At 34.0% G+C, this 132220-nt stretch overlaps 15 protein-coding genes, 1 long non-coding RNA gene and 1 other non-coding gene across 22 annotated transcripts; 9 read left to right on the top strand and 8 right to left on the bottom strand.

Annotated features, from left to right (window-relative positions):
- Positions 1–4888: 4888 nt before the first annotated feature.
- On the top strand, positions 4889–7388 carry LOC133790285 (transcription factor TCP8). The gene is made up of 2 exons (XM_062227883.1): positions 4889–6952; positions 7043–7388. Exon 1 carries the CDS (start codon positions 5157–5159, stop codon positions 6939–6941), a length of 1785 nt encoding a protein of 594 aa, XP_062083867.1. The 5' UTR covers positions 4889–5156; the 3' UTR covers positions 6942–6952; positions 7043–7388.
- Positions 7389–11021: 3633 nt separating this feature from the next.
- On the bottom strand, positions 11022–14775 carry LOC133790283 (protein EI24 homolog). The gene is made up of 11 exons (XM_062227880.1): positions 14597–14775; positions 14341–14406; positions 13909–14059; positions 13628–13680; positions 13063–13197; positions 12921–12984; positions 12613–12698; positions 12444–12526; positions 11935–12011; positions 11731–11846; positions 11022–11591 (listed from the first exon to the last, which is right to left on the bottom strand). The coding sequence occupies exons 1-11, from the start codon at positions 14716–14718 to the stop codon at positions 11525–11527; spliced, it is 1020 nt and encodes a 339-aa protein (XP_062083864.1). The 5' UTR covers positions 14719–14775; the 3' UTR covers positions 11022–11524.
- Positions 14776–14933: 158 nt separating this feature from the next.
- On the top strand, positions 14934–16106 carry LOC133790284 (uncharacterized). The gene is made up of 2 exons (XM_062227881.1): positions 14934–15075; positions 15759–16106. The coding sequence occupies exons 1-2, from the start codon at positions 14987–14989 to the stop codon at positions 15862–15864; spliced, it is 195 nt and encodes a 64-aa protein (XP_062083865.1). The 5' UTR covers positions 14934–14986; the 3' UTR covers positions 15865–16106.
- LOC133790281 (kinetochore protein NUF2 homolog) lies at positions 15558–19925 on the bottom strand. 3 transcript variants are annotated; one of them, XM_062227878.1, is made up of 12 exons: positions 19710–19925; positions 19309–19527; positions 19094–19184; positions 18840–19019; positions 18141–18230; positions 17580–17687; positions 17391–17444; positions 17070–17184; positions 16750–16907; positions 16465–16560; positions 16263–16353; positions 15558–15972 (listed from the first exon to the last, which is right to left on the bottom strand). In XM_062227878.1, the coding sequence occupies exons 1-11, from the start codon at positions 19871–19873 to the stop codon at positions 16285–16287; spliced, it is 1344 nt and encodes a 447-aa protein (XP_062083862.1). In that variant the 5' UTR covers positions 19874–19925; the 3' UTR covers positions 15558–15972; positions 16263–16284. The 3 variants fall into 3 exon arrangements, with proteins under 3 accessions (XP_062083862.1, XP_062083863.1, XP_062083861.1); XM_062227879.1 differs by having other exon boundaries at positions 15558–15894; XM_062227877.1 differs by having other exon boundaries at positions 15558–16353.
- A 16606-nt stretch (positions 19926–36531) lies between these two features.
- Positions 36532–41197, top strand: LOC133790280 (probable magnesium transporter NIPA4). The gene is made up of 9 exons (XM_062227876.1): positions 36532–37130; positions 37772–37828; positions 38160–38250; positions 38331–38491; positions 38636–38763; positions 38865–39002; positions 40056–40148; positions 40484–40589; positions 40668–41197. The coding sequence occupies exons 1-9, from the start codon at positions 36962–36964 to the stop codon at positions 40766–40768; spliced, it is 1044 nt and encodes a 347-aa protein (XP_062083860.1). The 5' UTR covers positions 36532–36961; the 3' UTR covers positions 40769–41197.
- A 1903-nt stretch (positions 41198–43100) lies between these two features.
- On the top strand, positions 43101–48229 carry LOC133790276 (ribosome biogenesis protein BOP1 homolog). The gene is made up of 18 exons (XM_062227873.1): positions 43101–43343; positions 43713–43802; positions 43995–44111; positions 44242–44396; positions 44507–44624; positions 44710–44811; positions 45019–45175; positions 45280–45388; positions 45482–45584; positions 45739–45889; positions 45990–46122; positions 46224–46330; positions 46424–46494; positions 46608–46668; positions 46856–47083; positions 47213–47297; positions 47383–47561; positions 47862–48229. The coding sequence occupies exons 1-18, from the start codon at positions 43155–43157 to the stop codon at positions 47945–47947; spliced, it is 2241 nt and encodes a 746-aa protein (XP_062083857.1). The 5' UTR covers positions 43101–43154; the 3' UTR covers positions 47948–48229.
- A 758-nt stretch (positions 48230–48987) lies between these two features.
- On the bottom strand, positions 48988–51541 carry LOC133790279 (nifU-like protein 2, chloroplastic). Its single transcript, XM_062227875.1, has 4 exons — positions 51307–51541; positions 51114–51207; positions 50002–50312; positions 48988–49384 (listed from the first exon to the last, which is right to left on the bottom strand). The coding sequence occupies exons 1-4, from the start codon at positions 51379–51381 to the stop codon at positions 49196–49198; spliced, it is 669 nt and encodes a 222-aa protein (XP_062083859.1). The 5' UTR covers positions 51382–51541; the 3' UTR covers positions 48988–49195.
- A 2408-nt stretch (positions 51542–53949) lies between these two features.
- On the bottom strand, positions 53950–55210 carry LOC133790277 (WEB family protein At3g51220). The gene has a single exon (XM_062227874.1). The coding sequence runs from the start codon at positions 54797–54799 to the stop codon at positions 54113–54115; it is 687 nt and encodes a 228-aa protein (XP_062083858.1). The 5' UTR covers positions 54800–55210; the 3' UTR covers positions 53950–54112.
- Positions 55211–56377: 1167 nt separating this feature from the next.
- On the top strand, positions 56378–72987 carry LOC133790275 (DExH-box ATP-dependent RNA helicase DExH7, chloroplastic). Of its 2 annotated transcripts, XM_062227871.1 has the most exons (34): positions 56378–56698; positions 57064–57169; positions 57310–57500; positions 57713–57757; positions 57978–58128; positions 58214–58635; positions 59230–59448; positions 59693–59804; positions 60029–60226; positions 60930–61009; positions 61522–61644; positions 61802–61888; positions 62671–62771; positions 62978–63035; positions 63742–63807; positions 64653–64735; positions 64819–65002; positions 65517–65663; positions 65758–65859; positions 65963–66115; positions 66394–66498; positions 67200–67340; positions 67443–67532; positions 67615–67671; positions 68179–68262; positions 68589–68687; positions 68777–68917; positions 69184–69254; positions 69575–69644; positions 69907–69996; positions 70576–70782; positions 70874–70966; positions 71491–71613; positions 72556–72987. In XM_062227871.1, exons 1-34 carry the CDS (start codon positions 56402–56404, stop codon positions 72631–72633), a joined length of 4374 nt encoding a protein of 1457 aa, XP_062083855.1. In that variant the 5' UTR covers positions 56378–56401; the 3' UTR covers positions 72634–72987. The 2 variants fall into 2 exon arrangements, with proteins under 2 accessions (XP_062083855.1, XP_062083856.1); XM_062227872.1 differs by lacking the exons at positions 56378–56698; positions 57064–57169 and having other exon boundaries at positions 57412–57500; positions 58015–58128.
- A 681-nt stretch (positions 72988–73668) lies between these two features.
- On the top strand, positions 73669–76818 carry LOC133790273 (uncharacterized protein At5g49945). Its single transcript, XM_062227869.1, has 3 exons — positions 73669–74754; positions 75943–76146; positions 76256–76818. Exons 1-3 carry the CDS (start codon positions 73738–73740, stop codon positions 76475–76477), a joined length of 1443 nt encoding a protein of 480 aa, XP_062083853.1. The 5' UTR covers positions 73669–73737; the 3' UTR covers positions 76478–76818.
- A 169-nt stretch (positions 76819–76987) lies between these two features.
- LOC133790274 (protein WHAT'S THIS FACTOR 9, mitochondrial) lies at positions 76988–80601 on the top strand. Of its 2 annotated transcripts, XR_009873975.1 has the most exons (4): positions 76988–78541; positions 79164–79298; positions 79384–79503; positions 80188–80601. XR_009873975.1 is itself a non-coding variant. In XM_062227870.1 (1 exon), exon 1 carries the CDS (start codon positions 77338–77340, stop codon positions 78511–78513), a length of 1176 nt encoding a protein of 391 aa, XP_062083854.1. In that variant the 5' UTR covers positions 77000–77337; the 3' UTR covers positions 78514–78796. The 2 variants fall into 2 exon arrangements, 1 of the variants encoding a protein (XP_062083854.1); XM_062227870.1 differs by lacking the exons at positions 79164–79298; positions 79384–79503; positions 80188–80601 and having other exon boundaries at positions 77000–78796.
- TRNAK-UUU (transfer RNA lysine (anticodon UUU)) lies at positions 77041–77113 on the bottom strand. Its single transcript has one exon. It is a non-coding gene; the product is annotated as a tRNA-Lys (tRNA).
- An 8874-nt stretch (positions 80602–89475) lies between the features above and the next one.
- Positions 89476–91315, top strand: LOC133789350 (uncharacterized). The gene is made up of 4 exons (XR_009873531.1): positions 89476–89688; positions 89769–89843; positions 90312–90373; positions 91092–91315. It is a non-coding gene; the product is annotated as an uncharacterized LOC133789350 (long non-coding RNA).
- A 7416-nt stretch (positions 91316–98731) lies between these two features.
- LOC133789605 (uncharacterized) lies at positions 98732–99473 on the bottom strand. The gene is made up of 2 exons (XM_062227399.1): positions 99345–99473; positions 98732–99262 (listed from the first exon to the last, which is right to left on the bottom strand). The coding sequence occupies exons 1-2, from the start codon at positions 99429–99431 to the stop codon at positions 98732–98734; spliced, it is 618 nt and encodes a 205-aa protein (XP_062083383.1). The 5' UTR covers positions 99432–99473.
- A 9039-nt stretch (positions 99474–108512) lies between these two features.
- LOC133790272 (glyoxylase I 4-like) lies at positions 108513–111860 on the top strand. The gene is made up of 2 exons (XM_062227868.1): positions 108513–108920; positions 111070–111860. The coding sequence occupies exons 1-2, from the start codon at positions 108670–108672 to the stop codon at positions 111548–111550; spliced, it is 732 nt and encodes a 243-aa protein (XP_062083852.1). The 5' UTR covers positions 108513–108669; the 3' UTR covers positions 111551–111860.
- A 767-nt stretch (positions 111861–112627) lies between these two features.
- LOC133790270 (transcription initiation factor TFIID subunit 4b) lies at positions 112628–118615 on the bottom strand. Of its 2 annotated transcripts, none has more exons than XM_062227866.1 (14): positions 118381–118615; positions 118185–118290; positions 117473–118047; positions 117292–117387; positions 116220–117194; positions 115391–115515; positions 115181–115268; positions 114955–115090; positions 114791–114846; positions 114614–114670; positions 114376–114516; positions 114175–114240; positions 113814–114084; positions 112628–113410 (listed from the first exon to the last, which is right to left on the bottom strand). In XM_062227866.1, the coding sequence occupies exons 1-14, from the start codon at positions 118420–118422 to the stop codon at positions 113238–113240; spliced, it is 2907 nt and encodes a 968-aa protein (XP_062083850.1). In that variant the 5' UTR covers positions 118423–118615; the 3' UTR covers positions 112628–113237. The 2 variants fall into 2 exon arrangements, with proteins under 2 accessions (XP_062083850.1, XP_062083849.1); XM_062227865.1 differs by having other exon boundaries at positions 116220–117200; positions 118381–118614.
- A 2653-nt stretch (positions 118616–121268) lies between these two features.
- Positions 121269–126440, bottom strand: LOC133790271 (ion channel DMI1). The gene is made up of 12 exons (XM_062227867.1): positions 125645–126440; positions 125461–125532; positions 124725–125363; positions 124193–124375; positions 123981–124040; positions 123693–123896; positions 123335–123583; positions 122865–122963; positions 122588–122782; positions 122376–122468; positions 121988–122254; positions 121269–121896 (listed from the first exon to the last, which is right to left on the bottom strand). The coding sequence occupies exons 1-12, from the start codon at positions 126092–126094 to the stop codon at positions 121678–121680; spliced, it is 2730 nt and encodes a 909-aa protein (XP_062083851.1). The 5' UTR covers positions 126095–126440; the 3' UTR covers positions 121269–121677.
- Positions 126441–132220: the final 5780 nt, after the last annotated feature.

Below are 132220 nucleotides of genomic sequence, written 5' to 3'. Positions count from 1 at the left end.
TGCATATAAAAACCTAGAAAATTCTCCATATATATTTGTCGAACAGTCAAAAGCTAAATTATTATAGTTCAAATATATCTTATTATATTTGTAGTTTATGTGAAAATCAGTAATAATAATTTTATCTTGTTGTCTTATGCTTTATTATTATTATTATTTAAAAAATAATAATTATAAGCTGAGTAAGCCAAAAACATGTTGCACATGCATGTGTAAGAACACAATAAATGAAAAACAATTATATGTTCTTGTTTCTTTCCAAAAAAGTACATTATTTATTTATTTATTTATGTTATTTTTCGAAAAATATTAATAATCTCACGTAAATATTTTGTTTATTAAACATACATTTCCTTTAGATTTGTTATTTAACACACGAAAATGATTAAAAAGAGAGTACTACAAGTTATTATCTTAAATATTCTATAAGTACCATAATTAAAGAGTAGAAAATAATGTACATAATAATATATCTTAACGTAGTATTTTTGCGTCACTATCATATCATTATAATTAATTATTTGATATCTTGCAAAAAACATTAAAAATAAATATTTACAAAATCAAATAATTTTTTTCTTTCAAAGGGTTGCATTATTATTATTATTATATAGCTAAGTCGTCTCAGCCATAATATTTTGCCTTTACTTATCTAATACGAAAATACGTCATGAGATTTATTGATTGATTTAGCAAATTAAGGACTAATTTTTTTCTTTATTTCTCTACCTATATAAGTTCTAATATGTACTTGAGTTTGAATTATAGTTTAGGAGAACTAATAATGCGTTTACCAAAAAAAAAACACTAATAATGCATGTATATATAAAGAAAAAATGTTGTATAGTTAACTAGATGATATATAGTTATTGTATCAAATATATAAAATGATGTGTCGATATATATACATATATTGTTTATAGATAAAATCTAATAAAAAAAAGAGTAATTTGTGAAAATGACCTATTTTTTTTAAACCACTTTGTATTTTAGTCTAATTTTGATAATTTTTTATAAATTGATTTATGTCTAAAATTTCGATCAAGTGTCGGAGGTTATTTTACAAAAAATTATCAAAATTAGGTCAGAATGCAAAATAATTTTTAAAAATAAGCTACTTCTGTAATAAAATTATATATTCAAATCTCATTTCAACTATTGAGATTATACCAATATCATGAACTACACAATATTCTTGATATATATGAAGAAAACCTAATTGAATTTGTTTGGGTTTTTTTTTTTGCTTATACATAAATAATGATACGTGCTGGCATACGTGTATATATATATATATATATGTATATGTTGTCTAGCTTGATTGCTATATATAATCCGATGTATATGGTATGGTTCAATATATGTCATCCATTTTATAGTACTAGAATAGTTATAGAATAGATGTATATACATATACAATCATTCATAAATATAGGGAAATTTTACTGCAGGGTACTAATTTAGGCTCTACCGGTAGAGGCATCTCTGTTTTTGTCATGTAGAGAAATTGTAACCCAATTTTTTTTATATAACGGTGTATATTGTAGTTATAGCAAACATCTCACCAGTTTCGGAAAATTCCGAATAATTTACGATGTCCAAAACATGATTCAAACAATCAATTGCATGTGTGCTTTTTTTATATACGCTTGCAACAAAGTATTTTGAACTTTAGTTTTTGGCATTGTAAAGTATTTAGATTGTTTTTGAAAATGGTGGGGTGACTACTATAATTACAATATACACCGTCATATAAAAAAATTTGGGTTATAATTTCTTTACTTGCCGAAAACAGAGATGTTCCTACTAATAGAGACTAAATTGACACTCCTACTATAGAACTTCCATCAATATATATCTAAAAAATGACATGCATTTCTCTTCTACACGACATATTTATTTTTATTAGGGATATTTGCGGCGAAAGTACCTAAATTATTATGTTTGTAGCACTTAAGTACTTAAGTTATTCTTTTGGCGGCGAAAGTACATTCCGTCCATGTTTTGGTGCAGTTTAGTGCAGCTGTTTGTTTCGACGTTAACTCCGCCTACATCCCGTGAAATTTACTTATAACTTAAGTACTTTTCCTGTAAATATATCTTAAATTGGGTACTTTTGCCGCAAATATATATTTAATTGGATACTTTCGCTTACGTGTCACAATCGAATTTAACAGTGATAATTGACGGTTGTACCAAACTGCACCAAAACACAAACGGAATATACTTTTGCTGCCAAAATATAACTTGAGTACTTAAGTGCTACAAATGTAATAACTTAGATACTTTCACCCCGTAAATATACATTTTTTATTATTAGTACGTACGAGTAGGAGTGTTCGTGGTGCAGGTGGTGTGGTTTTACTCTAATTTTTTGGACCGCACCGTATATGCAGTTTGAACAATTTTTCAAACCGCAACCCGCACCGCATAGACCTCAAACAACATAAATCGTACTGCAAAAATGCAGTGTGGTGCACTGCGGTGTGGGCGATTTATACCAATCGCCAAATAATTTAATAATTAAATATTATAATTAAGAAATATTCATAATAAATCTCATAACCATAAAGTGTTTAACAAAATAATTAAATGTACAACAAGCTAACAAAGTTTAAGCAAAACAATAAAAATATAACAAACTAATAACAAATAAAAAATGTAATATAAAAGTAAATATTATTTTAATTAAGGAGGAATATATTTATATTGAAGTAGAATATGTGTTAGCATTCTATGAAACATTATATATTTTTTTTCTAGATATTGTGTATATTATATTATACTATACAAATATTTATGCATTAACTTTAAATGTCGTAAAATTATAAAAAAAGTTAATATATATAATGATGCGGTGCAGTATGGTTTGAACCATAATTATAAAATTTAAAATTGCAAACTGTACTGCACTGCGCGGTTTAGCAAAAATACAGATCGTAACTGCACCACAAAAAGTTCTAAATCACAGTATAAATAATTTGTGCGGTGTGAGTGGTTTTATGAACACCCCTGTACATAGGAGTGCCCAAACTGACCCAAAAAATAAAATAAAAAGTGACCAGAAATATAGAGTGATGTGGTGGGGTTGGGTTGGGATGAGCTGTCCAATACTGAATTAGATGCTTTATCTGATGCTTACCTGCGCTGTCCATAGCTGCTTCTATATATTGTAAGTTTATATATATATATATATATATATCTTTATCTATCTATGTCTATATATGTATTATGTATATACTTTACTATACTATATTATATATATAAATATAGCAAAGCAAAATATTCAATAAAATCACCTAATCTAATCACAACAAGTAATCACTACAACACCAGCTCGATCACTCTTTTATATTTATACTTGTTGTAATAAGCTTTATATACTAAACCCTAGAAGAAGTAAATATTATTTTATGTTTAGATGAATATCATAAAATCAAGAAAAATATAGACAAATACCAAAGTTTGTTTGCTGTCTTATATTCAGATTCAGACCAGTACTATAGTCAGAACTCTCATCAGTGACCATTTCTTTCTTTTCTTTCTACTACATAGGGAGCAAAGTAAGACTATCAATCCACTCTAGGTTTATATTACTATAGGTTACCAATTTTTCGAAAAAATATCACTTAGGTCATCTCCGACCCATAACACTATATATGGCGTTGCACCAATACTAAAATTAGAGAATCTTAGCACTATATTTTCTTTACTTTCCAACCACAATACCAAAAAGTATATTCTTTATTATTTTATTTTATATATAAAATAATATACATATATTTATTATTAAATACTAATATAAAAAACAAAATAGTACTGTCTTTTGTTTTTGTCATTGCTGGTGGGATAAATTGGATTGGATTGGATTTGATTTTGTGTTATTTTAACATTATATTTATTGTTTTGCAGTCCAGTTGGAACTGCTCTTAAGTCCTTAAACTTTGCTAAATTTGCATTTTGTATGTTATTTTAGTTAGAAATTGTTTATAGAATACATAACATAAAACGATTTGTAGTTCAGCGAAAAAACAATTCATAACCCAAGTATTTTTTTTTATAATTAACTAGGTCATAAATTAATTTTTGTTGTACATTCTGTACATTATTTTTTAACTAAACGAATTTATGTGATACACATTTAATATATTGTAGAGATCGAAATGATACAAAATAAAATTTAACAGTATGACACAATAAACCCATCCATTCCATATGGTGAAATAAAGAAAAATAAAAACAAAACAATGATAATAATTAATATTTGTTTTGTGGGCCACCACAGCTACTGTGAAAAAGACAGAATTACCCCTCTACCTAGGTTTAGATTAGAGCAACATGGGTATTGATAGTACAGAACAGTGTTGGGTTTTCAAGGCCCAAAAGTTGTGGAGAATGTCCAGACTCCAGAGCATAAAATTCAAGTGTTGTGCTCCTAAAATTTATAACTGATGGAATGGAGGAGAGAGCTTGAAATGTAGTAAAGATTGTTTTTTTTTGAAAAAAAGTTTTAATTTTTATTTGGTTAACATTCTCTCTTAGAAGACTGAAGAAGACCCCACGAGTGGCCTTTTCTGGGTTCTGGTTTAGTCATCTGCTCATTTTTCTTCTCTCTCTCTCTCCTAACAAGGTCCCCCCACCTGTTTCTCTCTCTATATATCAATATATCAATCTGAGCTCTTTCTCTCTCTACCTTGACCTATAAACTCAAAAAAAGTCTCTCTCTCTCTCTCTCAAGACAACAGTCAATCCCAAAGCAAAAGAAAGAGAAAAAATACCCCACACATATATATATACTGTACTGTTAGTATTTGGTTATTCTTGTCCAAAAAAGAAAACATATTTTTAATTATTTCAATAATAAAAACACTAACTTTTCTCTCTTTCTCTCACTCTACACTACTCTTCTTCTTATTAACTCTTCAAAGTTTCAATCTTTTTCTCTCTCTCTCTCCAAATATTAGTGAGAGAAGATATGAGTTAGAGAGAGAAAGATAGAAGATGGGGATTAAAAACCCTTCTACCCAAACAAAATAAAAAAAGGGTTTTTATTTTATTTTATTTATTAAAAATAAAATATATATCATATCCCAATATACCACAGACACCCAAAAAATTTATAAAAAAAAAAAAAAAATTAAACCCTTCCCCACCAAATGGACTTAGCAGATTTGCAAAGCAATAACAAGAACAACAACAAGGTTCAGCAGCAGCAGCAGCATCAGCAAAAGCAGTCATCTTCTTCTTCTTCTCCTTCTTCTCATCAGTTTGTGGTCCCTTTTGATGGCAGATCTTCTACTAATTCACCTTTCATGGGCTCCATTTCAATCCAAGCTGGTCTCACCCATGGCCATGGAGCTACTAATACTACTTCTTCTACTTCTACCACTGCACTACCTTCTTCTTCTTCTTCTTCTTCCTCTGGTCCCACTTCTTCGTCTTCTTCTTCTTCTTCTTCAACTTCAACCTCAACCACCACCACTGCTCCTCCTCCGCCGCCTCACCTCGTCGACGCATCCCTTGCTATCGCAACCAGATCCGATTCCCTTCCCTTCAACAACCCAGCTCCTCTTTCCGTTGATTACTCCGCCAAGAAAAACCAGCAGCAGCAACAACAGCCTCAGCAGCAGCAGTCGATCGTTCCAGCCGCCACCGCGACTGCGGTGGCGGCGCCGGTGAAGCGATCGACCAAGGACCGACACACTAAAGTCGACGGAAGAGGTAGGAGGATACGAATGCCGGCCACGTGTGCTGCAAGGGTTTTTCAGTTGACTAGAGAGTTGGGTCACAAGTCCGACGGTGAAACCATCGAGTGGCTTCTTCAACAAGCCGAGCCTGCTATCATAGCAGCCACCGGGACTGGGACTATTCCGGCTAATTTCTCGACTTTGAATATCTCTCTTCGGAGCAGCGGTTCTACTCTCTCCGCTCCTCCTTCGAAGTCTGCTCCTCATTCGTTTCACAGCGCTTTGGCTCTCGCTCATCATCATCAGTCTCACTACGACGAAGGTTTTGCTCACGCTGGGTTGATGGGGTTCCACCATCAACAGCATCATCATCAGCAGCCACCGCTCATGACTGCTGATCAAATTGCCGAAGCTCTTCCGAGCGGAGGCGATAACGGAGGAGACTCGAGCGAGAATTACATGAGAAAGCGGTTCAGAGAAGATTTGTTTAAAGAGAATAGTGACACACAAGGCGATCAAAGCGGTGGTGGAGGATCACCTTCTTCGAATAACAACAAGAGTTTCAAGAGCAGCAGCGGTGGCGGCGGAGGTGGCGGTGGAGGACTTCAATTACCGAAGCAGCAGCCTCAAGACGGGTCGGGATCTTCAGGCTTACTCAGACCATCAAACATTCTACCAGCCACAGCCATGTGGGCAGTAGCGCCGGCGCAAGCCAGCGGAGCTGGAAGCACTTTCTGGATGCTTCCAGTATCGGCTGGAGCCGGAGTTTCTCCGGTTGCAGCCACGGCTACGGCGGGGCAGTCGGAGCATCATCAGATGTGGACATTTCCAACTCAGCCAGTGGTCAGCCATGGCGCCGGGAACACATTACAAGCTCCGCTACATTTCATGCCGAGGTTCAATCTTCCACCCGGGAACATGGAGTACCAAGGCGGCGGTAGAGGCGGCGGAGGAGGAGTGAGCAGCCCTCTTCAGCTGGGGTCCATGCTAATGCAACCACAGCAGCAGCAACAACAACCGTCGCAGCATCTTGGGCTTGGTGTTTCTGAGTCGAATTTGGGAATGTTGGCAGCTCTAAATGCTTACTCTAGAGGTGGTTTGAACATGAATTCAGATCACCAAAACCATCCATTAGATCATCAACACCATCATCATCAACAACAACAACATCAGCATCAGCATCATCATCAGCAGCAGCAGCAGCCTCAAACTACTGATAGTGGAGATGAAGACCCAAATAATTCATCACAATGATAAAACTTGGGGTTAGTTAATTACTCTTGATTATTGATTCAATTAATTTCAATTATATATATGTGAATAGATATTTGATTGGTTTTTTTTCAACGTTATAGGAGTAAGAAACAGTACTGGTTGGAGATTGCTGGGTTTGTTTTTGAAGATTTGGAAGTGTTGAATTTGTGATATTTTGAGTGTTTTTTTTTTAAAAAAAAAAAAGAAAGATTAGTTTTTCATGGATGTCCTATCTGGGATGATAGGTTACTAGTTGCCATTGTAGCTTTGTTTGTTCATTTTGGTCATTTTTTTTCTTCTTCTAATTTTTAGAGATTATTGCTTTGGGAAGAGATTGATTATGTAATTTTATTAGTTTTGGTCCGAAGGGACTGAAGAGAAAAACAAGGCAGAGAGTGAGATTGTATAGGAGGATATGATATCTATTTGTGTTCATTATTATCATTATTTTTACTTGTTATTTTTTTTTAATTAAGAAAAAAATTAAAGGAAAACATGCCCCCATAAAAGAAGAAAATAAAATAATATAAACTCAGAAAATTATGGTATTGGCATGCAAGCCTTTCAATGACTTCATTTCTTTGTCTACATTGTATAAAGTATTTCTCTCTTTTTTTGGGTGCCAGAAAGGTAAAGCCAACAAAAGGTCAGCTTTTTTTTTTTTTTTTTTCCTGTTCTTTATGGAGATATGAAAAGAGTTCTTTGCATTGCAACAAGTGTTTAAAATCCAGAAAATAGGAAAGAACAACTCACTAAACTTGGCAAGACAAAAAAATACAGATAAAATGGTATTAGTACTTGGTAACATAAGCTTCTTAATGTGTCTAAGGACTTTTTAGGCCTTGATTTGTATATGAACGAAAAGAACAAAGTAATAATTGTTTGAATATTTTTTTTTTTTTTGGATTGTAAGAATTAATGGGAATGTTGATATTTTTCTTTCTCCAACCAATGAAATGTTTGATTTGATGTTGTAGATATTTGTTACAGTAAAATGAAAGGTACTCCATCTAGCCATGTATAACAATAATAATAATAATAATAATTATTATTATTATTATTATGAATTATGGTTATAGATTTTTAAGTAGTACTTATTTCTCTTTCCACTTTATCTTTAAAACATTCTTAGTCTATACTTGATAACTAAGAATTGTTTTAGCTTGTAAATTAAGTTATACCCTTTATACCATGTTTAATAATGTCTCTAAAACATGTCTATATATAATTCACTTTTAAATTCTAAAATCTTTTATGATAAATCAAATGAAAAATAAGTGGGAAGCTACTTAGGACTTGTAAGATTCCGCTCTTTTTGGTAAAATTGTATGTATGTATATATATATGTGTCATGTAATATCATATTTACATCTTCTAGATTTATAAAAGAAAAAAAAAGATGCTTTTGGGATTTTTTTTTCCCTCTTGATTATATCTCTAAAGAAAAATCAAAAGCAAAAGCAAAAATTGAAAGTAACCTTGGGTAGTATTGAAGGCATGGATGTTGAGTTTGAGAACTTGAGTTACTTTTGGTTTGACTTGTAGTTGTACACTACATCAATTCAATTTTGGATGACTTTCTCATTTTGATTGCTTAATCATTTTTCTCCAAATTCATTTCATTCATTTTTGTTGGGTTTTGCAATGTGTATGTGTGTGTGTCTCCTAAGTTGATTTACTATTTTGTCCTTTTCTCCTAAGAGTATTGGTGTTTATCTAGTTTGAAGTTGAACACCAAAATATCTCTTTTTTATTCATTTTTTTAGTAGAGTGGAAATGAAAAAAGGAAGAGAATTGTTCCATATAAGTTTATCTATAAGAACAAGGCAAATAGCATTAGTTCTTAAGTCTAACATGTCCTATCTATTTTTCTTTAATCTTTACCAATATTCTCTTTCCAAAAAGGTAATTTAAACTTTATCACTTTACCCTCTGTATTTTTATTTATTTTTTAAATATGTTTTCTTTTTTGGGGGAAAATGTTATAGGTTCTTGAGTAATGTGTATAACGTGTAGTTATAAGATTATACCGGGTAAAATAACTTATATATAGTATAAAAAATGTCACATCATTTTTGACAAATATTATATATATATTTATATAATAGGTGTGATCCCAATCTATGGAAGAAATGGTATCAATTTCAAAAAATAAAATAAAGAATAGATGGAATGGAATCGATCCCATCCCAATATGAGAACCCCAAAATACAATATGGTCAAAATTGAACAGCTTAAAGGGGTTTGTTTTAATAGAGCTAAAGCCAAGACAAAACACTACTTTCTTAAACCCAATTCATTACAAATTTAAAATTAAAAACATATATTGATTGATTTAATATAAATGAATGTACCATAGACAAAGTAGATAAAAAAGCAAATTTGCTTTTATTATAATCTTTTTCCGACTTCCAAATTTCTGGAAGCTGTAGTGGAACACTAATCCCGTAATTTACGCAAGAAAAAGATAGAAGAAAAAACCACTAATTGATGATTAATTAATTTTAAAACAAAAAGAATAATATTAAACAAAACAAAAGTAAATATTTTGACTTAATTTTTGATACTATTTGAGTTTGGGTTTGGGTTTGAGCTGGAACCTGGCTTTTTCATTATGAGATGTGGGTGATCTGTAAAGTGAATCAACGATCAGGATTGATTCGATTTTTTTGGTCGCCAATTGTCACGGAGCTAATCTTTTTCTTTTCTTTTTTTATAATAATAATAATAATAAATAATAATCCCACGCGCTTCACGTGATCCAATCATGTAAGTGGTAAGTGGGGTTTTGGTAAGAGAGCGCGTGGGCTAAAAGTTGAAACTTTGATTTGAAACACTCACTCACTCTTAGTCATTCACTCGTTCATATCATTACATTTTCACACGTACGGAATCTACTGAGCACCAGACACACGTGCATACCTTATAATTACTTCCTTTGGTTTCTAAAATATAAACAAGGCATAACTTTTAACACCAAATTGTTAATTTTCAGTAGGGTAAAAATAGATGTTTTTTAATCTGAAACAACCCTTCCAGTAATTTTTTACAAAGTAATAATCCAACAAAGTACCAAACTATATATGCCTTGTAGTAATTATAAAAATGCTTTATATTTTTTTTAGACCTTATATTTTTTATAATTATTTATTTAGACTATGTATTTTAAAAAATTTATTTTTAAACCTAGTTCAAATAGGCTCTTAACCTCAATTCTAATAAAGAAAAAATTAAATATAACAACATAATTTTTAAATAAAAAAATTTAATTTTTATTCTGAATTATTAGTTTGGTAAATTATTTGTGATTTCAGAACTTTGACCAAAATCGATTTTAGAGTTCTATTTGAATAATTTTACAAATTATAAAGTCTAAAAAATAATTTAGCAAAACACATAGTCCAAACAGAAAATAAGACAAAATATGAAGTCCAAAAAAGTATAACCCTTACAAAAATAACACCATTTTACTATGTGACATCTAAAAAAAGGATCCTTATAGTTAAATTTCTCTTCGCCTAAAAATTTATTATTATAAAACTCACTTATATTTAGTACAAATGAATCACATGAAGAAAAAAAAACTAACTTTAAATATGTGGAAATGGAACTGCTCTCCAATTATGCTTACCTGCCCTAAAAATGTTGTTGCAGCTATAATTTTGAAGTGGGGATTATCTAAATATGAAACCTTTGGGTTTGGGTTTTGGTTAAGGGAAGAGAAGATGACAGTATATTTAATAGGACCGACACTACACACTAGGTGTAGGTCTCAATCAATTGACATTCTATTCCCAACTTATAATCAAGTGAATGAATGGCTGAAAAGGGTTCCAAGCATATACATTAGATATTTATGTATATATATATATGTATATTTATGTATATATATATATACACATGATTATTATGATTCAATAGGCCATACCGTGTCCGACTCTAAGATGGGTCTCTCTGAAAATAGTGTTTATGATAGCATAGATGGGAATTCGAATCACGACAACGACCAACCAAATCGAATAGATTCGACAGAAGTTTCTTAAAAGGATATGACACACTAAGAAAAAGACAAGCTAAAGATAAATAAAGATAAAGCAGTGAAATATTTTAGCTTCAAAGTTACTGAAATCATTCTGATGATGATAAAGTCATTCAATCAAATATGTTATGGCACACAACAATGAATCAAACACTAACTAACAAGCTCGTGGGGTGTTTTTTTTATAAGTTAATTGCTATACAGAATAAATCCTTTTCTTTTCCAATATGGAACCTTTTTTTTGTTAAAGTCAAACCAAACTTTCTATGCATGTACATGATATACAACAAGATACCTCGAAGCTGCTTCCTCTGGATATGCTTGATCTCAATAGATTTAGAGACTCGTCCTCTCCTTTGGCTGTTTGGCTTATCTGCTCGTGTTGTGCACACTACCATTATTCTAATAAATTAAAGATGATTAAGAGATCATGAAATGGTCATTATTACCATGAACGTTGTCCCCATTGGTGGGACAACACCAAATAGTTTGGCTAGTTGTTTCGAAGATGCTGCCAAAGCTTGAGCCAAAAAAAAAAGTCTTTTCATTCCACTTTATTGTCTTGCAGCTGTTCATGAGGTTCCGAGGGTAAAAAAGATAAGATCTTCATCCTATAGACATAACAAGAACAAACAGGAAAGAGTTTAACTTTCCCTTGTATCATCACCACTAAAGTCAATGGCAATAAAAACATCTGAGAATTTAATATGATTCAACAGATGCAAGAAAGATAATATCTTTAGAGCTTACGATAAAGCATCAGCCACGTAAAATATCGGAAGCCTTCCCAATCTTGCATCTCCCCATTTAATTGTTTGAGAAGAGATAACTTTCTCGGCCTCCGAGTTGCTTGCTGTCAAAACAAACTGGAAAACGCATTTTCTTTTACTACCGATGGGAAAATACGTCCACTTTAATTTTAACAACTAAAAACGGAAGGTTTTTTAAGCATACCAGTGGATAAAGCATAGCCATAACGCCAGATGATACAAAAGACGAGCAAAATAAAACGGGAAGTGCACATGGACATCCTGCATTGCCATTAAAGTAATTTTAAAACGGGATCTTGCTGCATTGCATATGGAATAGAATAGATTTAAAGTCTCCATGTTATAGGCTTGTAAACAAACTCCCTCCTGTATTGATCTCTTAAAAGCCTAAAGACAAAACGTCTTATGTTTTGTTTCATAGGACCAAATTATGATTATTCAAAGGGAATATATACTTAATGATGACATTCATTTGCTTAGCAAATAACATTCACATAGGAAGGCCACATAACTTAGAAGTTACCAATTTAAAATTGAGGTCACAATTATTGATCAAAGAATAAAATAGAAACCATGTGAAACAAGTAGAATGAATTCTCATGTAAAATAAACCACTGCTAACCTGCAGAAAATGAAGATAATATATATGACAAACTGACTCAAAAACAATAATAAAGTTAGAAAGTACTTTACCAAAACCTAAAAAGAATGCCCAGTTAGATTCAAAAAAGTTCAGCCGTTTGTCCAGATCTACATTATGAAGATTCCATTTGTACCTTACAAGATCAAAGATGAAATTAGTATAACACTCTGCAATAGTAAGTGGAGCAGCTCAGAAAAAGAAAAAAAACTCATCACATACTCGAAACAGAAGTAGGCATACATCCAAGAAACATGAAGAAAATTTAGTGCCGTCCCAATGTAGGGTACAAATCCTGTCACAGAAACCTGTATATATAAAAACCATATCATTATATGTGAGGACCCCACTATATACAGGAACTTATTGCATTTTCTCTCCTTTCCAGATAATTTGTTTGTCACAAAAAAATATGGCAAAGGAGGAAAGTACATAATAGTGCAGAAATCGAGAAGAAATGGGGAAATCACATAAGCTAGAATTTTAGATATATATGAACAATGCAGACTGCAATATCTGATATATTTTACCTCTATGAAGAAGAAGCTCAAAAGAAGTATAGAATACAACTGCTCTCCTATTACAATCATGATCCTAAAGATAAATAAAATAGTAAAGCTCAGAATGAATCAAGTCTATCAAAAGCAAAAATAAAAAAAAATCAAATCTTACCCTCCCAGGCCATCACGTCTTCGCTCATGACCTGTATTTTGCAAGGTTAATTTCTCTTCCTGTCCCACAGGATCCACTTTCACAGGACCAGACTTCTGTGCCGCTTCAAAACCATACTTAGCAATGTCATTGTACCTGGATTTAATATTTAGACCCAAGTAAACAAAAGAAAGATTAATTATGCAGAGAAAAATGTATGTATTACAGAAAGGTAAACAGTCTTGTTGTCACTTGAAAGTGTTGATGGAATGAGTCGTTGTTTCACATATGTAATAAGACCATAAATTGACTTAAATAAGATTAAGGAATAAAATTGGGTGAACCCCAAAGGGTTGGTCAGTAAGGACAAATGCTGGAATGGGTGGGTAGGCGCACTGTTCCAGGGTTCAAATCCCCCTGGACTCAAAAATCTTGGGGCCACTAGGAGGTCTCCCGGTCGAACTGCCAGGGCCCCGAGGGATTAGTTGGGCGAAGCCCAAATACTCACGGTTATAGATAAAAAAGAAATAAAATTGGGTGACCAAGTTAAAATCAGAAGATGCATCAAAGGTGGGGAAATAATTACCAGAGAGCGCTTAAAATAATGCTCAGTGCATACAATGGGTAGAACCATGTGATCTGCAAGTAGCAAACACTGACATTAGTTAACCAGTATAAGTGGTCACAAAATTTTAAGTAAAATATTCCATCTGTACAAGTGAAATTTTTTTTAGGTAAAAGTGTTTTTTCGTTTGAATAGGGCTATTTGGCATAGACAGGCGATATTGGCATTACTGCTAAAGATTTAAAAGAGAAACACTACTCTACATTTTGAACTTGAATATCAACTTTCAACTGCATACTTACATAAAAGAGTTTAATTAGTCCAAAACGTAAGAAGGAATAAAATTTCAAAAGACCATCAAAAGAGCAGAGTTCTTGAGAATCGAACTGTGAGCAGTCATCAGGTAAAATCCATTGTAGAGTTGGGATGATAACTGAGTTTAGGATAAATATGCTGCATCAAAAAGGATTAAGATTTCTAATCAATTCACCTATCACTAAACCAACCACTATCTCAATTTAGAACAATCCCAAGTGAATGGATTATAAAAATAGAAAATTAAACAAAGTCTATCAACAATATACCTTGCGTAAGTAATTCAATCCAAAAAATTTACAATCTTTTTGTCGTTTAAAGCTCTAAAGTAGAATAACAATGTACCTTCTTCAAGTAATTCAATTCAAAAAAATTACAATCTTTTTGTTTGTAATTTAAAGTTCCAATAACATTCATACCTCCCTAAGAAAATAAACCCATTTAGAAGAAAGCATTGACCAGTGCGAATCAAAAGCTTCTTTGACCTGCCACATGAGTTTTAAACAAACCCGTTAAGTCTTCCCATAAACAATAAGAGCAAAAACCAATACATAATGAACAAAAAATCGCTAAAAATCTAGTTCGTTTTCTCTTCAATTTTTCTCGTCAACCAAACAGAAAGTAAAAGGCAATTCTGATAATCAAAAGCAACAACTGAGAGAAAGAGAGAGAGACCTGAAGTAGAAAACGATAACGCGATGAAGACAACAAGCTTCTCTAAAGCCCTCAATCCAAAGCAAAGACGCTTTTTCCAGTTTTGCCACCAAAGCTATTCCCAAGTCCTTGATTGCTTCCATTGTTGATCAAAACTGAGACGTTGAAAGAAAGATAGAAAAGATAAAGAAAGAAAGCAGTGAAAGTACCTATTATGACCTCTGATAAACGGATCCCATTCGGGGCTCCGACTCGACCCGAACCGACTAAAACTTTTTTTTTTAAATATAAACCACGTGGCAGCGTACGACGTCGAATTAGCTGTCGTTTTCTCTAGTGAATCGTATAAATAAGTCTGCAATGATAGAAAGACCCAAACAGAGAATCGAATTCTGAGAGAGAAAAAGAGAAATGGTGAAGCAACAGAGCAAAGAGCCGTGCAAGAAGGAGGCTTGCGATATTCAAGCTTGTCTATCCAAGAATAATTTTCTTTCTCACAAGTAAGTCTTAATCATATATTTATATTTATATATGTAAATCAAATTTCCTTGATCAATTTATTCTGAAACGCTATTTGGTTCAGTTTTGGTATTATTGATTCTTGCTGGTTGACTGGTATACGTATCAAATATGAACAATTTCAAATAAATATATATTTCAATAAAATAATGTTACCAAATGGTTATAATCCCTATTTTATATTGCTCGGTGAGAAGATTGAAGTTTCATCAATTAAGAATTATATAATATCATATATGGTGGTTTAGTTTCGGCTTATTGTAAATTCTATTCTACCATTGGATTTTTTGCTTGTGTTCTCATGTTTTTTCGTTAAATTGGGAAAAAAATTAGTGTGAACTTTTCATTCTCGAGCATAAATACATGTATATATATAAACTAAAAATGTTGTTGATCTAAGTGGAACATTATTAATCGAAGAAATGCTCTAAACAAAGAGAATCTTACCATACTTTCTCCTCCATGATCACAAGCTCTACTATGTGAAAGCAAGATCTATTAAAACACTGAAGGAATGTTCTTTGTTACTACTAATGGGATTATAAATTGAACTTTATAGCAGCAGCCCAAGTAGGCATATCTTACAATCACAACACAATAGTATTTACCATAGAGCTTGAATTGAGTAATATATAGATACATAATCTTCTTACTTAATTGACAGGTGTGTAACTGTCATTCAAAAGCTGCAATCATGTTGTGAGAAGTGTAATAACAACTCCACACACTGTGCTTCTGTGGCTGGGCTCCTCAAGCAAATTTCCAAGTAAACCCGACCCTCTCTTTCCTAAGGCGTTGAACTTCAAAGGTTGAAAATGTGATGAAGAGAATGACATAAATTTGAGTGAGATTTTGTGGTGGAGATTGCTCACTAGTTGCTGAAACAAACAGTGATATATTATATACACTTTGTATTTATGCCAAAAATGTTTAAGTCAGAATCGTTGTGATCTATTACTGTATTAAAGTAGCTACAATGCGGTTGTGAAAGATTGAACAACATGTTCATGTACTGGTGAACATCTACAGTTATTAAAGAACTAAGCAGCCAATTTCTGGAAATCTAGGTAGGAGTGAACCAAAAAACAATTACCCAAATTAACTCAAAATAAAAGAATTCAAGTCACCCAAAAGTCGTCCAAACCGTTTCCATATGCTAAATACTTACAGTCAGAGTTTGATATTTTTCGTCAATTGTTCATTGCTTGGAAATCCATCAAAGTGATCGAGTCGCTTATAGAATTCGTATACTGGTGAAACTGCAACCACCAACACGCTAAAGATCATACCAATGATTATAGAATGAAAAATGCTAGAGCAAAAACGCTAGGTTAAAGGTCAAAAGGGTATTTCAGAAGCAGTGTGTGTACCTCATTGGCAAGCTCCTCACACTTTGAAAGTAACTCTTGCTGTTTAGCTGCTCCAGACACTTGAACTTGTGTTGTTCTTGAAGTTATATCATCCACCTACGAATTGCAACAAAGGCATTACAACATCACAATATCAAACCACATTTGGGGACCAATATAAACTTGAACTTTTAAGTCCCTCAGACTTTGTGGAAGTGAAACACGTCTGACGGTTTTAGTTAATTCTCTTGGAGAATATCAAACAACACTTGAGGTCAAAAACGTATACAAGTAATGAAAAAATACCTCTGCTACTACAGCTTCCACATTCTTCTGTCGTGCTTCCAAATTACGCCTCCTAGATTCCACCTCAAGTTTTACTTGATCAAGCTCTTTGCTAGCTTCCTCACATTTGAGTTCTCTATCTTTTTCTAATTGCCTTTTGTATTCCTCCAACTGGTCCACTGAGGAAAAGGAGAAAGACAAGGCTTAAGGCTTCATCTTTACTATTTTAGTCTATAAGCATTACCCAACAACAGTCATCTCCTTCCAACGGATTAAAAATAGGTAGCATAAACAACACATCAAAACAAATCAAATCAAATCAAATAGAATTCCAACCACACCTTTTCCCCGCCGCTCTAACAATTTGGCTTCTAGTGACTTGTCCAATACTACTTCATCACTTAGTTTAGCTTTTAAAGCCTTGTAGTCTTTATCAACAGATTTCGCAGAGTTTACCTGTTAAAGCAGAGTACATTATAACAGTTCCTCTACTTATAAACAACAATGCTCATCACTCAAAATCCATGTAAAAATATGAGATCATGCCATAATGAGCTTAAACTTATCACCTCAACGAAAAATACAACAAGATATGTAAACTGCAAAAACTTTAGTGAAAAAGAGAAAATGAGAGATAACCATAGTATATGTATTATATGAACCTGTTCCTGTATGGCCTGCATTTGAGTTAAGTGCTTTATCATTTTCTTAGAAACCTGAGAAAAACCAAAAGAAAATATCATCAATCAACTTCAAAATTTGCCAGGGTCTTCGGGCTGTAAGTTATTATATCGATCTTCATGTTACTTGCTCACATATTTATGCTTTTATGTTAACAGAAGGTTTATTACCTTGGCATAAATCTCAGCTACGGCAGTCTTCTCCTGGAAAGATTGCATGGCCAACTTTTCAGTATTCTTTGCCTCCTCCCGGACCGATTTCTTCTCCTCCAGAGCTTTCTTTAAGAAAAAAAAAATCAAAAGATCGTATATATATGTTATTCTTAAGTAACCTACAACAGAAAAATATAAATATGGATGCAGACAAGCAACTATATTCTTGTACTACAAATATTGACATCTAACTTAAAATCCTTAGAAGTTGAGGCTGTGTGATTTTAAAATGACTTATAACCTTACCATCTTATGCACAGCACGGTATTTTACATTTCCAACAATCTAAAATTTGTTCCAAACTTAAACTTCATGTTTAGGGTTTAGAATACTCCTTCAGAATAATACTTTGGAGCATTCCTAACAGACTCATTTGGTTGTAATCTTTCTTGACAATAATAACAATCTAATCTGGTTTCTTATTAGAAAATGTTAAGAAGAATACTAAGTCAGACCACACCATACAATATGTTCATTGGTTATTAAGAAAATAATTTTAAAGAAAAATAAAAAAGTTACCTGCAGTTTATCTGGTGACTGCACAATCTTTGAACGTAAGTTTGCATTTTCTTGGGCACTTTGCACAAGAGCAAATTCTGCACTAGAAATCTGGACATGGAAAGAAGAGAATCATAAAAAAGGGAAGCATAATTCAAACTAATTTGCGTAACTGAATCTGTCACCCAATCTGCATAATAAACTTGAATTAAGATCATTATAAAAATGTTAGGATCACAGCACACTAATCTTAACATACAAGGGAAGGGAGAAACACGATTCCACGCAATTGAAGCATAAAGTAACCAGGAGAAAGCATAGGCATGGAAATCCAAGACGACCCAGACCAACATACTACTGAGAGTTCAAAAATGTTCTAACATATCTCGATAACCCGTCAACAAAAGAAAATCAGTCCCATGATCACACAGAGCCAAGGGAAATCCTTATATAGGTAAAACATTAGTTCTAATTGGGAAGTCCAATAGCTAGTTAGCTACATACATATACACCACTGCATAATAGAAGTAGCATTAGCCTAGAGACAATGTAAAACTGGTAAGCATACTACTTTGATGTTTGTCAAAGTCATTTAAGATGGGTTCAAAGTTAGAACATTAAATATTAACACCACTACCTGTAAATGGGACACTGTTTTTAATATTTTTTTCAATCGCTGACTTAGAGAATCATCAGAAATAAAAAAAAAAAAAACCCAACCTTCTCATCCATTTCACCAGTCTTCTCTTTCAGCTTTCGTAAAGTGTTTCTGAGTGATGCTTGGCTACTGTTAAGGCTTCCAATGGTTTGATGCAATTCTTTAACCTTTGCATCTACGTCATGAACAAGAGGCAACTCTGTTTCTCTTGCTTCATTGTACTCAGCAATCTCTGCATTTAACTGAAATCAAAACAATAAGCAAACCAATCTAATGAAGAAGCATCGATTAAAACCCATTATATCTATAAACTTACCTGAGAAATCTTGTCCTCCCAATCTTTACGCTGATCCTCGAGAAGTGTTAGCTCATTAACAATTGGCGATAAGAGTGCCATTTTTGTCTCTCTAACATAGTAATTGAACAACAAAATGTCATAATTTGGACTCGAATTCCACAGAGACATAATAACAAAAGCAAATATTAGTTTCGGTCTGCTACTTGTATCATTTCCAAAACACAAAAACTTACTTGTGAAGACAGAAATTGAGAAGGGCACTGATGAAATACTCGGTGCGCTCCATATCCGGTTTGATGAGATCTTTGAGAGTAAATCTCTTAGGGCAAGCTAACGAAGCCACCACTTGCTTTATCCTATTAAACAACTTAACGATCCTGACCGAATCAACATGAAGATCCGGATTCTCAAGCTGCTCAAGAGCAGAAAATTCAACCTGTTCATGATCTTCCCTACAAAAGGGACTCAAAATCAGATAAACAAAAAGAGTACAAACAATGTAGCTTGCGTAATTAGTGAATTCTAAACCCTAATCCTAACAAATATCCAATAATCTCTTCTCTCCTACTGAACATGAACAACCCCATACATATAGAGAGTAAGAGAGATATAGAGATAAAGAAAGAGGAATTACTCGTGAATGAAGTCGAGGTAGATCAAAATGCGAGTGTAGAGGTCAGAAACAAAATCGGGATTGGGCTTGATGAGATCGTGGTCTGAGATGGCGATGATTTGAGCTTCGGCGAGAATATTAACAATCTCCGATCGAGAGAGTCGCGGGTACTCGAACTTCGACATTGCTCTCTTCTCTTCTCTTCGGTTTTTGATTTTCAAAATGAAATTGTGAGTGAGTGAGTGAGAGTGAGCGACTTTTCTTCTTTTTCTCCTTTTTCCCGCCCTTTAACACTTAAAATGTCTATATTGCCCCTTTTTTATGAGAAAAAGGGTAAAAATGATATTTTTTGTCCGTGATTTTGAACTCTGGACGTCTAATATTTTTTGTAAAATGACATTGGTCTAAATTTCGATCCTTTGTCTAAATTTTTGAACTAGATGTCTACAATTTTCGACCGAATATTTGAATTTTTTGACTACTTATATAAATTTTCGATTAATTATCTAAATTATGAAATATTATTTTGCAAAAAATTATTAAAACTAGACTAGATTGCAAAATAACTTTAAAAAATATGTAATTTTGCCAAACGACATTTTTTTATTTTTTTTAATATAAAAAAAAATAGATAAATCAACTAAAAAATAGCAAATTATTCATGCTTGAAAATGTTGTCATTTATTTAAGACTTTGAGTTATGTCCCTTTTCTACATTACTTCTCATAATTTTTTTCATTTTTAATTAAAAATTATATATTTTTGTAAAATTGGGCTTTTCGGCCCAAAACCCAATAAGCCTAGCCCAACCCGATGATCGTGAAAATATATATACACAAGTGCACACAATTGACTCAAGTAATATATGATAAGTAAAGTATCTTTCCCTCGAATACTATCTTCCAAGTACTACTAATTGTTCTTTAAATTTCTATTTGGGAACTAAGAATTTGACTTTCGAATTTAATTTTAAATATGAACATACTTTAAACAAGAAAACAACTAACTCAAAGATTTAAATCACTGTGAAAAAGACATAGGGTATTAATTTCATCAACTTTTCATTCTACTAATTGTATTAATCAATTTTAGATTTATTTTTTCTTATTCTAATAGCAGGTTAATATAAATCGATTATTATTTTTTTTCAATATATAAGATCTCGGCCTATATGCAGGTTTTCTAATCTCTGTGATAAACTTAAATATATAGAAGGCATTAAGTAGTCATACAAGTACTTTCGTCAAATATGCAACCCATGTCTATATAATGATAGCATATTCAATTTTCATATTTCGAATTTTGAATCAAAATCAAAATCATAATCAATCAAACATTGATCAAGTATTTACTAGCATTAAACATACATTATATAGATTAGAATAGAGAGAAAAAATCAATAGAACATCATAATTAAATTAAATAGAAATCAAAGTGAATACATTAAACCCTAGATAAGAATATTAGTTCATGGAAAATAATAGAAAAAGAAATAAGAGAAGAAAAATAGGAAATAGATAAAGGTCAAGAAGAAAGAGAGAGAGATCTAAAATAGTCTAAAACATTATTTTTATAGTGATAGTGTTGTGAAAAGAGTTTTATAGATGTTTCCATTTGTTAACACTGCTGCAAAATATTTTTATTTGAATTTCAAATCTCGTAACTCTAGCTTACGTAATCTTGTAAGTCGAATATCACCATGTAAACGTCTGAATTTGACTTTTCTTGTGAAACAAGCATTCCAACGCCACTAAGAAAACGTAAATCAGATAAGTGAGTCGAGAGATATGGTCAAAATACTGAAACTATCGCTGATTCAAAATATCTCAAATTTTTCAAAAAACTTAAGTTTGAATTCTCCATTACTTCTCCAATCAATTCAAATAAATATATTTTTATTAGATAATATTTCAAATAAATTTTGAAATATTTCTCAAATATCCATTTAACAAATGACAATCTGAAAAATACAACAACCACACATAAAAAGAACTAAAAATATAAAATAATAATAAAACTAAGACTAAAAAGTATTAAAAATCTATCCTATCACCCGAAACTCGAAAATTTCGGATCGGTTTCAATACCATTTTTTTCCACCCGAACCCAAAAATCTGACCTGTGTGCACTCCTAATTGAGGATGCTACTTATGCAAAATGGGCTATGAGCTCCAAAAACTTTGTCCACTCTAAAGAATTATATGTTGGAATTTTTGTGTTTGAAACAACAATGGCATTAGTAAAGGTTACTATAATTGTATTTGATAATTTTATTGATGAGAAACAGAATTTGAAAAAATTGATGCAAAAGTAAACATATTCTCAATAAGGTTTAGAGTTCAGCTTAAATTTTCATTTTTATTTTTAAAATGAAATAGTAATTATCTCATTACTCCAATTACTACTCACACATGATTATTAGGTAAACATGCAATCAATATAATAAACACCCATGATTTCAATTAATGAATAGCTTTTAATTTGACCAACCAATTCACTATAATTTGTCTGATAATTATTTAGTTTCACAAGTTTTTTTGGGGTTATATTTCACAAGAAATAAATTATATCCTCCCTTTTTTTTTTTGGATATTGTAAATTCTTACGTATAATTTTTATTTATTTTTACAAAGAAGCAACACATTAAAAAAAAGAATTTAAGAGAAAGAAGTGAAAAAAAAAGCCAAAACTAAATCTCAAACGACTCTTCATGTGTCCAAAGGAAAAATGATACATGGGCTATTAAGTTTTTTTTTTTTTAAATGAAATTAAAAAAAAAATTGTGTATACTCCATTATGGTATATATATATATATATTTATAGGTTATTGCTAAGGTGCATACTCACCCTTGTATATTTTTTGTGACTTTTTGTATTTTTCGGTTCGAGAACAGTTTTTGACGCGATTTTTTGTATGATCGTATTTATTGTAGTTATTTAGAGCATCGTGCAAATTTTCAGGAAATTCTGAATAATTTACAGTGTCGAAATCTAAGTTCAAACAAGTTATTGCACTCGTGATTAATTTTTTTTATACGAGTAGAAAACTGTTTGTTTGAACCAAGTTTTTGGCACTGTAAATTATTCAGAATTTCTTGAAAATTTGTGTGATGTTCTAAATAACTACAATAAACACAATCATAAAAAAAATTGCGCCGAAAACTATTTACGAACCGAGAAACACAAAAAATCATAAAAAGTATGGACCATAAAATTACCCATATAGGATATATACTAATAATTAAATATAGGGTAGTAAAATAAAAAATTGAAACTAATGAAATCACCCCAATGATTAGGTGAGTCACTCTTTTGTTTTCTTTATTTTAAACAAGAAACCATGGACATACATTTTGTCATAAAAAAATTAATAAAAACAAATTTGATATTTTGGAATATAAATTTTGGGCCACTGATTTGTGATCGTCCGATCTAGTGAGGCAACACATCACATCACATTATTAAAAATAAAATTTTATTAAAAAAAAATCCAAAAGTAAGGCATCACTTTCATATGTGAGGGAGGTTTAACCAAATTTTAACCAAATAAATATTCCAACACTTTATTTGTTAATATTACCTAATTTGGTTAAACAATAAGTCCTATTTTGGATTTATGCCATAAATTGACAACTTAATTTAAATACATAAATAAATTAAATATATTTTTTGGCTTATTAAAAATATTTAGGAGAAATTCTAATATTATTCTTTTAATCTTTATAGTGCAAAAATAATTTTGAACTATAATTATCTTTGTAAAAATAATATTTTTATTATTTATTTATTTAATTATAGATTAACTATAGCTATTTACCAATTTCAATAATAAGTGGCTGAATTTTGCCACTTGTGTTTACTTTTTTTCATTATTATAAAAATATAAAGATGAGTTAAAAAATAATGTATTAAAAAAATGAGAATCAAAGTAATGCTATATAAAAAGAGACAAAATGTAACTTATAAGGACAAAAAATAAAGCTAGATAAGTGGTAGTAGGGGCATAAGTTAAAATTTTCTATTTGTCATTTTGTCAAAATTGACAAATATTTAGCAACATTATATTAACAGCTCAAAATTTTATTAAAACACTTTAGTTGTTATTATAAATTAACATAAAATATACATTTTAGTTTATGCTCACTGCTCACCTTTTTTTTCTTATTTTAAAAAAATACGTACAAATAATAATATATTTTAAATGTTACGAAAAAGTGTTAAGAATAAATTAAAATATATATATATTTTAATTTTTTAATAAAATAGGGTGATTATTTATTTTTATTTTTTTTGCTGAAGTGAACCCCATTTCTAGAAGGACACACAATTCATTGATATGAGGAAAATTACAAACTAGCAAAATAAGAACTAAAAGCACCAATCCAACGAAAACACCACACATAAAGTCTCAAAACAACCAATTTGCATAAACAGACTAAAATAAAACAAACATAAGGGAAAATAGGAAGACAACCACCACATGCTGCACTACAAACAAGGATTGGGCTCACAGTGGACGTTGCTGATGATAGTCTGTTTTCGCCTCCACTACACAAGGGATGGTGTCATGGGCCCGATCCACTGTGATTCTCAAAACCTTTCATTCATGATCTCTACAAATGACTTGTAATGCCCCAAATTCTCTGGTGTGGTTTAGTGGCGGATTAGTAGGTCGGGAGGGCCATAACTGTTTAATTATGCCATTAAATGAATATATGCATGTTTATGTGAATTATATTATAATATGATGTTATATGCATGCATGTGAGTCCACATTTGAATACTATGTTGTTTAGATAACTTGGCCCACTGATGGTAAATTTGTGTATTTTGGTGCATAATGTGATTTGTGAATGAGATTCTATTATTATAGAGATATATTCGAACTATTCGGCATGAGACGGTCCTATTTAGTGGATTAGCTGTTTTGTCATAATGGGCTCAATTATTGGGTAGTAATAATGTTTATTTGATGATAAATTTGGAGTTATTGAGATCAGGGTGAAATTCTGAAAGTTTTGACTATAATGTCTCCGGGGGTGTTTTTGGGACCCCGAGCACTAGGCTCTATTTGAGGTTACTTAAGTTTGAAGTAGCTTGTCAGATAGAACGTGTAATGCCCCAAATTTCCTAATAAGGTTTAGGACCTTGATTAGGAGGCCGGGAGGGCCATAATTGATTTATTATGATATTTAATGAGTACATGTATGTTTATGTGAATTATATTATTATATGATGGTGAATGCATGCATATGGGCTCATATTCTAAATGCAAAGGCATTTTGGTAATTTGGCCGTTGGGGGGCGTGATTGTGTAATTTTATGCATATGGGTGAATTATAATTTTACCACATTATATGTGGTTTGGTTCGATCCTTTCGACGTGAGACGATCATGGGAAAACAAGTTTTCGGTCTAGTCATAACGGGATTAAGTTCGGGGCTCGGGGTGAGTCTCGGGATGATATTGATGATCAGAGCATTACCGGGAATTAAAGGGTAATGGGATATGATTTATTGGTATTTGATAATATGGAGATTAGTAGGAATTGGGAAGCGTTAATTATGATTAACGGGATAGGCGGAAAGTACCAATTTTACCCTTGAAATGGTTTAGAGGCTTTTGTTGGTGTTGACTGCGTTTTTAGCCAACGACGTGAGGACGTCAAATACGACAAACCTTCAAGAGAATGTAAACGACAATAGACGGTATAAAAAAGAAAAATAAATAACACATGAGATTTTTATAGTGGTTCAGCCCCGATTGTCGGTAATAACCTAATCCACTTAGAGTTGTGATTTATAGATCTGTACTCAAGATCAGATGGACTGAGCCAACTGAGTTTCTTCAGTACAGATGGCAAAAATACAAGAATTCTCTCTCTAGAATACTCAGACCCAACTTTCTCTATCTAGAAAGAATAAGCAGAAGAAGCCCCCTCTCTCATCCCATAAGCTCTCTATTTATAGGCATGGGATCCTCAACTGATATCCCCTTATGATAGGGATATTTTATTATATTTATTACATTTAAACATTCAAAATTCGAAATGTAACAAACCCCCCATTTGTGGGAAGAATGAGAGATTCCCGCGTATGTTGTTGAAGCTGTCTCTGGGAATCTTGACTTAGTCTCCTCTAGCTAGTTGATCCACCTCCTTCTGACCACTCATGCAAGTGTTGGTCGGACGTGCATGGTGGTAGGACATGCATGGTGGTAGGACATGTTTTCGTGGGTTGAACGTGCATGGTGGTAGGACATGCACTTCTCTCCTCTAACATGGCACTCTCCTCTAGCATGCCATGTTCCTCCTTGAACCAATCTCCTTGGCTTCTCCTCGGACCAAGGTGGTCCGAGGCAACCTCCTTGGCACCTCACCTTGGACAACATTGAGGCAACCTCCTTGGCACTTCACCTAAATATGTCCGATCGAACATTGTATAGGCTCTCCTTATCAAAATCTAAGTCTCCTTCCTCTTGCATGAGACTCCTCCTCCTTAGCTACTTACCTTGGACACGTTCGAGCCAACACTTAGGAAACCTTGGGAGGCTTGCCCCTTACACACCCTTGGGGTCTCTTAGGACCACATCCTCATTGGGGTCTCCTAAGACCACTTTCTCCTTGGGGTCTCCTAAGACCACTTTCTCCTTGGGGTCTCTTAAGACCACTCCCTTGGGGTTTCCTAGGACCACATCCTCCTTGGGGTCTCCTAGGACCACTCCCCTTAGCTCTCATATAATGCATTCTCCTTAGCCTCCTAGGATGCATTCTCCAATTTTTGGGTATAACAGTTGGCTTAAGGGTATTTTGGTCATTTTGGGTTTTGGATATATATAACATAGGAGGGCTGTACATCACCTTCTTCACTTCTCCTTTGAGGGTTTTGAGTTCTTGGTGGAGTTTCAAGCTAGGGAAACTTAAAGGCTGGGTTGGAGACTGGGTTTAGCTTGTAAGGGGGGTTCAAGACTAGTTTCAAGGTCAGTTTTAGCTTTTGGTTTTAGGTGTTGCTCTGTTTTCGTTTTAGTTTTTAATTCGTGGTTTTTGATGTGGGAAGTGTGAATCAAAGGGGTGTTTTGTGTTGTTTTGATTGTGGTTTGATGAGGGTGAGCTAAGGGTGTTATTTGGGGGTTTAATTATATGTTTGGAGGAAGTTTAGAGATGGTTTAAGGGACTGGTTTTAAGGGAAAGCGCAGGGGAGAAATCTGGTGTGCGAGTTGTCATTTTGGCTGAACTGGGGTTGCGCCACGGCATGGCCAGGGAGAGCCGCGGCCCTTGGAGTAAACTGGGTTTGGGCGCCTCTGTCTGAGGGGCGAGCCGCGGCCCTTAAGGTCATTTTTGCCAAGAAAGGGGTTTTAAGCTTGGGAATTCGAGCCTTAAGCCTCGGGGTTGTACCTAGTACCCGGTTAAGTGGGGATTGATGTCCCGGAGGCTAGATATTGGTTTGGAAACTTATGTTGGTCATTTTTATTAATGGTATCCTATATATTTGGTTATGACTAGGTAACCGCTAAAGGACTAAAAGCTTATCGTTCTCAAATGTCGTTTCTTTTATTAATTCTCGCTCGAACCCAAGGTAAGAAAACTGTACCCTGTGTATATGTGACATGCATGGCTATAATGGATGCATGTTGGTTGATTATTGAGCATGACATGCATGGCTATTATGATGCATGTTGGTTGGCTATTGAGTATGGCATGCATGGCTGTGATTGATGCATGTTAGATGTTTAAATGTAAACATTGATAGCATAATGAATGCTTGGCGATCTTGCCCATTTGCATATGATTATTATTGAGGCATGCTGGATGATTAAGTGTGATGCATGTGATGCACGAGAAACATGTGGTTAGGGCATGCCATGAGTGATGAATATGAGATTGGTCAGAGCTTGAGTCTCTGAGTTTGTGCATGATCATGATTATGCTGGCAACTGTTTAGTAAGCATGTTGAATGCCCTATTCTTGGATAACTGGCATATGATACTGTAACGACCTCCTTTCTTAACATACATATATATAGAGTAAAAACAAATTTTAACCTAAATATGACAATACTGAAATTCTGAATTTACAAAAACTTTACTAAACAATACATAAATAATGTTTATAACCTTAACCACACAATACTCACAACTAGATAAAAACTTTATCTTACATACAAATCTTAATACTTTTATAAATCATTTTCGTGGCGTTACTACACCTTAACGTAGAAATGAAAATGTATCAAACTGATAAATTGAAAAGCTTTATGTAAATTACAAAGTTCATGAAATACTTTTTAAAGCTTTAAGTAAATGGTAAAGTTCACAAAATACTTTTAATGAAATATAATAAAACCAAGTTTCTTGTTTATTTATAAAATAGCATAGCAGAACTCCACTCCCTTCAGGTCAGCCCCATATGTACAGTCATGTTGGCTCCACGTATACTCATTAACGATTTATATTTGGGGCCTCTTACCTACAATACAAAACATTAACTGATGAGCTAAGGCTCAGTAAGCAGAATAACTACCTCATATGCATTAAAATAAACGTGCAACATGCTATGTATTCTCTTTCTTTCTTTCACTTTCCTTTCTTTTGGGCCCTAGAGGATGCTGCTGCCGGCATTACATAGGGAATCACATTCCCACCTGAACATAAACATGATAATAGGGAATTTCCCGCATAAACATTCATCATATAGGGACGTACATCTCCCTCCTTACATTTTTGGGACTTAGGTCTCCCAAGCAGCACCTCTACTTTAACGTTTCCAATAACTTGTCTGTGAACATTAAGCGTGCTTATGCATAATATAACATTCTTGAAAATAACTTATGCATAAGAACAATATGACAGATTAACATATAAAGCATATAAATGCACATAAGACACATAAAATACTTGTATTGTAGATGAGGATTCTACTTACCTTGCGTCTTGATAAAACAACCGAAATTGTTAGCTTCCTGATAAAAACACAAACTATTAAATTACATAAAATCTACATTATGAAATGTTAGCTTAATATTGTTATTATCCCATTTTTCCTGTCTTAGTGCTTATTTTATGTCCAGGCGTATGGTCATACTATAGTTGTCCATGACAAGGTCCTGATCTAAAAGTCGTGGTCATGGTCATATTGAAAAGTCCAGGTCATAATACTTGTCCATAATAATAGGGAATAAGGTCATAAGAGTCCATAATAATAGTCAAAAGTATGACCATAGCCTATATAAGTTTAGTATTATGAGGATACATAAAAAAATAGTTCATATTTCAATTTTAGCATTGTAAAATATGACGACATGGTAAAGAAATCTATATATAAATTTTGGTATTATAACGGCATAGTAAAATAATCTATATATAAATTTCAGCATTATAATGGCAGGATAAAATAATCTATATATAAATTTTGACATTATAACGACATAGTAAATTAATCTATATATAAATTTTTAAATATAGTAGCATAATCTATATATAAATTTTGGCATTATAACGGCATGATAAAATAATCTATATATAAAAATAGTTAAATAACTAAACTGAAAGGCTCGGGAAGGAGCTTACCCAAAAAGGTCTTCGTAGGCTAGCGTTACAAACAGAACTTCGCCTAGATTTTAGAGATTTAAAACTTTAAAAGAGTGTTAAGAAGATTTTAGGCAGAGTGAGAGAAAGAAAGATTTTTCGTAATTCAAAATGAATTCTGAAAGGCTCTATTTATAGGAAAACATTGGGTTACTATGCTGCATAGTAAAATAATAAAATATTAAAAATATCAAGCATAGTAAAATAATAAAATATTCAAAATATCAAGCATAGTAATTTGCTTAAGTCATCACTATATCACTACTGCATCAACATGTGGGACCCATGGGGTGGACCCCGCTGTGGGACCCATGTGGACCCTACTGTGGGACCCTTGCGGACCCCACTGTGGGACCCACTATGAATAGTACCTGGTGAATAGTAAAAAAATGAAAATTTCCCAATCTTCTTATATTACTTAGTCTAGCATTTTTGACTCACAAACTTTTCTGAAAAAGTTTCTCTAACACCCATAAATTAATTATTCCCACCTATTGGTTACTTCAACAACTTAGAATTGTTAAAATCCCATAATAGAAAACAACTACACCCCCAACGGTCATGCACACTATTCACCAACGGTCATAAACGGCTAGTTTTTGCCCTATAAATACTTGTTCCTTCAACCATTTATTTGCACAACTTCTTCATCTCTTAACCTTCTAGATAAAATTCATCATCAAAACATGAATTTCTCTTTATTTTTCATAACTTTAGTGATTGTTTGCTTGTATTTAGCATCATTCTATGGGTATTATACTAATGAAATGCCCATGAATGTTATAGTTGCATATTCATTAGTTATTCTTCCACTTTACTTAATAGCTCTAACATTCGGTTAGCATTGTAATGCACTCAAAAATGAATAAAAATATCTTCTCTTATCTTTCATAATTGTTATAATTTGTAAAAAGAAAATGGGAGTTACAGATACATATTGATAGCATTGCTTACTTGTGCATGGTACTGACTAATTAGTCAGATTTGGCAAAGGGGCTAGTATCAACTGTGAAGCTGTGACTTATGAGTCAGGTTCGGCAGTGGTACTGGGCACTGGTCACGTTGCACTGACTTGTCAGTCAGAATTGGCAAAGGTGTTAGTATCAGCTGTGATGCTGTGACTTACTAGTCAAGTTCGGCAGTGATACTGGACACTGGTCACATAGCGCTGATTTATTAGTCAGAACGGTCTTAGCGTGGTTCACGCAAGCCAACGGAGATTAGATCTAATCGACCATCAGCATTGAATGGCTCAAAGAGCATTAATGCAAGATCGACCTCGAGGGTCGATGAATGAAATAAGCACTTGGAGGCTAGTGGCTTACCTAGCAGCCACTCTCCCTCTGGAATCATGTGATGTTCACTCATTGGTTTGGAATTTTTATGCTCCGTGTGATTATAATGACAATCATTTGATAATGCTTATGTATAGTGTTATGTTTTCTTGCTGGGCTTCGGCTCACGGGTGCTATGTGGTGCAGGTAAAGGCAAGAGGAAGCTAGACCATCCTTGAGTTGGAGGGCTTAGGTGATGATGTGTACATATGCAGCTGCTCGACCGCCACGGCCGAGGTTTAAAGTGGAACTAGGGTTGAACCCTGTTTTTCCGCTTAGAACGGCCTGTTGTAAATATTTTCTGTAATAAACTCTTAAATTTATATTTTTGGGATCCCAATGTATATATTAAAACGTTATACCCTAACCAAAATATTTAATCCCTAAACCGCTAATTATACTTAGTTGCACGATTTTGGCCAAATGACTCGATTAGCGAGTTTAGCACTGTTTACAAGGCACACCGTAAAGGTCCCAGGAGTTGGGGCATTACAGAACGTACGTTAGAAAACCTCTCGTTCTCTTCCCGTAGTTCATTTTTACCGTTCGGAGTCTTTTCGAAGATATCTTGAGTTCTAGGAGTCGGAATCAAGCGAGGATCGAGGCATAGCGATCCTAGGAATGATTAGAAGCTTCTTGACCGAAGGATTTGACGAGAAACAACCCAATCAAAGGTAATCTAAGTTTAAAGTGTTGAGTTCTTAGAGTTTCTAAGTTTAGGATTGGATTTTGTGAATCATTGAGTTTTTTGCTCGATTGAGCCTTGGGTTTTGATGGTTTTGAAGCATGGGGAAGCTTGGGAACTTTGATTTGATGATTTGGTAATGTTTAGGCATGATTTTGGAGGCTTTGGGATGTTGGAGAACGAGTTTGGGCATGTTCTGGGTTGGGCGTCGCGACCTTGTTCTTGGAGAGCCGCGACCCTAGCTCGAAGAAGCAGGTGGGGGAATTTGCTCTTGCTGGGCGCTGCGGCCCTTGTTTCAGAGGTGGCTGGGGGCCGCGGCCCTTGATGTCAGGGCTGCAGCCCTTGAGCAGGGTTGAGCCCGTTTGAGTGTTTTGGCACCGGGAACATGGTTTTAGGCCTCGGGATCATTCCTACTACCCGGATTAGTGGGGATTGATGTCTCGGAGGCTAGATCTTGGCTTGGGAACCCTTGATTATCATTTTATTGATGGTATCCTATAATGTGTTATGATTAGGTGACCGCTAAAGGACTAAAAGCTAGACCGTTCTCAAGGGTCATTCTTTTATTCATTCTAGCTCGAATCAGAGGTAAGAAAACTGCACCCCATATGTGACATGCATGGTTATTCTTGAGGCATGTTGATTGTGTTAATGTGGACATGGATTGATTATTGAATGCTTGGCAAATCTTGCTCACTTGTGCATGGTACTGACTCATTAGTCAAATTTGACAAAGGTGTTAGTATCAACTGTGAAGCTGTGACTCATTAGTCAGGTTCGGCAGTGGTACTGGACATTGGTCACATAGAGCTGACTCATTAGTCAGGACGGCCTTAGCGTGTTCAACGCAAGCCAATAAAGATTAGATCTAATCGATATCTGCATTGGATGACTCAAAGAGCATTAATGCCGGACCGACCTCAAGTTCGATGAATATTATAAGCGCTTGTGTGACTTACCCATCAGTCACTCATTTGTTAAATTAGAGACTTACCTATCAGTTTCTCATCTGTTTAAGGCTAGTGGCTTACTTAGCAGCTACTCTTCTGTTTAAATTAGTGACTTGCCTGTCAGTCACTCAGTATGGTATTCTAGAACCTCAAGTGATATTCACTCAACTGTTTAAGAGTTATAAGCTCTGTGTGATTATAATTATAATCCTTTGATAATGCTTATATACAATACTGTGTTTTCTTGCTGGGCTTTAGCTCATGGGCGCTATGTGGTGTAGGTAAAGGGAAAGAAAAGCTCACCCAGCCCTGAGTGGAGAGCTTAGGTGGTGATGTGTACATAGCGGCTGCTTGACCACCACGACCAAGGAGTTCTCAGAGGAACTAAGGGGTTTACCCTTTTTTTTTGCTGCTTAGGTTGGCGGGTTTGTAATTTTGAAACAATAATGACATTTTTGAGTTGTAAATAACTTGTAAATATTCTTGTGGGCCCATGAACAGTTTTATGTATTAAATAAAACATATCCTTTATTTTTTGTTGTTTTTTCACCTTAGCCTGTTAATAGCACTTAGAACACGTTTTTAACCAAATGACTCGGGTAGTAGGTCAAATTTCTAATTCACCATAACGGTTCAGGGGTAACCAGGACGTTACATGGCTGCCACCGTTGCCCCATGAGATTTAGTAGCCACATTCGTAGTGCAGTTACACCAGCCTGAAGGTGGAGGAAGCCAAACGTCCCCGGACCCTTTGCTTAACTCACTCAAAGAGTTGAACTTGAGAATTCATCTGTTAATGTTGCGACATAGAACAAGGAAGGGAGATTCAGTGGTCTCGTGGACCAAGGCATTATGCTCCTTCCAAATCTCATCAATAATAATGGAGGTTCTTACGCAGAGCTCATGAAAACTCAACTCATAAGGTTTATTGATAGGATCACTGAAGTACTGAAACCAATCATTCCAACAAGTAACGTCAATTAACTCCGATCTTAGCCCCCAAACATTGAGAAACCATAGTCGTCTTGCCAAAGGACATGCCCAGAAAATATGTAAGGTTGTTTCCTCATCACTGGAGCACCACACATAGCCAGCCTGCTCAACTAGCAAAACAAAGCAGAGCTTAGCTATTGTAGGAAAGGAGTCAGAGTACACCTGCCACCATATAAACTTTAATCGTTGATGAACTTTGCTTTTCTAAATGGTGTGCCAAACTAGGTCAACTGCCATGTCTCTTAAGAGGATGCTAAAAGTCAATCTAATGGAAAAGATTCTTGTAGAGTCAGCATCCAAAATCCACGAGTCCTCCTGCTGAGGATTAGAGAGAGGTATGTTGAGAATCCTCTTGACATCATCGGGGCCAAACCATTAATAGAGCATGGCTGTATCCCATTCGTCATGGTGGATAAATTGGCTAACCCAATTAATCCCATGTGTTGCATCAAGGAGCGGGGTAGGAGTCATCTCCCCACCTGGAACCTGCGCATCGAACCAAATATAAGTTGACTTTCCATCCCCTATTTTGTCTACAAAGGCTTTTGAGGAGAATCTCGCGGGATTTCATGATAGCTTTCCACGTAGCTGAAACAGTCGAACTTGGGGTTGAGTCCAACAATGTGTTTTCTATTAGATACTTGGCCCACACTATCTGATGCCAAACATTGTTTTTCCCCAACATTAGTTCCCAAACTCTTTTAGCCAAGAACGTTTGGTTGATACTTTCCTCAATATAGTTTTGGTCTACCAAATCGTTTCCATTATATAGATTTGCATTTCCTCTTATCAGTGGTGTCACCCCACCAAAAAGCATTGAGCTCTCTGTTAATACTCTAGACAATAGACACCATGATTGGCCATGAAGCTGCAGCGTAGGAAACAATGGATGAACCCACCACCTGAACTAAGGTGGCCCGACCCGATTTTGAAAGGAGTTTCGATTGCCAACCTTGAACACGTCTCTTGACTCTATTGAGCAAGAATTGAAGCTCTCGAGAATAGGTGCGTGATCTAAACATGGGCAGACCCAAGTGAATAGAGTCTAGTTTGAGTCTGCGCATCTGAAGTATATCAGATATGAAATGACTCTAGACCCCTTAACATCATTGGAGAATTAAATAGCAGATTTGGCTAGGCTCACTTGTTGACCCGACCAGTGACAAAAATTATCCAATGATTCCTGCAAGGTAGTCTCCTTGTTTTTCGTACCCTTCTCGAACATAATGAAATCATCCGCAAATAATAAACGAGTTAACACCGGGGCTTGCCGAGCAACTTTTATGACCTTAATGTTTCCATCCAACTTTTGTCTCCTAAGTAACCTTAACAAAATATCAACCACAATTATGAACAACCCCAGCGAGAGTGGATCACCTTATTTTGAGCCCCCAAGTCAACATAAATGTGTCAAAAATACTTACATTCAGGAGCAAAAAAAGTTGTGTTGAATAAACACATGCCATTATCCAATCAACTAACAGATCTGGGCATCCTCAGGCAAGTAATACATGTTTTAGGAATCCCCAATCTATCTTGTCATAAGCCTTCTCCATGTCAAGTTTGACGAGCATATACCCGTCTTTACCCTTCTTAGGCAACAAAATAAGGTTAGCCGTGTTAATATAAGCAAGAATAGTCAAAGAAGTAAAGAATGATCTAACCATGGCAATTACGTCATTGCTGATTGTTTCCCAATGGTCTTTATAAAACACCCCGACATACCATCCGGGCCTATGGCCTTGTCTGGATCAATCAAAGTGATGGATTCCACAATTTCAGGATCATTTGAAATGGAGCATAACGACTCTTTGTCAGCATCAGAATTACTCTGATAGATTAGACCTTGAAGGTCAAGAAGGAAGGAAGTGGCATTCGCAATGAAGGTTTCCTTGAATTTTGCCATGAATAAATCACCAATCTCTTTCCTCTCATAGACCCATCCGCCATTCTCACATTTGAGGGCCTGAATGGAATTCATATACTTGCGTATAATGGTAGATGTGTGGAAAAAACGAGTGCTTTTATCACCATCTTTTTGCCATGTAACTCTTGGCTTCTGCCTCCAAATGACCTTTTGACGCTGAAGGGCTTCATTATGTTTGCATCTTGCTTCATTCTCCAACACCTTGTCACCATTGGAGTTTCTCTCCGCTCGAAGAAACCAATCCAATGGTGAATTGAATGGAATTGAGCATTGTTCCATCTACTTAACTCCTTCACTGTATTCCTAAGCTTCAAGTTAAAATTCAACATAGAATCACGATGCGAGATAGACTCCCAAGCTCGTCTAACTACCCAAAAACTCCTTAGGTCCCTGGCCCACGTCTTCTCATACCATAATGAGATGCATATTTTGTCCCTATCTCCTAAAGTATTGAGGAGAATAGGGTTATGATCAGACGAATAAGTGGGAATGTTTGTGACTAGGGCTGAGCATCGGTCGGTTTGGGCGGTTTTTTAATATTATTAAATCCATAATTCAATTTTCAGTCCGGATTGGTGGGATCCAAAAACCGACTGACCAAACCAATTAAAGAAAAAAACCGACCGTTTTAGAATGCGGTTTGGTACCGACCAAACCGAAGTTCATCTAAAAAAAAAATCCATAATTTTTTACAAAGTTTTAGTTAAAAAAAATTAAAATTTTTAGATGGTTGGAATCCATTTTTGTGTTTTTTTTAAAACATAAATACACATAACATAGTTACATTCACAAATTTAAAAGTTTGAAAATATAATTAAAAGTCCATAAGCATAACATAATTTATATATATTTATAAGTTCAGTCAGTTTCGGTCCAAACTGGTCGATCTACACAAATTTTTCAAACCGATCAAATAATGACAATTTACGCTGTCAACAGTTTTTTCGACATTCAAAAAATCAGTATACTTAATTTTTTCGAATTTTATGCTGTGTCCTATTTGTGACAATCCCTCGGTTGAATTTCACCATCCAAACGGGAATAGCAAGGCAGCAATCAAGTCTAGCCCTCTTAAGCGCGGTAAGACCCCGATTCACAGATTACCTTTTCCTCCAATTAAATATCACCGTCGAATATTTAGCACTTAATTTGAATTTTGTATAAAAGAAATTGTATTTATGAATAGAGAGAATAATTAGATGATATTAAATAAATGATATTAACTATGTGAGATAGAGAATAAAAATAAAGAATAAAAGAAAAAGAATAATAATAATAATAATAAAAAGTAAAATAAAAATTAGATAAGATGGAGTGTGGTATTCAATTTCATCAACCTCTAGTCGGAGTTGAGTCATTATATTGGTAAAATTTCGATTTTTTAGACCAAAGAGAAGAAAAAAACACACAAACACAATCTCTCTCTCTCTTCTTTCTGTCTCTACTTTCTCTCTCTTCTGATTCCGATCCAAGAAAGAAATCTCAACTCACAGCTGTAGACACCTATTTCAGGCGCCGACAAATTGCTTCAGTTTTCAGTTTTTTTCTCAATCTAAATCTGTGTCTCTCTTTATCTCTGATCCGAGTTTGTTCTGACTCGGCCGAGTTCGAACTGAGTTCAGCATTTTCTCTTTCTTTGAAGTTTCAGTCCAAGAATGGTTGTTGTGGCGGATGTGATTTTATGATAAGACTGTACTGACTCCATTGGTGGTGGTGGAGGAAGAGGAGAAAAGGCGGTCGCTTTAGGGTTTTTTTTTTGGTTCTCTTCTTTTCTTCTTCTTCTTCGTCGTTTGTGTTTGGGCATGGAGACCACTCAGAGTTCTAGCAGTTGGAGAGATGCATACAAGGGTATGTCCTCTGACAACATCAAGGGTTTGGTTCTTGCTCTTTCTTCCAGTTTCTTCATTGGTGCTAGCTTCATTGTTAAGAAAAAGGGTTTGAAGAAAGCTGGGGCTTCGGGTGTCAGAGCGGGTAATGTTAATTCACCACACGTTTTCCTTTGTTCTATCTATTTGTTCACATCCTGATTTGCAATTTTTGAGATTTAGATGAACCCCAAGTAAATTGGGGTTTTTATTTTTGCTTTTATGGGGTTTGCATTTGCTCTTCTTTTTCTTAATTTTGAGTATGAATTGGGTAATGTGTTAGACTGTCAAATGTGCTGAAGTAGTAGATTTGTGAAGCGAGGAATTGGGTTAGTTTATTATCAGCTGAATTTTGCTATAATTTCTTAGTTTTGGCCTAGATGGGTGATAGTGGGAAATGGGATTGGGAATTTGTGATAGTGGGAAATGGGATTTGGGCATTTGTTTTAGTGAATAAGATTTCAAATCTAATTCTGTGGCTGAACAGCTTATACAAGGACAGGGCCAATTGTGTAATCTTTGTGCTACTATGGTAACTTATGTCTAACTTAATTCTCTCATTAGTGATTAGATAGAGTGGTAACTTGTATTGGATCTGTTCTACTAGCTCTGCAGTTGTTGGTGCTTAAGTTCGATGCTAATTTGCCCTTTCTGATTATTTGTTATTAGATCATAGATTTGTTTTAACAGCTCTTTCAGAGGTCCATAAAATTGACCTTAAATTGATTACTTTGATATGCTTCACAGGTGTTGGAGGATATTCTTACTTATACGAGCCACTTTGGTGGGTGGGCATGATTACAAGTGAGTTCTATTTGCTCTCTTATGGATCGGTTCGTTAGTGTTTTCTTTATCTCTTCTGAACAGTTGAATCATAGAAATATTTTACACATCAGGCTTGATCAAGCGTTTTTCACTTAACTATTTATTATACTATCTATCTGTTTATCTATTATCTGGGCATTTTAGTTTTTATTTTTCTCCTTGTTTGTCCACTTGATATGTGTACTGTAACAAACTACATTTTGTCAAGCCTTTCAGCATGTTAACTATTTGAGCTGTTAAGTGTCTTGGTTTTGTCTGCTATGCTGGAAGAGAAAGAAATGTACACTCTGATGGGTTTCCATTTTGACAGTGATTGTTGGAGAAATCGCTAACTTTGCGGCTTATGCATTTGCACCAGCTATACTTGTTACTCCTCTTGGTGCCCTTAGCATAATTATTAGGTATGCTAAATACAAATTACACGTACCATAACATTGGTGAATTTACAGTATTTGAGTGATGATGATCATTTTATTTACAGTGCTGTACTTGCACATATTATTTTGCGGGAGAAACTTCATATATTTGGAATTCTCGGTTGTGCTCTATGTGTTGTGGGTTCTACGACAATTGTTTTACATGCTCCTCAAGAACGTGGAATTGATTCTGTGACAGAAGTTTGGGATCTTGCCATGGAGCCGGGTAACTATAGTCTTTTATCCTACTTAATGTATAGATTTTTAAGTTTCATTATGATGCAAAATTTTGGTCATGTATATTGTTGTTTCATTAGATGCTCCATCAACCAGTTTTGTTTTTGCTGATGATCTACCTTTGTTTTTGCAGCTTTTCTTTTTTATGCAGCCTTGGTCGTAACAGCTGTATTTATACTTATATTCCACTTCATCCCACTTTACGGCCAGACACACATTATGGTTTACATTGGAGTTTGTTCCCTTGTTGGTTCATTGTCGGTATGTCTCTTTATTTAGCAGTAACTGTTTATTTGTTTGCTTTGCTTTGCTCATCTCATCACTTCTCTAAGTGATTTTATATTAAAGCTATAATTTGACAGGTCATGAGTGTAAAAGCGCTAGGAATTGCTTTGAAGTTGACATTGTCAGGAACTAATCAGCTTATATATCCCCAAACATGGGCCTTCACTTTAGTTGTGGTTACTTGTGTTCTTACCCAAATGAATTATTTGAACAAGGTAATAATTTATTTATTTTTTGGGGGGTTCTTTATTTCCTTCGAACTAGACAGTGCATGCCTGAATTGCTTCGGGAATAAATCCATCTGATTGTTGTCTCACTTGTACGAGCTCATTTGTTATGGAGGTTAATGATTTTCATACTTCCAAATCCCAATAATGTTAAGGGAGATATTTCAATTTCAAGTATAATATATTGTTTCCTTTGATATCATGGGGAAGACTGTGGCAACACCCTAACCAGCAGTGCACAATCCCGACCATTCATTAGTATTATGGTCATGATCATGTACTATTGATGCACTACCGTAGTCTTTCGTGTGGGGGCTTCTTTATTTCCTTTGAACTAGTGCATGCCTGAATTGCTTTTGGAATAAATTCATCCGATTCTTGTCTTGTCTTATTTGTACGAGCTCGTCTACTAGGGTGGTTAATGATTTTCATACTTCCAATTCCGAATAATGTTAAAGGAGATATTTCAATTTCAAGTACCATATATTGTTTCCTTCGATATCATGGGAAAGATTGTGGTAGCACCCCTACCAGTAGTGCACGATCCTGATCATGTTCATGCACTATTGGTAGGGTTGTACTACCATAGTCTTTCGTGTGAGGGCTTCTTTCTTTTCTTCGAACTAGATAGTGCATGCCTGAATTGCTTCTGGAATAAATTCATCTGATTCTTGTCTTATTTGTACGAGCTCATCAGTTATGGTGGTGGTTAATGAAGTCTTTCATACTTCCAAATCCCAATAATGTTAAAAGAGAATTTTCAAGTATAATGCATTGTTTCCTTTGATATCATGGGGAAGACTGGAGTAGCACCCCTACCAGTAGTGCACAATTTTGACCATTCATTAGATTTAGTATAATGGTCATTCTCATGATCATGCACTATCGGTAAGGGTGCATTATCGTAGTCTTTCTTGTAATTGCATTCAAATATCTTGCCATTTTTTTTTAAAAAAAATTTCTGGGTTCTTTTCATACCATTGTTTATGTTATTGTTCTACAATGGTTTCCTAACATCTATCTTGTGGCTTTTAATTGCAGGCGCTTGATACTTTCAACACAGCTGTTGTTTCTCCCATATATTATACTATGTTCACATCACTAACTATTTTGGCTAGTATTATCATGTTTAAGGTATTTTCTGATGATTGCAGCAAAACCTTTTTCAATAGATCTATTGGTACTATTAGATAAGTTTTCTGCTGTTGAAACCTTGTGATACTTCCTATCGCTGTTCTCTACCTACCCTTCTGTTTAAGACTTCTAAACTAGGAGGTATTTAGGTACTAGTATATATTAAGATAATATTTGAGCTATAAAGTTGGAATTTTGGATCAAATAAGTGTAAATCATTTAGGATGTTAAGTGAGAGACTATAAAGTTTGAATTTCTCACTCCCTCACTTACAAATAGACATAAAAGACAGTTTTTGAAATGTCAAGACACTAATGGTTTCCATTGCCTTTCAGGATTGGGATAGGCAAAGTCCAACTCAAGTCATCACAGAAATGTGCGGGTTTGTGACGATCCTCTCCGGGACTTTTTTACTTCATAAAACAAAAGATATGGCTGATGGTACTTCCTCTCAATTCTCTTGAACTCTTTCTGACATTCTGAACCGTTGTTTGATAATGTTTTTATAACCGCGTGTAGGTTCAACATCGTCCACACGCATGCACAAATACTCAGAAGAGGACGGGTTTGGCGCAGAAGGGATACCTCTTAGACGGCAGGAATCCATGAGATCACCATAAATGTATCTTTGAAGGTGAGATTCTACCATGTCAAGAATGAAATTTGCATACTTGTGTGGGGGAAGAAGAAGTAGAGGGACCACCATTTCGGTGTTCATCTGTTATCGTATCTCGTCCCACTTATCCATCCTCGGCGTATCTTTAGAGAAGAAGATGGGTGAGATTTTTGGTGTTTCTATCTCCTTTACCTAATCCGATTTTCGGCTTCTACAGTTAGCTGGTTTCAGCTGCCATCTTTGTATACGGTTTCCCATCTTCTTCTTTGTTGTTCTTCTACAATGATTGATACTCGCCAATGTAATTTTGTGCACATTGGTTATACGTATATTGTACTGTAGCTGACAACTGCTACTTCAATGGATTCTTGTAAGAAAAATCTGAAACTTTGCCCTATTTGAGTTAGCAATTTCAAAATTTCTTTTTTTGACCTTTTTGAGTTCAAGTCAACCATATAATCTTAACTTGTGTAGCACTCCAAACATGTTTGTCTGTTTGTTGATAAATCTTCCATTTATATTGGTGGATTCTACATCAGAAACTATTCTTCTGAGGAAAATTAAGTCGTTTTGTAAGATTGGTATTTGGTCATGACAGTATTTAACTATTAATTTTTTTTTTAATATAACTAAATGGACTTCGATTACGTCATATGGAATACGAGTCAAATGTTTAGTTTTTAAAATAGATCAGTGTATTATTATTTTAAAAACATAGTTAAATTGGTTTATATTATATAATCCATACTAGAGGAGAATGGAATCATATCCGGTCATAACAAAACAAGACCAAGTCAGTACACATCAATTATTTATAAAATTTAATTTAATCTTAACTTAAAATAAAATTGAAAAAAAATGAATTCAGCAATGGGAAGAAAATCTAATGGGGTGGGGTCTACAAATCCCCTTTTATTTCCAACTATACACGATTTAATGTCAAACTAAATAAATGCATATTTTTTTTGTCAAAAAAAATTAAATGCAGAATTTTTTTTGAAAATGACTATTTTATTTGTTTTTTTTTTAAGATAAAGTAAATATCTATTAATAAGTCAATCAGACATAGTCCATTACAATAACATAATGTTCGTAGAGCAAAATCAACCAACATAGACATACCAAACCGTTTACAATAATCAATAAAAATAAAACTCTCACAGAAAGTTCAACTAAATGTCTAATTAGTCACTAGCAATCAAATTCCCAATGAGTGCAAAATAAACTAGGTTTCCTTTCTAAATTGGCATATGATAAATCAACTCCACCAATGACCATTAACTAATAATCTTCCAATAGAAAACATGAGATAACAACTCTATTATTCAAATTAGGAATAAGGAAAATAAAACAACAACCAATAATGTTCATAATCTCCGACACTAGATATCAGAATTCCACTTAACACAAGGCCAATAGAGATCGAGAAATCCCCCAAATCTGAATAGCCTATGAGAGAAAAATCGAGATCTCTAAAGAAATGATTTGCGCAGATTGAAGAACTACCAACCACCCAATAGGAATTAAAACCATCATCTCCTGCCATTATAACTACTAACCCCACTAATCTAGCAGGGTGGTAGTTGAAACTCACCATTATTTTAAAATTTAAACAAAACAAAGTTAACAAAACTAGGCAAAAAAAAAAAAAAAACAATAAAACTAAAATAAAAATCAACCACCAAACAAGTGTAGTTTCAGATCTACACCTCTCGTCCACCTCTATGGAATTATCCCAAACTGAATGCCTCGAACCCATAATCTGACCTTAACTGAATAGATCCTCCCAGTGATGGCAACACCCACATAAACTTAAAACTCTAGCATCGTCAACCTCTGGAAAGGAAAAATCTCGCCCACAACGAAACATAATAAGTAGAAGATCCGAAGCAGCCACCTTTCACGCTCAACCCCACAAACTCAATCTGTAGAGACATCATCTCAGCCAAGCATGATTAGACGTACAAGGGACGTCTGCACCTCTGACCGAGAATAGAAGATGAAGAAAAAATGAAACTCAAGAACCACTAATTGAGATTTTTTTTTTGGTGGGGTATTGTTATTAGTAGTTTGGTTAAATTCACTCAAAAAAAACTTTGTAATTTTCCTTAATAAATAAATAATAATAAAAGCTTTCTTATTAATTTAGAGAGCTAATCAGGTTCTCGAAGGGTATATTTGTAATATAATTAGCTGACATTGGACTTTAATGATTAACAGGCCCCTAGTTAAAGTCCGCAAGTGGGCCATGAACTCGTCTATTGGGCCTCAAAAGGCCTCATCGTCCATTGGTACCAAATCCTCAAAATAAACAAAATAAAATAAAAAAAGCCTCAAATTCATAAACCCTAAAACCCAAGCTGTTGCAGTGACGAGTAGTGTTGGTAAAAATGGTGAGGGCGGGCAAGGACACCAAGAAGAGCTCAATGGCGAATTCAGAGAACTCACTCAAGCAGAAGCGCAAAATGGCCAAGGAGGTCGAAGACGATACCAAGAACACGAAGACTGAGCAAGAACAACCAACTGTCTCTCATTCCGATTCCGACACCGACTCCGACTTTGACTCTGATTATGATGCCGTACGTAGTAATTACATGCTCTGACTATAACTCTGATTGTATATTATGCATATGCTCCGAGTTCAATCAAGTTCTGTGTGATTATATATATATATATATATTTGTGTTATGCTCATGCTCTGAGTTGAAACGGGTTCTGTTTGAGCTGATTTTGCTTTCATTTTAGATGTTATTATTCATTTTCTGGGATTATCTCATGTAGATTATGGCTTGTAGAAATTCAGTTTAGTTGTTTTGATTTGTTCTTGTAAACATTCTGTTTGTAGTTTTGGGCAATTTTCACCATGTCATTTAGAAGTTGGAATCAGTGACCTCCTGTTATGTTTATACTTATGCAATGTGAACATTTTTTTTCGATCTTTGTAATAGAATTCCTTGGAAGATAATGACTCAGAGTCAGAGGAGTATGGATCATTGAGGGACTCAGAAAGTGGAGAAAGTGATTTTTCCGAAGATCAGGTATCTAGAATACGTCTTACTTTGATTTTCTTCAGGTTTACTGCTTAGATAAGATGATATGAAGAGATGTTCAGTAAAACGGTGGGAAGCATATTGTTCATTACCCCAACTTCTACTCACCCTTTTCATTAGCACCATGGTGTTGGTACTTAGCTGCACCTGCATTTTAACATTTAAGTTTAATTACGATAGGACAACATCAACACCAGCAATGGCGATGGTTTGGCTGATGATCATAGTCATGAGAACCGAAGTGATAGCTCTGATGCTCATCCAGGAGTTGAAGAGAGTGATTCTTCTGAAGATGAGGTTGTGTGTTATGTTGCTTATGAAAATATGTACCTTTCTTGTTTTTTAACACCTAATGCTTTGCTTTTAGTTACTTTTTTTGGCTGAATTTATTCAACCGCTACATCTTCTTTTGTTTACATCAAAGTAGGTTGCTCCTCGAAATACAATTGGAGATGTGCCCTTGGTGTGGTATCGGGATGAAAAACATATTGGTTATGACATTTCTGGGAAAAAGATAAAAAAGAAAGAAAAAGAAGATAAATTACAGTCTTTCCTTGCGAGTGCAGATGATTCCAAAAATTGGTGAGTTTTACATCGTTGGGATACATGTGCTCTACTATTTATGTGCTAAATATGTTTTCTTGCTGTTATGTTGCCTCACCTTTGCTTGGTGCATTTTTACTATATTGCAGGCGCAAAATTTATGATGAGTATAATGATGAGGTTGTAGAACTCAAAAAGAAAGAGACCAAACTTATTAGTAGATTGCTTGAAGGAAAGGCACCAGATGCTGACTTTGATCCATATGCGGTATGTTTATATTTAGCTGTCCATTTTATTGGTCAATTGTTTGTAAGATTCTTTTCACATACAGTTATCTGTGTTTCAAATGCAGCCTTATGTTGACTGGTTCAAATGGGATGGTGCGAAACATCCCCTTTCAAATGCACCTGAACCCAAGAGACGCTTCACTCGTTCAAAGAGCGAAGATAAAATGGTATGCTATTGTCAACTTTACTGTTTCTATATAGAAGTTGGTAAATTTTTTAGTATTTTCTTTTATCTCTAATGTAATGAATGAAATTTATGTTATGTTTTCATTCTGAACTTTCATTTCACCTGCTGGTTGCTGAGATAGAACAATAGAAAGAATTTGAAACATGAGATTAATTATTCAGGCTTTGCACTTTTCCTGTATCTATAGGTTGTTCGCTATCGTCGGGCTATTCGTAAGGGGTTGATTAAATTTGACGAGCCTAAAGAAGAACCATCTGTCTACCTCTTGTGGGGAGATGAATCCAACTCTAACGAAAAGTCTGGGCATTTAGCTTATATTCCTGCGCCGAAGCCGAAATTGCCAGGTACAACTGATCACCTGTTTTCTGGAATGAAAATCAACATAGGAGTTAGCCCTTTTTTCATAGTTTTCTTTATTAAATTTTTGTTAAAATTTCCCTCCTTTCAGGTCATGAAGAGTCATACAATCCCTCTAAAGAATATATCCCTACACAAGAAGAGATTAATGCTTATCAGTTAATGTTTGAGGAAGACCGACCTAAATTTATACCTAAAAGGTAAGATTCATAGTTTCTTAGATGTTTATCTAGTGCTCACTGCTGCTTCAGTATTAGTCCAGCTTATGATGTCCTACTTATCAATTTTGTTAGTTTTACATCGATGAGAAACATCCCTGCATATGAGAATGCTGTCAAGGAGTCTTTCGAACGATGCTTGGATCTTTACTTGTGCCCCAGAGTGCGGAAGAAAAGAGTAAGTGACAAATGAAATTTTAAAAAACTTTTCCCGGTCCACATTTAGTTTCAATTTAATGGTTTCTGCCAAGTATTTGAATTTCTTGTTCTGCTTCTATATATATGTATATATGGTTGCTGATACTATTCTATTTTTCTTGTTACTGTTCCAGATAAATATTGATCCCGAATCTCTGAAACCCAAGCTACCAAGTCGGAAAGATCTTAGGCCGTACCCTACATCATGCTATCTTGAGTATAGAGGTCATACAGATGCAGTTTTGTCTATTTCAGTTGACCCTTCAGGGCAATGGATTGCTTCAGGTGCTGACTTTATTCTTGTTTAGTGTTCATTGATTGATCGAATAATTATTCTTTTAGCCAGGACATTCAAAGGTTCTAATGACCCTTGTTGTCTACACAGGTTCATTGGATGGAACGGCGCGTGTTTGGGAGATTGAGAGTGGTAGATGTCTTAAAGTCTGGAGTTTTGATGAAGCCGTGAAATGCGTCTCATGGAATCCTGTGCGGGAGCTTTCTATACTGGCTGCCTCTACGTAAGGCCTTATTGTACTGTTAGGTTTTGCATCTTTAAGTAAATTAACATTTAAATTTGTATGATTATAGTTGCACAAGTATAAATTATTAATATTTTCAGGGGAGCCGATGTATATATTTTGAACACTGATCTAGGAAATGGAGAAGAACAGGAAAGAATAAGGGAGCTTCTCCTGGTCAAGACACCCACACCATCAGATGACTCTGGTAAGTTAGATAGTATTAGTAGTATTGTTATTCTAAAATAAAATTGTTGGCATCAGGCTTTTGAACCCTTTTTTATTTATCCTTTTGGCATAGACAACACTGTGTCCATTGCAAGCTGGCATCAAGATGACAAACATCATGGAATCAGATTGAAACATTTTAAGGTATTTTTATTAATTGCCCTTTGAATTTTTCAAGTGGTTAAGAAAAGTGCATACTTGATGGGAGTGCTTCCTACAGAGAAGTTTTAACTCCTTGCTTTGATGTGTGCTTGTAGACTGTCTCTTCAATAGAATGGCATCGCAAAGGAGACTACCTTTCGGCAGTAATGCCAGCAGATATCCTTTTCCAGTATTTGTCTAGTTTTTTCAACATCTACAATATTTGGTTGTTTCTTTTCATAACTAATCGGGCTCGCTATGCAAGCTTGGGGTGGGGGATTTTGATTCTTGGTTGGGGTGATCATGCCTTTATATTATATTTAATCTTTGCCATGGGTTGAAGTTTCCTTGACTTGTTTTTCACGCGAATCAAGGGCTATTGTCATTCACCAGATTTCTAAGAAAATAACTCAAAGAATTCCATTCAAGTTACACGGGCTTCCAGTCACTTCAGTTTTCCACCCCACCCGTTCGATTTTCTTCATTGCAACAAAAAAGAATGTTCGTGTTTACGAGTTAGTTAAGCAAAAGCTCGTTAAAAAGCTTGAGACTGGACTCCGTGAAATTTCCAGCATTGCAATTCATCCAGCTGGTAGCCTTTGATGCTTCATTTGCTTATTTGTTTTTTTTATTTACTTTTTTTTGCCATATTCTGTTTTTTTGGCAAAGACGTTGTGAGTTATCCTCTTAATTGTATGAGTTTACATGTACTTTCTCACAGGTGACAATGTAATTGTGGGGAGCAGAGAAGGAAAGCTGTGTTGGTTTGACATGGATCTTTCATCTCAACCTTACAAAACTCTGAAGTACGATGCCACTTATTTAAATTGTCCTTGCCATACTTTTATGGGATATAATTCTCTAATGTGGTTTCGACATTTTTTTGTGCAGGTGCCATCCCAAAGACATAACGGGTGTGGCCTTCCATCGTTCATACCCCTTATTTGCATCGTGCTCTGATGACTGTACCGCTTATGTTTTCCATGGCACGGTTTATTCAGATCTTAATCAGAATCCTCTGATTGTTCCGCTGGAAATTCTTAGAGGACATAAAACCTCAAATGGTAGAGGTGAGAAAGTACAAAAATCTCCTACATTTTCTATAAAAGCTCGATGAACGAAACTTAAAATAACTGCGTTCCATTTTTTCATTAAGATGTTGCAGACTTGCACTTAATACATACACCCAAGACATCTTTGTTCTCATAAGATCTTTGAGTCTCTTCAGGACACTATTTTAGTAGGACTAGGTGGAGAGTCTAGTTTAAAAAAAAGATTTACATGATAAACATTGATATTCATTCATACACCATATTGAAGCTGAAGAACAATTTCATCCAACTCTCTTTCTTTCTCTCTCTGTATTTCAGGTGTGATGGACTGTAAGTTCCATCCAAGGCAGCCATGGTTGTTCACCGCCGGTGCTGATTCATTGATTAAACTGTACTGTCATTAAGAATATGATGGATTGAACACCCTAATATAGTCACTCCAAACCCTAATATAGTGTCACTCCAGAAGCAAGGTGGAAACGATCGGTTGGGATTCCATGACCGGAGAGAGAGCCGGCGACCAAATTTTGTCCTATTTGTTGTTTTTTATTGTTTGGTGGAGGGAGTCCGTCATTGATTATTACTACTGGCATCAGTGATTATGGTCAAATGTAATTCATCATTGTACTCTATATCTTGTTTTTCTTCTTCAAAATTTATAAAAGGAATGAAAGGGTTGAAACTTCTTTCCTTTTCCAATGCCTTGATATAATTGATTCACCAAGCAAAACACTAATCGTATTTAGTTTTTTTGGGTCAATTTTGAAAGCTAATAAACTACTTAAAAGTGATTTTCATTGACTGCTCAAATGTAGACTGTTTCTGATAGCCTCTGCCTTTGTAAGAGCTACAAAAATCTCCTAAAATAACTTTCGATAAATTTTCTTAAATTCCCTACTAATGCCCAAGCCCCAGAACTGGAGTACAAGTACATCTCTTTTTAATAATTATTTTGCAAAAAATTCTACTTGGCCAAATTGAGAAAATATACCATAAAGGGAGGATATATAACAAGGAACGATTTGACAATGGTGGCTTCAGTTCCATCTTTGGTATACTGTATTTTTGCAAAGTATAATCTTGGTACCCTGTGTTTACAACTAATGCTTATTTGGTACCTTGTATTTTGAAATCGTACATATTTGATACCCTGCATTTTATTTGATACTCTGTATTTTCAAATTGTACATATTTAGTACTCTAAACTCAAATTTAATTAATAAAATTTTACAAATTTAATCAAATTACTCTCAATCATAAGAACTACAAATTATATATACTGCTGACATTTTATTCATATTTACAAAATTTTATCAATTTGGATGTCAAATATCTATGTTTTCAAAATACGAGCTACCATATGAACATTATTGAAAACAGAGAGTACCAGAACGATTGTTTGCAAAAACAAAAGGTAACAAATGAGTAAATTTTAGAAAATTAATTGGAGAGTTTTGAAAAGTGAAAAACTTGTATAAAAGGCCCCATACTTAAAATTTCCTCAAGTAACATCACTGCATCTGTAGTTTACAATACTATACACTGACTGAGTAAACATCATTGCCAAGGGCTTACAGAGCTTATACACACTCTTTTATCTAAAGAACCGTTGGACAAAAAATTTGAAACAATTATAAAATGAGCCAATTCCTTTAGAGAAGCTGAACTGCAGCGATTGCTGGAATTTTTTCCCTCAATTTCTGTGTAACAGCAACCCTTACTGTCATCACACCTGCCGCCGGTCCTGTAATCCGAATTTTTACTATTGGCTCCTCTATTGTCACAAGCTCAAGAGATCCCCCAGCTTCTCCAACAAGGTAAGGCCTTATTTCTTCAAGTACCTGAAATAGATGGTGATCATTTATTAGATTGGCCATCTCACATCATGTAAAGGGAAGTTTTGAATAATAGAACTTCATTCCATTAGGGGAGGTGAGTAACAAAATAAGAACCACAAATTTGAGAGGGAGACAATGATTTTCCTATGAAATTTATGTAAATATAGTTCATGATAACATCCAGAACCAGAACCAGAACAACAGTTCGACTTGGTTAACTTATCAGAAATTTTTTCAGTTGTATTCCTGATATGATCAATCTAGCTCATATGTGCAGAGCAGTGGCACGGAAAATACAGGTCTAGTCAAGCCAAAAAGGAATGGGAATTTTTACTGCTTCAATGATACCAAACTTCTAACAATCATACTCGACCATGACTACGAAGCCATGAGAGAACCATAGCACTTAGTCAAGCCTCGTAGTACAGGTGACCTCGTCAACATCGATTTGGTAAGAATCCCATGATAGAAATATTGACAGCGGAACTTTTTAATTCAGAAACTACCCAAGTTCTACCTCTATGACAATTCTAGGCACACGTGGTTACCAAGATGTGGTACTACTACCTCTTACTTATAAGTGCATGGCAGGAAGTTACTACTAGATATTGAGAAATTACCTTCTCTATATTTTCTTCATTCAACTCCAAGCCTGTTTCTTCATCTGCAATTGGTTCCACTGCAACTATTTCAGGGATTTTTTCCATTAAACGACGCTCAATGCCCATTTTCATTGTCATAACAGCACTTGGACAAGAGCCACAAGCTCCCTGTAGCTTCAACCGTACCACATTTCCATCAATTTCATGCAATGCTACATTCCCACCATCTGCAATTAGATATGGTCGAACTTCATCCAATACAGTTTCGACGTTCTCTGCAGTTAGTGGTAATTCCACTGCTGAATCTGGAGTAGCAACAGCCTTTACAACTGTACATTTATGAGAAAATATTAGAGATACAACAAATAGATAAACTAGGCTACTTAACCACCGATACACTAAATTCGCTTATTTATTTATTTTTATTGAAAACTAGGCTACCCCATTAACCCAATAATATTTGGAGACCAATAAACTATAGCAATTACTAATTAAGTACCCAGGAGAGACTCAAACCGTAGACCTTCTGGGAGCGAACCACCAATTGAGCCACCCTCTTAGGTCTAAATTCACTAATTTTTAGCGCTCATGTGCACAAGATTGTGAAATATACTTCTAAACTTGCTCCCAATCTTCCATTTTCTCAAATTTAAGAATCTTCTCTGTAACTATTGAGACTACAAGGTTTATAGGAGATAGGTTGAGCTTAAATTATCTACTAACCAAGAATGATGAATGTTTTAGCAAAAATCTCCAAATTAGCAAAATTATGCCAGAAATCTTAAGTTCGACCTCATAACTATTCAAAATCTAGAACTTTACTAGTAAAATAGAAATTAATTCAAAATATATGTAGCTCATAAAAGATAACAAATAATCAATTTTCCAAACTACCCATAAAAAAAATAAAAATCTCCAGCTAGGAAAGGAATAAGAAAAACCCCTTACCCTAAGAAATATGATCCAAATCAAATTCTTAGAATTTAGTCTTTGGTATTGAATAAAACAAGTTTTTTTTTTACAGCAAAATAAGAAAACAAAGTCTTTTCATTTCATTCAATTCAATGAAAAAAATCAACAAACTAATCAATATTTCAATCCAAAATACAACTTTTAAAGAAAAAACTAACCTAACCCTTTTGAAGCTGAAGGCAACCGAATCCTAACAAGGCTACACGAGCCTCTGCTAAACGAAACATGGGGGCCTCTGAACGAGCTCCAACTCTGCCAAACACGTCCAATATCATAAACTAGTCTACACTTACAGAAACGCAACGAAGAAAAAATCTTCAGAGATAGATAGAAAGAGAAATTATTTCCAACCTTGGAGACCGATGGCTGAATGGGTTGTTGGGCTGTGCAGTACGGCAGTGGTGGATTCAGCACCACGGCTTGCATCTCGAACTGATTAATTTTATGACACAAAAATAATAATAACAAAAAAATTAACCTTTCTTTCTGATTTTCTCAGGAACCAAACAAAACGAACGACGGCTGGGCTTAGATGAGCTGAGAGAGAAAGATCAGCGAAAACGAATACGAACTCTCTCGCTCTGTCTTTATTTATTTATTTTGGACCTTACACTTGGCCTAATGACATTGTTGGACCCTGTGCTACGGTGGTTTATGCCATTTGGTCCCTATTCTATTATTTTTTTGCATTTAAGCCACCTAATTTTTATTGTATAAGCAATATTGTCCAAATTAATAAGAAAATAGCAAAAATATCCTCACCAATACTTTAAGCAAGGGAAATTTGAGTTTTTATGCTAAATGTGGTACCATAATTAAGGTGTCCAATACCACATGAGGTGTCGCCTCATGATTGGTTAACGATACCTCATATTGAATTACACCAATAGCAGTATGTCACATACTTGTGGTGTTGGGCACCAGTAGTACTTCTTAGCAATTCTCAATTAAAAAAATCCCAAATTTTGTCCACACATCACAAATACATGCTATTCTTTTCTAGGTTTCCTAAACTACCCCTCACATTTTTTCCCTCTCCTACCCTCACGACTTCTCTCTCTCAAACTCTCTCACTCTCTTGAGTCCGTGCAAAATTCCGACCAAAGCTTCTATCTCTAGCCACGTTGTTTCCAAACAACGTTAATAATCGTCCCAAAGATTGAAGTGGACACAAGTTTACCCATGGCACCATCAATTTATTGGATTTTGGAGGACAAAATCAATGGGTACTACATAGGATGCTAATATTATGATAATAGTGTTATTTTTTTAACATCCTCATTTGTCATATTTCGAACAGATGTATTGCTATATTTGTGTTTTTTTTTTTCACCAATATAGAATTTTATGTAATTTTTAGCTTTTTTTTTTTTTGCAAAAGAGTTATGATGTACCTCGATATGCCTCAATGTGCCTTGATGACATTTTTAGGATTAAGCAAAAAGAAGGCCCTCAATGGTCCTTGATGGTCCTCATCGGACCTCGATGGCCTTTTATATATTGTTTCATTTTTCTACATGAATAAACCTTACTACACCTCGATGGACGGTCTTTTAGTTTTTAACACATGTATACACCTCGATAATACTCGATAGTCATCGAGGTCCAACAAGATAGATCTCGATAGTCATCGAGGTCTAGCGATGTATATTCATGTTAAAAAGTGAAATAAAATACAAAAGAATATCGAAGTCCATTGAGTTGTAATAAAGTTTAATGAGGTTTATTCATGTAAAAAAATAAAACAATATACAAAAGGCCATTGAGGTCCATCAATGTCCACGGAGGACCATTGAGGGCCTTCTTCTTGCTTACCCCCAATAACACCATTGAGGCATAGTGAGACATATTGAGGCCCATCGAAGTACATCGTAATGAGTTGATTACTTGGGCTTGTTTTTATTTATGGGAGGGTGAGTCCCTATGTGATTACCCTTGTCCTCAAATATCTCTTTTTCATATCCAAAAAATAATTAGTGTTGTTAAATTATATTGTGTGGGCTATATCAATAAGAGTGTTGCTATTTGGCACCTTAAGGTGTCTAACACTATATGAGGTGTCGCCTTATGATTGGTTAGCGATACCCCATAATTCTTATTAAATTCAAATAAGTGGGACCCGATATTAAATTGCACCAATAGCGATATGCCAGCTACTTGTGGTGTTGGGCACCAGTAGTGCCCCTTAGCAATTCTCTATCAATAATGATAAGATACTTTCATACGGTGTTGAACACTACTGTTCCTTAACATTTCTCATATATAATAAATGACTTGAATTGTACGAAGAAACAAGTCACTAGCCTCTTTTGTGCCAAGGGGATCATCCATGCCATATATATTAAAAATAAGGACATGAATGATGTCTTTCTTTGTAGTTATCCTATTCATTCTTCTCTTAATCTTTAACTCTATATTCCATTAGGGAATCATTGCCTCAAAAAATTATTCCCGAAAAAAAAAATATTGTTGTTAGTTGATATTTTAAGGTGTCCAACACTATATAATGCGACTTATATGATTGATTAGCATTAGAGATGAGCAAAAAATCCAAAAAACCGAAACCGACGGAATCGAAAACGATCGTACAAACTGAAACCGATCGAATATGGTTAGGTTCTAAATTTGTGTTTAGGTTTTCAAATCATAAAGTTAAAATCGTTAAGTTAACAAATTAAATGACTTAATTTCATATTAAAAAAAAGCTAAAAAAATGGATACCAATATTTTATATTTTCTTACTTAAATTTCCTTAAAAAATAAATAAAAAAAATCAAATTCGGTTTGGGCGGTTTTAACCGATCGAACTGCAGTCTAAATCGGTTGATTTTTTTTTGGTATTGTAAGTAGGTCGGTCGGTTCGCCAAAACCGACTAATGCTCATCCCTAATTAGCAGTCCTAATTAGCAGTACGTGTGAAATTTGATATTAAATTATCCTAATAATATTATGCCACATTTTGATAGTGTTGAAAAAAAAAAAGGTTAACTCACATGAATAAAGAATCAATATCATACATAATAAACAAGATTTACACAAGTACATATATAGTACATGAAGTTTGAAAGGAAAAAGATCACAAAACAACAAAATATATATAAAAAATAAATCCAAAACCAATTCACCAAAATAATTTCATATATATATATATAATGTATTAATATTTTTTCCTGGAAAATAAATCTCCGACGAGAGGAACAATAGGCTTCTTCTTGTTCGTACTTTTCCTCATCATCGTCATCCTCTGACCTCTTCTTCTCCCATATTCCTTCTGATCACGATCGTGCCCTAGACTTAGTATCTGAGCCAAAGTAGTGTTCTTCTCCATTCTCCTCACCAACTCCCTCCTTATCATCTCTTCCTCCTCCTCCCTCGTTCCCGCCGCACCCGCTTTCGCCGCCGCCGCCTCCGCCGCCGCCATCTTCGCCATGTTCTTGTGGAGCTCGGCGTTCAGCGATGCCACCGCCACCTCCGTCTCCTCCTCTCTCTCCTTCAACACCTTTAGCTCCGCCTTCGTCGCCGCCAGCTCGCTCTCCAATCTCTTCACCGCCTCCATAACAAGACGATTGCGATCGTCGTAATTATTACTCATCGTGTTTCGATCGAGAAATGGAGAAGAATCAGGCGAGTTCGTTAAGCTTCTTTTAACATCTTCTTCTCCTTCTTGGGGAGAAAGGTAGTTGTTGTTGGAGAAATTTGGGGAAGGAGCGGCGGAGGAATATATTTCGCCGGCGAGAATGCGTTCACCGAAGATGGCGACGGCTTCTTTGACGGAGCGGAAGGGACGGGAGGTGTCGACGGTGGAGTTGTGGTCAGCTGGTTTGGTGATTAGGGTTTCTTCCATAATGGTATGTATATGATATATATTATATATCTTCAAAATGAGCTTTATATAGCTATTTATATAGCTAGAGTATATGATATATACGATGATATGATATATGGATATGGATATGGATATGATATATATTTGAATTATTGGCTTAGCTTTTACTTCAAAATTGTGTTTGGTTTGGTTATTGTGAGTTATGAGAGACTGTTGTTTCAAGCCTAAGACAGGTTCATAAATTAGGGTGACAACTTAGCTAACTACTACTACTTCATTATACATATATATATATTTATGACATTTATTTCTCTATATATAATATCTATATCATCATCAATCAACATCATATAACATATATGCATGTTATATATATATATTTGTGATATGATTCATCTTCACTTTATGTGTGTTGCGATTTTTGTACTTTACTTTGTTCCCTTTAATTAAACAATAACAACGTATATAATATGTTTTTTTTTAATTAATTAATAATAATTGATTATTTGATAAGTCTTTTGGAGAAAAACTAAGTGATGAGCTAGCTCAATATATATATTGTGCAAGTCATTGCATTCTCTAGCTAATTATGTTTGAATCTAATGACAAACAATGATAATTGTGACGTTTGATTTTAATTTTTAACCTTCATGATAATAATAATAATAATAAAGACAATTGTTTTATAGCAAGACATGTCGTTTACAAGCATCTAAACATGCAGTGAAAGTAAAAAACGACAAGTAAAACAAACTACAAGTCAATTATTTATAGCAAGCCATGTCATTTACAAGCGTAAAAACAAGTTAATTGGTGAAAATAAAATATTTTTTAAGTAATTTTATATTCTGGTCTATTTTTGATAATTTTTTACAAAATAACTTTTGTCTAAAATTTGACCAGTTGTTCAAATTTTTCGATTAGTTGTCTAAATTTTTTCGACTAGTTGTCTAAAATTTTTGACAGATTATTTGAATTTTTTGACTACCTATCTAAATTTTTAACAAGCTGTCTAAATTATGAGAGACTATTTTATAAATAATTATTAAAACTAGACTAGAGTACAAGACAATTTTAAAAAATAAACTATTTTGCAAAAAACGTTTGTTTTTATAGTAAGACATATCGTTTACATAAAAACGACATGCGACACGTAAAACAAACTTCAAGTAAACTATTTATAGCAAGGCATGTTGTTTACAAGCATAAAAAACGGCATTTAAAACAAATGAGACATGTCGTTTAATAAAAAAACAACATGTAGTCAAATTGAAAACGACAGTAAAACAATTACAACTCAATTGTTTATACTTTATAGTAAGACGTGTGTCGTTTAGTTTACAATAATAAAAAAAAAGGACAAATAGTCAGAGTAAAAACGACAAGTAAAAGAAAGTACAAGTCAATTTGTTCATATTTTCTAGCAATGCATGTCGTTTACAATCATAAAAAACGACATGTAGTCAGAGTAAGAACGACAAGAAACTACAACTAAATTGTTTATAGCATGACATGTAGTTCACCATCATAAAAACGACATGTCGTCCTTATAAAAAACGACACGTCGTTTTAACCATCATTCTTGGGACTAAAAAGAAGAAAGGAAGCAAAAACAGAACAATGGCTCCCAAAAAGAAGCAGCAGCAGCAGCAGAAGCAGAAGCAGAAAACCACCGCCAAAACGCAATCGTCGTCGTCGTCGTCCGGCGGTCCGAAGCTCCACATTTCGGCTGAGAATGAGAATCGGCTCCGGAGACTTCTTCTGAATTCGGGCCGGACGGGGCAGTCTGCTGCGGCTCCGGTGGATGACTCGCTCTCCAAGACTCAGAAGGCTAAGAAGCTCAAAACCATTTACGAGAATCTCTCCTGCGAAGGCTTCACCAATGATCAAATTGAGCTCGCTCTCTCTGCTCTCAAGGTTATCTTTTTCTTTGATTCTGTACTCGTTCTTATCAGTATTCGATTCCATTCTGTTTGGTCACCTAGAAAATGGGAAACATGAATTTAGAAAGAAGAACAACTCCATGCCAATTGTTCATTTTTGTTAGATATTGCAACTCATATTTAATTTTAATTGTTCAATTATTTCACCGGGAAATTGTACGAAAGAAAAGAATATCTCGTGTTCTCTTTCAACTTCAACTATTGTTTTAGGATTAATTGTTCTTATTTTTTTTTGTCCGATTTTTCACTGATTATCAAATTTTGTTATTCATCTTTTTCTTAAAGCAAACTTGGTAGTAGAACTTTGAATTGAATTGCCTATTTTCTATTATTGAGTAGGAGGGTGCTACGTTTGAGGCTTCTCTTGATTGGTTGTGCTTGAATTTGCCTAGCAATGAGCTTCCGTTGAAGTTTTCAAGCGGGACATTTCAGCACATTGATGGAGGTAAATTGAGGGGGAGCTGTTTTGAATGGCTAGTAGTCTTAGTAGCTTGAATAAGTTGGACAAAGGGTTTAGAGGAATTTGGTTTATTGATGATTTTGGAATTTTGCAATACAATGTTCAATCCTTAAGCAATTTGGCAGGTGGTTCTGTTCGCGTCTTGTTGGCTGCTCAGGATAATTGGGCTCCTTCTGTGGAAGCATCTTCAAATATCTTTGAGGATGAAGTGGGAATTTCTGTTAAAACAAAGGGGCAGGGTAAGGATGAGACTCTGGATTCATGTCAACCTTCTCAGGCAGACTGGATCAAACGATACGTGGAACAACAGGAAGAGGTATTAACAGAATGCATTAGCAAATAAATCAAAATTTATTTAAATACAAAGAAAGCCTAAAAATGACATTGTCAACCGATAAAAGATTCCCAATGTAAAATGACCCGTATGTAAAACAAACTACAAGTATTCTTTTTTTTGTTGTTGCCAAAATGTATCCACTAATGTTAAAAAAAAACAACAACTAATAGCTAGCTCTGTATTATTTTCAGGATGACTCTAAAACATGGGAAGATGATTTACTTGGTACTGAGAAGGTACTTCCATTTTTATGAATATCTCTAAATGAGCCTACATAGTTCTGATCTTTTGTGTTTGAGGTCCATAGAAACACGAATATTCTTCTAAGTATCTTTTTTAATGGGCTCCCTCATTCACTATGTACTTGATTTTTTCTTGCCTCATGTTTTTGTCCAAATTCTTAGTTATATTATTGAGATGACTCTGTCACTGCTCTATTTTAATTTATTTAAATAGATCTCTGAACCAAGGTCCTATGATGTAATTGCTAAAGAATATCGTGATGCACGGTTGGAAGCTATGAAAGCCAAAGAAAAAGGTGACAAGAAAAGTAAGGAACAGGCAGGGAATATCATCCGCAAACTGAAGCAAGAGTTATCTGCATTAGGTGAAATTAGATTTCTTTCACGCTCCATGTCATGCTTTTTGTCATTTTGTATCTTCCATCAGTGCTTATTGAAATTTCTGTGCAGGCTTATCAGTTGAAGTTTTGGCTTCAGAGTTTGAGAACGAACAAGCTTCTTATGCAGCTTCGGAGGCAACAAATGTGAGTTCTGCTCCCTACAACCAGTCTGAAGGAGAAACTCCTGGTGAAGTAGAATGTGATTCTGCATTTGTTTCACATGCTGATGAAGTAATTGTTGAAGGAGATGACATGGAGTTGTGTGGTTCCAAAGAGTATTCTGTTAATGCTGCTCTCTCGGATGAACCTATTAAGGATAAAGTTCCCTCAGAAGAAGAGTCCCCAGATGTAGAGCTTGGTGATTTATTCTCAGAAGATGGTCCCCAAAATGAAGGTCTGTCTCTTGAAGTTCAAAAATTGCAGCAGAAAGAAAAGATGAGAGAAATGCTTAGTGACAAAAATTTGGAGAAATTAGCTGGTATTTGGAAAAAGGTAGTGTATTACGCTGCAATTACTTGTTGGAATATTTTTTCTTCTTTTTAGTGGTGTATTTATGTGAGAAAGGTAACTAAAATGAGTAAAAGGGAACCCTTATTGCGAGGTTGAGTGGTCAGATCCATGGTTTGCTCCCATGAGGTTTGGGGTTTGATTCTTCAAGGGGTTTTTTCTAGCAATTTGTAAAGTTTCCTGCCCCCAAAAGGTTGTAGGTTTCAGTGGGAGCCCTAGTATTATATAGGGTGAGCATATGACCATGCACAATTTTGCTGCCTTAAATCAATTGAGTGTGAGGTGATGAGGCAATATCTGATGCTTAGTGAACTCCTCAAGTTTTCTTTCCAATAACTGTAATATGAAAGCAAAAGAAATTATGAGTTATATCTGTATGCTAATAATTTATCATTTTTAAGACTATTAATTAGACAACATGCTGTTATATTGATGCATTTATTTTACGTATTTATTCTTTTCTTTTTTTTTTTGGGCACGGGCTTATATTTGTTTGTGATTGTATTATTTTATGTATGCTTCGTTGTTATAACAGTTGCTATCCTTTTACATCATAGTGACATGGTCTAAAAATTACAGGGAGATCCTACAAAGATTCCTAAGGCTTTTCTTCATCAGTTATGTCAAAGATCAGCGTGGGAAGCCCCAAACTTCAATAAAGTGCATGGGAAGGGAAATAGTTTCTCTTATACTGTGAGTGTTTTGCGTAAAGCTAGTGGGAGGGGTAAGAGTAGAAAAGCTGGGGGACTCATCACTCTTCAGCTTCCTGATGAGGGCGACACTTTTGAGTCTGTTGAGGTAATGACTTATCCCTATTCCTGATATCTTTCTTATGGATGTTTTAGCATAACTAGTATAGTGCATACAGAAATACTTATGTTATGATTATTTATTTATGTTGAATATTCATATGGATATTCATTCATTTATTCTTTTTAAAAAAAAAAATGACAAATATGACTGGAAAACAACAATATTTCATTTACATTTTAGTTATGTCACTTGTGTACGTTGATTACTTATATGAACTGTTTGATGCCAGAATGCACAAAATAGAGTGGCAGCTTTTGCTCTTTATCGCCTGTTTCCTGATCTCCCAATACACCTTGTATTAACAGAGCCTTATGCTTCGTTGATTATCCAGTGGAAAGAAGGTAACTTGCTTGACATTCTAATTTACTTACCCAGAACATGTTGAATTCATGGAAATGTTTACTTGCTTATATTTTCTTTATCCATAGCCTTATTGAATATTAGTGTGAATTTTTACATTAAATATTAATTTCAGTGTCTCTTTCGGTTTATAAATACTTGTTTGCTAAGAAAATAGAGATAGTTTTGGTGGAGATAAAGATATCCAACATTGGAACTCTTGCAGGAGATTCATCAATCAATGTAGAGGACACCGAGGAAGATCGACGGGCAAGCTTTGTAGATTCACTATTGAATGCTGATGGTTCTAGATCAATTGTTCCTACTGATAGTACAGATGATTTTCCTCCAGAAAAGTTTCATCAATCCCGTATTGAAGAAAATGAAAATTCAGCTGTTTCTGTTGTTGATCCAGTTGTTGAAAGTATGCTCCTTCATTTCTCTATTGGGTGCTTTGTAAAACAAAAATTGTATCTGACTTTGATTTTTAAAAATAGTACTTGTTGCAAATTGATTAGTGTTCTTTACTTTTATATGCAATATCGTTTTTCCTCTGTTATTTTATATTTCTTTCTTCACAGGACAAAGCAAGGATACTATTTAGGTGTAAGATTGTGCATGTGGTCCTCATTTAATTATTACATATAGATTTGTTCATCTAAATGAAGAAGAGATATCTTATTTCTGTGTCACCAAGGTTTCCCTGGTCCACTACATGGATATTGACAGACTACACATATAAGTAAAAAGAAGAGAAAACACGATAATGTGGAGATATTCTTGTGAACTTGACTGTAGGCTGATTAACTTTATTATTTAAAACAAAACAGACTTGTATTAAAATGAGTGAGAACACCCACATTATCAAAAGCCAGAAACAAAAAAAATTACATAATACATAAAATAGTGCCAATCCCTGACTAAATAAGAGAATAATCTCTCGGACATTATATTACAATAAGGCTACCCAATGTTTACAGGCATAAAGGTTGACTGCGGGCTGATGAATAATTTTACAGGGCAACTTGTAGATTTGTATTTGAAATACAAAAAGAAAAGAAGCAAAGAGAGTGTTTTATATACTGCTTTTGGGCTCTTTCCCCCAACTTCTCATTGTTATATTGCAGGAATGAATCATCACAAAGAAGTGGAAAGTGCTTATTTGAGACAAGAACAGGAGAATAAAATGAACATGCACAAGTACAAGGTTGGTATTTTTGTTCTGAATAAAGAAAAATTGCTGACATAGAGATACTTTGTAAACTCGTTGGTATGTGCGTTCCAGACAAGTCCTACATGGTGTTGAGTTCAAGTTGAAAAAGTATTGGGTGAATTTAAATGTTAGTTTGGACACATAAAACATTGAAAACATTTGAATTTGGATGTGTTTGAGATTTCACAAAATTTGTGTTTATTGTGTACCATCATTTTCATCACATCAAAAGTTAAATTGTAGCGTTAAAAGCCTATCTAAGCAGGTGTAAGCAGGTTTTTGGATCTGGCTTATATTGTACATTTTCTTTTTCTAGGGGATTGTGCATAATACTCTGTAGCAACTATGTAAAATACTCCACATTACTGATGTTTAGTACTGTCATCCCTGTGCTTTGTGATGAAACCCAAAGTTTGTTGTAAATAATTTTATGTTAGGTGCATATTCATTATATTCAACTTGTTTTTATGTTATGCATTTACTGATTTAGATGTTTCTTGTTTCAGGACATGTTAAAAACTAGAGCTTCACTTCCTATTGCTCAGTTAAAAGGTGATATATTGCAGCTACTGAAAGATAATAACGTTCTTGTTGTTTGTGGGGAAACAGGTTCCGGGAAGACAACTCAGGTACATGTTTGTTTTCTAATTCTAAAGTAAACAATTAAATTTGATTTGGAGTAATTCCTTACTGGCAGCCCCTTGTCATCAGGGTGTTGGCTTTGATTCTAAAGTTCTCTTTCATGCTCTTCCTTCTTGAAAACATTATCACTTATATATTATGCAGGTTCCACAATTTATCTTGGATGACATGATTAACTCTGGACGTGGTGGGCATTGTAATATCATTTGTACACAACCTAGAAGAATAGCGGTAGGTGCATATAAAATCTGTACTTATATGTAAGATACATCTAAAATTCATGTGTTAACTGAGTCTCTTCATAACTTTACTAGAATTATCATCAGCATATGTTGCTTTATTTGCCAATTTTTTTTTTCTAAATTTATCATCATCGGGCTAGTGTTCTAGAATATGCTGTGTGCTGTATTGTGTTACAAAGTGTCTTGCAAGTTCATTTTTATAGTTCTCTATCTTTTTGCCAGAAAATAGAAAAAACTATGATACAGAAGTAGGTGTTGCACCCTTCAATGGCAATTATTCTTGCACTGTGTAAACATATCACAGCTATGTATGTCTATGGAGAGTAAAATCCTTGCAAATGAACTTTGCCCTGAATTTGGAGCACTTTTTTTTTCTATATCTACCTTGATAATTAAGCCCGTCATGCTCCGAATCCTTTAAATCTTCAACTGAATGATAAAACTAAGTCTAGATTTGTCTTTATTGTTTCATAAATGTATATTATAAATTGTACCTATTGGTGGAAAGGTGTAAATTTGGGCATTGATAGAAACTAAGTATATTTTCTGCTTTATGCTCATATTTAAGGCTTCCTTGTTTGATACATTTCGTTTTGAGTCTAGATAATGTGGTTGTATGAAGCCGCTAATATTAAAGAATAAACACAAGGGAGCAAGTTGATTCATTCTTGTGGCACTCTGGCAAATTTAAGACACTATTTCCTATATTTTTTTGAAAAAAATGGGTGCTTTCTGAACTGCACTTTTGTGTTTTGCTGGATTGTATTATAGGCTATTTCTGTAGCTGAAAGAGTTGCTGATGAGCGTTGTGAATCTTCACCTGGATCAAATGGTTCCTTGGTTGGTTATCAAGTTCGTCTTGATAGTGCAAGGTGCTTAAATTACTTTTCCCCCTTAGTAGTTATGAAGTCTTAACACATGAGCAGATTACATAGATTGCTTTGTAAATTTCTTGTTATCGTTTTGCAACAGTTTTGGATTGAACTTAACTCCCTCTTTCTGTCTTTTTTCCCATGTTCAAGTTAAGCTTTTGTACCATTAATATTTTCATTTTTCATTTATTTGTTAAATCATGCAGGAATGAAAAAACAAAGCTTTTATTTTGTACAACGGGCATTCTTTTGAGGAAAATTGCGGTGAGCCCTCTGTAACAATTTTGTTGTTTTGTTGAGCCTGCTGCAACTATTAATAACACAAAAGGACGAAGGTCAAGCCAGTCCTACCTTAATTTTATATTAAGACAATAACTAGTGGTTAAGAGCAATTAAGAGAGATTAAGTCTGCCTTCTCTTCTTTGTGGAAGGGGTATTTTCAGAGCATTTCTTTCGCTCTAATATGATTACAGGTGGCAATTTTAATGCCATTTTTTTAGTGTTCTTGGCTTCTACCAAGTCTGGTGTGCTTAAACTAGTACAATTTTGGGTTTAAAATCTGCTACCTTATTTCTCCTATGATAACAATACACAGATAAACAGTTTAATTATTCAAAATGTTATTTATGAATTCAAATCCTAGCTAAATATTTAACAAGGGTGTCCCCCAAACAGACTGAAGATGATAATGTAATTAAATGAAATTGGTGGTTTGGTTCGCAATAGGATCAGCATCAATTTTTGTTTTTAGATTTTAGTTATTAAAGCGACCCTGGTCCATCTAACTATATTTTTCTATGCTGTTTATTTTTATTGACTCTTAATATTTCAGTGTTTTTCTTCTTCTTTATGTTTGTTTTTAGTTCCGATGAGCTCTTGTCTTCTATTCTTGTAATTGATATTAAAGTTACCTCACTTCCATTCTCCATACAAAAAATCATCTTAAATGATTAATTTGTTCAATTTTCAGGGAGACAAAAACTTAACTGGGATTACACATGTCATAGTTGATGAAGTGCATGAACGGTCTCTATTGGTGAGTTGGTATATTTTAAATGGTTTTGCCAGACTGCAATATTGAATGTTGTGACTATGCTTGATTTGCACTACTCAAAGTTAAATTCAACCAAACTCATGAACCATTTCTCTTAAAAGAAGCGTCCTTGCGGTTTCAGTTTAGGCTTTGTTGTATAACTACTACAAACTAATCAATTATTCGTATGAATTGATGCCTCTTGATACTTGTTAGGATTGGGTTGTTAATAGGACAACTATCATGGGTGGGAATGGTTGGTTTGTTAACAGGAGTGTATGGGTGGTTAGAATATTATATAAATGTGGGAATAGGGTGGAGAAAAAGGGAGGGAAAGGAGTAAGTTAATTGCGGCGAGCTTTGAGCTTTTGGTAGGTTTCCAACCCCCTTGAAGAACTTGTGTTATTTTCTTTTCAATTTCAACATTATAATCCTATCTTTTTCTTATCATTTCTTTGTTTTGGTGTTTCACTAGATCTGATCGCATCGTCAATCCCACTAAGACACTTGGGATTGACGATGAGGTTTTTTTGACAAGAGTTCCACTAAAGGGTGCTGACACTGATACCATTTGTTAAAACAACTTAGGTAGAACTCATTTTAGAAGGATATCTTATAAGATGAGGGTACTCAGGCGGTTACAAACAACTTATGAATCTCATATTTAGTCGATGTGGGATCCTAACAATACTAATTAGCTACATATTATTGACAACTGCTATAACTTAAACATTACATTATTTTATTTGTCAAAAAAAAACATTATTTTAAATGAAATAGAAGCCATCCTTAGTCAACTTATCTGATTGTGAAGATAAACTTACTGGTGGTTTTTTGGGGTTTAACAGGGTGACTTTCTACTTATTGTTCTGAAGAATCTGATTGAGAAGCAATCGGCCCAGAAGTCTCCAAAACTGAAAGTTATTCTTATGTAAGCTTCACATTTCAAATTTTCTTCTAAGCTTGTTAATTTTGTAGTTTTATTTATTTATTTATTGTGTTCTCTATGTTCAGGTCTGCAACTGTTGATTCAAATTTGTTTTCAAGATACTTTGATCACTGCCCTGTGATTACTGCACAAGGCAGAACACATCCTGTAACAACTTCCTTTCTGGAGGATATATATGAAAGTATTAATTATCGGCTGGCTTCAGATTCTCCGGTGTCTGTAAGATATGGAGCATCTGGAAAAGAAAAGGTATGTCATCGTTTGGATCCTAGTTTTCCATTTCTGTGCCTGAGCTCTATTACTCATCTTTCACTATTTGGTAATTATATTAAATAGTGAAAGTTTCTATCGTTTCTATCAGTAAATTTCTTTAGATGTGTTCGATCAATTTGAAAACATGTATATACAAAAAGCTTATAATGGGTATTCTCTTGATGTGGAAGTTTATTCCCGGATCAAAATTTACAAGTGTGTTTGTTTGTGTTGTCAGCCTTATCTTGGTGAATAATAAAAGCTTTCTTTTGCCATTGGATTTGCTTTACTTTTTTGTTTTTTACAATTATTATTTATTATTTAAAAAAATCTTTTGAGTTTGTGTTGAAATTGTCATTTTATTATATATATAGCAATTGCTATAGTTTCTTGGTCCCCAAATATTGTAGGGTTAGGCGGGGAGCCTAGTTTCAAAAATTATATGTATATATATATATATATATATATATTTGTTTTAACTTATTACCAAATGCTGAAACTATGATATCAGAGTGGTCCAGTAAACAACCGAAGAGGAATGAAAAATCTTGTTTTACAAGCATGGGGTGATGATACATTGCTTTCTGAAGAACGTGTTAATCCATACTATGTGCCAGAGAGTTACCATTCATATAGTGAGCAAACTCAACAAAATTTGGTAAGTGCTTATGAGATGTGTATTCTTTGACCTGCCTGCCTCTACTTCTTGTTTGCCCGTAATTTACAATAAATTGAATATGACTTCTGAACAGAAAAGATTGAATGAAGATTTCATTGATTATGATCTTCTTGAAGACTTGGTCTGTCACATAGATGAAACTTGCAGTGAGGGTGCAATACTTGTTTTCTTGCCTGTAAGCCCACGTAGTCCTTTCACTTTGAATTACTCATGTATACATGCTTTCTTCTAAATATTTAATTAATTATGTATGTTAATTACATAAAAACATAAAACAGGGAGTGTCCGAAATTAACATGTTGGTCGATAAGCTAGCTGCTTCTTATCGATTCGGTGGACCATCTTCTGACTGGATTCTTCCATTGCATTCATCTGTTGCGTCAGCTGATCAAAAGAGGGTGTTCTTAAGACCTCCTGAGAACATTCGTAAGGTAATTTACTAAATTTAAGTACTTGGCCTGGCTAAATCTTCTTCAGTTCCAATTTTTTCCTTAATAATTTTTTCATATATCGGCAAGAATGTTGTTTTAATGCGTTATGATTCTGTGTGTAAAAATTGGTGAAAATAAAAGTATTTGATTTTGAATTCAATATCAGAGGAACAATTTTTTATGCACAAAATAAATAATGTTTAATTTAGTTTTTAAATGTGGACTCAAAATAGCTCCTATACCACCTGTTTAGATCTTTCTTTAATACTCTATCCCAGGTCATTGTAGCCACAAATATTGCTGAGACGAGTTTGACGATAGATGATGTGGTGTATGTTATTGACTGTGGAAAGCATAAAGAAAATCGTTATAATCCACAGAAGGTTGGTTTGTTTTTGTTTGTTTTTGTTTTTATTTATTATCTTGTATACACATAAAAGATATGTAAGCTGCCTATCAAGACACTAAATAAATTTTGAATGAAAAGACATTATACCATAAAAAATATATGAGAGTTGGAGGTCTCTGAGCTAAAATCCTTCTTCTTTTCACCACCATCAAATTTCATTTCACATGAAGAAGTATATTGATCGATCTGCACATTCAACATCTTTTAGTTTGAGAGAGTGATTAGATTTGTTCATTGTGAACTTGTGAAGCAACTAGTTGTCTTAACAAGTGTGGCTTTGTAGTCAATGTGACACTGGAAGGAGCAGAATTGAAATTTACTGAAAATTAAAATGATTAATAACATCCCATTGATGTAGATCAGTGGCATATGCTATCCTTGCTGCTCTCTCTGTGGGGGAAAGCAGAAGAAAAAACTACTTTAACCATGAAGCTGTCTGCACAATTCATCATTTAAAAAGCTGCTGTGATCAAGCTGATCATTTATTATTCTTTTGTTTGTATTAATAGAAAATATAGTAGAGACAATGAAGATAGTAGTAGAATGATGTATTTTCAGTGTTGTAAGTCATTTTCAGAAGTTTGTTGATAGTGTTCATATGTTGCATCTATCAATTGAGATCAGTAGAGGTTATGAGGACCAGCCGGCCAAGATCTGATTGTTTTATAACTGTAGAAATTGTCAAGCATGGTTGAAGATTGGATATCTCAAGCAAATGCAAGGCAACGCCGTGGTAGAGCTGGACGTGTAAAACCTGGAATTTGCTTTTGCTTGTACACACGTCACCGTTTTGAAAAACTTATGCGCCCTTTTCAGGTACTTTGCTCAGTTTTTCCTCCTTTTTTAAAAACATGTTTATGCCACATTCTTCCTATTCCTGTTTCAATATTTTCTAATGTGTAATATATTATTACCCAGGTTCCAGAAATGCTTCGAACTCCATTAGTAGAGCTGTGTTTACAAATAAAATTACTTTCTTTGGGATTCATAAAGCCATTTTTGTCTGAGGTAAGTAGTGCTATCTTAATTTACAGGTTTTACATTGACACTTATGCCTAATAGGTTTTATTTGTTAATTTTTGTGTTTCAGGCTTTAGAACCTCCTAAGGATGATGCTATGACCTCGGCAATTTCTTTGTTGTATGAGGTACTTATTGAATTGTACATTCTGCTTGAAGATTTGAATGAAATTCTGCTTTGCCTACATGTCTGTTTCTGGTCAATAATAACAATATAGTTGCCAAGTTGATTGGTTTTGCTCAGTATTTTACATTATTCTTTTCTAGTTTTCTCTTCCAATGTTCCTAAATTTTTCTTTGTAAATATTTGGCTGACACTCATTACAATTTAGAATCAATGATTTATACGGTTTGGTGTGCTTGATATCTTGGTTTTTGCATTAGTCTTAAATTTATTATGCATGCCCTGATCGCAGAAGTTTATTTTACTATTTTGTGCAATACTGTTTAGTTAGTAAAATAACCCATTAATCTCCAAATTAGAATTTATAATCACTCACTATTTACATAGTTTGCTTCTGTTCATATGTTTCTTTATCAGTTCACAGTATCTTTGTGTGTATCTTTCTAGTTATTAAATGCATTTCATTGTTTTTCTAAGTAAATTGATTGTAAATGTTGGGTTGTTGCTATAGGTCGGTGCTCTTGAAGGAAATGAGCTCCTTACTCCTCTTGGACATCATTTGGCTAAACTTCCAGTTGATGTATTGATTGGGAAAGTTAGTAACTACCATTTTTTCCCTTCATAATCTGTACAGTGTAACAAAATTTGGAGGTCAGGGTTTTATGTAAAATATAATTGGTAAGGCAGAGTATGAGGCCTGCTAAAGTTCCAGCTGCAGCCTTAGCTTCAGTATTAAAATTATCCACATGATGTTACTTTAATTGCTTAAGCATATATAAGGAAGTTAGATAAACTTCAGTTTTATTTTTGTATCAATATTTTCTTACCTTAAAATTTCATCAATTATCTCTTTGTCATTAATCTCTATTTAAATTTCTTTTTGGACCGAAGTTTTATTCCCGTGGTCTTCTGCAACTGCAGATGATGATATATGGAGGAATATTTGGTTGCCTATCTCCCATTCTCTCAATTTCGGCATTTCTGAGTCACAAATCTCCTTTTGTCTATCCAAAAGATGAGGTTACGATTCTGCAGGAGATGTTTGGTTGTTATTCTATAAAATTTGAAAATTGCAATGTAAACCTGTTTCTCTCTCTGCTTAATTTCAGAGACAAAATGTTGAAAGGGCTAAATTGGCGCTTTTGACTGATAAGCGGGATGGTCCTACTGATTCATTTGATGTTGACAAGCATTCTGACCATCTGTTAATGATGGTTGCATATATGAAATGGGAAAAGATTCTACGCGAGGTTATTTGTTTGTTTTACTTGTATTTATTTTTTACATATGATTTACTTCGTTCCCAGGGCAAGGACTAATCTGTTTTAGTTGTATTATTATACTTAAGATTTGTGAAGTTTGTCATTATACCCACATTGAATGTACAGTTCTAATTGTCAGAAGTATCATTTACCACTTGAAATCCAGAGCATTTTTTATTACAAGCTTACTTATATATTGCAGGTATCCTTTCAAAATAGATATTTAATAACATGACAATGTCCTGATTTTGCAGAAAGGGTTTAAAGCTGCACACCATTTTTGCAGTTCTTATTTTTTAAGCAGTTCAGTTTTGTACATGATAAGGTGAAGTTTCTTCTCTGGAGTTTAATTGTGACAATAATCTGTTATCGAGGCATATTTTGTGACTCGTGTTTAGAGTATTTAACTATATACTGATCTATCGCTGGAAATAAATTCATTTTAACTTACAAAAGGGAAAACTTTTTAAAAGACGTGCATTCCCAAGATTCTTTGGTTAGTTTATTTTGGAGTGTTGGCTCACTGAGTCGGTTTTGTGTGATTTTCTATTTTTCTGGGTTTTAGATAAAAATATCATACGTAGTATGAAGTTAGTACTTTTCTATGAACCTAATATGTATTTCCAATTTTTGTGCCTGGTTCAGAGATATGAGAATACAGTTTGGAACCTTGCTCGCAGATATTGGGCTCATCAATTTTCCTAAAAATTTCCAGGTGTGTGATTTTTGTATCATTCAAGCAACTTAGCCTAACTGGTTTTTATGCCATGATAAAGTGGTTTAAGTAATAATCCATATCGGTAAAACTATCTGACATTATTTGCGTTATGCTTGCATTTTAAAAATTGTTATACTTTTGTTCGTATTGTCCAGAAATGAGTATTTTTTTCCTCAGAAAAAAAGAAAAGAAATGAGTATCTTTTACTATTATTTTTTATTGTTTTAGGCATAGTTAAACGATTTGTTTTATGTTTCAGGTTGGACGGAAGAGAGAGAACATTGACATTTGGCTTTCTGATGCTTCACAGCCATTCAATATGTATTCGCATCATTCATCAATCGTAAAGGTAAAACATATGATTTGGTTGTACTACTTGAGCTAATTCCAAATTCCTTTCCCCTGTCCTAAGATGTCATTTGTTTAGTTTCTCTGCTCATACATACTTCTACACCTTGCTTATCAGAAGATTTAATCATAATTATACAAAAACAAAAAGACATTTACTGGGTAGTCCTCCATGAATTTCATGTATGTACTAAAAGACCAACTCATATTTAATGAAAAAGGAAAAAGGACTTACCATCGGTTTGTATATCTTTGAGTTTTGCTCTATGTAGTACTAGGGTACATGATATTGTGCTTATATTGCTTGCACGCTCAGCGGCAAATGCCTTTTTTGCCATTCTCTCTAGAGCAGTGTACTGCTCGCTGCAAACTCAGTGGTTTCCTTACTGTATCTAAAATAGCAGATTTTTTTTTATTTTTAAAATTTGGTAATGTTGTTATCCACGGTTATTGAAATATGTGTTATTTTGGAACTCTATTCATGTTTTGTATCATCAGTATATTATATCACCTACAATTAATTCTATTAAGTATTCCCGGATCAGAATCAAGTAGTTCATGCTAGTTCCAAATGTTGCAGGCAGTATTATGTGCAGGTTTATACCCGAATGTTGCTGCCACTGAGAAAGGGATTGCTGGAGCAGCCCTTGGGAACCTTAAACAGTCTGCTAGTTTGACTAGTCACACAATTTGGTATGATGGAAGAAGAGAAGTTCACATACACCCTTCGTCTATCAACAGTAACTGGAAAGAATTTCGATATCCCTTCCTTGCGTTCCTTGAAAAGGTTTTCTTCATTATTATTCCTTGAATTTACTCGGATACTAGAGTGTGTTTCATCATTTTTTATCATGATATTTACCTTATCTTATTTGCAGGTGGAGACCAATAAAGTGTTCCTAAGAGATACCACAATCATATCTCCATACTCTATTTTGCTATTTGGTGGTTCCATTAACGTCCAGCATCAGGTCTGTCTTCTTTCAATAATGAAATTTGTGTAAGTTATTGGTGTTGGTGCTACAGTATGTTGTTTCTCCATAATTTTCTTTTGGATAGAAGCTTGTGCATCTAAACTGTTGATGCTCCTAAATGTAATAAAAAATAAGTTGCCTTGTCTTTTTGGAAAAACTATAACATGATAAATAATGAAGTGTTCCTCATCTGCACTTTTTTATTTTTCTAGATAATGATTACTGTCTCACAAGCACAAGTGACTTCTATTCTATTGTTCCTTCTTAATATTCATTGCATCCATGGAAAAAGGGAAGAAACATAAGTCCTCGTTCCAAAAAAGATGATTAAGTGCTCTTTGTTAAAACATTGAAATGTCAGAAGTTTTGTTTATATTTATTTAGTTTTTCTTTGGCGAGTAAAGTTATCAGTGTGTAAAATTTTATGGCTAATGTTTTTGTTGTACTGTGCTATAATCATTCCTTATTTCCCATTTTCTGCTCATATTTATATTCAATTGCTTTGCTGTTTGTCACTGCAGACTGGTCTTGTCATCATTGATGGATGGTTGAAATTGGCAGCACCAGCCCAAATTGCTGTTCTATTCAAGGAACTTCGGTTGACTCTTCATTCGATTTTAAAGGACTTGATAAAAAAACCTGAGGTATCACTATTATGTAGTCTTTAAAGGGTTATTTGTTTCTCCTCTGAAAAGTTGGTGGACCTCACCTGCCATACCTCTTTTTACCAAGAGTCATCATTATAGCCTAGCTAAAGTCTTTAATGCTTGAATACCATGGTCTAAGATTTATTATATATGGTCTGAGTAGTTAATGATTTCCCATGCTTATAAGCTTGTGCCTCTATTTGTTTTGCCCATCACCTAGATTGATAATGTTGTTAGACCCTAGGTTAGGGATAAACATATTCTAGATTCTAGAAAGAAAGGAAAGGCTGGGATTGTTAGTTAGAAGGGAGTAATTAAAACATGTCCAGCTGTAACCAACTAATTAGGATAAGAATGGTCTAGCCTAAGGGTTAGACCATCATCTAATTGTTTTGTAATTAAAAGAGTTTGACTTTTGGGAGAGACCAAGCCTGTCTAAATCTTAAAAAGCCTACTGTGTAATTCTGTGTTATAGTTAATACTGAACAAGTTCCTATTAAATGTCTTTTACTTGTTATAGGTAGGGTTTATACATTTTTTGACTTATAGTTTTTTTCGATTACCTATTTGGATATGTGTTTTAAAAAATTTATTTTTGGACTCAATATTTTGGAAAAGGATTCAAATAGACTCCTAAACTCAATTTTGATGAAGAAAAAATTGAATATAACAATACAGTGAAATGATTTTATTTTTGTTCTGAATTGTTAGTTAGAATTGTTAGTTAGGTGAATTATTTGTGATTTCAGTTGAGAAAACTTTGACTAAAATTGTGTTTAGGGCTCTATTTGAATCATTTTACAAACATAGGTCCAAAATATAATTTGTCAAAATACAGATCCAAACATATAATGAGATAAAATACAAAGGTATAAGATAAGAAAGAGACAATGTCTTGATGATTCATTCTCCTTTTGTTTTTCCGTCTCTCTGCCCCAGAATGTGAATGTTGGTTCTGACAAGGTTATCAGCTCGATCATTCATCTATTATTGGAAGAAGACAAACCCCCAGCATAGTGTTTCAGCATCAAAGGTACAAGTATACAACATCTGGTTTTTGCTCCATCCTTGTGCTTGCCATTTCAAGAACGGAGCTCGTCGGTTCAAGTTCATCGTGCACCGGAACTGAAGCACCGAGTGTTGGTTCCGGTGGAGCAGAGTCCTGGACATCATCGACGGCGGCATTAATGAAGTCAAGGAATGGAGTTCCTTGTTCATCCTAACCATATATATGGAATGTTGTGATTGAGTTTCAAGTGTTTATAACCATTGATGATGAATGTTACCAATAATAAAAGGAAACTATTTTTAGATATTATGCAAAAAAAAAACAAAACATTATATATGAATGGAATTATTGTTATGAGATTATTATATTATATAGTCTTTTCTTGATTTTTAGCCTTGATAGCTGCTCATGGTATTTGAGAATTTTCCTAGTTGAAAAAAGAGAAGTTCACCAATACATGAGGTATATAATCTATTCATTTCATACCTTTTTTAAGAAAAAAAAAAGTATTTATAAAATATGTTAAATTCAATGTATAATCATTTGATAAACAAAAAGTCATAAAGATATAGCTACAATATAAATATCTATATAATATAATAATGTTTAAAAGTCTAAATTGATAATTAATTTTATATATAAGATAGCATATATATATATAAATATATTTAATATTAATATAATGATTACCATATTGAGTCATATTTATTAAGAAATATTATAATTTATTACAACTTATAATTGATTCTAAGTTAGGCTAAAACCTATTAGGACTATGAGGGGAATTATAATAACACTTTATGGAGGATTTAATTTATATCTAAACAAATGAATAAATTATCTAAAAAATATTAATATGTTGATTTGTCTATGATTTGAAAATAATTATTTTTAGAGAAAACAATTTTAAAAGATAAAATTTCAAAACAAAATAATAATATTATGTAGGTTCTTGTCTAATTTATTTATTAGCCAATGAAATTACCATAACACCCAAAATCTTCTAAACAGTTTATTACGTTTCCAAGTTCTGAAGCTAATTGGCTGAGCTTCTTCATTAGTACCATTCTCATCACTATTGCTACTCTCTCTCTCTTTCTCTGTAATCTCCCATGGCGGCAAAGAGAGCACTAGTCTCTTCTCTCCCTCTCTTTCTCGTTCTCTTCTCTCTCTTCCTCTCCCATCTCTCTCACTACCAAGTTCTCGCCGCCTCCGCCGCCGCCGATTCCCAATTCGAAGGCTTTGAAGCCGATGAAGAAGCAGAAGAAGACTCACCCCTCATTCCCGATTCCCTCCCACTCCGTTCTCCTCCCCTGACCCAGTCCCACTCCGAACCCGACCCGATTCCAGATCCCACTCCATCGGATCCGGAACCAACCCAAACCTCGACATCGGATCTTTCTTCGAAGCCTTCTTCTACTACCTTCGAGTATTGGGACGAGGACGAATTTGAGGGACTTCCCATCGAACAACCGCCGCCGGAGACCGCAAAGAGTACGGAGCAAGACACCGCTTCCGATCCTACTACGGATCCCAAAGCCTCACCGGAGACCAAGACTGTTACGGGTCCGAAGAATTACACGATCGAGATTGTGTGCGGAAGCTTCTTGGTTGTGTTCGCGATTAATTATTTCACCGGGAAGCGTGAGAATGAGAACATCGCTCTTTCCTGGGCCGGGAAATTTGCTGTTAGGGACTCGATTTTCGACAAGAATTTCAGTCTTCTTGGGATCAGTGAGGGTGAGGACGCGCCGTTGTTGCTCAAAGAGGGTCAAAATGTGTTCAAGTTCTACGCTAGTGGAAGGAGGTATTGCCAGGGGCTTCTGGCGACGATGGAGTTGAAGAGTAGGCATGATTTGATTGCGAGGATGTATAACATGGTGGTGCCCTGTAAGGACGAGATCACCTTCGAGGTTTATATGAATGATGATGCCATGGATCATGTGGTTTTTGCTTTGGCGAAGAAGAAGGCGGCGAAAACGATGCAGAAGGAGGTGAGGGATTTGCAGAAGTTTGCCAGTATTGTTTCTCCTCCCAATGGGAGAAAGTGGGTCGCTGATGACTTGTCTGTTATCTCTGAGTCGAAGGAAGTGGCTTGTGATTTGATCACCGATGCAGTGCTTGATCAGGTTAGTTTTCTTCCTTTCTTTTTCGTTTTGGGTCAATTTACTGATAAAATTTTCACATGGGTATTGTTTGTTCTGATTTATAATTGCACTCGAAGTGGCAAGATTGTATCTTTGTTTGTGTGATTGCAATTGAAATGAGATATCTATTAAGGCGTCAGGACTTAGTGTATTCTTTTTCATGATGTGCTTATATGGAACTATTAGAAGTTAATCTGAGTTCCTATAATTGAATACTAAGCAGAAATCTTTGGCATGAAGATATTTATATACTAGTATGAGATAGATTTCATTTGGTAGCTCGTAATATAATATTTGCAATTGAGGAATTCAGCTATGAAAATATTTATGCTTTTCGTATGTGGGAATGGAAAGAGTTGCTGCTATTCTTAGTAAATATAAGCTAAATGAATCTGTTCGTGAGCATTGCAGTTGTTTCAAATTTCCAATTCTAGTAGCTGTGATGCATTAAGTATACCTTGTAATAGAATATAGCAGTTTTTCTCGACATAACAATCACAATGGCAAGAGATGATAGAGCAGGACTCAATCGTAGCAACCCAAAAAGGAAAAATTGTCTGCTGCTATTTTAAAATGCATCCAATATCCGGGTTCGATGAATCAAGGCTATAAAATTCATCACGTGGGTGAATCAGATACCATACAAGTGTATAAATTCTTAATGCTTTGCAGCTTAGAGATGGGACACCCCGACAAAACTTAAATTTTGCTGTTACATTTAGTGGCTTAGTTTTTTAATTATTTACTCATGGATAGCCTGTTTAAGCTGTTCTTATTCCATTAGTCTATATGTGTATACATATACTGTCACTAATATTAGCATTCACATCTTAGCTTTCTTTGTGATGCACGTATTTGATGAGAGGCATTAGGAAAATAAGGTTTTATAGCCAACCATCTGATTAGGACATTAACTTTATTTCGGTGGATTCACTTTTGTATTATATTGGTATTAGCAAATATTAGGTGACATACTCTTGTATTTTGTAGATAGCCTGGTCTTCTATGTGCTTCTTATTTGTTTATGCCTAAGCAATATACGTTTATTATATTACTTTTATGACTTTATTATAAAATATGTGGGTGCTTTATTTGCATATGCTGTAACAAATCAAACCATGCATCTTCTCTTGTTTATCTGAGCTTGAGCATATACAAATGAATTTGCAGGTTTTTGGCGAGAAAGCTTTCTCAAAATACGGAAAGGGCTTCATATCAATGCATTTTTCAGATCAACACCTAGACACACAGAGGAAAATGCTGCTGTTCAAGTTTGCACTCCCAGATGTTGAAAAGATGAGTGATATGACTCACCTGGTGACTTTGGTAACCTATTATATCGATCTGATCGGGAGATACAAGCTTAGCGCACAGGTGGGTGGGGTTACATTCTCGCTATGTACATACATCTCCTGAGAAGAATCAACAGAACTGATAATTTATTTAGCTATGATTAACAAATATACTTTTTGTTCAAGTTCAGGCTCGGTCTAAAACAGATGCAACAAGAGCGAAAGCAGCTCAAGAGGCGTACAAAGAACTTCAAAATGCCAGGCAAGAAGCTCTGCAGAGAAAGAAGCTTGAGAGGAGAAAACAGATGGAAGAAGCCGAGGCGAAACTCAGTGCAGAGGCCATTAGAAAGAAGGAAGCTAAACGTCAGGCGAAGAAGTCGATGCCTAGAGTTAAGATGACCCGTGGTCACTAGTAACATGCTGCAAGCATCAAATGATCAAACTTTGATTATTTTGTGTTAGTTTTTTCTGGTATTGTTATAGTTTGGATCATAATTTTTTTGGTCTCATCTCCCCATAATACACTCACGGCCTTTGTATTTTATCTTGCACTACTTAGTAGTTTCTAACTTTACAAAATTTTATGTGGGTTTTTTGTAGTACAAAAAATCAAATGCCTGCTTTTCTATTTTAGTTGCCAACAATTTTTGGAGTGGCGGATCCAACTCCAAGTAGGGCTAATGAGAGAAATGGAATGAGGCTTTTCTTAATACAATCCATAATTATAAATAAGCAGAGCTCTTTTGTTTTTTTATTCTTCTAATATTGCATTGCATTGTCATAAATATTATATTTGATAGGGGACTTTACATTAACATAATACTATTACAACTTATACATCTTTGTCAAGAAAAGAATAATATAAGGAAGTTTATAAAATATTGCTACTTGTGTTAATAATATTAGCATATGGGTAATATTAAAAAATAATTTAAAGTTCAAATTGTGAACAAAATAAAATTTAAAAAAAACAAAACGCCGTCTGTGGGAATCGAACCCACGACCACATGGTTAAAAGCCATGCGCTCTACCGGCTGAGCTAAGACGGCAATGTGGTCAGAGCCAACTACTTAAATTTATATATTTATGAGAAGATACTACCACTTGACCAAGCCCATTGGGCCTGTGAGTTTTATCGGCCCATTTAGGCAATCTTCTTAATTTGGGCCTAGCCCAACAAATTACAAAAACCCAATGGACTGCTTCTTTCTTTCTTTTCTTCCCTGTTCGTCTGAGTGAGTGAGTGAGTGAGCTGAGCTGAGCTCAGCCACCAATGGCTGCCTGGACAAAGCTTCTCCACCGCTTCATTCCCACTCGAACCTTCGTCAACGCCAGAGTCAAATGGGTTCGAGACCCATACCTCGATTTCGCCGTCGAAAGAGAAAAGAATCTCATACAAGCCATATCATTCAAGGACCAAATATGCTCAGACCCTTCAAAATCACTCCCTCTCTCTATAGCCTCTCTCCTCAAGCCTCGCCTCGACCTCACCATCACTTCTGCTAAGTTCTTCCAGAAATACCCTTCTTTCTTTTCCATCTTCCAGCCGAGTCCCGGCCTTCCTCGTCGTGTCAAACTCACCCGACAAGCTCTCTCCATCCACAGAGAAGAGTACGCCGTTCACAGCTCCCTCCCGCATCGATACGACGCCGTACACCGCCTCGCCAGGCTACTCATGCTCACCGGAGCAGCTAGATTGCCCATTTACGTGATCGAGAGGCTAAAATGGGATTTGGGTCTTCCTCACAATTTCGTGGTTTCGCTTGTGATCGATTTTCCCGATTACTTTCAGGTTTGCGAAGTGGATGACCCTCGTAATGGTAGAAAGGAGCTCGCTTTGGAGTTAGTTTCGTGGAGAAAGGAACTTGCCTTGTCTGAATTGGAGAAGAAAGCTTTAAACGACGGTTACTCAACGAAGCGCATTGCGTTTCCGATGTTTTTCCCAAGAGGGTTTGATTTGGAGAAGAAGATTAAGGACTGGGTCGAAGAGTGGCAGCGTTTGCCTTACATTTCTCCGTACGAAAATGGATTCCATCTTTCTCCGAATAGTGATCAAGCTGAGAAGTGGACGGTTGCGGTTCTCCACGAGTTGCTATGGCTTATGGTTTCGAAGAAGACTGATAGAGATAACTTGTTTTGCTTAGGAGAGTATTTGGGGTTTGGGTCGATGATGTTTAAGAAGGCTCTGGTGCATCACCCGGGTATTTTTTATCTTTCGAACAAGATCAGAACACAGACTGTGGTGCTTAGAGAGGCTTATAGAAAGGATTTCTTGCTTGAGAAGCACCCATTGATGGGCATTAGATATCGTTACATACATCTCTTGAATAAGGTTCCCATGATGATACGTAAACCTGCTATTGGTTCGGCTCCTGGAAGCAAACCACATGACACTACAGTTGCCAATGGAGTTGGCCGTAATCTAAGTTTTGAAGGAACTAACTCATAGTTATACCATGGTGGTTGTGCTTGATAATGTATGTATATGCACATTCTCTTTAAACCCTCGAAAGTTTAATGCCTCTGCAACTTTCCTTTCATGCTCGTATTTGGTCTTATATAGCTGTATAAATCTTCTTGTGTTTAGATGTAGTCTGTTTTGTCTGTTGGATTACAATGCTATCCTCTAGTTTTTTTTTCATGTGGATTAATATCAGTCGAGGAATTATGTTTATTAAAGCATGAAGCTTTGCTTTTTATTGTGTAAAGCTTAGTTATTTGCATTTCCTTTTCCCACTAAATGTTGGAACTTATGTATATAAGAGTGAATTATTAAAAAATAGAAAAGGTTCTTTAACGACTCCTTAGAGGAAGAGTCCCACATTGTTTTAGAATACTCCTCTTTGTAAGGGTGTGTAAGGGTATATAGACAGGGTATATAGAGAGTGGACTTGAGCCTTGGGGTTGTGCCCAAGGAGTATCCACTTTTGTGGAAGAGGGAGGAGTCACACAAAGACTCAACTGACCACCACACGCGTGCGCCACCACCGTCCGACCGAGCCGAGCTGGGTGGTTGGTGTGGACTTTATTATTTTTTGGAAAAAATTTATTTACCGGGAACGTCTTAAAGAGAGCCACTAAGTTCGCGATTCAACCCAGCAACTATCTCAAGACGAAGTTATTGACTTTGGGAGCAGTTTCATTGCAGCATTGTACAGATAATCAATCTTAATGGCACAGAGAAGATGTTCAAACTGGTCTAGTGGGATCCCTAGAACACAGCCTCTGCACCAAGTGAGTTAGTTTCTGGTTTGTTCCGCAATTCTACTTATGGCAAGATTTGAAATTTATTCATTATTTGAAACTCTGATTTGTTCAGGTTGGATGTTGGGTCCAAAATCTAAGCTGTGAAGTCAACAGCTTGCTGAGAAGGCAGACCATTGCAAAAACATAGATGGGCTTAGTTCTAAAGCTATTTGTTTGTTCAGCTGAATCCCATGTAAGTAACTAGTTTCTCTTTGCCAATTTTGTTATTTGTAGCCTGAAAAGATTGCATATTTTAGAGCATTGTTATAACTTTCGATTCGAAAAAGACCTAAAAATGGAAAAGAGTGCAGCACATGAATTTGAATTCTTGTGTTCTGTTATGTGGTTGCACTCTTTAAAAAATTCAATTAATTTTATAGACCAACAACTCAACAAGTAAGTAAAGATTTTTCTTTTGTTTAATTTGGGAGAACAAGTGGTACATGTAACATAGAGGCTTCTGGTCAACATGAGCTCCCTAAATTTTCCTTCAATCTTCAATTTGCTCATAATATTTCTTCATTTAGTTTTTTTTTTTTTAATGTTCTAGATTAAACTACACGTAAAAGCTAGAAATATAGATAAGACCAGCAAGAAGCTTTATTGAACCAGTTTTCTTTGTTGTTTAGTGATTGTTTGTTTGTTGTTACAACCTTTTTCCTTTCTTTGGTTTTCTTATGCTTGTGATAAAGATGGTTTCTTTCTACTTTGTTTTTTTTTTTACAAAAATCAAATACCTTGATGGATAATGTGTTGTTGAAGTTGTTTTATTTATCTTGCTTTTTTTTTGTTTGTAGTTTTTCTTTATGATTGACATTGAAAGCTGATAAAGCAAAGGAATATAGTAATCTTATCTAGTTGTTGAAATTTTGTCAAGGTTTGACATGGCTCTTGTTTTCGCATAATCATGGCTCGATCGACGAAAATACATCGAAACAGCTTCACCCCAGAAGGGCAATGGTGTTTTCTTTTTCTCTGAATTGATTTTTTTAAAAATTTTAATTGAAGTTGGATGTGAGGGTTATTTTGGGAAGTTGAAGTGTAATGTTTATGCAAAATTGTTTGATTAGTCTTTAATAAGTTCTTTGATTAGTCTCAATTCAAAGCTAAGGCCCTATTGATTTCTTCTATAAGATCTATAGGAATTTGGATAGATTGAGTAAAAGATAGACATTGAAGTGTAGTGTTATGCAAAAGAAAAAAAAAGAAAAAAAAAAGAGAAATTTGTGAGATGTTGAGTTGAGACCAACTAAATTTCATGATTACTTGGGCAAGTTTTAGTTACTTCTATTAAATAGATGGAATTTTTGGCCTAACATATTAGAAATGTTGGTACCATTATGTCATTTTTTAATATAGTCTAGTTTTTTATTTTACTTTTTTTTATTGTAGGTTAAATTATGTTTGATAATGTCATATTCTAGAATGTTTTCATTTTTTTATTTATTTTTTGTTGGTTAAACGATATTTGATGTGGAAAAGTCATATTTTGTACATAGTAAGTCAATATTAAACATATTGAAGGTGGTTGTTGTCTATACAAAATGACCATATATACTTGTTAATTATATCTATCATTTTTATTGATTATTTGTTGAAAGCTCTACAATATTATTTCAAAAACTAATAAAATTTAAATATTTTCATTGGTTTAATATGCACATAACTAGAACATGATAAGCTTACCTAACACGAAATAAATATTCCTAGGAAAATGTTAAGATCTCTATCTGTAATCAACCATAATAAATTCAAGTTTTTTAATTTTTATTTTATTGTAAACATTTTTGGTGCCATTTTAAATATACCAAGCAGTACTTGTTTGATTACTATTGCTCTTGAAAATGCTTGAAGTTTAATTAAAGATAAAATAAAATAAACATAACTTAATTTATCTTTTTCTCTAATCTGTATTATAATAATTAAGTTTCAACATGTAATAAAGACTACTTAGAAATAAGCTTCTCCATTATTTGACTCAAATTTCTTATTAAAAAGGGTAAATAGGAAATTTTCTCCATGATATATGGTCTTTGTAGAGTTTTGACCCCTGAATTATTTTTCGTGGCAAAAATCTCCTTCGAACTATAGTAACTATTGTAAATGTGTCCTTTATATTGCATATCATTTTTTTTTAAATAGTTTGCTCATATAACACTGATGTTGCGCTAATGTGACTAGATTCGATAGTCCTAACAGATAAATATATACATATATAGGAGTAAAATGACAAATTTTAAGAATATGTATATGTATTCTTATATAACTAATTTTTGCACATTTAATGTCGATAATCTCGATTTTGACTAACTTCAATTCGTTAAATAGACTCTCATGTTGTAACTACACCTGAGACATATATCTACGTAACAAACTACTTAAAATAATGAACAAAATATAACAAAAAAGCATGCTTGCAATTATTTTGATAGTTCATAAGACATTTTTACCTCAAAAAATAATTCAGGACAAACCCTACATGGGCAATAGTAAAATTACAATTTGTCCTATTAAAAAACAGCAGCATGCAAAAGGAGGGCGTGCAAGTCATCATTGGTTGCTGATGTCATTTCTTTTTTATTTAATTTTTGGTGATTATTATTAATTATTTAGTAATTTATTATTCCTTTATTTATTTATAAGTGAGTCAATGATCCTAATAATCATGCATGGTAGTGACGTTGGTCTACTTGCTTCTTAATTAAGATTTAATATATAAACATTATTCTTATAGAAGCAATAGAATTATAGGTTAGTAGCCAAAACTCATTAAATTGAAAAATTAACATAAAAAGTAGACTAAGGAGCATGTTACTTGATTGAATGTAAAGCCTCTTTTTTTCAATCCTAGCCATACCCTAAAAAAACTCTTATTAATTTATTTGGTATAATATTATTATATCATATATTTATATAGTGGCCTCACTCTCTCACCATCAAATTAATAAATTAGCTAATTTAGCTTCTTCTATTTGATTGATATGAATAGTTGGGTGCTGCCAAACTTTTTAATTTGAATAATATTAGGACACTTTCACATCACACAAAAATAAATACAATATGATTTATTTTATAATTTTTTAGTTAATATTTAGGGACTTGAAAACTATAACAATTGCAAAAATACAACCGATGTGGCTTTTTATTGTCAAAACAAAAAAGAAAAATAAAAGGGAATTTACTAATTTGGTATCTTATATTTTTGCAAAGTATCATTTTGATATCTTCTGTTTTCAATAATGCTCATATGACATCCTGTATTTTAAAATTATACATATTTGATACTCTAGACTCAGATTTGATAGATAAAATTTTGTCAATATGATAAAACTGTCATCAGTTATATGTAATTACGTAATTAAATTTAAATTTGGAACTTACATAATTGACATCAGTTTGATTGAATTGAAAAATTTTTATTAATTAAATTTGAGTTTAGGGTACCAAATATGTACGATTTTAAAATACAGGGTACCATATAAGCATTATTGAAAACAAAGGGTACCAAAATGATATTTTGCAAAAACACAGGGTAACAAATGGTTACCTACCCAAAATAAAAACTATATATTGTTGGTTGAAACATGATACTTAGCCGCCACTGAAAAAATCACTTCAATATATAATGTATAATGTTTGAAATTATTATTATTATTTTATTTATTTATTTATTTTATAGTCTTTTGTTTTAAATTGTATAATTAAAATTGATATATTATTGTGTGAGTTCAATAAGCTCTCCCATCTCATCTTACTCCCTACTTGTTAAAATTTATTCACTAATACTATACAATTTAGCACACTTGACAATTATGAGAAGCCTAAACAAATCACTCACTATCCAACCAAAATGAAAATACATAAACACAAATATATAAAAACATAACATGCCCCACTTTGTAACATTGTACAAATAATAGAACTTGATTAAGATTTACACATCCCCATCAATTCTTGATAATTAAATTATGAGCATTATTACAAGGCGCTCTAGAGTGCTCAACACCTTAGAATATAATATATTATTATTGGTGTGATTTAGTATGGATACCACATATTTTAAATACGTTATAGTAGGAATACTTTGTCCCACATATTAGCATTTATCTTTAATTATTGAGTTACTCATTTGAATTATTTAGGTCCACAATATGTCATAATCGGAATACTTTGTTCATCCAAGGTGTAATTATTTCACACCTAAATAGAATTCTAATTACAAAAAATTAATAATAAAAATTCTATCAATAACTTATATCAATTATCACTTTCATTATCACGCAAGCTCTTCATATCTTTAATCAAGCCAACCGCTACCACCAATTTTTTTTTTCAAAAAAATTATATGTATTTTATTTTATAATTTTTTTATTTACACATTTATAATAATATATCTCTATAAACCTTTTTTTTTTATCATGTAAATTATATTCATAATAGTATATCCTCACTTATTTTTTTACCAATGCATGTACATTCAATATTTAATAATTATTTTATTTTGCGTTAATCCTCCCTTATATGTTTACAAATGAATGTTACTATTTGCCACCTTAAGGTGCCAACATTATATGAGATATCACCTTATGGTTAATTAACGAGACTCTATAATATTTATAAAATTAAAATGTGTTGGACTCAATATTAGATTGTACCAATAACGGTAGTTGGGCATCAGTGGTACCCAGTGGTTGGTTAACGACACTTCATAATATTTATTAAATTAAAATGTGTAGGCTTGATATTGGATTACACCAATAACGGTAGTTGGGCACCACATGTATCCCATACTCCTTACAAATAGAATAATGGTATGTGCACCTAAAATATGCATCAAAACATTACACACAGTGACGTGAAAATTTCTTCTAATCAATCACATTTATTTCAGATGAGACCCACTATTTAAAAAAAAAAATCAGTGTCACATCACTGTGTGTAATATTTTTATGCATATTTTGGTTGCACATACCACTACTCTTACAAATATATGCTAAAAGACAAACTATAGTCTGAGCACTAAATAGCCTTCAAATTTGACCTTATCAAAAATATTTTTTACTACTACACCAAAATACCCATTTTGTGTCAGTCAAACGCGTCAATCAACACAGTTGACTGACACGTTGACCGAGAATTAGCATTTGTGGCAGTTGAGCACTGCCACAAATGCAGGAACATTTGCATCAGTGATAACACTAACGCTATTAATTGGCTAAGTTTGCGTCAGTGGCCAACTTATGCCGTTAATGCATTGTTTGCGTCAGTGGGCAATTGACGCTAACGGTGTGTTTGCGTCAGTGGGGCACTGACGCAAACACGCCGTTAGCGTCAGTTGCCCACTGACGCAAACAGTGCGCCCATTATTTAATCCCAGCCATCGACCCCGAGCCCCTCATTCTCCCAAATTCAAAACTTAAGTTTTCTCTCCTAAGAACCAGCAGCGCCTCCGACTTCCTAGACCTATTTTGGTGAGTTTTTTTTTCAATTTTTTTTTAATTTTAAGGTTAAATTGATGAATATAATATGTTTATGAACCTTATACATAGTTTTTTTTTTTAATTTGTTGTATATATTTCTGATTTTGAAGATTATATTATTTGAAAAACCAAAACTCAAAAACCCTCCTCTTGATTTTTTCTCTGACTGGGTTCGCAGTGGTCATGTATGTGGATGGGGTCGTGGGGGGTGGCTGGTGTCGCGGGGGTTGAGAGGTGGCTGGCTAGGGACTAGGTATAAGGGGGCTAGGGTCGCATTGGGTGGCTGAGGGTACACTGGTCGGGGTTCATAGCGTTTTATTTTTATTTTTTTTAATATAGCATTTGCGTCAGTGCCCAACTGTCACAAATCTGGCATTTGTGGCAGTTCCCCACTGATGCAAACGCATGGGGTGGCTGAGGGCTGGGTACACAAATGCCAAGTTGTGACAGTGCCCCTAGCATTTGCGTCAGTAGGGAACTGCCACAAATGCCAGATTTGTGACAGTTCCCAACTGACGCAAATGCTAGCGCTTGCGTCAATGGGGCACTGCCACAAATGTCAAGTTGTGACAGTGCCCCACTGACGCAACAGTTCCCCACTGACGCAAATGTCTTGGTTTGCGTCATGGAATTTCACACCACATATAAAACTGATGCAAAAACTCAATTGTGGCAGTTAGAAACTGACGCAAATGACGTTTTTTGTAGTAATTTAAGTTTTGAGATGTGTTGAGGTGATTTATGGCTAAATTAAAAATAAGTAATATTAAATTGGTTTGAGAAAAAAATATTGCATGGTCTACTTCAAGCCAAAATTTTCATTTTTATATTTCTATCGGATTTATCATATTCATATTTTTTTACTATATTAATGTTGAAAAAATCACTTCAATATATAATGTATAATGTTTGAAATTATTATTATTATTATTATCATTTTATTTATTTATTTTATAGTCTTTTGTTTTAAATTGTATAATTAAAATTGATATATTATTGTGTGAGTTCAATAAGCTCTCCCATCTCATCTTACTCCCTACTTGTTAAAATTTATTCACTAATACTATACAATTTAGCACACTTGACAATTATACTAAAGTTAATTAAAGATAATAATTTATTTTATTTATTGCTTGTTTTTAACTCTTTTATTTTTATTTATAACCTTTTCTCTCCATCTAATATATTTTCTATTTTTATTTTTAACGATTTATAGCATTCATTTTTGGATTTAGAAATGAAATGAGGAGGATGAGGATAAGAATCATTATTTTTATTATCCATTTTCAAAAAAGAGAGTTAATATTTCTAAAACAAAAAAAAAAACTAATTTGCTTTAACAATGAATTGCTCTCAAAGAATGAGATTTCACTAAACTTGATAACCACATTCATCACCTGTACCAAAAAATCAAGACTTCCCTAAGAGCCAAGGAGAGTTCAACAATCAATAGCTTTCAAAAGAAAATAAACCCACAATTTCATAAGTCATCGTTCTAATCGCCATTCTGTTCACATCCTTAGCTAGACGCCCGAAATTCATTGATCTATTATTATCTAAAATTTAAAAGGAAAAAAAAAAGAAAGTTCTTTCCTTATCAAGTTGAATGATAACACTCACAATGTCACCAACAGAGAAACCTAAACAAATCACTCACTGTCCAACCAAAATGAAAGTACATAAATACAAATATATAAAAACATAACATGCCCCACTTTATAACATTGTACAAATAATAGAACTTGATTAAGATTTAATCTCCACTCCCGCATCAATTCTTGATAATTAAATTATGAGCATTATTACAAGGTGCTCAAGGGTGCTCAACACCTTAGAATGTATCAAATTATTATTGGTGTAATTTAATATCGATGCCACATATTTTAAATACCTCATAATATGAATACTTTGTCCCACATATTAGCATTTCTCTTTAATTATTGAGTTACTCATTTGAATTATTTAGGTCCACAATATGTCATAATTGGAATACTTTTATTTCACACCTAAATAGAATTTCTCATTACAAAAAATTAATAATAAAAATTCTATCAATAACTTATATTAATTATCACTTTCATTATCACACAAGCTCTTCATATCTTTAATCAAGCCAACCGCTACCACCAATTTTTTTTTTTCAAAAAAATTATATGTATTTTATTTAATAATTTTTTTATTTACACATTTATAATAATATATCTCTATAAACCTTTTTTTTATCATATAAATTATATTCATAATAGTATATCCTCACTTATTTTTTTACCAATGCATATACATTCAATATTTAATAATTATTTTATTTTGCTTTAATCCTCCCTTATATGTTTACAAATGAATGTTATTATTTGGCACCCTTAAGGTGCCTAACATCATATGAGATAGCACATTATGGTTGATTAACGAGACCCTATAATATTTATAAAATTAAAATGTTTTAGACTCAATATTGAATTGTACCAATAACGGTAGTTGGGCACCAGTGGTTGGTTGACGATACTTCATAATATTTATTAAATTAAAATGTGTGAGACTCGATATTGGATTACACCAATAACGGTAGTTGGGCACCACATGTATCCTATACTCTTTACAAATATAATAATGATATGTGCACGTAAAATATGCATCAAAACATTACACATAGTGACGTGAAATTTTTTTCTTATCAATTACATTTATTTCAGATGAGACCCATTATTTAAAAAAAAAAAACAGTGTCACGTCACTGTGTGTAGGGGTGCACACGGGTCGGGTTTTTGGGTTTCGGGTTCATCGGGTTCGGGTTTCGGGGGTTTCGAGTTGAAAAAAATAGTACCGAAACCGATCCGAAATTTTCGGGTTTTTTCGGGTTTCGGGTTTCGGATTGCACTCGGGTTCGGGTTCGGGTTTCATTCAGGTTGGCTGCAACAAACACAACAATATACTTAAACGTTTTTACAAACATATATTATATATATATTAAGGTTAATCTTTTTTAATATATATATTAATATGTCTGAATTTATATATATCTATTATTGTTTATCTGAATATATATCTATTAATGTATATATATATATCTATTAATATATATATATAACTTAACAGAAAGAAGAACGAAGAACGAAAGAAGAACAGGGAGGCGGAGGGAGGCGATCTGTGGTGGAGGTGATGGCGAGGCGTGTCGCGTAAGTGAGAGAGAGGGAGGGAGGCGATCTGATGGTGGCTGGCCGTGCGGGTGGGTGGGTGGTGGCTTGGCTCTGCCGAGGGAGGCTCTCGGTCGGTCCGGTCAGCACCATGCGTGAGTAAGGCTAAGGGGCCTGAAAGAGAAGAAGACAAACCAAAGTAATTTTAGTTTTTAGGGTGGGTTATCTGAGACGAGAGAGAGAGAGAGATATTCAAATTTGTGGGATTTTTTTTTTTTTTTAAAATTTAGTTCGGGTTTCGGGTTACACCCGAACCCGAAGGTGGCGAATTTTTAAACCCGAACCCGACCCGATATGTTTCGGGTTCGGGTTGAGTTAAGCCCGAAATTGACGGGTTTTTCGAAAAATCGGGTTTTCGGGGTTCGGGTCGGGCGGGTTTTGCGGGTTTTCGGGTTTTGCGGGTCCCGTGTGCACCCCTAACTGTGTGTAATATTTTTCTGCATATTTTGGTTGCACATACCACTACTCTTACAAATATATGCTGAAAGACAAACTATAGTCTGAGTATTAAATAGCCTTCAAATTTGACCTTATCAAAAATATTTTTTACTACTACACCAAGATACTCCTTTTGTGTCAACGTTGACTGACGTCGTTGACCGAGAATTAGCATTTGTGACAGTTGAGCACTAGCACAAATGCATGAGCATTTGCGTCAGTGATAACACTGACACTGTTAATTGGCAAAGTTTGCATCAGTGGCCAACTGACATCGTTAACGCACTGTTTGTGTCAGTGGGCAACTGACGCTAATGGTGTGTTTGCGTCAGTGGGGCACTGACGCAAACACGCTGTTAGCGTCAGTTGCCCATTGATGCAAACAGTGCGCCCGGTATTTGTAGCACCCACATTATTTTGATATATATAGCCAATAATCACATGATTGCATTGCATTACATATCATACAATATGTATAATTTGAGCATATGCATATTCTTATAAGTGTTTTCATGTATAAGTATAAAAGTTGTGTATGTAATGTCTATATGTATGCTCAATATTATTAACCTTGTGGAATTTGAGTTGTCTTTTATGGGTATTTGATGTGCTCAAGATATAAGAAAGTATGAAAAATATGGACAAGACATGGAATTAAGTGATGAAAGTGAGATATAGAAGGCAAAATAGGTTAAGTAGTGAAAAATAGTACAATGTCGATTACTAGTATTTCGGTGTAAAATTGAGTATTTATGGATTTACCAAATGTAATCGAGGTATGATTAAGGTCTCATTGATGATGTAAAAATGGTTTTAGAACCATTAGATCAATTCTTGATGGGAAGTATACATAATCAGTGGTACTGATGCAAAGTCAAAACGAGCTTAGCATAAGTGCGCTACGCTCGATCGGGTAAGCATAACTATTGGGTATGAAGTCATATGGACCTAAGGTTTGGTGTGAGTGTCTTACACATAAGGATAATAGGCCTAGCAGATGATTAAGTCGAAATTATTGAAGTGATAAGGTTTTCATAAGTCAAAAGGTGAAATGATGAGATGAAATGTGTCAAATTTTGACAATAAGGCTAAATCATTGAAAATAAGGAATTTTCATCAACCTTATCACTTTGCACGACCATTATTCTGAAAAACAGAGAGAAAAGAAAACCAAAAACCATTTCTTGGCTGGTTTGAAGAAATTCTAAGGAGATCCAAGTGAAAGCAAAGCCAAAGAAGTAGATTAAGCTTAGTTCTAGCCTTTTTATGGTAAGTTCTTGTACTTGGAAGTTAAACTATGTTTTTGAATTTTTCTGAGAGCTTATATATGGTGTTTTATCATTTTTAAGATATTTCTTGGGGTTTCCAAGTGGTTTGAGGTTTAGAAAATCTTGAAGAGATTGTTTTCGCCGAAAAGTTGCTCGGTAAGTGAAATTTTGTGTTTTATGAGGTTTTTGGGGTTCTTGGAGTACAAGATGATTTTTGGTTATTTGATTGAGTTTATAAGAGAGTATATATGTTTATAAATGTTTGAATATATGTGGAGACTCATTTAATTTGGGTGATGATCTAGGAGATTAGAATTTTATCAAAATCGGTATATGATAACTTTATGATGAATCATGTTGGTTTTTGGGATATATGGTTATGGCAGGTTATTTGATGTTGATTATTGGTTGATTTTGACATTTGAGGATAGCTAAAATTAAGGGGAAACTCTGTCAAAATTTCTCCAAATGTCTAAGATAAATCTAATGCTCGATCTAGGTGGTTTAAGGCATTTTAGGCATGTTTTGGGTATGAAATTTGATATGATGTTTTATGAGTATTTTTAAATGAGAGTTCAATGTATTACTGCCATAATTATGATGAGAAATCCATGCCATTTTCAGGATAAACACATCAATACCTAAGACACCACTTGTTACACGGTGAACTATATTTTGGACAAAAGGTAAGTAAAGTACTCAACTGCAACACAAGAATTATGTGTTATGTGAAAGTATGCATTATATGAATATTTTGTGAGTAAGTGGTATTAACATACATTGACACTTCATCATAAATTTGTATGCATGGCATAATAGTGATATGGTAAATTATTATATGATATAAGACCATGCATGATATTATGATGATTAATTATATGATGCCTTTGCAAGTTTTGTGCAACATAAAAGAAAGTTGTAATAAGAAGTTTAAGTTCAGTGCCACTGTTTTGAAAAGACAAATGAAAGTGTTAATAAGTGTAAACGGAGGCCTATAGTAGGCTTATAGTGGCTGCCCAATAATTTGGCCTAGGTTTTAGTAAACCAATTATATTGTTTGCCATATTTCCGTTTTTATTTCTCCTCCATATGAGTTATTGTTATATGTATTGACACCACAGTGTGTGGCTGCCTTAACTCTTGAGCCCGACGGGGCAACGATGGAATAAGGTTTTTAATGTGCCCTACTGTGGTAATGGCTAGCCGGAGGAGAACCCATGATATTTTATATTGTATGTGTAACAAGCCCTGCATGCATTGACCAATTCAAACAGTGTGCACAATATTAAGGGGCCCAAAATTTAAAAAGAAGTTGTGTATGACCATTGATATTGGGTAATCATTAGCATTGCATGCATTACTTTGCTTACTGAGCTTTAGGCTCACAGTTGTCTTATGTTGCAGGTAGAGAAAGAAATGTGTGAATGACATGAGGAGAACTGAAGCATGATCCTGACCCTGATTTGTACATATGAACATATCGACCTTTTTGTGGGTTATTTCAGTTATCAGTGAGATGTTTGTAATAAAGTGTGAAGTTATGTTTTGAAAACAAATTGGGTTATTTAATACTTATGTATAATATGTTTGAGACCCACTTTATGTTTAATGTAAATAATGTGAAATAAGTTTTCAAATTAAAAAAAAAAAAATGTCCAGACTTTTGCAGTAATAAATTATGATATAGTTTTAAAACGTAACACCTCAAATAGGGTTTTAACTAAAATAAGTGAGGGTGTTACAGTATTAAATCCCAACCATCGACCACGAGCCCCTCATTCGCCAAAATTCAAAACTTAGGTTTTCTCCCAAGAACTAGCGGCGCCTCCGACTTAGACCTATTTTGGTGAGTTTTTTTCATTTTTTTTAATTTACAGGTTAAATTGATGAATATAATATATTTATGAACCTTATACATAGATTTTTTTAATTTATTGTATAGATTTTTGATTTTGAAGATTATATTGTTTGAAAAACCAAAACCCAAACCCTCCTCTTGATTTTTTCTTTGACTGGGTTCGCAGGGGTCATGTATGTGGCTGGGATCGTGGGGGGTGGCTGGGTCGCGGGGGTTGAGAGGTGGCTGGCTGGGGACTGGGTATAAGGGGGTTGGGGTCGCATGGGGTGGCTGAGGGCTGGGTACACTGGTTGGGGTTCATAGCATTTTGTTTTTATTTTTTTTTAATATAGCATTTGCGTCATTGCCCAACTGTTACAAATCTGGCATTTGTGGCAGTGCTCTACTGATGCAAACGCTTTGTGGCAGTTCCCCATTGACATAAGTGCCCTGGTTTGCGTCATAGGATTTCGCGTCACATATAAAACTGATGCAAAAACTCAATTGTGGCAGTTAGAAACTGACGCAAATGACTTTTTTTGTAGTAGTTTAAGTTTTGAGATGTGTTGAGGTGATTTATGGCTAAATTATAAATAAGTAATACTAAATTGGTTTGAGAAAAAAATATTGGATGGTCTACTTCAAGCTAAATTTTCATTTTTATATTTCTATCGGATATATCATATTCATATTTTTTTTACTATATTAATGTTGAATTCAATGATTTCCATATCAAATTCGGTTGTTTTTTTAAACTAAATTTGTTGATTAGAAATTTTAAATTAAAAAAAAAAAATTCAATTTAGTTTTCTCGATTGAGCGATAATTATATTTACTCATTTAAAAAATTAACCTTTTTTTTTATAAATTAAAAACAATTATTTGATGAGCCCTTTTTTTAAGTCAAACATATTTTTATAATGTCTCAAGCACTCTTCTTCAAATTACTTAATAAAATTTTAAAAAAAATTAATTTTAAATTAATTTAAAAAAAAAAAAATCTTTGGCTTTTGGTATTTGTCTCTTATTAATATTATTTTTTGTGTACTTATTATTGATTAGTGTGAGATCAAACTAATTGATTATAGCAAGTCCAAGTCATTTGAAATATAATATATATACTATAGTACACTTGTTATATTACTATACAATATTTATTATATATTTTTAATTTAATTTTTTTGTAAGTAGTAGAGATAATAGGTATTAAATAATAGCCATAAGAAGAAATAAATAATTACGTAAATTTAAAGTGTTTTTTCTTTTAATTGGATTCTACTCATTAACAAGCTAATATATAATTAGCTAATTGACTCCACATATATATTTATATCTTATATATGTTATGATTGCAATGCAAGCAAAACGAGTTGACATCACATAAATATATATTTATATTTATATATATATATATAGAAACATACTTTTTTCCGATCATATATATAATAATTGGGAAATTTCACTTTTTATCTCTAATAATACTTAATATTACCAAAAAATCCCAACATTAATAATATTTTCAAATTAATGCTAAACTTTCCTCCCATACCCAAAATACCCCTCCCATTATATCAAAAATTCACAAAACCTTCTCTTCCACTCTCCTCCCTCTCTCTCTCTAATTCTCACGAAATCTCCATAAAACCTACAGTTTTGTATAATTTTCTTGTCAAAATCATTGTTAGTTATCTCCATTGTTTCTGTGAATTCGTTAATATCAAAGGCAACATCTATTTTGAGAGTTTTTGGAGGAGAAAAACCATGGGTAATGAGATTTTACATTTTGTGTTGGGTATTATTTGTTTACATTTTTTTTTGGCTATTTTGAACAGATCTGAGCCTATATTGGTGTATTTTTCGGGATTTTTTGAGAGATTCCGCGATCTGTGTTTTTCTGGGTTTTCTGCAATTTTTTTGCTCGATAGAAGCTCGATAACGGTTCGATAACGGTTCGATGGTATGTAGAAGAAGGTCTTTGTAAGAGCTCGATGTAGCTCGATGTTAGCTCGATAATAGCTCGATAATAGCTCGATAGGTTCGGTTTAGTGCTCGATGGAAACTCGATAAGGGTTCGAGAAGGGGTCGAATGGATCTATAATATGTGAGCTCGATATTAGCTCGATATGAGCTCGATAGGGTTCGATTGAGGGTTTGGTTGTGTTTTATTGTCGGTTTTGAGAAATGATAGCTCGATGCTAACTCGATAATAGCTCGATATGGGTTCGATGGAGGGTTTGGTTAGGTTTATGTTCTGTTTTGAGAAATGGTAGCTCGATGATAACTCGATAATAGCTCGATAGGGGTTCGATGGAGGGTTTGGTTAGGTTTGTATTCTGTTTTGAGAAATGGTAGCTCGATTCCAACTCGATAATAGCTCGATAAAGCTCGATAATGTTATTTTTTATTGCATTTCTGGAAAAATGACAGTTTTCCTGACAATGTTAATGTTTTTTTTTCCAACACAGGCTCTATTGTCTACGTTTTTGTATCCTACAATGGTGTTTGGGAATTACAAGGGAATAAGTGGATTTTCAAGGACCCTCAATGCACGGTGATACCGATGGAGGATACTGTAACGTACTTGCAACTTCTTGACATATTGCACAAGGAACTTAAAGTCGATAAACAGATGTATGAGTTGAAATTGGAGGTTCCTTACACTTGCGGCGACCAACCGTTTACACCCGTTCATGTTGAAAGTGATCTTGGTGTCCGTGCATTCATAGGAGTAACATCTAAAGAAAGGTTGGCCTTGTGTGTCACTCCTGTTAAAAAGATTGTCATTGCAGACCCATATTCCACTCCCGGACTTGAGGGAGCAGCCAGTACTTTAGGATTTCCTATTGGTGACCTGAGGGACAACCAGTATGAGTACAACCCCTATGTGAATGACGATCCGGTAGCCGAACACAATGAGGAATTAGGAGACAATTCGGTGGATGATGATCTATTAGCTGAACATTTGCAAGTAGAAGAAGCACAAGAACAACCAATACGTCATATTGCACGGACGAACCCACCAAGTCAAGGACGCCGAACACCTGGCACCAGCTCTAGTCGTCATGGTGGAACAGAATATAACTATACAGGGAACATTTCAATATGTTCAACAGAAGATCACAGAAAATGGAGTGCTCCCATGTTTACAAAAGAAGATATCATAGCTTGTAGTCGTTCTGAATCACCCTCATCCGGTATAGCGTTGGGGGAATTACATCTTGGGAAGACATTTGAGAACAAGATGGAATTGAAAACCAAAGCGGCTCTCTTTGCAATGAAGAATAATTTTGAGTTTATGGTTAAGAAGTCTGGTACTGATGTGTTGTATATCACCTGCAAGGATCCTGATTGTGGTTGGAGAATAAGAGGGAAAAAAGTAGCGCGATCAGAGATGTTTGAGATCACTGTTTATAATAGTGTACATACTTGCTCACTAGAATTGCGACAAAAAGACCACCGTCAAGCAGCACCTTCTGTCATTGGGCACCTTATCAAGAACAAATATGCTACTGATGGCACTAGCTATCCACCAAACAGCATAAAGGAGGATATGAAGAATAATTTTGGGATCGATATGAGTTATATTAAGGCTTGGAGATGCAGAGAGAAGGCACTCGGTTATGTTAGGGGGACACCTGAAGAATCGTACTCCAAGTTACCTTCTTACCTGTACATGCTGCAGCAAAAGAATCCAGGTACAATTACTGATTTTGTCACAGATGACGGTCGCTTTCTTTACTGTTTCTTCTCACTCGGAGTTTGTAGAAGGGGATTTACATCATGTCGTCCTGTTATATGTGTGGACGGCACTTTCTTAAAGTCAAGGTACGGTGGCCACATGTTGTGTGCTGTCGCATTGGATGCGAATAACCACATTTATCCAATTGCATTCGCGATTGTTGACAGTGAGAATCATGCTTCTTGGAAGTATTTCATGATGAAATTGAAGGAAGCCATTGGAGTTGTTGATAATCTGTCTTTTGTTTCAGACAGGCATGCTAGCATTATTCATGCTCTTGAGTTGGTCTTCCCTGATGCCTACCACGGCGCATGCTACCATCACATAAGTATGAATGTAATCGCTAAGTTCAAGACCGATCACTGTCACAAGGAGATGTATAATGTGGCATATGCATTTCGGAAGTCAAAATTTCACAGGTTCTTCAATAATATAAAGCAAATGGATCCTGCCATAGCTCAATATCTCGAGGGTATTGGCTTCGATAAGTGGACTCGTGTATACTTTCCTGGGAATCGATACAATGTAATGACAAGCAACTACGCTGAAAGTTTCAACAACAAAACCAGAGACGCAAGAACCTTCCCAGTCACTACTTTTGTGGAATTCATTCGTTTCACAATTCAGTCATGGTTTGCCGCGCGTCGTGAGGAGGTAGAGAAGTGCACATCGAAATTAGCAACAACATATGAGAAAGATGTCTCAGGCATTGCGGATGATGCAAGGTACTTGAAAGTCCATCCTCTTGGACAGTTTGAATTTCATGTGGTAGACCCAGAAGGTGATGGTGAGGTGAATTTGATGACCAAATCATGCTCTTGTGGTCAGTTTCAAATAATGGGTTACCCTTGTGTTCATGGTGTGGCTGCGGCCATGTTGCGCAATGTCAACATTTACTCACTGTGTTCACCATATTACACTACTGAGATGTGGAGGGAGTCTTACAAAGAAACAATTTACCCAACTGGCAATGAGGATGATTGGGAAGTTCCCGAGAACATAGAGAAAATGCAAGTTGGGGTTCCCGTTGAAAAACAACCAGTTGGTCGACCGAAGAAGAATAAGGTGGGAAGAAGGAAGACAAACCGCACTCCATCGAATGGAGAAATCATTCCCAGTCATCGCAAGTGTAGCATGTGTGGTGGTCTTGGCCACAACAGGGCTACATGCAAAGCTAGGCTTTAAACTTTTTTTTCCCATTTGAACTTGTTGTATTAATAAACTCTTTTTATTTGATTTTTCTGAAAAGTTATGTTTATGGCAAAGCTAGGCTTTAAACTCTTTTTTCCCATTTGAACTTGTTGTATTAATAAACTCTTTTTATGAAGGTAACAAATTTTGATAATTCAATAACAGTTCGATATAGCTTGATATTAGCTCGATAACAGCCCATGAAAATTATAAAAAAATGTGAACAACAAACTGTACATGTAAAGACCCTGTATATATACAATCATCAAGGTAACAAATTTTGATACCACAAGTCTGTGGTCCACTTGTTCCTGAACACCTCCATATTTTCATCGCAGATAGCTTCCAATGGAAGACCGACCATTAGATGCTCAATATACTTGATAGCATACACACCACAATCCCCACTGTAAAAAAAAAAATATATATTAAGTGCACATTACTATAAATTTAGTTAGAAACAAAATTAGTATGAAGATGATGTTTGTTACCTTCTCTTTGACTGAGGGAGCTCGTGTTTCTGTTTGCGACGCAATGTGAACTGATGCGGCCTATTTCCTGCTGATGGAATCTTCAACATCAAGCTATCAGTAAACAGTTTACTCTGCATTAACAGAGAAGGTAGCATAAAGCACCATGGACTCATAATATCCTCAAGCTTTGCGTCACTAATCACCGAGTTGTCTGAATCGTAAACAGTCAGAGTCCAACTAGAAATGGAAGCCTCAATGGCAAACCAATGTTGTTGTCCATAGTTCTGGCACCAATATACATCCTCAACTCCTCCCCAAGATGCCAGAAACTGCTGCTCAATGCCGGTCAACATGGACATAATGTCAGCATCCCAATAATACTTTGTTTTGTCGGCTGTTTTCTTGAACTGATCATATCGGGCAGGTATCACTTCTGAGAAATAACTGTTCATCACAACTGCATTCTGTCGATATATATTGGGAAAATACTTGCGACGCATACGAAGCATGTGTTCTGCCGCATCAATATGCTGCAAAAGAGAGTACGATAAAAAAATTAGCAAAAACCATCATAAAATGCTGATGTCGAGCTCCATCGAGCTCACATCGAGCTCATATCGAGCTCATATCGAGCTCACATCGAGCCAGTATGAAACAGTAAAAAAACAAACTACTTTAACATCCCTATCGAACTACCATCGAACTACCATCGAGCTCCATCAAGCTCACATCGAGCTAATATCAAGCTATATCGAACTACCATCATGAAATAGTAAAGACAACCTATTTTAACATCCCTATCGAACTACCTATCGAGCTCCATCGAGCTCACATCGAGCCACTCTGAAACAGTAAAGAACAACCCCTATTTTAACATCCATGTCGAACTACTATCGAACTCCTATCGAGCTCACATCGAGCCAGTATGAAACAGTAAAAATAACCTACTTTAACATCCCTATCGAACTACCTATCGAGCTCACATCGAGCCATCATGAAATAGTAAAGACAACCTATTTTAACATCCCTATCGAACTCCCTATCGAGCTCCATCGAGCTCACATCGAGCCACTTTTGTTAAGGGAATTTTCACTATCGAACTCATATCGAACTCACATCGAGCTTTTAACATCCCTATCGAACTAATATCGAGCTCACATCGAGCCACTCTAAAACAGTAAAAAAACAATCTATTTTAACATCCCTATCGAACTACCTATCGAGCTCCATCGAGCTCACATCGAGCCACTCTGAAATAGTAAAGAACAACCCCTATTTTAACATCCATGTCGAACTACTATCGAACTCCTATCGAGCTCACATCGAGTCAGTAAAAATAAAACATGTAAAATTGAAAACAGTCCATAATTAGGTATAAATTGCTTACCCCATCATTGAGCCACGACTGGGGTGTCTTCAACGTCAGAAACCATGCTGGACCGTGACTCCCAGTCTTTACATCCCGCGGGGTCTTGTTGGGCATGTCTCCAAGAAGCCACTTGCACATTGTCCTATACTGTTTGGGATCTGGCTTCTTGAGAGGGTCCAGCACATGTGTAGCCTCTTGTGTAGCCTCGTCTGCTGGTGCAGCTGCAGCAGTGCGAGGTCTTTTCCTCGTGGGATCCGTATAGTCCTCAAACCAATCTGGCTTGCGTCTTTGGCGTCTAGCCCTCTGAAACTGAACCCCAGCAACATCCTCAGGGTTGACAATAACGACTCCCGGAGTCTCAGCATCTGGTGTCACAATGATGGTAGGGGGCGTCGTTGGATCATCAACATAGTCTAGCGGAAGATCCAATGACTCTCACTCTGAATCTTCATTGGACCCCCTCGGTTTCTCCTTAACAAATGTCAGGATCTGACTGAGTACGTCCAAGATCACTGACTGGTTCTTCAAGAGGGTCTCCTGTCGACCCTCGACTCTGTCCAACCGCTCAATCAAGTCGGCCAGCTCAGGGGCTGAGGCTGAGGCTGGTGGTGGGGTTGGTGTTGGGGCTGACACTGAGGCTGGGGCTGATGTTGGGGCACAGGTTGATGCTGGGGCTGAGGCTGGGGCTGATGTTGGGGCACAGGTTGAGGCTGGGGCTGAGGCTGGGGGAATAGGAGGGGTGGGACCTGCAACCTCCTCCCCCGGGGCAGCATCAACAAATATCTTGGCTGCCTCGGCAGCCTGAGAAACTTTCTCTGCCATTTTCTCAAAAGTCGCATCCTCCTCCTCATCAGTCTCCGAGGGATCCTGGCCAAGCCCAGGATAAAGGGGAAGATCTCCCTCAGTCAAAGACAAGTAATAGTCTTTTTCTGCTGGCCGAGGCTTCAACATCGGAAGAACAATTAACTGCAAACAACATAAAACATTTGGTTAACTCAAATAATGATAAAAGATAAGCATATAGATAAAAAAAAACAACATAACTTACATTCTTCTTCAATAATATCGGTGCGATGACGGACTTGGTGAAATCCTTGTTCTTCCGATGCGACCAGCTAAGCATCCTCGGGAACATGTTTCCCGAGCTCACAACAAGCTCCACCGCAAGCTATTGGATAGCCTCATATGCCCAGTACTGTAAGGCGGGGGCATAACCATACATACTGTATTTGGACTCTTGCTGCACCTTGGCATCCTTCTTGGCATCATAGTTGGCCTTTTGCTTCACCATGTCCTTCTTACAAGAATGCAATAGCCTCCTATAAGAGTACTTCCCCCATGGATAGCTGAAGAAGTACTCTACATTCTCAACAATTTTTAGAATATCTCGCCAAATGTGCAGTTTTCCCTCAATGGCATTCAGAACCCCCTCAACAAACAGACATAGACCAAGCTTGTACACATCTTCCACAACCGTACAAGTCTTGAAAGCATGGTCCACCTGTGACAGCTTTACTTTCTCAGCATCGTTGAAATACTCCTTTATCAACCGATCGCTGAGATTACGCCCTTCCAACTCTTCTGGTGACGGGAAGGCACTGAAATCCAACCCCGTCACCAGGGCAAACTCTCCCATGCCGAATCTACAAGACTTCGACCCCAAGAAAAAATGCACCTCATCTTCGTTGTTGCTGGCAATTTTCCTCAGCAACAGTTGATGCACCAAGACTCCGGAGAAATTAAACTCCGAAGCCAAAAAGAATTGCTTAAAAGGGGATTCCTTAGCCCTTTCAAGCAGCCCGAGCTCCAAAAACCTGGTCTTGATGTGATTTAAAGTACTACTACCCCGATATGTCACTCGACCAGGAAAGTGATCACTGAACGGAACAAGCAACTTAGGCATCTGTAACAACACATGAAATTTTTTTTGTAAGAAAACAGAATAAATTTTTTTTCAAAAAAACACTGAAATAAGTTGTCATCGAGCTATATCGATCTCTATCGAGCTATCATCGAGCTGAAACATACCCTATCGAGCACTATCGAAAAACTATCGAGTTCCATCGAGAAATATCAACAACCTAAATTTATCGAGCCTATCGAGCCAGCATCGAGCCTATCGAGCTAAGAAAAATCTGTCTGTCTAGATAAATAACCATCGAGCTACAGTCTAGTCTCATATCGAACCATTATCGAACCTATCGAGCTATGAAAAATCTGTCTGTCTAGATAAATAACCATCGAGCTACAGTCTAGTCTCATATCAAACCATTATCGAACCTATCGAGCTCTTGTAATATAATACAACATATCCTACCGAGCTCTTATCGAGCTCCTATCGAGCCATAATCGATCCATCATCGAACTGTTCAAACTACCTTATCGAGCCTACTATCGAACCATAATCGAACCTATCGAGCCACTGGTTCAAACCCATAAAAAATTTCCCACAAAATCGGACAACCCATTCCACAAATCACAGATTCAACAACGATATAAAGCAAATATGGACTTGGGTTCAAGATTTTACCTTAGTTTTTTAAACTTTGAAGGAAATATGCTCCGTGGGTCTCGGGTTTGACAGAAAAATGGGAGTATGCAGTGGGCTCGAGATCGCCGGAGAAATGGGAGAAGGTGGGGGCTCGACGGAGAAGGTGGGAGCTCGACGGAGATGCGGGCTCGACGGCTCGACGGAGATGGCGGCTCGACGGCTCGACGGAGGTGGGGGTTCGATGGTTTTTGGGGGATTTTTGTGAGACTGAAAGAGAGAGAAACCGAGACTTAGAGAGAGAAGGCTGAGATTGAATGGGAAGGGTATTTTCGGTAAGAGGGAAAAGCTTAGCATTAATTTGAAAATATTATTAATGTTGGGATTTTTTGGTAATATTAGGTATTATTAGAGATAAAAAGTGAAATTTCCCTAATAATTTCTTTTAAACTCTTTATTAATGATTTCAACTTTAAATTCAAATTAAAAATGAAAGAAAACCAAATCCATGTTATTATCAATTAAAAATAATAAGGTAGTTGAGATTGAAACAATCAACAAACATCCTCTTTCTAATTTTCTTTAATTCATTCATTTGTATATTTATATATATACGTATATGTTTTTTAATTTTTTTAATTTTACATATAAATTAATAATAATGAAGAACAATATTAATACGACAGAGAGGTTGGGAATCATGCTTTTCTGTCATTTCTAATTGCCTCCCAAATTAATAATTATCATTTATATATGAAGAATATACTAATAGGATCAACAATAGAATTATAAATATAAATACTAAAAACATGCATGCATGTTTACTAAGACCAAAGGTGTAAACATCATTAATTTTAACATTGTTATAGATAAGTGTAATATATATATATGGCAACTCTTTTATAGGGGTTTCTCTTTAAGCCCTACTGGTAGGACTCTCAGTGTTTCTCGACCCGTGAACAGTTTTCGACGCGATTTTTTTTATGACTGTGTATATTGTAGATATTTAGAGCATCCTGCAAATTTTCAGAAAAATCTGAATAGTTTACAGTACCGAAAACTAGGTTCAAACATGTTGATTTCCACGGGCATAAAAAAAATTAGTCATGCGTGCAACAATATATTTGAACTTAGTTTTCGGTACTGTAAACTATTCGGAATTTTCTGAAAATTTTCAGGAGGCTCTAAATAGCTACAATATACACAGTCATAAAAAAAAATCGCGCCGAAAACTGTTCATGGGTTGAGAATACTGAGAGCCCCACCGATAGGGATTAAAATGAAGCCCTATAAAAAAAATTCTCCTATACATATAAATATACATAATATCCAAATTTTGATTATTTTTTAATTTACTCTAGGGTTGATTTGATGGAGTTCGTAGTGTTTCATGATTCTAATATATTAATTATGTTCAAAATTATAGGCTTCTAATAATTAACAACTGTCCGATTAATCTAACCATTGATTCGACAACTTCGAGATTGTCAGAATGCATCTTGTTATTGTTGGGGTTTTATGTCCTAATTAAAACTCAAACTCTTTGTAATCTCATTTTATTATCAATAAAAGAATAAAAATCATTTTTTGACTTGGTTAATCACTTTGCTCACATGTTTTATTTTCATGATTATTTGTTTAATATAAACGTTTATTAAATCCCGAGCATATAACTAATCTTATTTATAGTGACGTATTCACAGTGGAATATAAATATGATTATATGTTCAAAATAAGTTAGTCCTAATATTAGTCAGTACACCAGATTTACACTGACTTGCCAATCTACGATATGATCTACTTACACATTACAGTGTTATGTTCTTTCCAGAACATTAGCAAAGTAGATAAGATCAAATGTATTTGTTACATCGGACTGGACCGATATTGACAGTTGATAAGATAAGTAAACATACCGTTATTATCTATTCTAGTCATATCATATAGTTGACCATAGGTCAATTCAATCTCAATTCTGAGTGGTTAGTATTCTAACTGATTGTATTATTTGAGTTCTTTGACTTGTTCGTTACCAGCTTACACTACGGAGTAGCCCATACTTACATCTTAGGAACTTGGTAGTATAATTGAGTGGGAGTGTTAATCATAGATTTGAACATCTATAGCTTCTGATGAAGAAGTGAAATGATGGTTTCCTTTTAGTTTGGTTGAAGGTGTTAAATGAAAGAGATCTCATTTCAGTAATTAAATTAGTTTACTGAAATATCATTTACAAGGAACTAAGTGTTTTAAGGATAAAATACAATGAAGGGTAAAATGGTATTTTAGTCCTATCTCATTGTAAACCGTCTATAGAGGATTGAGTGACAATTATGGTTGTAACAATGGATAATTAATAGCGTATCTATATTTGTTATAGAACGTTCTATGAATTTAAGAGTCCAATTCCAAGTTTATAGTGGAGTCACGAGAAATTAATAAGTTAGTAAATTTATTTGTTAGATTTATGATAACTTATTGAAACTTGATTTCATAGGCCCATGGTCCCCATTGTACCTTGGATAAAATCATCTAGATAGTCTCAATTAATTAATTTAATCATCAATTAGAATTATCAAAGTTGAACATGTCAATTTTGGATAGTTTCACAGAATTGTATAATTTTGAGAAGAAAAGAGAAATTATGGCAGATTTATTAATTAAGATAAATTGGTATCTAAATTAATAAATAAATTTAAATCAAGGTTCAAATTATAAATAATTAATTTGATAAATGATTTAAATAATTATTTAATTAATTAAATCAATAGAAAATAATATATGCCTTGATTTTAAGTCCAATGGGCTTATAATCAAATTGAAAATTTCACGGGTCTATAGCCCATGATAATTTCGACCTAGGGCTTCAAAATAATTATTATTTTATTGATTTTTTAATTAAATTAAATGGCCTAATTGAGTCTATAAAAGGAGTGCTTAGAGAGAAGTCAAAATATAAGTCACAAGTCATATTTTCTAATAGTTTTAGATTCTCTCTAAACACATGTCTTTTTCTAAGCCTCTTCTCTCTATATCTATCTCATGTGTTGAAAATTGCCCACACTAGTTGCCCACATTAGAAGATTGTGAAGAAAATAGAAGATCGGTTCAGTTTCTTGATAATACTTTGCGACAGAGAGGATAAAAGAGTTAGAGAAACGGAATGAATGACTCTTTAATTTCGCTGCATATACTGTAAGTATTCTATTCTTTGTTTTTCTTTGAATTCAATTTTAGAAACATATGTTAGGCTATCTCGTATTAATTTATTTAATATTAGATATACATGAAAATAAATAAAGATGCTGCATAAGCTTTTTCTAATAGTTATGTACTGCAAGTTTTGTTTTATGTACTTAGATTAAAATTTAATATACTACAGACTTGATTCGATGAACTTAGATTTATAATAATTAACAACTGTCTGATTAATCTAATTATTGATTCGACAACTTCGAGATTGACAAAATGCATTTTGATATGTACTGCGAGTTTTGTTTTATGTACTTAGATTAAAATTTAATATACTGCATACTTGATTCGATGAACTTAGATTTTTAATAATTAACAACTGTTTGATTAATCTGACCATTGATTCGACAACTTTGAGAATGACAGAATGCATCTTATTATGTACTACAAGTTTTGTTTTATGTACTTAGATTAAAATTTAATATACTGCAGATTTGATTCTATGAATTTAGATTTATAATAATTAACAACGTCTGATTAATCTAACCATTGATTCGATAACTTCGAGATTGATAGAATGCATTTTGTTATGTACTGCGAGTTTTATTTTATGTACTTAGATTAAAATTTAATATTATGCAGACTTGATTCGACTTGATAAACTTAGATTTATAATAACTAACAACTGTTCTCAATCAATATCGAAATGTTTTCTCAACAAGACAAAATCACAAAGTACGTGAACATAAAGAAGATAATATATGATAGCAATCATATATGGGTGAAAATTGCAGCCGTACACAGTGCTCCGCGTGTTTCTCAACACATAATTATTAGTGCTATTGAAACTCTACAAAGAATGAAGACCATGCTATCTAAAAAAAGAAGAAAGATAGTATTTTTTTCACCTTAAAATTATGGATTTATACTTTTTTTTAGACCATGTGTTTTGCTTCATTATCTGTTTAGACTCTGTGTTTTGATAAATTATTTTTTGGACCCTATATTTTGTAAAATTGTTCAAATATGCCCATAAACCTGATTTTGATGAACAAAAAATTGAGTATAACAACACAGTTCTTAGGCAGAATGACTGTATTTTTGTTCTGAGTTGTTAGTTTGATGAATTATTTGTGATTTTAGTTAAAAAAAAAAACTTTGATCAAAATCGGGTTTAGGAGTCTATTTAAACTATTTTAGAAAACACAGGGCCCAAACAAGTAATGAGACAAAATACAGAGTCAAAAACCTAAAATTATTGATTAATAACAGAACAAAAGGCCCTTTTTTTTCCACTAGTAGTGGTCTGAGAAACTAGGTTTTGAACACGATTAAATTATGGAATCTAGCTACTTGATAGGGACTTGAGATGGGTCATGGTGTGGGGTCTTTTTGTTTTTTCACTCGTAAGGATTTTGTATATACTTTGACAATTTTATTTGAGTCATCACATGGTTTGGTAATAAGTACTATCATCCGTATTGGGTTTCTTTTCTTTTTTTTTTTTTAAAAAAAAAATTATTATTATTATTATTATCATAATTATTTAACCTTTACTTTGTTGAAAAATTAGGCCTTGTTTTGATAGGTTAGAGGTGATGAGATTAGTATATGAGCTCATCATCATCTCAATAGGGGTAGTTTTAAGGTCTTTAACTACTCAATAAAGTCTTGACTACTTTACACCAAATTGAAAGAAAAAACCCCTTAAGAATATATTAGATCTAGATCTTAGAATTTAAAATTAGGAAAACTATATATTTATATTTAATTAAGACTTTTTAAACTATAGTGGTTAAAATTGGTGCACTTTCAGTACTCTCTACTTAACAAGTAATCTATACTATTAATTAAATTATTCACCAAGAAAGAAAGAAACAAATGAGTTGGTCATCATTTCTTGTACGGATCATTATTTCATCAACTGATAAGATTAAGAGAATAATTCAACATAAACAATAAGGGGTGTACTATTAATGGTTACTACTCATAGATAGTTACTTTGATATTAACTATTGGATTAAGATTAATGATCTATATTTATAGTTGTTAATTGATATTTCTAAAAATAAATTATGATTTTTTCAAATTTTTGGAAGGGTTACTTGATGAAAAACGTGTATTTATTATGAAAATATAATATTGTAAACTTTTCATTTTTAAAATACATGTCAATTTCTAAATACAGCTAGTGTCTCTTATTGGTTGGAAACAACATTAATTATGACAAAAAAAAACTAAATTCAAAATTAAAGTAGAAAAAAAATATTCACCTGTTGGTGACTTGCTATACCAAGTCACTATGTTGTCATATCATCATAATTGTTAGTACACATCACTATGTTGCCATATCATCATAATTGTTAATACTCATCTATGTGTAGTAATTATTGAGAAGTCTTCCAAACAATAAAAGCCCTATTATTATTATTGCTAGTCAAAATCTCCAATAATTAATAATAATAACTACTATACCAAATTATATGAATTTAACAATGAAACTAAAGAATTTTCACATGGAATAATATATAATTATATGAAAGTGTCCCCACAATTAATATATAATTTTATGTACATTTCGTGTATGATTGATTTTCTTTTCTTTGGACATTTGAAAACGAACTACAAAGGATTAGAAAAATATAGATCTCTTTCAAATTCCATTACCACAACACTAAAAAAAAGACAAAACTATATAATGTACTAATAAAAATAAAATTGTTTATATTTTTTTAGACACTATATTTTGGATCTCATTATTTATTTGGACCTTGTGTTTTAACAAATTATTTTTTGAATTTTATATTTTATGAAATATTTTTAATAGACCTCTAACCTAATTTTAATTATGAAAAAATAGAATATGAAAGTACAATTATTATGTAGAATAATTATGTTTTTGTTGTGAATTATTAATTTAGTAAATTATAAACACAGAATTCAAATAGTTAATAAGACAAAATACAAAATCTAAAAATATATAAAGCCAAAATAATATAAAATAACCCACTTGTGTATTTACAAATTAAATCAAATTTTGTTTATATAAATATAATTAATTTGAAGTTGAACAAGTCTAAAAATACGAGGGATTGAAGATGGAGAAAGAGTTTCACGTGGTAGTAGCTGAGTTTAATAAAAGTCGTACTTATAATTTGTCTTAATATAGATGCTAAATTAATATTATGATTATTGATATGTATATATATATATTAAAAGATCAACGTGTATCATTTGTTCGATCTAAATAAATACCAATATTTTTTTAATATTTGAAAAAATGTGTCATGCAAAGCTGTATATTTGTAGGATATATATATGATCATTATGTTAGCCATATTGTCATTGCCAGGTCATATTTATATATATGTATATATATTATATATGAATTAGCACATGAATTAACACAATATAAAAATATTGAAGTGGAAAACAGAGAGGTCTACTTTATACTTTTGCCCTGAGATTCACTTTACATATATTCCATTTGGATCCTTATAAAAAAAACATTAGAAGATAATAATAATAATAATTTATTTTGGCCGCCATTATTAATAAAATTACATAAAATATATATATACATGTCATATATATAGCACCGTCCAACTTGTCCTCACATACATACATTCATATCAACCAAAGAATATCCTACATAATATATATATATATATATTTATATATGGGCTATAATAAAATTTTCCAATTATTATTTTTTCTTTGAATATGAAATGAAGGGTATAAATATATATATGTATATGTATATAAGGAACAGCTCATATCAACCCATATATATATATAGCAATATGTAACCTATGTAAATTCCGAACATAATATCTAAGAATAATAAGAAGAAGAGGAACACACATTCCATGTGGTTGTTTTTGTAAAGACAATAAATTTGGTTGTTAGACATCATGTGTGGATAAGAATGCCACGTAATATGAAACCAATATATTAAATAAATAATTTCAAATGAAAATTCATATGACAATTACTATACTATAGTACTGATCAATGAAAAGAATTTAATGAAATTATTAATGGGATTTGAATACTTAATTTAAAATATTTTTTTAATGTGAATTCGTAAAGGATCCGTACTCATCTTAAATTTAGGTGTTCCTCGTGCTGAATAAAAATATTTTAACCAAAATCAAATTTACAAAAATAAAAGGAATTAATCGTCCCATTATTAATTTATGATTATTAATTTTAGTTTTCGTGTGAGATTTATGGGAAGGGTGAGGGTTTTCCATTCCAATGTACTTATGACTAACTATTATTATTATTATTAAATAAAGAAATTTGAGTAGCATTATGTATGGGGTCAACTTTCAATTTTCACACCTTATCATATTATAATAAAAAAATTAATTTTTTATGATATTTAACATAAATAAAAATTGGTTTTATATCAGGTAGACAATAATAATTGTTGATTGTGGGACAGGAGAGGACTCTATTACTTACTCTTCTCCAAAACCAACTGGGTTGGGACTTGAGAAGAGTTATAAATAGAAGCATTATAATTCCATATTGAATCACATTATTATTAGCTCTAATTTATAGCTCTTTCTCTCTCTCTCTCTTTCTCTCTTTTTGTTTTTGTTTTTGTTTTCTCTCAGTACTAGAAAAATAGAGAGATCTAAGATCAGAGAGTAGAGATTATTATTAAGAGAGAATTATATATATAATGGGGAGCTTAGGATCAGAGATTAGTGAGGAGTATAGTAATGGTGATTTGATAGTATTAGAAGAAGAGAGTAGTAGTTGGAGTAGTAATAATGGTTTTAATAATGGTAATAACAATAAGTTGCCATTATTATCTTTGAATCATGTTTCGTATGTCTGTAAATCGGTGGCCAAATCTGTGAAGTTTTATGAAGAGGTTTTGGGTTTTGTTCTTATCAAAAGACCTTCTTCTTTCAAGTTCGAAGGAGCTTGGTATGTCCTCTCTCTCTCTGTCTCTCATTACTATATCACATATATATATATATATGTATATATTACAACTTATACAGAAAGAAACACTATATTCTATTCTGGTATGTCATATTTCATATATGAGAAATTGGTGAAAATATATTTTTTTTGGTTTTAGTGAAAATATTTTGCGTTTTGGTTTGTTTTGGTTTGCTTTTGATGATTTTTTTGCAAAATGATCTTTATCTAAAATTCGATCGATTGTCTTAGTTTTTCGATTAACTGTCTAAAATTTTCGACCGGCTGTTTAAATTTTTCGACCACTTCTCTAAATTATGAGAGACAATTTTGTAAATAATTATTAAAACTAGACTAAAGTGCAAAATTCCTTTAAAAAAACGCTATTTTGGCAAATGATCTATAAGCATTTTATTTGATGGGTTTCTATATATATATATGTATACATGTTAGTTTTAATATGATCATGAGTAAAAAATATATATGTGAAAATAAAATGCTGTTGATATTAGTAGATCATATCTGTATATCTGGTTTTTGTTTTGATCAGCATAAATTGTAATAACACAATTTTCATGCCTAGCTTGATGATGATGATGATATAAATATATATAGATATATATGGAGAGAGAGTTATTATTAAACAAATTTTTACAAGGTGCATTAAATAATTTCATTATTATTATTAGTTAAAGAAAAACTTTGGTATAATTTGACTAAGAGATTAATTAATATCGCTGGAAAAGTACAGCTTGTTATATTAGGTTTCTACTAAGAATATTTATTTCCTATTGGAAATATATTTATACATAAACACCTTTGTGAATTTGACTTTGATTAAATCAATGTATCAAATTTAAAAAATATATATATATAAATATATGCATGTACATAATATCTTAGATATATATACACACATTTTTTTTAAAGTATAAATATATATATACATGTAACTGTATCATCAACTCTCAAAGAGAATAGGTACTAAGTATTTAAAATTTTGCTCAAATTTAGCGAAAAATTATTAAAATATATTTTTTTAGCTTTTTACATTCATTCTCTTTCTAAATAAATTATTTTTTATTCTTTATATCTTTTTTTTATTATTTGAATTAAGAAAAATATAAGTAAAAAAAAAATAGTGTTTTAATAATGATTTTAAAAAATAGAATTTGGCATTACTCTAATTAATATTTAGCTAGATAGTAGTACAAGAGTTGTTAATATCATCATATGCAAACACTATTGCTTGGTCATATCATAATTATCATCATTATTATCCTCAGCTGCCTCATCTCTACATTTTAATCTTTATAAAATAAAATTAACAAGTGTCGGTTGTCAAAAGATCAATAGTGGGGCTCCTCTCTTCACCACCATAAATATGACAGTTGTCCACAACTAAAATGGTGTCCAATACTCTGTGATACAGTTATTATAGAGTCACATATTTTAAATTCAGAGTATACGTGCTCCTGAAATATGCATCCAAATATTATACACAATGATATGTCACTATTTTTTAAAACAGTGGATCCTTATTTTAATAAATGTGATTGGTTACTGTCACATCACTGTATGTAATATTTAGGTGTATATTTTGGGTACACATATCATTACTCTTAAATTTATAAGTATTATGAGTATCGCTAACTAATTATAAAGTGTTACTCGTATAGTGTCGGACACCTTAAAATTCCAAATACCAACATTCCAACACTTGGTGCTTAAATTGAGACTAAGGGTCTCAAAGCATTAGAACACCCAACACCGTGGTATAACGCTATTGATGCAATCAAATATCGGGTCTCACATATTTTAATTTGATAAATATTATGTAATATCGCTAATAACACTCCAACACTTGGTGCTTAAATTGAGACTAAGAGCCTCAAAGCATTAAAGCACCCAACACTGTGACATATCGCTATTGGTGTAATCAAATATCGGATCTCACATATTTTAATTTGATAAGTATTATGTAATATCACTAACCAATCATAAATTAACACCTCATGTACCAACACTCCAACTAAAATAGGTCTACTATAAAATCCTAAAAAAAAGCATATTTTTCTTTAGTTCCTCACCACATAATATGATAATAATGTTAATGACCAAACAAACAAATTGTGGTGGTGTGACTTGTCAGGTTATTCAACTATGGAATCGGCATTCACTTACTAGAAGCACAATCAGGCAACAACAAGAAAACTCAGACAAAGAAAATCAACCCAAAAGACAACCACATATCGTTCCAGTGCTCGGACATGAGTCTGGTCATGCAAAAGCTAGCTCAGTTGAACATTCACTACGTCACTGCTGTGGTCGAAGAAGGTGGCATCGTAGTCGACCAGCTATTTTTTCACGACCCAGATGGCCATATGATCGAGATTTGTAACTGTCAAAACCTCCCTGTTCTACCACTGGTGGCCTCCTCTTCTTCTTGCCCTCTCAAGAAGAGCAAACCCACAACCACCATTGCTGCTGCTGCTGCTGCTGATGATGATGATGCTGTTGCTTCGAGCGTGCGCAACCGACGCTTGTTGGAGAAGAAACAGTGCTGTGCTGAGGCTGCAGTGGTCACCATGATGGACAACTTGGTTATGGATATGATGAACATTTATTTATGAGACAGCCTATGATTATGTATAAGACTATTATAGAGTGTTTTTTTCTTTTTTTGATGTTATGGGGTCAAATGGTTTCGTGGGGGTTTTTTTTTTGTTTTTTTTTTTGTGTATAGTGTAAAGATAGGGTGATCAGTACTGTGATTACGGCTCTTGGTCAGTTTTGTCTTTGTTTTTGTTCATGTTTAGTCTATTGTTATAATTATTATTGGTTAATTTAATTTGTTGAATTAGTTCAATAAATGTGTACCGTCCCTACAAAAACAGAATAAATTGAAATGAAAGTGTGAAATGAACCTGTTTTCTTCCTTTAGGTGTTGATGTTGACTGTATCTCTTAATAAAACAAGTGATTATACCTTTTCAAATTCTTATATTTTATAAAATTTATTTTTTGGATTTTATATTTTATAAAATAATTTAAATAGATTTTTTTAAACTCAATTTTGATAAAAAAAAAATTAAATATAAATTGAATATAACAACACAATTTAATAATTTTATTTTTGTTATGAATTATTAAAGAAAAAAAGACAGAATCCAAAAAAATATAAACCTTAAAATAATGATAACATTAGAAACTCTACTTAAAGAGTTTAGAATTTAATTCTCCATGTAATAAAATCGTATACAAAAAGATACCTGTTAGCCTCTTTCTTTTCTAATTCTGGCTAAGAAAACTAATGAGAAAATATAATCACCATGAAATGTGAATCATCATTTTAGTAGAAGCAAACCACATCCCACCATTTGAGATATATATACCATATTATAATAATCATAATAAGATTAGAAACACTACTTAAACCTCAAAAAGAGTTTAGAATTAAGGGAATTACAACATGTTTAGCCCTTTCTAGCTGACTAAAAATGCTAATCTCATGCCTATTTTGATTATAGAGTTACAATAAAACTACTAAGAGATGTATAATCACACCAAACCAAGTAAGCCGTTGAAAATCTTTCCTTCGCAAGCCACGTGTGAGTCGTCATACCATTTAAGTTATTCCATACAAGATTATATATACTGCAATACAAGACAATAATCTACAAATTTTGCTATCCATTTATATTAGGGGTCTTTTGGCAAAATAAACTATTTTTTAAAATTATTTTACACTCTAAACTAGTTTTAATAATTCTTTACAAAATAACTTCTCATAATTTAGAGAACTAAAGTCAAAAAATTAAAAAAAAAAAAAAAAAGTAATTTTAAACAATTTCTCTTATATTATATTGAGTCTGCCAGCAACAAGAAGCAAAAACATGTCTCTTGTTATTAACAAAGCTGTGTAGAGTAAACAAAATGTCGTTTTCCTAAATTAGTTTTTTTCAAATAAAACGACATGCCGTTTTATTCTATTTGTCGCTGTCTTTTCCTCAGTAAGCTAAAACAAAACAAGTCAAACTATTATATATGTATAAATATAGAGAGGGAGTGAGATATATCATACCAATGCACATACACTCAGCTTTGCTGTACAAGCCCGAATCTCTCAGCAAGCTTACCAGTCCAAATTGAGGATGATTTTCCAACTCCACCACACCCTGGTTCAACCAAACCAAACCAAACCATCTTGTCCATCATGTTTTTGAGGCACCTGTTTTACCCTGTTCTGTCTATGTAGATTTAAGCTTTAGTGGTAAAACCTGCTATTGGTAGAATCAAAGGGAGAAACTGTTTCATTGGATCATTCAGCAGCCGCATCAGATCGAACTTTTTCATATGAGCGATATATAAGGGTGGACCTAGACATCTGAGGTTCCCTTTCGAGGACAGCGATTACATCCTTGATTGTTATATTACCACGGGGCACCTTAGTTTGGGGCGAGACGCCTTGATTTCTTCCAAATTTTCTCCCACCTGCCAAATAACATTTTGGCAATACAAAAGAAAATCAAATAGCAATCATGACACCACAAATTGGACGAGGTTTTTCTTCAACCAATATCATAATGGATACTAACAAAAACAGTAAAGCATGAAACAAAGAATGAGGAAGATATTGGAAGACTGTCTACATCCCTATATTGGCCTTGAGACTGATATTTTTTTTTTATTAATGTTATTTCTGATCATAAGGTGCAACAATACTACCTGAGTTAATACTGATTTCAATCAAATTCATCAAGTTGAAACAATTTGAAGTAAAATTTATTGAGGTACAGCAAGAAATCAATGTCCAGTTAGGATATCAGCAGTCAATCAACATATAAAGCCAGAGACATTGTACAAATCAAGAGCTGTTTAGTAATTTAAAACATACCTGAAGAGGCAAAAAAGGCAGTACCACTTCTTTTCTCAGCCTCGTGATGGTCCTTTGTGGTTCTTCCAGGTGTTGAAGAAGTTTTTCGGCTCACATCTTTACCTGGTTGAGAGCCAGATGCAGCATCTGTCCCTCCTTCACGTTTTTGTCTGGCTTGTTCAGCCATAAGCTGCCATTTTGAAAGCATATCATCTCCTCCAACAGCAGCTCGTGCGGCCACATTTGCAGCTGTTGTCCTCAATTTGTCATCTTCCTCTTTGTTCGGTTGCCCCTTTGGGGAAAAAAAACCAGTAGATAATTATCACTTCAACTGTCTAAATTGATAATATAACAACTCTCACAAGAAAAACATCCTTGATACCTTCAATGATTTAGAACGACCTTCATCTTTCTCCTTTTCACCATCAACTCCATTATTATTCTCAGGCTGCATGCGGAGATATACTCTTCCAAATTTAATATGGACTTACATTTAAACACTAAGTTCTCAAGAAAGCAAGTATTATACCAACCAAGTGTGCATTTATCAGGGAATTTTAACATACAAATGCACAGAACTCACTTCATTTTCTTTACGAAGCTTTTCTGCCTCAGCCTGTTTTTTTTCCCACTCTTCCCTAGCTTTTAAATTCATCATCATAATTTGACGCCGTATATCTGATGTGGTGATAGTCTGGTGTCGTGCCTTTTCAGAATCAGCACGCTAATGAAGTTCAATCAGCATAAATGAAAAGAAATGAGATATCTCAAAATTTCAAGGAAGCATGAAGATAAAAGATGGAAAAGAAATGAAAATTAACCTGCTTTGACATTCTGATTAAATTTTCTATTAGTCCACGCATCCTTTCCTCCACAGACTAATGGTCCAATTAGCAGTTAGCATAGAACATAATAAATAATTCCAGTAGATAAATAGATAGGAACACTTCATGCAAGTTCTAAATTGAGAAAGATAAAGTAGAAATCCTGAGTCTCACCAATGATAAGCATCGCTCCACATCATTGCTTATGTTTTTCAAACCACATTTGGCCACTGCATAAATATTCAAGCTCAATGAATGGTGTTTCCTTTTTGGAGAAATTTAAAGCGCATATCCAAAACAATCAATGAACAAGTTGGGAAATAAATATGTTTCTCAACTGATTTCTGCTAATTTTTTCTGCAGGGGAATCTTCTGCAAGATCAACCTTTCTTCTTCTTCCTGCACAGCTTTTCGAGAAGCTTCAGATACTCGGCTATCCTCCTTGGGCACAGAAAAGAGCTGTTCTTCCTCCTCCTGTGAGGCGTGAAACATCATAAGATCAAATCATGCATAATTAACTAATACAACACAACAGCTAGAATTAAAAATGGGAAGACACCGCACCCTAAGGTTAACTCCACTAACGGCAGTAACATCATTAAGTTGCTCAATGCTTTGATCGGAAAAGTTGCCAGAGACTTTTTGCTTCTTACTGCAAAATATCCAGCCATCAATGTGAGCGAAAATAAGCAATGTACATAATGTTGTTTATGGAAGAAGAAAGTAAGACCATCCTATGACTGTAACAAAGTACATAGCATTAAGTTAAACTACCCTGCTGGTGGTGGTGAAGAGCCAAGTGCTTCAAGCGGTTTCTTCTGGCCAAGAGAAGGTTTTTTTGGAGGTGTCTTATTACTAACTCCAGCTGGAGAAAGTCCAGAAGGTGCCCGAGCTCCTAACTGAAGAAATAAATAAGCAGCAAAAAAACTTGTAATTATAAGCACGTAGAGATCATAATATTAAGCATCAATTAGCAAATTCTATTGTAAAAATAAATGTATGTAAAATATTGTGTAATATTGTGAATTAATTCAGTATCATTCCAGCTAGGGAATCCGAATTAGTTTGCTTCCTTTTGTGTGTAAAGTGGTCGATTCTAGGACTAATTAGTTGACCTAGGACAGCTGTCTGATTTGTACAGAGTGAACCTTTGTATACAGCCTATTTATAGGCTATTCCCTTGTACATTGTGGAAAAATACACACACACACACATATATATATATAAACAGCATATTAAGGTACGTCTTGAAATTGGTCAGCTCACACAAGTGTAAAGACACAACACCTTGTGAAGATTCCCCCACCCCAAGTCCACACACACACAAAAACTATTGTACTCTCCTTTAGGCATCATATTAGAAAATAGAAAACAAAAATCAAGTTGTGAAATTAGTAAACACACAAATTAACCTTTTCAATTCCTCCTAACCACATGAAATGTCAATATCGATTGTATGACAAGACAACAGGAGCCAAGAAGTAATCACGTCTAACTTATACATTCTGGCATAGATTTTGAACAATGTATACATAAACATCCCATGAAAAAAAAGCATAAAAATGGCATATACAGCAGAGAAAAAAGATAGAGATGGAATTACCGGGACACTGGGATCTGGCTGCATAGGCATGGAAGAAGAAAGTGAATGTGGGGGTGCCATGCTTGTGGATAATGATGGAACAACCCCAGCAGAAGTTGGAAAACCCATTCTTGACGGCTGCTTCTCTAAAGACTCATCTCTTAAAGTTCCAGAAAATGTGTTTCTCTGTTCAAACTGTGCCGCAGAAACTGAAGGTGATCCCTGTGAAGATGATGCAGTCTTGTGCTGAAGCTCAATAGCCTGCTCAACGGGTTCAGGTTTTACGTAAGACATTGATGATAATGGGCCAGCACTCTGATCTTTATTTGTTGGGGGTTGCCAAGGAACCAGATTCTGTTGAATGGTTGAATTGTTTGCAAAATGAGAAAGACTTCCACCATGCATTCGACTAGGATCATTCATTACATTTTGCCTTTCCAATTTGGAGACACCCATGACGTTCACACCATGTGTTTCCCCACCTGACTGAGCTGATCCCATGCTTTGATGTTGAGAGATTTGCCTCATTTGTGAATCATGTGGTTGTGATTTGACAGACAATGTTGAAGTATTGGCATTTGTCCCAGAAAACAAGTGAGAACGACTACCATTATTCCCATAGGAGGAAAAGGATGTCTGTGGAAAGTGCAACTGTTGCTGTTGATGTTGCTGCTGTTGCCTTTTAAATCCATGCTGCATAGAATCTCTCTCTTGATTGGTGGTTACCACAGTTGACAAAGGCATTTGATTAGCAAGCTTTCCATGAAAGTCTGACTGGCGATCTCCCTCTCTTAACATTTGAACACTTTTGTCCATGATTTGGTGGCTTGGATTGGTCTGTAATTGGCCCCTTGAAGCAGGTATGTGTGAGACATCTGCAGAAGAGCTTGTACCCTTCTGATGGACTTGTGCAAATGAACGAGGATCGGTAAACTGTGTGGCCCCCGTATTGACAGATGGCACCCCTTGAGGCTGTTTACGCACTGATGCTTGGGACTGCATCTGATATTTGGGGCTTAGTTGAAAGTTCTGTACGTGCTAGTTCTAAGCTTAATGTATTAAATCTCTCAAACTTATAATGCATTGAATTTACCTGTGATTGCACTGTAAGTACTGCTAATTTGAGCACCTGCTCCCCAACAACACCTCTAATGAGACGGACAAATGACTCTTTGGTGATTTCTTCTTTCTGAGAATACAAAAACCAATAAGGAATTAAAAAAAAAAAAAACTAATGATACAAATGAAGATTATATGAAATATATTACACTGACCTTGAGTTTACCAAATAATTCTTGAAGTTGCATGCCCTTATCTTTATCAAGTTGATTCATTAAAACAGGCAATAACAAGCCAAAGGGTACTTGTTTAGTACGACCTGCTGGTGGGTTGGTCGGCTGATCGGAGACCGTAGCCTGTTGATTACTCATCTTCTGGAGTTTTACGTATTGTGATTCATTGTCTGGAGGAGGTGGTCTCTCTGGTTCCTGCATCAAGACAGGAGCTTTTCCAGACATCTGCATCCCGGTAGCTTGAGAAGTGTGGAGGGGATTTTGTTCAGAATGCTTCTGTTGACGTTCATCTTGGGACGGCATAGGAGGCAAACCAAGGTCCTTGGGTTCCTGTGATGTATTATTATTATTATGTTGTTGTTGTTGCTGCTGCTGCTGCATGTTCTCAGGAACTGATCCATGTTTCACTTGCTCCTGCTCAGATGAATTCACTGTTTGCGGCTGTGCACTGTTTTGATCTTGTTGAATTCGATAATTTGCACTTTCATCTTGGGTAGCCACCGGGAACTGTGGTAATGACTGAGTAGAAGTGTTACTGCTCCCTTGGGACAAAACCTCTGTTCCCATATCATTTCATAAATTAAAAAGCTTTACAATTGAGTGCAAACAAAAACAAGAAATCTTAGGGCTAAGAAATTCCAATCACTGCATATAAAACTACCATATATAAATAAATTAGGGCTAAGAAAGATACCGGAGCCTGGCTCAGAGGGATGAGAAGCGGAGGCATCCCCTCCAATGTCTCTATTTAGGGCAGCCTGGAAAGCTTCCACATCAGCCCCTGAATGCATGCTTTCGTCCTTGGAAAATAAACACAATTCAATTCAATTTACAAATCAAATTCTTAAAATCCAAACCCTAGAAAGATTGCAAGGAGAGAGAGAAGGAACCTCGTCATCTTCAAGGAGCTTCTTCATAATAGAGGGGTCCATGGTGATTTGCGTAATGCGTCGAGCCGCAATGGAGAGAAATCTCTCTGATCGATCGAAGCCAAGATTGTGGGATTTGCAATGAGACGAGGAATTTAAAAAGATTTTTTTTTGTGAAATTGGAAGAATGAAGGAGCCTAATTAAGCTGAAATTTTAAGACAAAGAGTGTTGAACATACTTATATAATGACGAGTAATGATTCCTTCCCGGGCAATAATGAGTGAATAAAACCAAGCGGAAATTACATTTTTTTCCAATAAATATGATGTTTTTAATTTTTGTGCATTTTTTTTATGGCTATTTCTTGTATTTTTTATGCGTTTTTTTTTTCTTTTTATATTTTGTAAATTTGTTAAAATATGCCATATATTTATAAAAATATATATTATTTTTTTTATTATTTTAGAATTTGTTTTTTTTTTTGTCGTAATGAATATTTCATTAAAAATAATAATAAAAGTGTAATACAGAACAAAAGAAATTGTCATTTGGTACGTAAGAATTTAGAAACGAGAATGAGATTCTGAACATTTTCCTATGTTTGACTCTGTGTTTGAATATTTCTAATTAGGAAACAGTACTTCAGAGGTTTTAACTTTTACTGATTCTAGGTTCAAGTGAAACCCTTCTCACAGTTGGTTTTCCGATATCCAGTAATACTTCAAAATTATTATTATTATTTTTAAATCTTAAACCTATAAATTTTTAGTTGATGACTTATTTTATTTTTTAAGCTTATAATTGTTATCCATGTTTCCAGTCGTGGGCTCGGGACCGCGATCTAGGCCCACTTGCCGACCAATTGAGGTTGGGCCCAGTCCAGGCCCATTTGGCAAGGGAGTAAGGGATATCGACAGCCCAATTCTAGGCGAGGCTCGGAAGGTGTCCGGGGAGTATTGTCCGGGACGGTCATCCGGGAGACAGTATGACTGGCTGGGGGTAACAGTCAGAATCGATACAAACGATCCCGAAGCCTGGTAAACGATCCGGGCTCCTGGTGGATGATCCGGGCTAATGGTAAACAGATAGGGACATAGGTAAACAAACCCGGGTCGGGTCCCCAAGGTTGGCAGGATAAAGCATCCGTGACCCTGACTTCGTCCCGTGAAGCATGTGAGTTGTCCCCACGTTTCACCTGTGGAAAATGCCACCTCGGGATTGTACGCCGCTGGTTCAGACCTGTGCCGCCACTGCTTTGACCGATCTTGTCCCCTGACTCTGCCTTGTAACTCGAGACGCCCAAACCAAAAGCTCCAATTTGTCGGATGATAGATATGGTTTGGGCTGGCCCAATGGGCTCAAGTTAATGTTTTTCTTATATGTTTAATTCTTTAGTATTGGGCTTCCGATAGAGAAGCCAGCAGTATTTACACCTTCATTGGGCCCGGGTCAGCTCGACCTACACCTAGTGCACTGTGAACCTATAAATACATGTAACAGAGCACTGGAGAAGAGATTTCTTTTGGGCGTGTATACAGTTACTCTGCGAAAACTGAGAGAAAACTCCATTGTTATAGATTCTCTAAGCTCTAATACAACTGTCTCATGGACTAAGGCTCAATACCGCCCCAACCACGTAAAAAAGTTTGCTTATAACTTCTAAACCCTTTCTCTTTAATCTCTCTTATCTATTATTATTATAGTATCCGAAAAACTCGGTAAACAATAATATAAAAACAAATATACATATATCAAATTATAAAATGATAAATAATGTTTGTTTATTTAAAGAAATTGATATTTAAAGTTTGTATATCATTACTTTAGTTTAAAATAACAAATGAAATATTATTAAAAATAAAATAAGGATATTTTCGTATTTTTAAAAATTATAGTTGATTCTAGTATTTAATAACTGTATTTTTTAATTCTGTTAAAAATATATTTCATCAATAAAATTATTTATAAATTATAATCTGATTTTTTAAAATGCTATTTGTAATTTATACTTATATTATTTATTATTTTAATGAAATACATTATTATATTAATTTTATGAAAATTTACCGATTTCTATATACAACCAAACACAGAAAGTGATATTCTCCAAAATTATAGATAAGATTCCAGTACACAACCAAATACAGTAATTTAAGTTTCCAGACTATCAAATTACTCTTTTCAACTTTTCCAATAATATGAAAACTGTGAATTCCTCGTACCAAACGCCCATGTACAACTGGTCCATGAGTAAAACAAACATACATTAGGGATACGCTAGGAAAATTGGACAACAAACTTGAATGCATGGATTAAATCAAGCCAAATGATTTACTAAACACTTTGACACAATTTTTTCAAACTCACAACACTACTCAATATATAATTTACCAAAGACTCGTTTTTCTCAAGAGCTAGTTGATTGTTGCATAAGCTACAAATTTTTTGTGCCACAAAGACATATGGGCTGGAAGAACATGGGAACTGAAAACATTTTACTTTTATTATTATTTCTTCATTTTTTTTTCATATATTAGTATGATTATTATATAAGATGGTTTCAAATGAGCATTAGGTAAAGTCTTTGTGTGAAAATATCGATATATTGAAAGAGGTAACTGGACCAATATTTACACATATTTATATAAAATATATTATGGTAACTTATAAATTTTATTTGATTTTCAGGTTGAAATATTGTTTCCTCAAGGAGTTTTAGAAACGACAAAGTTTGTGGGCTTTTAAATTTTTTTTTTTTATCTTTTATTGTCTAATTTTCTGTGGCATCTTTGCATGCTCTTTGACTAAATAATAAGATTAAATTGGTCGTTTTTCAATCTAAATAAAAATAAAGTCTATTCCCGATAAAAAAAAAAAAAAGAAGACTGACGGTCCTCTTAAACACATATATTGAAGTATATTTTTAATAAAAATAATAACGATAATAAGATTACAATCCTCAAAAGAGAGTTTACAATTAAAAGAATTATTAATATTCTCTAATAAATTGTATATATATTGATACAACATGTTTAGCTCTTTCTAGCTGACTAAGAATGCTAATCTCATGCCTATTTTAATTATAGAGTTACAAGTACAAAGAGAAATATAATAATCACATCAAGTAAGCCGTTGAAAATCTTTAGTGATTGAATTAGATCTCAGGACTATATTTACTGCAATACACGACAGCAATCTACATATTTTGAGCTCCATCATTGATGATATGGTTGGTCAAACCAGAAGGTGAAAGAATGGTCAGTTGGGTCTACACCAAAGATTAGTCTTAGTTTCTAGAACACTCTTATTCCTACTCTTCAGTCTTCTGAGGCAATCACAACAAAAACATCATCATGGGACCATTTTCTTGGTTTTGACTTCTCTGGTGGATTAATGATAGCACACTCTGTGTTAGCAAGTCTATAACCGATAACAATTTCGTACCTTTGCCGGGCTCTAATCATTATTTCGTAAAAGCATGCTTCCTCTTGGTCGAATAAGTAGAATTCTGCTGGTTTTATACACATCTCGTTCCCCTGCATAACGGAGCAAGTTAAGTAAGCACACAATGCAGCAGCCTCATAGCTTTGCAACTACTCTACCTTAAGTACCAGAAGAAGAAAATACCTGCTCTGCAAAAAGTTCCTCGAGTACCCGGTTGATTTGCTTGTCTTCAGCAACCATTGCTAGCGCCATACTTACGAGTTCATTTGATAAAACATAATCGCTGATTCTCGACACAGATACTAGATTTCTAGTCCTAGAGTCCAAAATCTCGCTAATGATTATTGATTTGTGTGAGGCTTGCTGCATTTCGCGGATCCAAGTGCTGTGTGAGAATCCTGGAAACCGCCAAGATGTTGACTTTGTATCCTTGTTTGGAAGACGCTTTGACTGAAATCCAGAACAGAATGTGTAGCTTTAACTAAAAGTTCCTTTCTTGCAGACACTATTTATTATAAAGATTAGGTATCCCTCACAATGATCAGTTAGTGAGTTAGACCAAAGCAGTTACCTGGATATCGCGAATGAGGAGAAGAGTGGCAAGAGATCTCGAATCAGACTGCACAACAGAGTCCTCTAATGACTCATCTGCAAGAATTAAAATCTGTCCATTTAGAGTCAGTACTCAATTCTATAATACTGTCAGCACTGGTTATTAAGCATGCCAAAATATCAAGCCTCGAGCATCATATATAGGAGGAGAGAGTGAGAAACAAAACGTACAGAATCAAAAGTTTCAAGGGGAAGATTCTCTAAATGGCGTTTAATCACAGCGTTTCCCTCACGATGAACAAGTTTTAAGTTCACCAAACCAGCAATGTCAAGGCCTCCATCTGTAAGCTTCTGCTCTCTATCTTTTTCAGGAACTTCATTAAACATCCAAAGTTCTGACTCTGGCGGCAAAAATGCCTCTAGAACCTGCAATATGGAAAGGCATACGGTAATCAAGTTCAAAATCAGTATGGCATTATGTGGAGATTTTAAAGTATAAGTGAGTTACCATAATCATATCATCAATATCACGACGCCAACCACAAAACAATATTTTCTCAGGATATTTTGGAGGGTCAACCATTTTTGGACAAGAACCCCTACGAACCTGCAAATAGGACACAACATAAACTCATTAGAGATATTACTATATATATTGAAAAGAGTAAGGGGAAGCATGAACTTCATGGTATTCTAGTTCTATATGGAAGAAAATGTTGTTTATTAAAATAAAGTCGTTATTCCAAGGATGTTGTGATATCCACCACTTAATTCAATTTATTATTAGCTATAATCATAAACAGAAGCAAACTACCTAATCTGTCAGGTCAATTAAGGTCTAATCACGTGCTATTATATCATTAAGAAATGCAAAAAAAATTACACATTTACACAATCCTGACTTGCAAAGTCTTCAAGCAGAAACATACTTAGATAAACTTACACAACTGTTAAGTGGACTGAGGAGAAGAAAGATACCTCAGGAAGGGAACCTGGAGAATATGTGTCATCATCCTCAGCTATAACGAGGATTTCATCCCCCTCTCCAATGACATAGTTATAATCTGGATTCAGTATTATCTTCCCATGTTCAGAAGCAACCTTAACTCCACATGGAACTGCATCTGGAAATGAAATTAGCACGTCTTCAAAGCGAAGACCATCCAGCTGAGGCCATCTTTTGATATAAAACTCGGCATTCTCAAATCCCAAAATGTCCTCCCATATCTAACCAAAAGAATGAAATTAAAAAGTGAAAAAACTCTAGTTCCAAAATTTGAACTAAATTGATTAAGAAAAAAAAAGAGGGAGATTGTGTGACTGAAACTCATCGAACCTGTGCAAGACCAGGTTGCAAAGCACATTGTATCATCAAGCGCCCAATCACATCATGAGCGACAACTGTTTCAATGAGTTCGCCTCCAACAAGCTTCACCAAAGGCTCATTGTCAAGGTCACTCAACTCTACAACAACATGGCCCCTTAAACCTTCTTTCACTCCTGTGAGGCTGAGCACAACCCTCAAAGCACGAGCATCGCTCTGGAAACAAAACATAAAACGTAAATATTTTGTCCGTAATGATGACTGTTGAAAAGCATAACGACATTTTAAATTTGCAATAACCTGATCAGCATTTTCATTGGATGCCAGAACAATGATAGCCCGTGCTTTTGAAACTGAAACCTGTTAATGATACAACACTGAAACGTTAGAAAAAAATATACAACATCTCACAAGTACAACTGAGAGAGAATTCACTCTCTCCAATGCACATACTTCTATCAGTAGGAATTGGGAAAGTAAAGAGACAAAGTAGCAGTAATAATTCTATGCACCTTTTTTAAATCAGCCAGTATAAGAGGACTACCACTTCTGCATATAACAGATGTCCCCATAAAATCGAATTCGAGCTTTGATATATCCATCTCCATTTCTTCCTTGTCTCTTTCAGCAAGTACAACCACTACACCACCACCAATGCTCTTGTTTGCTATGGCTAGTTGTTTTAAAAGTGAACCCTGCAGCAAAAGTACAGCTACTCAAGACTCTTTATTTTCAAATTCAAGGATTTGATTATGAGAAGGATAAAGGTGACCAAACATATCAAAAGACTACGAATATGTGTGTGCCAAGGATGGGTTGAAGACTAACTTGCCAATGAGAAGAGAAACAACCAAATAAGTTCCTTTTAGAGCTATTCAACCCTATAAAATATCACTGTACCATTTGTCGAATAGAAACCTAAAGACTTCCTAGTAGCACATATACAACTAAAAACAGATACTTCAAATACCTCTGAAAGAGAAATCATGTTTTAGTAACCACTAAAAGACATCAAATTTGAAGGTATTTGAAGAAGCTACCAACCAGTTTGTCACTCCAGCCAAGAATGAGTATGTGATTCTTTTCAATGACTTCACTCTTCCCTTTCCTTAATGAATCCACCTTCTCAGATATGGCATCCGAAACAAGCCCAAGCATCATTGCAAATATAAGCATACCTCCCGAACTTATCGAGACAGAAACAATTCTTGGTCCAATGCCCTCAGTATCAGCATGATTTCCAGAATCTGCTACAAAAGTCCACGAAAGCCAAAGAGCTTCAGCAAAGCTATTGTTATTGACAGCATACAATGCCAATCCACCAAACCCAATAAGGAACATAGTTGCAAACAGAAGAGCAAGAAGCTTGGCATAAGGATAGACCGAGAAACAAACATCCACAGTGTATGCAATTCTCTTCTTCAAAGGAACCTCTTCCTTGTTTTTCTTCCTCCTCTTCGAGAAATTCGTTATATGAGGAAGATAATCAAGGTATTTGCACAGCAAGAATGGCATTACCAATGTGATGACAACAGAATACAAAGCAACACTTCTATTTTCAGCATTGCCATAATCCAAAATACTATTTTTATCATTCTCTTCACTCTGCATAGTATCCTCGGTGCTTTCATAACTATGACTATCCCTATTACTACAAAACTTATGAAGAGAAGCATTCTCAGCCTGAAACCCAACAACATACAAAGTTCATAAATTCATCAATCTATTCATAACTAAAACGAAATTAAACAATAGAACCAAATGAAATGGATATAATTACCTCAAGTTTCGCAACTCTTCCATGAAGATGTACTGTATATAATCCCAATATCAATATACAAGCAAAAGCCAGCTGAAAAATTGTACTTAGACCCATCAGTATCAAAACAGTATATACATATACATATACATATAGTTATATACACTTATATAAGCAAACTTAGAGAAGTGGGTGAGTAACCAACCAAGAATTTCAGCTTCCGCATCCAGCTGACCCTACAGGGCTTCGACTGAGTCGACTCAGTGGAAGAACGATTAGGAACGAGCTTCACCTTCTTACTCTCAACATCAGGCTTCTTGGGCGATGGAGCAGCGACCCGGTGAGGAGGACGCGGACGCGAATCGGAGGAGGCGAGCTTGTGAGCCACGCGCTTTGTGGTTTGGGGGACCATGAAGGAAGGATAGAACCAGTCTCGATTGGCAGGAGGATCATCGTTGTGAGTGGTAACGACGCGGAGATCGGTGGAGGCGGAGGGTGGCCAGTGTCGCTGCGGCAGGGCGGTGGCGGCGGCGGCGAAGTGTTGAGTCGTAGTGGGCCGGCTGGGCCCACCACCGGCGATGATGGTTTTGGACCTCTTCAATACCGGTGGGCTGTCTGATTTGTTGGGCCCACTACCACCACTTCTCTGAGCCATAAAACTTCAGTTTTTTTTTTTTTTCTTAGTTTTCGTTTTTCCAACTAATTATAACTGAAGATTCTGTTTTTCTTGGTAACTGTAAGAACTAATAAGAACAGAACTACTCAAGAACTGAGAAAGAGAAATTAAATCTTAATAATAATAATAAATTTGAGTTGATTAATGGAGCAATTTGGGCCGTGTTTGGTGGGATCCGATCAGGCCCAGATGGCATCGATGGGTTCGAGATGAGATTCGGTTTTCAGTTAATCAGTTAGTTTGTTCTGAAGCTGAAAACTCTTTTTTCTTATATATATATATATATAATCATGAAGAACTAAGATTTATATATAAGAGTTATAAAATGAGACAGAAAAAGTGTTTGTGATAAAATTGAAAAGAAAAGAAAAGAAAAGAAAAGAAAAGAAAAAAGTTTGATGTTGAAGAATCTCTGGTGGGATCCAACTAGGATTAAAAGCTGGCCACCACCACAACCCTCCAAAAATCCATTCTTTCCATACATATTTTTTAACTTTTAGTATTGTTGTCAATGTCACATGGTTATCAATGTCATCATCTCCTATTTAGTTACCTAAATTATTTGGATTAAAGTTTAGTGGTGTTAAAACAAATCAAACCATACTCAAAACTCTCACATAATCCTCCCAAATCCAAAACCATGATATCAAATTACTTTCTTTATTCACTCAAAAAAAATAATAATAATTACTTTCTTTAATCTTGTTGTTTGTTCGAGGATCGAATTTACTAGTCCCTCGAGTGAAGGGCAGGGCCGGCTCTAATAGTGTGCAAGCTTGGCTACTGAATATGGCCCAAAAAAAGAAAGAACCCAATATATATTTTTTTTAATGTCTTTCAGATTTTTTTTTTAATAAACCCAGTTAAACAACCCAAAATATAGGGCCTAATTTGATATTTTTTCTCTCTTTTTTAGTGATTTTTTAGTTTCTTTTTTCTTTTAGTGTTAAAAATTTTATTTACAAATTACAATTTTTTATTAGGGGTCTAATTTTTAAAATTAGAACAGGGCCTCCAAAATATTTAAGACGGCCCTGGTGAAAGGCTAATTGATTTTTTGAATGTTCGTCGAGAAATGTACCATTAAATTTCTTAAATGGCATTGGATTGACTTCGGAGATACTACTAATCTTTTTTTTTTGTCCATATAGAGAATAAAAGTTTTAAATGAACTTTCTTGAGTTGGTTATCTAGAGATTGAATCTCACTAATCCCTTGAGTGAATTTTGGTGCTAGTGGACTCTCTTTGAATAGTACTATAAGAAAATGTGTAGCATTTAAATTTTTCAATGGTGCTAGATTAAGACATGAGAACACTCATGGCGCGGGCTCACATAGAGACTAGGATGGACGGTCGTGCCCTGGGTGAAAAAAATATATTTGTATTTTAATTAATTAATTAATATATATATTTAATTGAAGTTAATAATTAATAATTAAGATTTTGATATAATGGTCAATCTTATTCGTATAAATCTTAATAATAAGGGTATAAAAAATACATACAAAACTCCTAGAAGATTTATATTGCTTTAGAAGTAGAGATTTTAGTTTTTTTAATATCTAAATATGTGTAATTGCATGTACAAATGTCAAAAAATACACAATAAAATGAGTTAAAAATTGATTTTTTTGTGTGTATAATTTAGTATCGATTTAAATAGTTTGATATTCAATATTTATATATGTCGTAATTAACAAATTTTGTCTCAATTTATTAATAATTTTTTTTTGCTTATTATATTATTTGAAATTTTTTTTGCTCCGGCTAAAGTTGAATCAGGGGTCCACCACTGAGTACACTACCAATTTTATTTTTCAACTTACAGAGAAAAAAAAATATACATTTGTAAACTTGTTATGGTTATCCAATTACTAAACTAGTTTCTCGAACGAACTTTAGCGTTAGTAGTTTTCTTTTTCTTTTTTCCCACTTGTGATACCAAGAAATTTCTCAAACAACATTGAACTTAAACACGAGGACACCACTAATCTTCTCGGTAGTTAAATAAGATAGTTTTTTTTTTTCCTATCCAAATAATGTTATTATTATTGATACTAATAAATTTAAATAGAAGTTACAATTCAATTAGATAGAAATAGAAGTAGGTTATTACACTTGGTTTTGGTAATGGTAATGAATAAATAAAGAAGTAGTAGAGTAAAATGAAGGTTTTAATTATTGGTATTAGCTTAAATAGGAAAGAAGTAACCTAAACGTGGAGGGAATTGTGAAAGAGATTGAGGGGGACGGTGTCGTTTTGACGTTTTTGTCTCTTCCTCCATATGATTATTCATTGGTCTTGATGCCGCCACTCCTCTGTCGTATGGATAGTGGCTTATCATTCTACAAATTAACCAATAAATAAATAAATAAAACTTAAAAATAATAATATTGTGTTAGTTTACTTTATTGTTAATTGACACTTGTTTAATAAATTCTACCAACTTAAAATGTCAATTCATAATCTTTGTAAACTATGCAAATTTATTTATATATATTGGAAAATTTTATAAAGGGTCTTGCGTTTTGTTCCTATTGGTAGGAGTGTTTAGTGCGTGAATAAATTATAACCCAAATTTTTTTATATGACGGTTTACACTGTAGGTATAGTAGACATCTCACAAATTTTCAGGAAATTTCGAATAATTTACGATGTAAAAAAAAAACTTTAAAATAATTTGTTTCACGTGTGTATATAAAACAGGTTTAAAAACAACTTGTTTTCATGTTTTCGGTGTATGGATAGATTACAATTCAAATATATATATATGATGGTGTACAATATAGTTATTTAGAATCTCCACAAATTTTTGGAAAATTATAAATAATTTACCGTGTTGAAAATAAAAAATAGGTTGTTTTAAAGCTTGTTTTATATGCGAGTGAAACAAATTATTTTGAAGCTTGTTTTCGGTATCGTAAATTATTTTAACTTTTTTAAAAACTAGTAGAATGTCCTAAATAACTATAATGTACACATTCGTATAAAAAATTAGATTATAATTTTTCCACGTGTAAAAAACAAAGACGCCCTTATCAGTGGGGACAAAAAACATGCCTCCACTGTAGTTATCTATTTAGGTATATATTTTTTTAATACTAATTTGGATTCTTAATTTTAAATATTTACAAATAAGATTGTTTATTTTGTAAAATGGTAAAAATTTGAATTTGGTCAATAATAAATTCAAAAATTATTTATTAAAAAATAAAAATTAGATTAAACTTTTTTACCTGTGACGACGTTTTTCAATAAAAGATTGGATTGAATATTTTCTTGCCAATTGAGGACCTGTAGTGTAGTGTAAAAGTCAATAATGCTTTGTGTTTATATTAATCTTTTGACTTTTTATATTATTAATATAATTAATAATAAGACTACTTAATATTTAATTTATTAATTACCTGGTTTGGATTTACGAAGTGAGTGAATTCCTTTTGTTTTCGAAGCTTCTCTAACATCACCATCAAGAATAAGCATAATCTTCTTTGCCTGCAAAAACAACATTAATTGATGAGTTCTATTTTTAGTGTCGTTTTCTATTGTTTGTGTCGTTTTAACTAACAAAATGAAAGGTCTTTTTAGGTTTATATCTTTTTGGATCATGTGTTTTGTCCCATTACTTATTTGGACTTTGTGTTTGGACAAATTATTTTTTGGACCCTATGTTTTGTAAAATGGTTAAAATAGAACCCTAAACTCAATTTTTATGAAGAAAAAATTAAATATAACAACACAGTTTTTAATCAGAATGATTTTATTTTTGTTCTGAATTGTTAATTTGGTAAATTATTTGTGATTTTAGTTGAGAAATCATCGACCAAAATTGGGTTTAGGGTTCTATTTTAACCATTTTACAAAATATAAGGTCCAAAAAGTAATTTGTCAAAACATATGATCCAAACAAATAATGAGACAAAATACAGGGTCTAAAAAAGTATAAACTTTTTTTTTTTAGTTTTTTTAACCTTCTCGACCGAAATGTTGTCGTATACATTAACTTCTCCATCGTAGAATAACGTGAGTTGTTGTTGTGATGTATTTGAAGGTGTTTCAGCAAACGACACACTTGATTTCACTACACCACACCTTCAAACAAGAAAAACCAAAATTTAAAAATTTAAAAATAAAATGTTAATTAACACAAATTTGATCAAATATCAACACTCATTTTAATGAAAAATCATCAAATATTAAGTTAATTTGATAGTTTATTGCTAATTCTTCTTTGCTTCTGATAAATCAAAAAGTAATCATTCACATTCTGTTAATAAAAAAATTATAAAAATGATTAACTTTATAGATTGAAGTCACAAATTTGTGAATTAAAATAAAACATTAACAAAAATAAAAGGACATTTATGGTTGCTCAAATGACTAATTTATAGGAGTGATGTTGTTTGACACTTTAATGTATCCAATACTATATGAGGTGACACCCTACGGTTAGCGATACTTTATAATACTTATTAAATTAAAATATGTGAGACCCGATATTAGATTACATCTATAATACCATGTCACTTCCTTATAGTGTTACTTTACTGGTGCCCCTTAGCAATACTCAATTTAAATTGAACGACTATTACAATGGATCAAAATAAACTCAATAAAATTATTTTACTAATTTCAAATTTTTATGTTGTTTCAACAATAAAATTACACATATTAATGTACGATTATATTACTATATTACCTTAATTCTGGGATTAATCGGCGTTCTAGACAAGACGGTGGCCGGAGCAAAGATGTAGGAATGAATTTGGGTGGTGAGTTGTTATTGTTAAAGACTTCAGATTCTTGCATGTTAGTCTTTCCTATAATCTTGTGTTGATGATGATCTCTTCTTGCATGAAGATATTTTCTGAATAAACAAACACTGTGCGACATGTCGTTTTGTGATCTCAGTCCACTTTTTCCACTGTCGTTTTGGTCCACTCTCCCATCATAAACACCAGAATTGTTTAAACTAATCATCTTCATTATGCCAAAATATGATCACTGTCCAAATAGAGAAAATATATATATAAGAGAAGAATGAGAATCTCAATATATATATACAAAATGATGGTCAATATAATTAGATTTTACATGCCTGAATCAACATAATAGAAAGCTCAAGTAATTGTAATGAGACTACTTGAGTAGTACTAACCAGACTTCATGTATATATATGTATATATATGTGTATAAATATGTATATATATATATATTATATAGATGAGAAAAAGCAGGCGATTGGTGAATTGAAAATAACGCCTGGCAGGTGACAATTAAGTAAAGAGTTTCGATAGGTTCGAAACCCAAGTTGTTAACTCATATACTTGTATTGTATGAGAATGTACACTAGTCTTTGAGTGCATATATATACTTTTTCATGCAACTTATTATATATAATTTTCATATATATACCCTCCTCATTATAGTATTACTATTTCTCACCAAACTCATTCCTGATTATTTTTAACGAATTCGAAAATTTAGTAAAAAAAATCATATTCATATTCATATCTACTTGAAATAACATTATGAATTCAGCCAGGGCCGGCTCAACTATAAAGCCAATAGACTTTAGCTTAAGAGCACTTTCAATGGATGAGCTAAAATGTGTTATTCTTTATAATATAGAGAAAAATTGGTTAAGTAGTCTTCCAATGAGTGACGTAAAATTGTATTTTTTTACCCAAATGAATAATATTTCTTTATATGTAGTGAAACACTATTCATTAAGCTATAAATATTTTATTATTTTTTTAATAAACTTTTGTATATATATATAATTGTGATACTATTATATTTAATTATTTTATTTCTTAAAATGAATAAAATATTTTTAAAAATATAATATATAAATAATGTAGAGAAAAAATAGATGAGCAGATGTATGATATAATGTAAAAGTTTGAGGTAAATTACAAAAATATATGTTTTGGTGATATATTTTGTAATATACTTTCTCTATAATATTTAGCTAAAACTCATAAAAACATCTTCCATCAGCTCGTTTATACATATATTTATAATAGCTATGTACAAACTCCAATTAATTTATATTTACCTTTACATATCCTTTATATAATATTTTAATATTATTAATTTT

The sequence above is a fragment of the Humulus lupulus genome, chromosome 7, assembly GCF_963169125.1.
Source record: "Humulus lupulus chromosome 7, drHumLupu1.1, whole genome shotgun sequence".
NCBI lineage: Eukaryota > Viridiplantae > Streptophyta > Magnoliopsida > Rosales > Cannabaceae > Humulus > Humulus lupulus.
Note: the sequence above shows the minus strand (reverse complement) of the source record. Positions and strands in the feature narration are given on the sequence as shown.

Excerpts from the sequence above, each read along its gene's own strand:
- LOC133789605 (XM_062227399.1), bottom strand. The coding sequence starts at position 99,431 with ATGTTCCCGAGGATGCTTAGCTGGTCGCATCGGAAGAACAAGGATTTC. Across the intron at positions 99,263-99,344 it reads CGATATTATTGAAGAAGAAT|TTAATTGTTCTTCCGATGTT; the intron begins GTAAGTTATGTT and ends TGTTGTTTGCAG.
- LOC133790285 (XM_062227883.1), top strand. The coding sequence starts at position 5,157 with ATGGACTTAGCAGATTTGCAAAGCAATAACAAGAACAACAACAAGGTT.
- LOC133790274 (XM_062227870.1), top strand. The coding sequence starts at position 77,338 with ATGGCTGCCTGGACAAAGCTTCTCCACCGCTTCATTCCCACTCGAACC.
- LOC133790279 (XM_062227875.1), bottom strand. The coding sequence starts at position 51,381 with ATGCAAGCCGTGGTGCTGAATCCACCACTGCCGTACTGCACAGCCCAA. Across the intron at positions 51,208-51,306 it reads TTCAGCCATCGGTCTCCAAG|AGTTGGAGCTCGTTCAGAGG; the intron begins GTTGGAAATAAT and ends CGTGTTTGGCAG. Across the intron at positions 49,385-50,001 it reads ATGAAGAAAATATAGAGAAG|GTACTTGAAGAAATAAGGCC; the intron begins GTAATTTCTCAA and ends CATCTATTTCAG.
- LOC133790272 (XM_062227868.1), top strand. The coding sequence starts at position 108,670 with ATGGGGAGCTTAGGATCAGAGATTAGTGAGGAGTATAGTAATGGTGAT. Across the intron at positions 108,921-111,069 it reads TTCAAGTTCGAAGGAGCTTG|GTTATTCAACTATGGAATCG; the intron begins GTATGTCCTCTC and ends GTGACTTGTCAG.
- LOC133790273 (XM_062227869.1), top strand. The coding sequence starts at position 73,738 with ATGGCGGCAAAGAGAGCACTAGTCTCTTCTCTCCCTCTCTTTCTCGTT. Across the intron at positions 74,755-75,942 it reads CCGATGCAGTGCTTGATCAG|GTTTTTGGCGAGAAAGCTTT; the intron begins GTTAGTTTTCTT and ends ATGAATTTGCAG. Across the intron at positions 76,147-76,255 it reads GATACAAGCTTAGCGCACAG|GCTCGGTCTAAAACAGATGC; the intron begins GTGGGTGGGGTT and ends GTTCAAGTTCAG.
- LOC133790271 (XM_062227867.1), bottom strand. The coding sequence starts at position 126,094 with ATGGCTCAGAGAAGTGGTGGTAGTGGGCCCAACAAATCAGACAGCCCA. Across the intron at positions 124,376-124,724 it reads TTGGCTGGAGTGACAAACTG|GGTTCACTTTTAAAACAACT; the intron begins GTTGGTAGCTTC and ends CTTTTGCTGCAG. Across the intron at positions 123,584-123,692 it reads TGCAACCTGGTCTTGCACAG|ATATGGGAGGACATTTTGGG; the intron begins GTTCGATGAGTT and ends TCTTTTGGTTAG.
- LOC133790276 (XM_062227873.1), top strand. The coding sequence starts at position 43,155 with ATGGTGAGGGCGGGCAAGGACACCAAGAAGAGCTCAATGGCGAATTCA. Across the intron at positions 43,344-43,712 it reads TTGACTCTGATTATGATGCC|AATTCCTTGGAAGATAATGA; the intron begins GTACGTAGTAAT and ends TCTTTGTAATAG. Across the intron at positions 44,812-45,018 it reads CAAAGAGCGAAGATAAAATG|GTTGTTCGCTATCGTCGGGC; the intron begins GTATGCTATTGT and ends CTGTATCTATAG.
- LOC133790281 (XM_062227877.1), bottom strand. The coding sequence starts at position 19,873 with ATGTCGAAGTTCGAGTACCCGCGACTCTCTCGATCGGAGATTGTTAAT. Across the intron at positions 18,231-18,839 it reads CTGGTGAAATGGATGAGAAG|ATTTCTAGTGCAGAATTTGC; the intron begins GTTGGGTTTTTT and ends TTCCATGTCCAG. Across the intron at positions 17,688-18,140 it reads AGTCACCAGATAAACTGCAG|AAAGCTCTGGAGGAGAAGAA; the intron begins GTAACTTTTTTA and ends TTTTTCTTAAAG.
- LOC133790280 (XM_062227876.1), top strand. The coding sequence starts at position 36,962 with ATGGAGACCACTCAGAGTTCTAGCAGTTGGAGAGATGCATACAAGGGT. Across the intron at positions 37,829-38,159 it reads GTGGGTGGGCATGATTACAA|TGATTGTTGGAGAAATCGCT; the intron begins GTGAGTTCTATT and ends CCATTTTGACAG. Across the intron at positions 38,251-38,330 it reads GCCCTTAGCATAATTATTAG|TGCTGTACTTGCACATATTA; the intron begins GTATGCTAAATA and ends TTTTATTTACAG.
- LOC133790283 (XM_062227880.1), bottom strand. The coding sequence starts at position 14,718 with ATGGAAGCAATCAAGGACTTGGGAATAGCTTTGGTGGCAAAACTGGAA. Across the intron at positions 12,699-12,920 it reads TGAGCTTCTTCTTCATAGAG|GTTTCTGTGACAGGATTTGT; the intron begins GTAAAATATATC and ends TTATATATACAG. Across the intron at positions 11,847-11,934 it reads TGGCTATGCTTTATCCACTG|TTTGTTTTGACAGCAAGCAA; the intron begins GTATGCTTAAAA and ends TGCGTTTTCCAG.
- LOC133790277 (XM_062227874.1), bottom strand. The coding sequence starts at position 54,799 with ATGGAAGAAACCCTAATCACCAAACCAGCTGACCACAACTCCACCGTC.
- LOC133790270 (XM_062227865.1), bottom strand. The coding sequence starts at position 118,422 with ATGGACCCCTCTATTATGAAGAAGCTCCTTGAAGATGACGAG. Across the intron at positions 117,201-117,291 it reads TACTTACAGTGCAATCACAG|ATGCAGTCCCAAGCATCAGT; the intron begins GTAAATTCAATG and ends CCCAAATATCAG. Across the intron at positions 114,517-114,613 it reads TAATCAGAATGTCAAAGCAG|CGTGCTGATTCTGAAAAGGC; the intron begins GTTAATTTTCAT and ends GAACTTCATTAG.
- LOC133790275 (XM_062227871.1), top strand. The coding sequence starts at position 56,402 with ATGGCTCCCAAAAAGAAGCAGCAGCAGCAGCAGAAGCAGAAGCAGAAA. Across the intron at positions 69,645-69,906 it reads ATTTTCCTAAAAATTTCCAG|GTTGGACGGAAGAGAGAGAA; the intron begins GTGTGTGATTTT and ends TTTATGTTTCAG. Across the intron at positions 69,997-70,575 it reads ATCATTCATCAATCGTAAAG|GCAGTATTATGTGCAGGTTT; the intron begins GTAAAACATATG and ends CAAATGTTGCAG.
- LOC133790284 (XM_062227881.1), top strand. The coding sequence starts at position 14,987 with ATGGTGAAGCAACAGAGCAAAGAGCCGTGCAAGAAGGAGGCTTGCGAT. Across the intron at positions 15,076-15,758 it reads AATAATTTTCTTTCTCACAA|GTGTGTAACTGTCATTCAAA; the intron begins GTAAGTCTTAAT and ends CTTAATTGACAG.